The sequence below is a fragment of the Prionailurus viverrinus genome, chromosome C1 (assembly GCF_022837055.1).
Source record: "Prionailurus viverrinus isolate Anna chromosome C1, UM_Priviv_1.0, whole genome shotgun sequence".
In the NCBI taxonomy this organism is placed as follows: Eukaryota; Metazoa; Chordata; class Mammalia; order Carnivora; family Felidae; genus Prionailurus; species Prionailurus viverrinus.
Genome location: NC_062568.1, coordinates 214,426,328 through 214,552,064, shown reverse-complemented (window position 1 = coordinate 214,552,064; position 125,737 = coordinate 214,426,328). Strand labels below are relative to the sequence as shown.

Genomic DNA, 125,737 nt, shown 5'->3' with positions numbered 1-125,737 from the left:
AACGCTGACTCGAAGTGGCACATGTACTCCAATGTTTAAAGCAGCATTATCAACAATAGCTAAATTGTGCAAAGAGCCCAAATGACCATTGACAGATGAATGGATAAAGAAGATATGGTATATTCATACAATGGACTATTACTTGGCGATCAAAAAGAATGAAATCTCGCTATTTGCAGCAACGTGGATGGAACCGGACTTTATTATGCTAAGCAAAATATGTCAGAGAAAGACACACATCCTATGATTTCTCTCATCTGTCGAATTTAATAAAACTGATGAACATAGTGAAAGGAAAGCAAAAATAAGGTACAAACAGAGAGGGAGTCAAATGATAAGAGACTGTTAAATAGGGAGAAGAAGCTCAGGGTTCCTGGAGGGTTACTGAATGGGGGTATGGGCTAAATGGGTGATGGGCATTGGGGGCGGCCCTTGGGATGAGTATTGGGTATATTTTGTACTTGATGGATCACTAAATTCTACTGCTGAAACTGTATTCCTTTATAAGGTAACTAACTTGGGCTCAAATTTTAAAAAGAAGAAATATTAAAAATAAGTAAAGAAATGTACCACCAGTCAAAAGAAAAGAATATTTAAATCGGGCTCTTGAGTGGAAATGAAAGACTAAAAGTGTTACAGACAAGAAAACATCAGGAAACAATGACAAAACAACTAGTAGAATGGGACTAAATATATGCCTATCAATAATCACTCTGAATATAAATGGACTAAATGCTCCAATCAAAAGACATTGGATAGGGCGTCAGAATGGACAAAACAAACAAACAAACAAACAAAAAACAATGTCTATCTAGACGTTGCCTACGAAGTCTTATTTGGACTTAAGTCATGTGCAGATTTAAAGTGAGGGAATGAAGAAACATTTATCATGCCAATAATGTCAAAAGAAAGCCAGTAGCAATACTTATATCAGGCAAAATAAACTTTAAAACCGAGACTCTATTTTGGTACCCTTTGGGTAAATACCTAATAGTGACATTGCACGCACCCAATATTTATAGCAGAATTATCAACAGTAGCCAAACTATGGAGAAAGCCCAAGTATCCATCAACTGATGAAGGTATAAAGAAGTTGTGGTGTGTGTGTGTGTGTGTGTGTGTGTGTGTGTGTGTGTGTGTATACGCATGTATATGCATATGTACATATGTGTATGTTCATATATACATACATACGTATATACAATGAAATATAACTCAGCTTCAAGAAGAATGAAATCTTGCCATTTGCAACAATGTGGATGGAGCTCGAATGTATTATGCTAAATGAAATATGTCAATCAGAGAAAGACAAATATATGATTTCACTCATGTGGAATTTAAGAAACAAAACACATGAAAACTAGGGAAGGGGGCAGGAAAAGAGAAGTGTGGTAACAAACCACATGAGTCTCTTAACGTTAGAGAAAAAAAAAGTGAAGGTTGATGGAGGGAGATGGGTCAGCACTGGGCTAGATGGAGGACGAGTATTAAGGAGAGCACTTGTTGTGATGAGCACTGGGTGTTGTATGTAAAGGATGAATCACCGAATTCTACTCCTGAATCTGAGAATGCACTGTATGTCAACTAAGACTTAAATTAAAATAAATAAATAAATAAATAAATAAATAAATAAATAAAGCTATAACAAGAGATGAAGACAGACATGATCTCATACTAAAGGGGACAGCCAAACAATATCCAATGATTGTAAATTTTGATGCACCCAACATGCGATCACCAAGTATATAAAACATTTAACAACAACTATAAAGGAACTCATCTATAATAATATAACGATAGTAGAGGACTTTAACGCATCACTCACATCAATGGACACAACCTGTAAACAGAAAATCAACAAGGAAACAATGGCTTGGAATGACACACTGGACCAGATGGGTTTAACAGATATATTCAGAACACTCCATACTAGAATGGCAGAGTACACATTCTTTTCAAGCGCACATAGGCCATTCTCCAGAATAGATCACATTCTAGGTCACAAATCAGGCCTCAAGAGGTACCCAAAGACAGAGATCAGACCAAGCATCTTTTCTGACCACAAAGCTAGGAAACTTGAAGTCAACCACAAAAAGGGGGGTGGGAAGGCCACAAATAAAGGTAGGTTAAATAACATGCTACTAAATGAATGGGTCAAACAGGAAATCGATGAGAAAATACACTGAAACAAATGAAAATGAAAATGAAAATGCACTTGTAAAACCCTTTGGAATGCAGCAAAAGCAGTCTATGATGGAAGTATATAGCAATACAAGCCTACCTTAAAGAGCAAGAAAAATCTCAAACAATCCTAACTTACAACTAAAAGAATGAGAAAAAGAACAGCAGAAGGAAGGAAATAATAGAGATTAAGGCAGAAATAAGGAATATAGAAACCAAAAAGACACTAGACCAAATCAATGAAACCAGGGGCTGGTTCTTTGAAAGCAGTAATCAACTTGAAAACCTCCTAGGCAGACTTTTCACAAAGATGACAGAAAGGACTCAAATAAATAATATCACAAATAAGAAAGGAGAAATAACAGTCAACACCACAAAAATACAATTAGAAGATAATATTATGAAAAACTATATGCAACAAATTGGACACTCTGAGAAAAATGGACAAATTCCTAGAAACACACAAACTACCAAAACTGGTACAGGAAGATATCTAAAATCTGAAAACAGAAAGATACCACATCAGTAATTTAAAAAATCTCCCCCCAACAAAGAGTTCAGGGCCAGATGGCTTCATTGCGGAATTCTACCATACATTTAAGGAAGAGGTAATATGTATTCTCCTCGAATTATTACAAAAAATAAAAAAGAAGGAAAACTTACAAATTCATCGTATGAGGCCATCATTACCGTGATACCAAAACCAGATGAAGCCTTCACTAAAACCAAGAACTGCAGCGGTGCCTGTGTGGCTCAGTCGGTTTACTGTCCAGCTCTTAATTTTGGATTAGGACATTATCTTGTGGTGCGTGGGTTCGAGTCCCACGTTGGACCCTGCCATGACAGTGTGGAGCATGGCCAGGATTCTCTCTCTCCCTGTCTCTCTGCCCCTCCCTCACTTTTATGTACTCTATCTAAGGAAAGAAATAAACATTTTTAAAAATGTTAAAAAAAATTTTAAATAAAACTGCAGACCAATAGCCTGATGACTATGTATGCCAAAATTCTCATTAAAATACCTTCAAATTAAAGTCAACAATACATTAATAGAATCATTTACCATAATCAAGTGGGATATATCCCTGGGCTGCAAGGGTGGTTCCACATTGACAGATCAATCAACATAATGCACCACAGTAATAGAAGAAAGGATAAGAACAATATGATGCTTTCAACAGATGCAAGAAAACCATTTGACAAAATGTCACATCCATTCATGACAAAAACCCTCAGCAAAGTACATTGAGACTCAACCTACCTGCACATAATAAAGGTCATCTAGGAAAAACCCACAGCTAATCTCATCCTCAATGGGGAAAAATTGAAAGTTTTTCCTCCAAGGTCAGGGACAAGACAAGGATGACCCCTCTCACCACTGTTATTCACATAGTACGGGAAATCCTAGCCACAGCAATCAGACAACAAAAAGAAATAAGAGGCATCCAAATCAGCAAGGAAGAGGTAGCACTTTCTCTATTTGGAACTGACATGATATGCTCTAAAAAAAAAAACATGAAAGACTCCCTTAAAAATTGCTAGAATTGATATATGAATTCGACAAGTCACAATATACAGAAATCAATGTACATAAATGTATTGCATTTCTATACACGAATCATGAATTAACAGAGAGAGAAAGTAAGGGATCAATCCCATTGACAGGTTCACAAATACCACAAGATACCAGGAATATACCTAACCAAAGAGGTGAAAGACCTGTACTCTAAAGGTTATGAAACACTGATGAAAGAAATGGAAGAGGACACAAAGAAATGGAAATACATTTCATGTTCATGGATGGCAAGAACAAAATACTGTTAAAATGTCTACTCCTCAAAACAATCTACACATGTAATGAAATCCCTATCACACTAACAAAAACATTTGTCACAGAACTAGAACAAATAATCTCAAATTTTGTATTGAATGACAAAAGTCCCCAAACAGCCAAAACAAACTTGAAGAAGAAAGCAAAGCTGGAGACATCACAATTCCAGACTTTAGGTTATATTACAAAGCTGTACTGATCATAACAGTATGGTACTGGCAAAACAACAACAACAACAACAACAACAAAACACAGAGGCATAGATCAATAGAATGGAAACCCAGAAATGAACTCACACCTATATGGTCAATTAATTCTCAACAAAGCCGGAAAGAATATCCAATGGAAAAAAAAAGATAGTCTTGGGACACATGGGTGGCTTAGTCAACAAAGCGTGTGATTGTGGATTCAGCTCAGGTCATGATCTCAGGGCAGTGCAGAGCATGTGTGGGATCCTCTCTCTCCATTCTCTCTGCCCCTCTTCTGCATGCTCTCTCTCTCTCAAAAATAAATACATAAACTTAAAGAAAGTCTCCTCAACAAATGGTTTTGGAAAAACTGTACAGCAATCTGCAAAACAAAACAAAAACAACAATGGACCACTTTCTTACAACATACATAAAAATAAATCCAACATGGATAAAGACCTATGTGTGAAACCTGAAACCATAAAAATCCCAGAGGATAACACAGGTAGTATCTTATTTGACATTGCCTGTACAAACGTCTTTGTAGATATATCTCCTGAGGCAAGGGAAACACAAGCAAAAATAATGGGACTTCATAAAAATAAAAAGCTTCCATCACCAAGGAAATAATCAGCAAAAGTAAAACACCTACAGAATGATATTTGCAAACGACATCAGATAAAGGGTTAGTATCCAAAATAAATAAAGTTATACAGCACCCAAAAAATGAGAAATCCAATTAAAAATGGGCAGAAGACACGAATGGACATTTTCCCAAGGAAGACATACACATGGCCAAGAGACAATGAAATGATGCTCAACAATACTGATCTTCAGGGAAATACAATTCAAAAGTACAATGAGATAACACATCACATCTGTCAGAATGACTAAAATCAATGAATGATGAAACAGCAGGTGTTGCCAAGGATGTGGAGAAAGAGGAAACCTCTCGCACTGTGGGGAGGAATGCAAACCGGTGCAGCCACTCTGGAAAACATCATGGAGATTCACCAAAAAAAAAAAACTGGAAATAGAACTACCTTATGATCCAGCAATTTCACTACAAGGTATTTCCACAAAGAATACAAAAATAATTCTTCAAAGAGATACATGTACCCTGATGTTTACAGCAGCATTTTCTACAACAGCCAAATTATGGAAACTGCCCAAGCATCCATCAACTGATGAATAAATTGAGATGTAGTATATGGAATGTAATATTATTTGGCCGTAAAAACATGAAATCTTGTCATTTGCCATGAGGTGGATAGAGCAAGAGAATGTTATGCTGGGTGAAATAAGCCTGTCAGAGAAACACAAATACCAGGTGATTTCATTAACCCATGGAAATGAAACAAAACAAAGGGTGGGGAGAAAGGAGGCAGTGACAAACAAACAGACTCTTAACTAGGAAACAAACTGAGGACTTCCACAGCGAGGTGGGGGAATGGGTGAAACAGCTGCTGGGGATTAAGAAGTGCACCTGGGATGAGCACTGGATGACGTGTGGAAGTGTTGCTCTATATTGTACACCTGAAACCAATATTACACTGTATCTTTACTCACTGGAATTTAAATTAAAAGGTAACATAAGGTTAATGACAGGTACCTACCAGGTTTTCTGTAGTTTTCAATCACTTCACTAGGTTGGAAAAATAACCATGAAATTTTTTAAAAAGCATGTATCATGTGGGGGAGAGTTTGTGCCCTTACCTTGGTCTCTGGTTCAAGCAGGACTCGGAAAGTGGGTCCCAGCTCATTCTTCTAGAAGGTCGTGAGACGAGCATTTCATGTATTCACGTCCTAACGGAATGCAGCTCCCGTGCTTCTGAATTTCTGTCAAGGTTTCTTCCAGGAAACAAGCCTGAATCTGAAACAAACCATTGACTGCATCTATGAGGTGATGTGGGATCCTGCAATCCACGAGTCCTTTAGTAAAATACATCTTGTTCAAATACTGTCCGGGAAGGGGAGGAATGAAACATGGGAACAGCCCAGAAAACGCAAAGGCCTGTGCAGCTCAGCAACCAGCTTGCCCAAGGAAGCCACCCAGCGCCCCCTCCTTAGTACTCAGTACAACAAGGCACTTCTCTCTGGCGACTCAGGAGATGCCAAGATGCTGCTAAGCTCCCAAGGTCTCCCCTGGGCGGGGGGGGGGGGGGGGGGGGGTGGCAGAACCTGCTGGAAATGCAGCTCTGCTCTCTGTACTGAGGCAGTGGCATAGGTCCTGAGTCTTCTGGGAGCAATAGAAGCCCTTCCTGCTCTGAGGTGCCCTGGTTCAGAAAAGCCGATGGTGCGCCCTCTGCTGGCCATCACTGCCTAGGCAGAGGAACCCACCCCTCCGGGTCTGTGGTGCTGGAGCTCTCTCTGCTGGCCACCATGGGAATTCCTTCAATGTTGAAGGCCCTGGTTGCTCAGCTGAGAGACCGAAGGTGCTCTGGGCAACTAGGCCTGTTCTCCACATTGGGAAGGGTTTTAGTGACAGGGCCTGGGACACAAAGAAATCTTTTCCTTCTCCTTTCTTGTGAGTGAAGAATGAAACCGAATTTATTGACATAATGACATATTTTGTAATGTTTTAAGCAATGTTCACAGAAAAATAGACTGCCAATTTACACATGCTGAACAAGAGGTAATTGTGTTTACCACCAAAATACTTAGGTTAGATAAAGAATGGACACCTTTGAGAGAGAGATACCAGCGTCCAGCTATGGAATGAATGAGTCCTAGGGATACAAGGGACAGCCAATGGAGTGGAGTCAATCCTGTAATAATACTGTTGCATGCTTTCACATGATAGCTACACTTGTGGTTAAGTACAACATAACATATAGAAATATGGAATGACTACAATTTATGCCTAAAACTAATACAACAAATGTGTGAACAATATTTCAATTAAAAAGACATCCTTTACACTATCTTTAATTTCTCCTTCTTTGCCAATAAACTATCATTCCTGGGGTGCTTGGGTGGCTTAGTCGGTTAAGCCTCCAACTTTGACTCAAGTCATGATCTTGCAGTCCATGAGTTTGAGCCACGCGTCAGGCTCTGTCCTGAGAGCTCAGAGCCTCGAGCCTGCCTCAGATTCGGTGTCTCCCACTCTCTCCCCCCTCCCCAGCTCGGGCTCCCTCAAAAAAAAAAAATGAAAAATGAAAAATCATTCCTCATTTAGAATCTGTGAAATTCCATTTATACCAGATTCTCTAACATGACCATCTTGATGTGGAGAGCTTATCTGAAAAGTCACTAATAATATCTTTGATGACACATATGTGACAAGGTCAGAATGCAACTTACAGGGAGCTACACCTCTGTTGTGAATTTACAGTGTGTATCCTTGGCTAATATTTCCAAGAAATGTGCTTTAGGGATACAGATGGATGAAATAATGTCCATCAGTCATATAGGTCAATTTCCTATAGGACCATTATGCCTTCAATTACTAATTGCCATCTCTTCAGAATTAAAAGAAAGCTGGGACAAGAAAATGTCTTTGAATTTGATGTAAGAGAAGACTATTGTGTTCCACTTACCTTCTGGAATCCTCAGATTGGTTGTGGACAGGAGGATAGCAACCCACGATTTTGATGCACACTGCTGGTCCCAGAGGGAGGATATGGACCTGATTGTCAAATATTTTTTTATCAATATCACTAGTCCACCTCTGTCAGGTCCAGACTGCAGGACCTGGGGGCAACACAATGCCTGATGCCTGGGTTCAGAACTTGAGGAAGGCCAGCTGGTGGGGGGAGGGGGGAAATCCAACAGGGCCTGGGGCAGTGAGGGAGATGGCCCTGGGACACCTCCCCACAGGGCAGGCTCTGGAGTTTACCTGCCAAAGAGCAGCACACTCTCCCTCAAGACATCCCTCTCCATGACAGAACATAAGGCTGAGCCTCACAATTCCAGAAGAAATGAAGGATACCCATCTTTTCAATTGCAATGGCCTCTGAAGAGCTTGGACCCAGGGATGTTGGAGTCTTGGGGTCATGGAACTCTGATCCCCATGATACAAGCCCTTTCTGCCCCAGCACTCAGAGCCACGTCATACATCCCCTCTCCCCTGGCCCATCTCACCCCATCCACATACCTGGACCAGGTCTCTACTTTCCTCCTTGTACTTCCTCTTTGTCTCTGTTTCTCTCTAAACACATCTCTCTCTGTTTCTTCCTTTCACTCTCTAGGGAGTGGTGTAACATACGGTGCTAAGCTTTATTCTTATACATGTGAATATCCAATTTTCCCAGCACCAGTTATTCAAGAGACTACTCTTCTCCACTGTGTATTCTTGACTCCCTTGTCAAATACTAGTTGACTATGCATGCATGGGTTTAGTTTGGGCTCTCAATTTCTGTTCATTGTCTTGTATGTGTGCTTATGCCAGCGACATAACTGAGTTCTTTGTGTTAGAATGAAGCTTGAAATCAAGAAGTGTGATGCGTCCTGTTTTGTTCTTTCTTGCGTTGGCTACTTGGGGTCTTTTTGTGGTTCCAAATAAATTTTAGGATATGATTTTCTAATTGCATAAGAATTGCATCGGAGTCTTGATAGAGATTGCGCTGAATCTCTAGATGGCTTTGGGTAGTATGGACATTGTATCTATATTAATTCCTCCGAAAGATGGACATGGGATGGCTTTTCACTGACTTGTGTGTTCTGTTTCTTTCATCCAAATTGAATATCTTCCATTTCTGCACACAGGTTTTATAGTTTTCTGTAGAGAGATCTTTCACCTCCTTGGCTAAATTTATTCCTATAAGTTTTATTGTTTTTGATGCTATTGTAAATGGGATTGTTTTCTTTACTTCTTCTTAGATAATTTGGTTAGTGTATAGGAATGCTACAGAATTTGATATGGTGACTTTCTAGTTTGGAACTTTACTGCGTTTCTTGATTAGATATTAACAGGATCTTTTACATTAAACTTTTTACTTCATTTATTTACCTTATTTAAAAAAACATGTTATGGGGCACCTGGGTGGCGCAGTCGGTTAAGCGTCCGACTTCAGCCAGGTCACGATCTCGCGGTCCGGGAGTTCGAGCCCCGCGTCGGGCTCTGGGCTGATGATGGCTCGGAGCCTGGAGCCTGTTTCCGATTCTGTGTCTCCCTCTCTCTCTGCCCCTCCCCCGTTCATGCTCTGTCTCTCTCTGTCCCAAAAATGAATAAACGTTGAAACAAAAAAAATTTTTTTAAATAAATAAATAAAAATAAAAAATAAAAAAACATGTTATTTGGGAATAGCTGACACACTATGTTACATTAGTTGCAAATGAACAACATAGTGATTGGACAAGTGTATACATTCTGCTACGCTAACACAGGTGTAGCTATCATCTGTCACCATGCATCCCTACTCCAGTACCATTCTCTATGTCCCCTATGCTATATCTTCTATCTGTGATTCATTCATTGCATAACCAGAAGCCTGCATCACCCAATCCCCTTCACATATCTAGGGCATCCTTGTCTTGTGCCTGATCTTAGTGGAAAATCTTTCACAATTTCACTACTGAGTATGATATTAGCTGTGGGCTTCACATACATGGCCTTTCTTATGTTGAGATATGTTCCTTCTACACTGAATTTTAAAGAGTTTTTTTAGCACAAATGGATACCGAATTTTCTCAGAACTCTTTTTCTGTGTCTATTGACATCATCACATGAGTTTTCTTTTTATTTTTTAAAATGTATTTATTTAGTTTAGTTAAAATGTATTTACGTATTTCTTTAGTATTTATTTTTTCAAGTTTTTATTTAAATTCCAGTTGGTTAACACACAGTGTAATGTTGGTTTCAGGTATAGAATCTGGTCATCCATCACTCACATACAATACCCCGTGATCCTCACTACTAGCGCCCTCCTTAACCCATCACCCATTTAACCCATCCCCCTGCCCACCTCCCTTCTAGTAACCCTCCATTTGCTCTTTATAGTTAAGAGTCTTGTTTCTGGTTGATTTTTCTTTCATTCAATTATGTGAGGGGTCACATTGATTGATTTGCATTTCCAAAACATCCTTCCTTTGCTGGGAAAAAACCCTTCATCACGGTCAATGATCCTTTTAATGTGCTGCTGAATTTGGTTTGCCTATACATTATTGGGAATTATTCATCTATATTCATCACAGGGATACTGTCCTATAGATTTCTGTTCAGGTAGTATCCTTTTCTGGCTTCCTACCAGGGTAATTCCAGTCTCAGGAAATGAATTTGGTGGTGTTCATTCCTTTTGAATCAGTGAGATGACTGCTGTTAGTTCTTCTACAAACGTTTGGTCAAATTCACCAGTGAATCCACCTGGTCCTGGGCTTTTCTTCCCTGGGAGAATTTCAATTACTTGCATTGGTTATCTTCAATTTACTTGCATTGGTTATCTTCATGTATTGATACAGTCTTCCTTCAATGGGTCTGTGCAAACCTTCTATTTCTTCCAAGATACAGTCTTGGTAGGTTGTGTGTTTCTAAGAACCTATCCATTTCTTCTAGGTAGGCGATTTGCTGACATCTAATTTGGCCATAGTCGCCTCTTTGTCTGCTTTATGTTTCTTTGGTATAAGGCATAATGTCTCCTCTTTTATTTATAATTCTTTTGAATTGGGTCCTCTCTCTGTCTTAGCATAGTCTATGTATAGTCTTGACAATTTTGTTTCACTCTTCTGAAAACCCACTGTTGGTCTTCTTCATATTTTCTATTGACTTCATGGTCTCAGTTTCATTGGTTTGCACTCTCATATGGATTACTTTCTCCCTTTTGAGAACATTGGACATAGATTGTTGGTTTTTTTCTAGTTCTTTGAAGTTAAAGGTAGGTTGTTCATTGGAGTCCCAAATCTATCCTCCACGTGTGCAAATCCAGTGACTCATCAGAGAACCTTCAATAGGTCTTTTCTGTCCTATTTCTCATTCTCAGAACTCTGAGAAATAGAACCAGAAAATTTATTTGAAGACACAATAGATGAAAACTTCCCTAATGCAGGGAAGGAGACAGATCCAGAAGCAGGAGGCACAAAGAACCCCAATATATTCAACAAAGCAGATCCACACCAAGTCATATAGTAATTAAAACGCAAAATGTCGTGATAAAGAAAAATTTTCACAGCAGAAAAACAAAAGATGACATTTACCTACAAGGGAAACCCCATAAGGTTATCACTGGATGTTTTTCAGAAGAAACTTTGAAACTGTAAGTGACCAGCATGGTATGGTAAAGGTGCTGAATGGAAAACATCTGCAGCCAAAGAGAGTCTATCCAGCAAACTATCATGCAGATGGAAGGAGAGATCAAGAGGTTCCCAAATAAATACTAAGCGAGTTCACAACCAAGAAACCACCCCTGCAAGAAATGTTAAAGGGGACTCTTTAAGTGGAAAAGAAACACCTGAGGTGACAATATTAAAGTGTGAAACGCAAAAGCAGTAAAAATGAGTATATCTGTAAAACATCAGTCAAGGTATTCACGATATGAAAGGTTTTGAAATAGGAACACTACATTGCTACAACACGGGGGAGAGAGGAGTAAAGAACTGGTTCAAACTTAAACAACTATCAACTTAATATACACTTCTATATGGAGAAGTGGTTAGGTACAAATCTAATAATAACCACAAACCAAACACCACAAATACATATGCAGAGTATAAAGACAAGCAATTTCAACTGTGAAATTGTGATGAAACCCAGCAAACCAAAAAAGAGAAAGAGAAGAAAGGATCAGAAAAATTCAGAAACAACCAACATCAAGTAATAATAGGACAAGTACATGTCTATCAATTACTTTGAATGGTAACAGAATAAATGCTTAAATCAAAGGCACTGGGTGACAGATAGGGGCAACTGGATGGCTCAATCGCTTGAGATTTCAACTCTTGATTTCGGCTCAGGCTATGATCCCAGGATCATGGGATTGAGCCCCAATTGGGCTCTGCACTGAGCATGGAATTTGGTGAGGATTCATTCTCATTCTCATTCTCTCTCTCCCTCTCTCTCTCTCTTTGTCTCTCTCTTCCCCCATTCCCCCCACCCTGCCCTCCCACGCCTGTGCTCTCTCTCTTCATAAAAAAAGGCACTGGGTGATAGAATGAATACAATATAGGACCCATCTATTTTCTACCTACAAAAGACTAGTTATAGAACTAAAGTATCAAAAGAAAACTGAAGTAGCCATACCTATATCAGACAAAATAGACTTAAAAATAAAATTGTAACAAGAGACAAAGAAGGACACTATACTAATAAAAGGTACCATCCAACAAAAAGATAGAACAATTGTAAACATATATGCGTTCAACCTGAGAGCATCCAAATACACAAAACAGTCCAAAACTAAATAATTGATAGCCATACAATCATAGTAGAGCACTTTAACAACCCAGTGACATCAATGGAGAGATCATTCCATCAGAAAATCAACAAGGAAGTAGTGACTGAATGATAGAGTAGACCAGATGGACTTAACCGATATATTTTAAACATTCCATCCTAAAACAGCACAATACACATTCTTTTCACGTGCACATGGAACATTTCCACACTCGATAAAATATTAGATCATAAAAGAAGCCAAAACAAAATCAAACCAATCGACATCATACCATGTGTCTTTTCAGACCACAATGCTATGAAAGTAGAGGTCTACAACAAGAAAAAACATCTGGAAAAGGCACAAAAACATGGAAGTTAAATAACATGCTACTAAACAATCAATGGCACTACCAAGAAATCAAAGACAAAATCCAAAATGACATGGAAACAAATGAAAATGAAAACACAACAACCCAAACTCCTGTAAAGCAGGAAAACTGGTTCTAACAGAGAAGTTTATAGCAATACAGGACTGCCTCAGGAAAAAAAAAAAAAAAAAAACCTGATGTAAACCCCATAACCTTATAACTGTAAAAGCTAGACAAAGGACAACAAACAAAACCCACAAAAAGTAGAATGAAGAAAATAATTAAAATCAGAGGAGAAATATGATATAGAGATTAAATCTATGCACACCATGCACTAAAATAGGATGAGGCAGTATGTAAAATCGTACCATACCGAGTGAGGGCAGGGTGAGGGTGTGAAACACTCCAGAGCCAGGCTGGAATGGGGTGAGGGCAGAACAACCTCCAGTGCAGAGACACAGAGGCGATAGCATGAACACAATCCCTCCCAGATGCAGGATGGTATCCACAAATGAACATACTTACGCTCCAAGTGGGGGTGCAATCATGACCTACTTCTTGCCCTAGCCCTAACACTAACACTAACCCAATCCCAACACCTAAACCTAACGGCTAACCCTGACCATAACGTTCATACTAAACCCTGCCCAAATCCCTAAGCCTAAACCCTACCCTAACCTAACTGAACCATAAAAGTAAACATAACCCAAACTAACCTTAACATTGACCCTAACCCTCTAACACTAACCCTATAACTCTAACCCTAAGACCCTAACACTAATGTTCTAACTCCACCCGATAACCCTAAAACTATAAAACCTAAAATTAACCTTAACCCTAAACATAAAACTCTAACACTAACCCTACGCTAAGCCCTAATCCAATCCCCAATCCATAACCCTAGCCCAAGTGCTAGACCTAGACCTCACCTGAACTTTAAACCTAATGCAAACCCTAAAATTAATGCTAACACCTAACCCTAACCCTACCATCTAACGATACCCCTAACTCTCAAACCCAAACCATAAGCCTAACCTAACACCCAAACCTAACTCTAACTACAAACCCTAACCCCTAAACATAACCCTAAACACTAACCATAACCCTAAACCCAACTCTAATGCATAAACCTAACTCTCACCCCTGACACTAACCCCTAACATCAACCCTAACTGTAACCCTAACCCCTAACACCAAACCCAATCCCAAACCCTAACCCAACGCACACGAAACACAGGAATGGTGTCACATCGGCACTGGTGAAGTCCCTGGACAGAACATTAACCCTAATTAAGGATCTCTCTGGATGGGGACCCAGTTCCTATCTCTGAGAACACCACAAAGGGCCCAAAGTGGTGCAGGATTACTTGGCACGGAACATGGAACATCATCATGACATTTCCAATGTCCGCATGGAGCTGCACAAGGGGGTTGATGAGGCCCAACTGAAGATGGCACACACACGAGGCTGGCCCTGGCACACAAAGACTAAGCCTGAACAGCCCACTCCGATGAGGCCCACACTCAATCCTCTGGGGAGACCACTACCCTGCTGGAGTTTCAGCGCTTGGAGCGTCCTGGGACCTAATCCTAAACTTACTCTGACACTCACATACCGCTCAAACTAAACCTCACCCCAACTCTAAACTTAACCCTGCACATGACCCGCACCTGTGCATGGACCCTCATTCAGCCCTCCAGGGTGATTATGGCATTAGTGTCGCTTTGGCCCTGGCAACATCCCTGGACCGAACCTTAACCTTGGCTAAAGCTTTCTCCTTATGGGGACCCAATTCCTAAGTCTGAGGACATGACGGACATGGGGTGCAGAAGCAGAGGAGGATTACTCAGCATGGAACCTGGAACATCACCATGTCATTTCCAAAGACCAGAAGGAGCTCCACAGGGGACTTCTTGAGGCCTAACCAAGGAGTGGCCCTAGCACCCAAAACTCATCCTGACTGGGACCCTCCTTAGACCCTTCTACTCAGCCCTGCAGGGAGACAACTGCCCTACTGGGGTATAGTGCCAGGAGACTTCTGTGACCAAGCCCTAATCTTAACGGTGACCCACAGTATACACGTGAGCCTAAACCTCACCTCATCTTTAACACTCACCCTACACCTGATTGGCACCATGCATGTGCCCTCACATCATCGATACAGGGAGATCACAGGACTGGTGTCACTTCAGCCCTGGAGAGTTACCTGGCCCAAACCCTAACCATAGCTAAAGCTTTCTCCACATGGGGACCGAATTCCACAGTCTGACAACAGCACTCACAAGGGGTTGAGAAGCGGTGCAGGATAATTCTGTGTGAAACGTGGAGCATCACCACATCATTTCCAAAGCACGGCTTCCAATGAACAGGAGGATTCCTGAGGCCTACCGAACAGTGCGGATATAGATGTCTGGCCTTGGAGCTCAAAGACTAATGCTGACCGGTACCCTCCCTTCAGCACTCCAGTCAGCCCTTAGGGAAACAACTGCACTGCTGTAGGTTCAGGGCCTAAAACCTCCTGGGAACTAATCTTAATTCAAAACAGAACTGAAACCCTAACCCTAAACCTGAACCTAACACTATCTCTCACACTAACTACACCAGACCCACACCCGCCCATGTGCCATGACTTCAGCCCTCCATGGAATTCACAACACTGGGGTCGCTTCAGCCCTGGCGACATCCCTGGACCAAACCCTAACCCTAGCTAAGGCTCTCTCCCCATGGCCCCAATTCCAAAGTGTGACAAAGCACACACACAGGTTAGAGCATCGGTGCAGAAATACTCGGCATGGAACGTGCAACATCACCATGTCATTTCCAAAGCGCGAATGCAGCTGCACGGGAGGATTCCTGAGGCCAACCCAAAGGGTGGCCCACACATTTCTCTGGCCTTGGAACCTGAAGACTAATCCTGACCGGCACCATCACTTGTGCCCCCAAATCAGCCCTTCGTGGAGACAACTGCACTGCTGTGGGTTCAGCGCCTTGAGCCTCCTGGGACCTAACCCTAACCCTAACCAGAACCGTCAACCAAAACCTAACCCTATCTCGAACCCTCACCATACACTTGAGCTGCCCCATCGCATGGGCCCTCACTTCAGCCCTCGAGAGAGATCACAAGACTGGAGTCGCTTTGGCCCTGGCAATGTCCCTGGACCGAAACCTAACCCTAGCTAAGGCTCTCTCCCCATGGGGACCCAATACCAAAGTCTGACAACACCACACACCTGGGGGCCAGAAGCGGTGCAGGATCACTCGGCGTAGAACCTGGACCATCACCAGGTCCTTTCGAGGCCGGGCAGCAGGTGCCCAAGAGGATTACTAAAGCCTACACGACTAGTGTACCATACAGTTGCCTGGCCTTGGAACCCAAAGACTAATCCTGACAGGCACCATCACTTGTGCCCCCAAATCAGCCCTTCGGGGAGACAACTGCTCTGCTGTGGGTTCAGTGCCTGGAGCCTGCTGGGACCTAACCCTAACCCTAACCAGAACCCTCAACCGAAACCTAACCTGATTTCGAACTCTAACCCGCACTGTGGCATGGGCCCTCTCTTTACCCCTCGAGGGAGATCACGAGACTGGAGTCGCTTCAGCCCTGGAGATGTCCCTGGACCGAACCCTAACTCTAGCTAAAGATATATCCCCATAGGGACCAATTACCAAAATTTGATGACACCACGTGCCTGGGGAATGGAAGCAGTGCAGGATCACTCAGCATAGAACCTGGAACATCACCATGTCGTTTCCAAGGCCCAGCTGCAGCTGCCCAGGAGGATTCCTGAGGCCTACCCGACCTGTGACCCATAGACTTGGTTGGCCTTGGAACCAAAGACTAATCCTGTCTGGCACCCTCCCTTGTGCCCCCAATTCAGCCCTTCAGGGAGACAACTGCAGTGCTGTGGGTTCAGCGCCTGGAGCCTCCTGGGACCTAACACTAACACTAACCCGAACCCTCAACCGAAACCTAACCCTATCACAAACCCTAACCCTACACTTGACCCGCACTGTCTCATGGGTCGTCGCTTCAGCCATCAAGGGAGATTATGAGACTCCAGTCGTTCCCGCCCTGGTGACTTCCATCGGCCGAATCCCAACCCTAGCTAGGGTTGTCTCCCCATGGGGACCCAATACCAAAGTCTGACAAAACCCCCTGCCTGGGGTCCAGAAGCAGTGCAGGATCACTAGGCATAGAACCTGGAACATCACTATGCCCTTTTGAAGACAGGGCTGCAGCTGCCTGAGAGGATTCCTGAGGCCTACCCAACCAGTGGCCCATACGTTGTCTAGCCTTCAAACCAAAGACTAACCCTGACCAGCACCAACCCTTTTGCCCTCAACTCTGACCTTCAGGAAAAAACTGCACTACTGTGGGTTCAGCGCCTGGAGCCTCCTGAGACCTAACCCTAACCCTCACCCTAACCCTAACCCTACTCAGCCTTTGTGTTGCGTGTCAAATAGCCATCCTAAACTTAACATATCCAAACCTCAGTTCTTGATGCTTCCTAACAGCCGGCCTTTCCCAGTCTTTCTGCACTCAGGAAATTATGCCATCGCCTTCCTGGTTGTTCAGGCCAAAACTCTTCCTTGTCACACTCTTCATCCAACTCTTTAGCACAATGTGTGGGTTCCACCTGAAAACCGACTCCGGAAGGTGACTACTTCTCATGAGCCCCACTGCTACTGTTCCCGGTAGGAGAGTCTGCATTATGTGAATGGAGGGCTTAGTTCTTGGATCCCCCGTGGAAGGTTTACATGAGGACCCATGTTCAAATAAAGATAGCCAGAAGGAAGGTAGCAAGCACAGCGCAGTTTATTAAGGACACTACACTCTCAAAAAGGAGAGTGAGCCTGGAGGTAGTAGCAACCGCACTGGGGTCAAGGGTGTCTTTTCTTTTTATGTTTGCTAAACAGCTAGGGTGGTCTCTGACTGAGGTTGTTTCCAGTCACCTAAGGGATTCTTCTTACCGGTTGAGAGAGGGAGTTTTGGGCCCTACAAAGTACTGTCAGGGCCATCTTCCCCCATGGGGGAGGTTGAAACCACAATGTAAATATATTATAATGAAGCTATAGGTTACCCTGGGGCAGAGGTTGAAGAGGAGAGTGCGTGTTCTGCACCTGTGGCTCTTGGTCTGTCAGCCCCCCAAAGTTCAGGGTGTTGTGCCCTCAGGCTTCTAATGTGTCACCTACTTATCACTGCCTTTGCCTCCAGCTCATGTCTAACTAACTGCCTACTCTGTCACTACCACCTGGCCAAAACCACTATCACCTCTCACCTGCAGTGGCATTGATTACAATAATGAGAATTATTAAATTATGCATGGCTCTTTCTCTCTACTAGGCACTGCTTTTAATATTCCCCCTGCATTAACTCTGTAAAAAATAAAATTCAGCTGAGTAAATTGGAAGATCTAATTGACTTTATTAAACAATTTGTGAATCAGGCAGCATCCCATCTAGCAAGCAGAGAGGAGTTCCCTTGAGTTAGACATAGGAAAGGTTTTTGAAGACAGAGAGGGAGCAGGAAAAAAGGAAATTATTAGCAAACTATCCTTTATTTTAGGCAAGGTTACAGTCCTAAGGAGAACAAAAGGTGTCTATAAGAAAATTTCCTAATGCTGACCAGGAAATTCCCATGTTGACAGGTTAAAAGTGACATTCCTGGGGGCTTGAAACTGCAGTTAGGTTAGGTATTAAGTCTTGGTTAACCAACTTGGGACCTTAACCCAAGTGATGCCATCTGGGGCATGTGATTTTCTTTTTAACAACTTATGTGATCTTGACATCAACCCTATGAGGTAGATACTATTATTATACTTAGTTTTCAGATGAGGGCACTGAGTCAAAGAAGTGTTAACTGACTTGCCTGAGGTCACACCATGAGAAGACTTGTTAAATAACAAAAATTCAACAGGGTACATTTTAAAGATCTAGTTGGCTTTATTAAATGATTCATGAATGGGACTTCATCCTAGTTAGCAAACAGAGAGGATGTACGAAAGGGAAGGTTTTTATAGAAGGAACGTCAGACAAGAAAGTTATCAGCAAAAGGAATGGATTGTTTCATGCCACTTTCCCTTAGAGGGAAAAGCGAAGGTAATCTGCATCTTTCTTTGGAGGATAGAGAAGGCCCATGTGGCAGACTCAGGGGCCTTGACTGAACAATTCCTGACTGACCGGTGAAGACTACATTTCTGGGAGAGGTTGAAACTGCGGTTAGGTTAGGTATCCAGCCCCAGTTTGGTCTAAGTGACACCATTTGGGCCTGTGATTTTTTTTCTTTTTTTATGAGTTCTTTTATTACATTTATTTATTTTTGAGACACAGCACAAGTGAGGGAGGGGCAGAGAGAGAAGGAGACACAGAATCCAAAGCAGGCTCCAGGGTCTGAGCTGTCAGCACAGAGCCAGACGCGGGGCTCCAGCCCGGGAAGCGGGAGATCATGACCTGAGCCCAAGTCGGAAGCTTAACGGACTGAGCCACCCAGGCGCCCCTATGTGCTTTTCTTTCTTTAAAGGTTCCCTCTGCTCAAGCCTTGCCCCTCTATAGGCCTTTTTAAATACAATATAGGCCAGAGTCATACAGTTAAAACTGCATCCAGGGCAGGGACGTTTTCAGGGCTTCCTATACAGCCTAGTGTGCAGCTTGTGGTCAAACGCTATCGAATCAATGAACAAAATGCTGTGAGCGGGCCCTGCGTGGGGTGGTGTCCTCATAGAGGTGGGTGACACGTCAGCCAATAAAGTTGATGGACACAGTAAATGCTCCCACAACTAAAGGCGCATAAATAATGGGGCACGTGTGAGGGGCACTTGGCCCACCATGGGAGCGAGGGAGTCCAAAGACTTTCCTCACAACGAGGCGAAGAAGGCAGAAGAAGTGGGTACACCGCTGGAGAAAGCCGATCAGCCAAAAAGTACAGGCCCGTTTTGGTCGCCCAAGGCTGCGCACGAAAGCGGCGTGGACTACACTTCCCAGAAGGCTCAGCGCCACATCGGAAAGGGCACGAACGACGCAGGCGGCGCGGCGTCTTCTGGGACTTGTAGTCCAGGGACCTGCGTGTCTGCGCTGCTCCTGGGGCAAAGAAAGCGGGTTCGCCTCATCGGGTGGATCCCCCTGGCGTGCAGATGGTCTCAGAGATGGTCATTGGGATGGTGGAGGGGCCACGGGTTGCGGGAGAAGCGTCCAACAGACATTAATCGCGTTTCTGCTTTGCCTGGCGCTGTTCATCATAAATAACAGAGGAGAGCCCTGCCCCCCGGATGCTTGCACGGCCCAGAGGCAGAGGGACGAACGCGAAGGAAGAAAGAAGGCAGGCAGAGGGCGCTCCTCCGGGATGGGTAGCCCCTCCAGGCCGCCCTGCGGGAAGAGATGAGGCACCTGGCAGAGGGGGTGGAGGGGGCGGAGGGAGCGGAGGGGCGGGTGGGAGGGGGAAGGCTGAGAAGAGAGAGTCGCGCAGGGGAACCCTCGAGCTGATCTGCGGTCCCACCACGAGGTCAAGAACAGACTGCAGATGAGGCAATAGCAACGTGGCCCAGGGCGGTGGCGGTGGCGGTGGCGGTGGACAAAGAGGGGGTCAGATTCAGATAGAGGGGTGTAAAGTGTGACAAGAGAGGAGTTTGCAATAAGGCCAAAAGTTTGGCCTGAGTAGCATTCAATTCCAGAGTGTGAAGATGTGCAGAAACCTAGGGTTGAGAATGGGTTTTAGGCTGTATCTGAGTGCAAGTAGTTCTTTTCTTAGGGGTGGTATCCTAAGGGGGGGGGAGGGGGGAAGGGGGCGGGCAGGTAGGTTATCATTGTGGGAAACTAGACTCAGTCCTTTCAGAGACTTCATGGAGACCGTAGAACACAGCTCAGATTTGCACCCTGGCACGGATGGCTGAGAGTTTTTGTTCACTGACCCCCATCCATCTCTGGTAAGAGGCTGTTACCAGAGTATGAATTCTCTGGCACGTTGGACAAGAACATTCCTGAAACCACAGAAAGCCCTCAGTAGAGTTCAGGAGCTTGCAATAAAAAACTGTAGGTGCGGGCACCTGGGTGGCTCGGTTGGTTGAGCTTCTGACTTCGGCTGAGGTCATGATCTCACAGTTGGTGAGCATGAGCCCTGCCTCGGGCTCTCCACTCTCAGCAGGAGGCTGCTTCAGATCCTCTGTCTCCCTCTCTCTCTGCCCCTCCCCCCCAAAAACTAAATAAATAAATAAACATTAATTTTTTTTTTTTTAAAAAGGCTACAGGCGAGTGTGGAGGAAAGGTGGGAAAAGTGGGTGGGCTCTGACAGCATCAGCATCCATGAAGAGGTGTGAGCGTAGAGCTGGGCACGCAAATACAAGTCCATGTGAGAAGGAGGCTGGCAGGGAGGGGTATGTGTGGAGCCACCAGCGTGTGTATAACCAGATGGGATCATCACAGAGTCAGTGTGGACAGAGAAGAAGCCCAAGGACAAAGCCCTCCAGCATTTGGAGGTCTGGAAGAAGAAGGGATCAACTATAGGGCATGTTTCATTTACCAATGTGGAGGTCAGCAATGACCTTACAGCAATGGTTCTGGGGGATTGGGACAGGAAACCTGACTAGAGGAGGCTCATTCTTTTAATAGCTGCTCCCATTAATTCACCCTAGTAATGAAAAAATAAAATTTGAATGTAGGGGCAACTCTTGGTTTCGGATCAGGTCATGATCTCATGGTTTGTGGGTTCAAGCCCTGCATCGGGCTCTGCACTGATAGTGTGAAGCCTGCTTGGGATTCTCTCTCTCCCTCTCTCTCTCTCTGCCCCTCCAATGCTCGCTCTCTCTCTCTCTCTCTGCCCCTCCAATGCTCGTTCTCTCTCTCTCTCTCTCTCTCTCAGAAATAAATAAACAAACAAACATTTAAAAAAATTGAATGTAAAGAATTATTGACTAGGAGAGCTGGGTGTGATGAAGGGGTAAAAGCCTTGCTGCCCTGCCCCTCCAGGTTTTCCTGCAGCCCAGATTTGCAGTCTCCATGGCCTGACCTCAACTGCCCACTCTTCTGGCTCAAACGCCTTTTCAAATCGGACACCATGCGAGCCTCTGTGACAAAGGCCTTGGAGGCCACATCTGGAAATCAGTAAGCGGGATGGGAGCAAGTGCTGGCCTCAGGTTCCTGAGCTGCCCACCCAGTTAGGAACTACTTATGTGCACACAAGACAAATAAGGTCCCCAAGTCTCCTAGGCACAGCAAGGAGGCGCTAGGACCATTTCTCTCTGAAAGAAATGCCCCAGACCACCTCGACCAACCATACCCTGGCCCACAAAAAGCACTCTGTCCAGCCTCCCTGACCTGGAGTCTCTGGAGGGGGTCCCAGGGAAAAGATGCACTTGGAAAACCCCTCCCTTCCTTCTAGGTATGTGGGACAGGGAGGAGTCTATGTGAGAGAGGAGTCTGCACAGGCAACCAAGGGTGGGTGGGGTGAAGTGATGGGGGCATGGGCACATGTGAGGCGGGGGTGTATGTACTGTGTGTATAACCTGTGGGTGGGCCAGGGTCCACGTGGACCGGGTGTTGGGGGACACGGATGACTGTGAAGGAGCAGGGTTACATCTGTATGTGTGTGGAGGGATGCCGTGTACGTACACCCATGTGTAAGAATGTGTTTGTGTGTGCAAGGTGTCTAGGGGGTCAGCGAGTGTGACACTAAGCGGGGTGGGGGGTGGGCAGGTAATTTTATTTACTAAGAGATGTCAGTGTGGAGGTGCCCTTGTGTGGTGGGGAGGAGAGTTCAGTCCTCGCACGCTACCCTGGGTTGAGGGACTGCCCATGCGTGATGAGCGTGAAGTAGTTTTCACCATAAGAGGGAAGGAGTCTTGGGGGCGCCTTGGCTGTGCCACCAAGTTAACCAATAGCCCCAAGATAATGACTTACTATCTGGGGTGCCATGGGAAACAGAAGGAAGGAACACTGGGCGGGCGGGGGTGCTCTCCTGGCCTGGGGTCCTGAGCTGTAACTGGGCAAAGCCTAAGAGGCTCCTGCAGACAAGCCTTCCACCCACCCTCAGGGTCTCATCCTAGCTGAAGGAGGCTGTTTGGGCCTGGTGACTCTGCCCCTCAGCCCGAACTGCCCCGGGAACCACGCTCCCCTGCGCTCCCTGTAAGGAGAAGCGGATGGGCCTCCCAGAGGGCAGAGGGGTGGGTTAGTGGGAGCCAGTTAATAACAACCCCCTCTCACCTGAGTCTGGAAAGTCTGTCAGCGTCCCCTCTGGAAGGCAAAGCTGGTTTGCAAGGAGTGCTGTTGTATGGAGCACTACCCACTCCAGATATATATGGGCAGCTGAGTGTTACTGTATCCATTTGCCAGGCTGCCATCACTAACACCACAGCTTGTGTGGCTTCAAAACCAGAAAATTATTTGCTCACAGCTCTAGAGGTTAGGAGTCCATTTTCATTATTCAAGCCACCCAGTCTATGGTGTTTTTGTCATGGGAGCCCAAGCCAATAAGACAATGGCACACAGAAAAACCAAGAGAGCCACATTTTAACCTTTGGGCCTCAGAGCACTGGAGATTCTCCATCCCCCCTGTGAGACCCCAAGCCACCCCCTCAAGGAGGGTTCGGCAGGGATGGTGTCTAGAAGGTAGTCCTGAATGTAGGGGGAGAGAGGTAGGCAGACAAGTGACCCCTGCGGAGAGGTTGTTTGAGCACAGTCTTGGGGCAACTTCATTTGGGACAGGCCAAGCCTGAGTGTCTCTGGGCCTCCAGGTGTGGGGCTGGAGATGGAACCCCAGGAAGGTCAGTGGGAGAGCGATCAGCATGGGGCCATGTGTGGGCTGCCCAGCACAGCGTCCTGAGAAGCATCCCCCCAAAGGGTTGTCCCATAGATGTCCTGCTGCACTGGCCAACAGGTCCACCTCTGCATGCCAGGGCCTGGTTTCTGCCCACGTTTACCAGGACCTCTTGGCCATCAGCACACTGGACGCTTGTTTAAAAGCAGGGGAGTATAACTTGGAGAGAAAGGAGGGACCCAGGGATGAGATCCATGCGGGGTGTGGACCCTCTGGCCCCTGCCCCCACCGCAGTAGGAGGAGCCTGGCCGTAACTTTGTGAGGCTGCAGCTTCCAATCCCCGGAAAAGCAGACTGATGTCCTGCCAGCCCCAGCAGATGAGCAGGGGTACCTCATCTGTTTTCAACACAAGCCAGGCCGAAGCCCACTCCCTTCTAAGGGCCCTGAGTCCCAAGTCCCCTCCTCCTTCTGTGGGTCCCCAATGCCCCCCAGCCCCGAGGTCCTAGGCCCCCCCCTTCATTTTCTTCCCAACATCACAGTTGAGAGAGGGGGAAGGGAGGAGTTGAAAAGTGGAAGGAGACTGTAATATCCCCCCAGGCTAAGCTCTGGGCAAGAGGACAGCAGGGTGCTAACTGCTCATACATAAGCAAAGGCTCGGGAAGGACAAGCTGAGAAAAAGCAGCAAAGCCCAGCAGGTAAGGAAAGGCTGGGACACCTGGGGCAGGTGCACTGCAGACACCTCCCAAGGGCAGCCAGGCCTCATGCTGACTGTCCTACTGGGAATCTGGGGACATGGTTAACTTCAGACATTCCTGATGCATGGCACTGCCTGCACAGGACTCAGCCATGAGCATGGACTATAGACTAGGTACCACAGTGACTTTCGGGGAAGGGTTGGAGCTCAGACATTTCACCTGTATAAGGAAAGGAATGTCGTTTTTTTTCCAAAGGAGGAAAGGTGAGTTTGATGGCAGGGGAGCGTGGGGAGAGCAGAGAGGGGACATGGAAACAATGGGAGAGTGGCCTGGCATGTACATAGCATGTGACAGTCTTGTTGGAGGGTAAGAAACAGAGGGAGCTGCCTCGTGGAAGCTTTGAGAGGCTCTGGGCACAAGCAGGGGGCATCAGGCCTAGGGGCTGTAAACCCTTCATGACTCTGTCCCTGATCAGGACAGCTGTGGTAGTCATCAGCAGTGGTGGCTGGCCGTGGCCTGCCACACTGTCAAGGTACTGATGGGAATGTGAATTGGAGAGGAGCCCCAGAGAAACCCCAGGTGCATCTGAGGACTTGCAGTGGGTGGCACTCAGGTGGTGTAGACTCCCTGCCTGCCAACTCCTCCACAAGGCCAGTCTGTTCGTTATCTACCTTCAAGCATTTCAATTCAACAGACTTCTGGTGGCTACCGTGTCCGGGATTGGGGCAGTCCAGTGCCTTTCCTGCAGCCCGCTTCATGCATCCCTTCTCTGGAGAAGTGGCTCCCATTCCCTCACCTCTCCCATTTCTCACCACCGCCGTCAGGATCTGTGTGGCGATTAGCGGCCTCCATGCGGCCGGTCCAGGACGATCTTCAGCCTCCTCCCTGCCTTCTGACTAGCTTTGCTGACCATACAACCCTCGTGGGGGACTCTTCCAAATGTCCCTCTGGCTCTCCTCCTCTGCCCCAGGGGTCGCTGTCCCCATAAGTGAAAGTTTCCTAGCTACCTCCAGAGCTTTGTCCACACACACACACACCACTAGAGAATGCTCCCATGGCTTCAAACCACTTGTGGCTTCACTTTGCTGATCCTTGCTCCCCCAAATATGCATCTACACACCAGACTTGTGCTCTAAACTCCAGACGCACGTATTCAAACTATGCACTCAAGACCTCTGCTTGGATGTCCCACTTAGAATGGACAGCTTTGAGCACACATCCTCTCCTTGTAATAAACTGTTAACTGTGAGCCTACGGTGCCAGCTCCTTCTCTCAGTCTGAGTGTCCCAGATTGTTGAACCTTGGAACATTCTTGGGCCCCAAGCTCTCAAGCCAGACTACTCACATTGCACCTTCCCTGCTCAGAGCCCAACCTCCCTCACCTGATCCACCGAAATTCTTTCCATGGCATCTCTTTCCTTTTCACTCACTACACTCCAACCACACCAACCTTCTCTGTCCATGGAACATACCAAGCTTGTTCCGAGTCCGGGTCTCTTCCACCTTCCGGTGCCTGGTTCCTTCTCATGGTCTAAGCTCAGCTCAAATGTCATTGCCTCACAAAGCCCTTCCTGACTTTACAACCTAAATTACCCTGCCTCCCAAGCCCTCTTTCTGTGAAGCTATTGGCCAGGTTTATGGTCTCATCTGAAGGCTTGACCTGAGGAAACTTCACTTTCAAACTCAGTCAGGTGGTTGTGGTCAGGCCTTGTCCCTGTCCTTCATGAAGTTGCTTCACAACATGGTAACCAAGCTTATTCAGGGTGAGTATGGGGGCGAGATGGAAGTCATAGTCTTTTTTTTTTAATTGAGGTATAATTGGGGGCGCCTGGGTGGCTTAGTCAGTTAAGCATCTGACTTTGGCTCAGGTCATCATCTCACAGTTCATGAGTTCAAGCCCCACATTGGTCTTGCTGCTGTCAGCACAGAGCCCACTTCAGATCCTCTGTCCCCCTCTCTCTCTGCACCTCCCCCTCTCGTGCCCTCTCTCTCTCTCTCTCTAAAAAATAAACATAAATAAATATATATATAATTGACATACAACACTCTATTAGTTTCCGTTGTGCAATGTAATGATTAGATTATTTGTGTGTGTCGTGAAATAATCACCACGAGTCTACTTAATACCCGCCACCACACATATTACAGTTTTTTTCCTTGTGATGAGAATGGTTAAGATCCACTCTCTTAAATCTACTCTTTCAAATATGCAATACTCTATTACTAACTATAGTCATCATGCATGACTATAGTCACTACATCCCCATGACTTTATTAACTGGAAATTTGTACCTTGTGACCCCCTTCACTCATTTCACCTCCCCCACCCCCACCTCTGACAACCACCAATCTGTTCTCTGCATCTATGAGCTCAAGTTTTTTGTTTTTAGATTCCAAATATAAATGAGATCATAGTGTTTGTCTTTCTCTGTCTTATTTCACTTAGCATAACTCACTCAAGGTGCATCTACATTGTTGCAGATGGCAATCCCTTTTTTTTATTATTTTAAGTAGGTTTCACACCCAACATGGAGCTTTAACTCATGACCCCGAGATCAAGAGTCACACACTCCACAACTGAGCCAGCCAGGTGCCCCAAGACTTGGTCACTTTTTATGGCTGAGTAATAATATCCCATTGTGCGTGCATGCGTGTGTGTGTGTGTGTGTGTGTGTGTGTGTCACAACCTCTTTATCCACTTTTCTGTTGTATCTGAGGTTGTTTTCATGCCTTGGCTATTGTAAATAATGTTGCAATGAACATAGGAGTGCCTGTATATTTTTAAATTAGTGTTTTTGTTTTCTTTGGATGAACACCCATAAATAGAATTGCTGGATCCTCTGGTATTTCCGTTTTTAATTGTTTGAGGAACCTCCATACTGTTTTCAACAGTGACTGTACCATTGTACATTCTCATGATAGTGCACAAACATTCCCCTTTCTCTACATTCTAGCCAACACTTGTCAGCTGTGACGTGATATTTCATTTTGCTTTTGATTTGTATTTCCCTGATGATGAGTGATATTGTGCATCTATTCATGTGTCTGTTAGCCATGTGTGTCTTCTTTGGAAAAACCTATTCAGATCTTCTGCCCATTTTTTAATCGGATTATTTGTGTTTGCTATTGAGTTGTATGAGTTCTTCACATATTTTGGATATTAGCCCCTTACCAGATATATGATTTGCAAATATTTTCTCTCATTCCGTAGGTTGCCTTTTCGTTTTGCTGGTGGTTTCCTTTGCTGTGTAGAAGCTCTTTAGTTTGATATAGTCCCGCTTATTTATTTTTACTTTTTCACCAAATTTAAAAGTCATCACCAAGACCAATGTGAAGGAGCTTTCTGTCTATATTTTCTTCTTCTTTATGGTATTAGGTCTTACATTCAAGTCTTTATTTTTTTTTTAATGTTTATTTATTTCTGAGACAGAGAGAGACAGAGCATGAGTGGGGGAGGGGCAGAGAGCGAAGGAGACACAGGATCTGAAGCAGGCTCCAGGCTCTGAGCTGTCAGCACAGAGCCCGACGTGGGGCTCAAACTCACAAACCATGAGATCATGACCTGAGCCAAAGTCGGTAGCTCAACCAACTGAGCCACCCAGGCACCCCTACATTCAAGTCTTTAATCCATATTTAGTTAATTTTTGTGTATGGCATAAGAAAGTAGTCCAGTTTCATTCTTTTCCATGTAGCTGTCCAGTTCTCCCAACACCATTTACTGCAGGACTGTCCTTTCCCTCATTATATATTCTTGCCTCCTTTGTTTTAATTGTTTTTAATGTTTATTTATTTTTGAGAAAGAGAGAGAGAGAGAGAGAGAGAGAGAGAGAAAGCACAAGCCGGGAAGGGGCAAAGGCACAGAGACACAGAATTTGAAGCAGACTCCAGGCTCTGAGCTGTTAGCACAGAGCCCAACGTGGGGCTCGAACTCATGAGCTATGAGATCATGACCTGAGTCAAAGTCGGACGCTTAACCGACTGAGTCACCCAGGTGCCCCGATTCTTGCCTCCTTTGTAGTAAATTGAGCATATCTGCATGGGTTTATTTCTGGGCTCTCTATTCTCTTCCATTGATCTATGAGTCTATTTTCACTCCAATATCATACTGCTTTGGTTACCATAATTTTGCAATATAGTTTGGGATCAGGGAGCACAATGCCTGTAGCTTTGTTCTTTCTCAAGATTGCTTTGGCTATCTAGGGTCTTTTGTTGTTCCATGCGAATTTTAGGATTTTTTTTTTTCTATTTCCGTGAAAAATATCACTGGAATTTTGATAGGAATTGCATGAATCTGTAGGTTGCTCTGGTTGGTATGGACATTTTAACAATATTAATTCTTTCAATTTTTGAGCACAAAATATTTCTCCATTTGTTTGTGTCATCTTCAATATCTTTCATCAATGTTTTATATCAATGTTTTCAGAGTATAGATCTTTCAACTCCTTGGTTCAGTTTATTCTTACTCATCTTATTCTTTTTGATACAACTATAAATGGGATTGCTTTCTTAGTTTCTCTTTCTAGTAGTTCAATATTAGTATAGAAATGCAACAGATTTTTTACATTGATTCTGTATCTTGTAACTTAAATGAATTCATTATTAGTTGTAACAGGTTTTTAGTGGGTTTCCTATATATAATATGTCATCTGCAAATAGTGACAGTTTTACTTCTTCCTTTCCAATTTGGGTGCGTTTAATTTCTTTTTCTCGCCTAACTGTTCTGGATAGGACTTCCAAAACTGTGTTGACTAAAAGTGCTGAGAGTGGGCATCATTGTCTTGTTCATGACCTTAGAGGAAAAGCTTTCAGCTCTTCATTGTTGACTTTGATATTAGCTGTGGGCTAGTCGTGTATGGCCTTTATTATGTTGAGGTACATTCCTTCTATAGCCACTTTGTTGAGAGCTTTTTTCAATCTGAAATGCATGTTGAAATGCGTCAAATGGTTTTTCTGCATCTATTGAGATGATCATATCATTTTTATCCTTAATTTTGTCAATACGGTATGCCAGATTGATTGATTTGTGGATGTTGAACCATCTTTGCATCCCTGTAATAAATCCTGCTTGATTACGGTGTATGATTATTTTAATGTATTATTGCATTCAATCTGCTAATATTTTGTTTGGGATTTTTGCATCTATATTCATCAGGATATTGGCCTTTGATTTTCTTTCCTTGTGGCATCTTTGTCTGCTTGTAGTATCAGGGTAATGCCCTATAAAATGAGTTTGGGAGTATTCCCTCCTCTTCTACTTTTTGGAAGACTTTGAGAAGGACTGGGTATTAATTCTTCTTTGAATGTCTGGAAGAATTCACCAGTGAAGTCATCTGGTCCTGGATTTTTGTTTGTGGGGGGGTTTATATTACTGATTAAATCTTCTTACTAGTAATTGGTCTGTTCAGATTTTCTATTTCTTCATGATTAAGTCTTGGTAAGTTGTATGCTTCTAGAAATGTATCCATTTCTTCTAGGCCATCAGATTTGTTGGCATATAATTGTTCACAGTAGTCTCTTGTGATATTTCTCTTTCATTTCTGATTTTATTTATTTGACCCCTCTCTTTCTCTCTTTTTTTCTTGGTGACTCTAACTAAAGTTTTGTCAATTTTCTTTATCTTTTCAAAGAACTGGCTCTTTGTTTCATTGATAGTTTCCATTTCATTTAGTTCCACTCTGATGTTGTTATCTCCTTCCTTCTACTAACCTTGGAATTTGTTCTTTTTCTAGTTCCTTGAGGTATAAAGTTAGGTTGCTTATTTGAGATTTTTCTTGTTTCTTCATGTAGGCATGAATCGCTATGACTTTCCCTCTTAGAACTGCTTTTGCTGCATCCCATATGTTTTCATATGTCATGTTTCCATTTTCATTTGTCTCAAGGCATTTTTTGATTTATTCTTTGACCCATTGGTTGCTCAGTAGCATGTTTTGTGATCTCCACATATTTGTGAACAATTGATGTCTAATTTAATCCTGTTGTGCTCAGAAAAGGTGCTTCATATGATTTCAGTCTTCTTACATTTATTAAGACTTGTTTTGTGACTTAATGTATGTTTTATCCCAGAGAATATTTCATGTACACTTGAGAAAAATGATGTCTTTGGATGGAATGTTTTGTATACACTTGACCCTTGAACCATGCAGGGGTTAGGTGTGCTGACCCACTGCAGGGCAAAAACCCAGGTAGAACTTTTCACTCTTCCAGAATTTAACCACTAATAGCATACTGTGGACCAGAAGCTTAATGATAACATACACAGTGGACTAACACACATTTTGTGTGTTGTATATATTACATGCTTTATTCTGACAAAAAAAGTAAGCTGGAGAAAAGCAAATGTTATTAAGAAAATCATAAGGAAGAGAAAATACATTTACAGTACTGTATTGTATTTCTTGAAAAAAAAAAATCCACATAAAAGTAGACTCCTGTAGTTCAAACCTGTGCTGCTCAAGGGTTAACTGTATATCTATTAAACCCATCTGGTCTCATATGTTAAGGCCAATTTTTCCTTTTTTATTCTCTTCTGAATGATCTGTCCACTGATGTAAGTGAGATATGGAAACCCCCTACTACTATTATATTGCTATTTGTCCCTTTAAGTTTGTTAATATTTGCTTCATACATTTAGGTGCTCTTATGTTGAGCACATAAATCTTTACAAATGTTATATCCTTTTGTTGGATTGACCCCTTTATTATTTTGTAATGCTCCTCTTTGCTGCTCATTAGTCTTTGTTTTAAGGTCTGTTTTGTCTGATATAAGTATAGCTACCCCCGTTCCTTTTGGTTTCCATTTGCAAAGAACATCTTTTTCCATCCTGTCACTTTCAGAGTGTGTGTGTCTTTACATCTAAAGTGAGTCTTGTAGGCAGCATACAGATGTGTATTGTTTTTTTATCCATTGAGTCACCCTATGTCTTTTGACTGGACAATTTAGTCCATTTACACATAAAGTAAATATTGATAAGTATGTACTTATTTACATTTTGTTAATTGCTTTGTGGTTGTTTTTATAGTTCCTCACTGTTCCTTTGTTCTCTTGCTCTCTTCCTTTGTAGCTTGAATTTCATTAGTGCTATGCTTAGAATCAGTTTTCTTTATCTTGTGAGTATCTACTACAGGTTTTTGGTTTGTCGATACCATGAGGCTTACATATAATGATATATTTTAATGGTCTATTTTAACTTGATAATAACTTCAGGTTGAATGTATTCTAAAGCTCTACGTTTTTACTATCCCACACACACTTTATGGTTTCGATGTCACATTTGACTTCTTTTTATCTTGTGTGTTCCTTAACTAATTATTGTAGTTACAGCTATTTTCCCCACTTTTGGCTTTTAACCTTCATACTAGTTTTATAAGTGATTAATCCACTACCTTTATGTTACCAGTGATATTTATACTTTCATGTTTTCTTGTTCATAATTAGCACACTTTTCTTTTGAGCTTCAAGAACTCCCTTTAACAATTCCTGTAAGGCCAGTCTAGCAGTGATGAACTTCTTTAGTTTTTGCTTGTCTGGAAAACTCTTTATTTCTCCTTCAATTCTGAATGATAACTTTGCCAGGGAGAGTATTCTTGGTTGCAAGCTTTTTCTTTCAGCGTTTTATTTTTTTAAGTAATTTTATTTATTTTTATTTCTTTTTTAGTTTTTTTAATGTTTATTTCTTTTTGAGAGAGAAAGAGACAGAGCGTGAGCAGGGGAGAGGCAGAGAGAGAGGGAAAGACAGAATCGGAAGCAGGTTCCAGACTCTGAGCTGTCAGCACAGAGCCTGATATGGGACTCAAACCCACAAACCGGGAGATCGTGACCTGAGCCGAACTCTGGCACTTAACCGACTGAGCCACCCAGGCGCCCCCATTTTTATTTTATTTCTATTTCTATTTTTAAGCAAGCCCTACACCCACTGTGGGGCTTGAACTCATGACCCTGAGATCAAATGTTGCATGCTCCACTGGCATGAGCCAGCCAGTCATACACCCCCACCCCCACCCCCACCCCCAACAGCGCTTTAAATATATCGTGCCACTCCTTTCTGGCCTGGCAAGTTTCTGCCGAAAACTCTGCTAACAGTCTTGTGGGGATTCCTTTGTAGGTAAGAAGTTGTTTTTTCTCTTGATGCTTTTACCATTCTCTCCTGTCATTAAATTTTGACATTTTAATTATGATGTGCGTTGGTGTTGGTGTCTTTGAGTTCATCTTATTTGGAATTCGGTTTGCCTCCTGGGTTCAAATGTCTTTCCTCCCTCGGGTTAAGGAAGTTTTCAGCCATTACTCATGGTATACTCAAAGCCCCGCCTCTGAGCAACTGCCAGCATCTACACATACTGGGCACTTAGGAGCTGAGACTAAATGAACACCCCACATCTGCCAACATGTGTTCATCTCCCTCCTCTAGACCGTTCCCCCCACTCCCCCCCCCAGCTCATCAATTCATCTACAAGGCCCTCATCAGAGACCCCAGGGCCTGTCATTGGAAAGGAATCCAGAGGCTGATGTTCTTTGGACACTAGCTCGGCCTCCTCACTAGGCCTTACATAATTTTATGTTAATCTATGTAAATCCATACTATTGTGGAGGGTAATTCGTAAAGGTTGGACCTTTAGCTAGAAAAACATTTCCAAAATGTCAGAAAAAAGGTTGCATGCTAGGCTTGTGCAGGAGGACACGGGGGAGAGTCCAGGGGAGCCCTTCCCTCTGCTGGTGAGGAACGAACCAACACTAGAGGGGACATCAGCAAGCTGCAGACAGCATCACCAATGACCAGTCCCAAGAAAGAGCTTGGATCTGGGCTAGGGGGACCTGGAATTCCGTACAAGTGAAGGGTCTCTCAGGGAGACAGATGCAGCTCTAGACTCAACCACTGCAGCCTGAGTTCCCTCTGTCACTGCAATGTCTCCGTGTCAGTGAGAATAACTGAGCCACACAAAGCCACGCAAAGCCATGGATGAGCTCTGTGCCAGTCACACAGGATGGTGTGAGTCCCAGTGTCCCCGAATTCTTGTCTTACCGTTTTGTTGTTTGAAGCAAGGCCTTCTACCCCTCAGCGACTCATCTATTGTGTCACCAGGCTCTTCTCAGAAGCCCCCGTGAAGTCCAGGGACAGCAGCAGAAGGGTGGTAGGGCCTACACTAGGCCACCACTTCTCAAGAGCCAGAGCTTTGAAAATATGAGTGTGGAGGTCCCTTTCCACCCTCAAACCTGTGAGGTCCAAAGAGGCCCCTGCTCCCAGGAGTTTGGTGAGGCTCCACTGATACCCCTTCCCATTGCCCAAGAAGCAGGACCCGTGGGGCTTGGGGTGCCGGGCCCATGTGCTTGCTCACACTTGCCTTTCCTCCTCCAGTACCTGGATGACTCAGGGGCTGCCCCTTCCTGCCCTCCTCGCATCCGTGTCCTCTCCCTAGATACCATGGGCTCCTGCCTACGTGTCCCTGAGAGGGCACGGATCCCCATCCGTGGTCCTGATTCCCCAGGCTGGACCTGCTGTGGGTCCTTCACGAAGGAGCGCAGCGCCGCCACGAGGGGGCGCTGCTCCTCCTTGAAATCCTGCTCCAACCTTCCCTGGACTTCCTACACATTGCTTGCTGAAGAATTTCAAAAAATAAACGTGTGGAAATAAGAGTGAGCAAATAGGAAGCTTTGCGGGGGCGGGGGGGGGGGGGGAGGGACATCATAACAATGGCCAGGTTCCCTAAATTCTAGACCCCTGGTTCACAGAAAGAGGCACATGTTCCAGCAAGTATCTGCCTATAGAAATTTGCTCCTGACATCTACCCAATCCCCCACTTCTGGGTGAATATATGTGGGATTTTGTTTGAGCTCATCTGGGGACCAGATGTCCCAAGACTTATAGGGACAATAGGGAATAGAGGAGAAGGGGGCTTTGGAAAATTTTTCCTGGGGTAAGAAGCTACATGTCCCTAAGCAAGTCCCCCAGCCTCTGTGAGGCTATTTTGTCATAGAGATAAAAGTGCCTCCCAGAGGGTTGTTAGAACCATCAGAGGCAATGTGTACAGTTCTCACCCCATCACCAGGCAGCTCGATCTTCTCTCCCACCCCACTGGTGAATCGCTGCCACCTGAAACCACTGTTCATCCGAGAAAACGAATACACCAGGTACCACTCCATATCCACTAGAATGGCTGTAACAAAAAAGAAAAAAGAAAAATAACTAGTCTTGGTGAAGATGTACAGAAGTTCGAGTCTTCATACACTCCTGGTGAGAATGTAAAATGGTCCAGCCACGGAGGAAAACAACTTGATGGTTCTTCAAAAAGTTAAACACAGAATTACCATATGATCCTATAATCCCACTCCTAGGCACATACACCCAAAGAACGGAACGTTGGTACTCAAATATATATACATATATTTGTATATAAATAAATATATATACACATATGTCCACTGAAGCACTGTTTGCAATGGCCAAAAAGTGGAAACAACCCGAATATTCACCAGCTGATGAATGGATAAGCAAATTGTGGTAGATCCGCACAATAGAAATGTGACGGAGGGAAGAGAGGAAGGTGCTCACGGATGGAGGGGGCGTTAGTCCCGAAGCAGGAGACAGGACCCTGTTCGGCTTCCTCTACTGTGACTTGGGTCTCTCTGGACCCGTTTCCTCATCTGCAACCCAGGGCAACACCGTGATCGTTGGCTTCGTGACTTGAATTAACAGCACAGTGCCTACCACACTAACAATACTAGTAAAAACAGTCATTGCTTTTAGTACGTCCTTATTGCGATATTGGGAAGAACCACAGGAGTGCAGATATGGCTGCAGAGAACCTGGGGGGATGGGGTAAGGTAGAGTATGGGACCAAGGAATGAGGTGTGGCCTCCTTAGTGACCTGGGAGACGCCACTGACCACAGATAGGGCCAGAGGACCCAGCTGGGCAGGTCCCCGCACTTGCAGCCTGCTGAGGCTGCCCACCAGGATCTCTGTCTGGGCGGTGTAACCAGGCCCCAAGGACACTCCAAGCTCCGCAGGCCAGACTCGGACCCTCCACACACACACACACCCCAGCCGTCCCCCCCTTCCCCCACCCCCCCCCACCCCCCCAGCTCCGTGCCAGCATCCAGACTGAATCACCTGGGATAGGAGGGGCCACTCCCCTGGCCTGCAGTCCAACCCGGCGGGGAACGGGGAGGGGAGGGAAGGGTTAAGTTACCGCCGCGCGCGCCGGGTAGGGGGTTGGAAGGGAGAGCTGACGCCGCCGGCGAGTCGTCGCGATTGGCTCGGGCGCAGGACCCGGGGGCAGCTGCGGGCGGACGGCCGCCCAGACTTCCCGGACGCGCCTGGCGCCTCCGCTGCGCCGCCGGCGGCCTCCGGGGACGCGCTGCCCGGCTGCCTGGGGACAGCTCTGCTCCTGCGCCAGCCCCCCACCCCGCAAGTCTCCCGCCCCCGTTGGGGGACTGGCGGGGACTGTCTTTCTCGGTGCTCGTCAACCGCGGTGACAGCGAGGTTGTCAGCGCGCTCCAGCGCGTGCCAGTAGGAAGAGCGCCCGCCAGCCAGCCAACATTGTGCCCCTCCCCGCGGGAGAGCGGGCAGGGTCCCAGGTCTCCAGTAGGGACTGAATCTGCCTGTCCTGGTGTCTAGCCATGGGGCAACCTGCCAGGTCATGAAGCGGGGGGAGGAGCTGATCACACCTAGGGGAAAGCCGGGGCTGGATGCTTTCATCCCCCCTCCCAGACCCCAGGAACTTCGCATGCCATACTAACAGGGGTGGACTTGTTCCCTCGGCACCCCGTGGAGCCCTCAGCCACCCCACTATGGCCAGGGACCTTGGTGGTGGCTGAGCAGGCCAGCACTCCCACCGCCCACCCCCCCACCCCCACCCCACTACTGACAGCCAGCCATTCAGGCTAGAATCCTAATTGGAGCCACAGAGGCTCCAGAAAATCCAAAACTATAGGTTCTAAATCTATGTGACAAGTGTGGATAGTCTTGGTTATTTTGAAAAGTGTACATGTGCTCATGCTGGTGAGACGGGCACTGGTGAAAAGGATATCGATTCAGAGAGTTTCACCGCAAAAAGAAGACAAGGTTAAGATCAAGATGAGGAAAAGATTATGGAGGTTTTCAGAGAAAAGTTTTCTCCACTTTCTCTGTCTGGACACTGGAGCCACATACCTGCAACCACCCCAGCAGGACCCTCTGGGCCTTGGCCCTGCGCAAGATTTGGGGGGAAGGACATGTCTGCTTCCTTACTTTGGCCTTGCCTCATCTTCTTCATGGGGGGCCAGGACCTAGTCTGTGTCCTTCCACTCCCCAACCCCACTCCCACCGTGGCCCTGCCAGCCACCCTATCCTGGCTCCCCTCCTGCTCCCCCCTCCTAGGCTGCTCTCCCTTTATAAAAGGGCAAGAATCTCCTTGCAGGCTCCCTCTCCAAGGGGAGGGAGGCAGTGAGGCGATCACCTGTCCCACTCCCTCATCTATCACCCTGAACTGTGTTTCACGATAAAATTACTCATCCTCAGCCAGTGATAAATGAAATCAGTCTAGAGGCGACCATACAGAGTGGGGGTGGGGCGCCCCATTCAGGGTTTCTGGGCCTGGGTGAGGGAAACCCGGGGTGAATTATCTCTGTGTTAGCGCATAGCCTGGCGAGGGCCAAGTTAGTAGATTTGTGCGTCCTCATGTGTACTCTTGGTAAAAAGACATGTGTGATTCTGTGTCTATCCTCTGCAGAGTAATGGTGGGATGGGGGCTGGGGGCTGAGCCTTGTAGCAGCTGGGATTCAGAGTCTAGGCAAGGCCACAGATAGGAAAGGCTATATCCCCAGATGAAGGGCCTGGAGGGATCAGAAAACTGTGGTGAGCCGCGGAGTAGGGTGCTAGGGCAGACAGGAGGAGGGTCTGGGTGTCTAGGAGCTCTGCCTGGTGCTGAGGGAAGGAAGCAGGCAGCTCATGAGCATACAGGCAGGATGACCAGTGGCCATGTAGCTGCAGGTGAGCACAGCAAAGAAGCCTCCAACAGCTTCAGGTGTCAGATGAGCCCTTGCCCATCCTAACTGGAGCCTCTGGACCTTGAGACAGCTAGAGCTCAGGCAACTCTTAGTACCAGTCCCAGGCAGCAGAATGATATCCGATGGCTCCTCTGGATCCTACTGGATCCCCTGCTTTCTTCTTCTTTCAGCCCAGGAATCCGTGAGAAGTCCTTTGCTGATAACTAAGGGGTTAATTAATAATCAAAATGATGACCTCAGGGCCGCGCCGTGGCCCAGAGCAGTCGTGGGCTCCTTTGGTAAAGCACAGAGGTCCAGAGGCCCCGATCTCAAAGCTATTCCACCACCTGCCAGCTGTCATCTATAAAAGAAGGTGGAAAGAGCACCGACCACACAGGTTGCTCTAAGGGCACTTGAGATTATGCTCATGAACTGCTGAGTCATTGTGACACTTATTTCCAAGGCCTCCTGAGAGCTGACTGGCCCCTGGAGTAGAGATGAGACCCCTCTGGGGCTGACAGATCAGGTAGGAATATCAGATTCCTGGGCCAGCCAGATCCAGAGTCAGAGTTCTGGAAATGCAGGGAAGTGTGCTCAGATGTTCAAGGGACAATGGACTCATTCTGACCAGAGAGCTCTAGGAAGCTTCAAAGAGGATGCAGCACTTGAAATCAGCATGGAAGGACAAGTAGAATGGGACAGAGGGGACTGGTGTCAAAGTGCTGTCCTGGAATGTGGATGGTCCCACCAGCTTCAGGTAGCCCCTTTTCTGTCTCCTGCACCAGGAAGAAAGGGCTGTGTGAACCATTCACCTTTGTGCCTGGGTGGGCAGCACTGTGACAGGCACAGAGTCCGACTCAGTGGTGATGAAACAAACCAGGGATAAATAATAAATGTGTGTTCATCTTGCAGGCAGTGGAGCCATGGAGTTAATGAGTCGAGAAATGACAGGTCAAACACTCTGGGCCGTACAGGAGAGGCCAGTGGAGAGACAGCAGTACCCTAAGCGGGCTGCCCACAAGGCCAGGCATGGGGCGGGGGCAAGGCAAGACTCTAAAAGGGGAGCGAGTGTGGGACAAGGAGGAGGGGGCTCATCAGAGACAGCTCGGGGCTGGGGAGGAAAATGGCTCCGTAGAGTGTCTGTGGTGCCTGCTATTTGGGCACTGAGCTTCCCAAACTCACTGCCTTTGAGAATAGTGCCTTGTGGGGACAGAGGTCACCTCCCAGGAGTAACACTGGTCTCCAAGCTCCCCTGGGGTGGCTGGTGGCAGCATCCTTTCCCCATGAAAGCCTCTGACATGGGGTTCCCGGATGCTCTACCCTGATGCTGGCTGTGCTGAAGGTGGGTGGCATTCGGGACTGGGCCCAGGTTCTCTCTCTGAGAAAGAGGTTCACCTGTCACTCAAAGAATGCCTGGCTCATAGGAGCCTTTGGATCCAACCTGTCCCCCAAACAGAAGAAACAGAGCCCAGTTCAAACCCAAGACTCAGGTAGATGGTGCCCTCACTCCCCTCCTCTCTGCCCCTCCATACTGCTCTGGAATACCCCATTCCTGATGCTGTCTGCCCATCTATCTGCAAAGGTAGAAGTCAAGGCCCCTGTTTGCCTGCAGGTTAGCTGTCCACCTCTTCCAGGTACCATGCCCCAGGTTGCTTCTTCAGCTAGAGGGCCAGCTGCAAAGAGTTCCCCCACGCCGAGCTCCCCATGTCAGAGACACCCTGTCCTTGGAGTCCCTGGGTAGCGATCGGCCAAGATCTGAACCCACCTCAGTTTCAGGAAATGTCCACTCCTGCCTGTGTCTCGTGTGTACACGCATGTTAGCAAATGCACAGCCTTGCGTGGCACATGTGTGTGTGTTTATGACCGAAGCTGCTGTTCATACAGTCCACAGATACCATTTCCAGGCAATAAAGAAAACCCAGCATCTTTAAGGCTTCTCTCCATTCCCAGGGACTTACCGAGATGGAATTTCCTCCCCCAGTGACAGCATCCTAGGGCACTGGTGATGAGGCCCTCCCTGCTGAGGGATGGATTCCTGGCCCAGGGTCCATCGCGCTCTCCCCAGAGTGGACTTAGCCCCCACTCCCAGCTCTTGTTGCTCCAGGCATGGGGTGAACCTTCACAGTTCCTGTGCTGTGGCCCATTCCCTCTTTCCCTGTCCTCCTGGTCCCCACAGCAAAGCTGCTAGTCACCCCAGGCAGCAGGGATTGGCCCAAGGTCCTGGAGGTGGAAGTGGCCAGTGGGTACCACGATGGGAGTGCTTCAGGGAGCTGTGGCTCCCAGGCCCCTGACCGTGGAATCCCCTCTGATGCCCCTTTCCTGGGCTGAAGTTCAGGATGACCCAGCTTTACCAGGCTGTGATTGGGTCAGCAAGTGATGGGCCCAGGGGTCTGGTGTGCTGGTGTGCTGCAGGTTGTATGGGCCACAGAACTGGGTCACATAAAGAGCTCAGGCATGCTCAGAAAACATTCACTGAGAGCTTCCTATATGCCAGGCCCTACACCAGGTACGGAGCACATCGTAGGCACACTCATGGGACAGGCAGATGGATAAGACAGAGCGGCCAAACTTACCCTCCTGCCAGAAAAAAAAAAGCAAAAAAAACCTCAAATACCAGACAAATACAGAAAACATGGCCTTCAAGACACTGGGTATCATGTGATGAAGAGGGAGCCCCTGAGAGGCCCAGCTCGCTTCCCAGAGCATTTCCAGCTGTAGTGCAGGGAGGGGACCCGGCAGGCTCAGGGGTCCCCACGAGGGGAGAGAAGGAGCTGGGAGTCCCGGGAAGCTAAGGCAGCTAGAGTTTGCAGGAGGCAGCACAGGAGAGGGGAGTCCTAGAGATCTGCAGAGCGCGAGGAACGTGCTCGAACGTGCCAGGAAAACCAGCGAGAGGGTCACAGCAAGTCCTGCCCGGAGCTCACACGGGGCTGTGAAGAGTGCTGGGTCCAGGGGCCAGTCCGGAAGACCTCAACTCAAAGCAGGACAAAATTAGCCCTAGACCAAACGCTGCTCTGGTCCTCCCAGCAAAGCTTAAACGCAAGACCTAGAGGAACCAAACTTCCTCTCAATGACTTCCTGATGTCCAGAGCAAAGTACAAGAATATTCATGAAAATATTCAGCACCCATCAAAGTTCACAATCCTGGTCACCCAACTAAAAACCACCAGGCAGGAAGCAGGAAAACACGACCCATGAGAAGGAAAGTCAGTCACGTGATGCCGACCCAGAAATGGAGGGGTTGGCAGAGTGAGCACACAAGGGCATGAAGAGGCCCACTACAACTGTCTCCAGGTGTCCAAGAAGTCCGCAGACAGACTGTGTTTAGTGGGGACCTTCTGGGGCTTCCCAGAAGAGGTCAGTTCTGGGAAGAGGGCAGACTTCTTGGATGTGGACACAGCAGCATCTCTGCCAGGGGGACTTGGGCTCAGACCCAGATCCCGCAGGTGGCCGCCCGGCAGGCCCGGCTCCCGGGAGGCCTCATCTCCATCCCACTGTACGCAGACTTAGGATGCCTGGGGCACAGCTGGTGCTCAGTATATATTAACTGTCTTGTTTCATTCTCATTCCCACTTTACAGATTGAGACTCAGAGAGGTTAAAGGTCTTCCCAAGGCCATGAAGCCAGGAAGGGGTGGGTGCAGGTCCCTGGGCTTGCAGCCTCAGGCACTCTGTGCAGCACACCTCCAGCCACCAGGTCTCACCAACCTGGCGGGTTCAAGGTAGCCTTAGGGTATAACCCCAGTCCCCCAGGAGGCAAGGCAAGGCAGGAGGCACATCAGAGTTCGGGTCCGATACCAGTAGCTGGTAGGAGGCAGACGTCAGTGCCCGCGCCCGGATTCGCAGCCGGATTCTGTCTGCACCCTCCATCCAGGATATGTGGAGTCTAGGGCAGAGCCCCCCCCCAACCCAATTTCCCAACCTCGCCTCGGCCTCCCCAGATTGTGGGTGGAGACAGGGAACGGCAGTGGGCAGGCTGGGAGCCCTGCCTGAGGGTGCTCATTTCTGTAATTACCATAATTGCCTTAATCACCACTTGGGCCGGAACACTCATCTGCAGCCTTTGCGTTCAGCCCCCCTCCTCTGCACACCTCAGAGCTCCATCTGGGGGTACAGATGCACAGCCCAGGGGCGCAGCATGATCTCCCAGCCACCCCAACAGGCCCCAGCCTTCTGCAGCTTGGGCACTGGGTGCCTCCATCAGCACCCTTGCCTAGACTATTTGCTCAGTGCCTGCCTACCAATGCTGGACACAGGAAAACAAAATGAGCCAGGGAGCAAATGCCAAGTCTGCAGGTATGACACTCAGGTACAGGTGTTTGTTCTGAGTCCCACCCAGGAAGGCAGAGACATACTCGGAGGAGCTGGCCCAAACCCAGAGGCAGACCTTTCCTTTCCCCTGATCTGGGGCGGCGGTGGGGGGTGGGGGGGTGGTCGGTAGGGGGAGGCGTCTGCGGGCCTCTGTTGTGTTGCTCATAATGACCGCTGCCCTTCTTGAGCCCGTGCCATGGGCCAGGAGCGTGTGGTTGCTTTCCCAACCTCCAGTGCTTTGGCTTCACTTACAGAGAGGGAGAGTCTGAGGCTCAGGGCACAAGAGCTGAAACCCCAGTTCCCCTAGCTCCAGAATTGGCCTCCATGCCAGCTGCAGCCCCTCAGCCCACACGGAGGCTCCAGGGTCCCGCCAGTGAGGGACAACGAGGGTCCGCACCCAGAGTCTCCACAACAAGCAGCAGCTGAGAGCCAGGCCAAGGCAGGCAGTGGAACTGCCGCTGGCTCCTGCTAGGCCCCTGGCAGCATGAGCGATGGCAGGCTGAGCGATAAGAAACTAATAATTTATGTTTCCAGCTCCCGCGGCCCCGGCGCCAAGGGAAGGCTGGGCCACAGCCTCCTCCTCACGCTGAGCGGCCGCAATCCTTTATTGCACAAATTATTAACGACCAAAGAATGAATGACTCCGTAATCAGATCAGGACTGCCAGCACTTTTCATTTCGTTTATTTGTACAAATTCTGAAGTCAGGGTCTAGTCTGAGCTCAGAAAGCCAGCCTCACGCTGGATGGGTGCTCAGACCCCCACCTGGACAGAGCACACCCCTCCTTCACCCTCACCCGGAACCCAAGGGGATGTGAAGACAGAGGGTGCCAAGGAGGGGACGGAGAGGTGGGGTGACTGAAGTGTGCCCACTTCAACCTCATTAGGCACCGTGCCCCTGGGCCAGGGTCAGAACTCTGTCCTTCAACCTGCCTCAGGGCCACCTCCTACCTGTTCTGGGGGCCAGGGGCTAGCCCAGGGCTTGGCAGTGAGAGAAAGCGCCCCTGTTCCTGCATGACAGCCTCTGCTCCCTCCCTCTCTTTATCCTTCTCCCCCAGTGTTCGCCTCATCAGACATTGCTGGCCTGGGCCATCAGTGGCCCCAGCCCTGTGCCCTGCTCCCCCTGCTCCCCCTGCCTGCCTCCCATCCTCTTCCCTCTACTCAGGCTGGTCTCTCCCCTGCCTTCCTTTTTCCTGTCCTGGTGCTGGGCTGGGCTGTCCTCCCTTGGGACTCAGAGACTCAGGCCATGAGGTTTCTGTGGCAGCACGGAGGAGTGAGCCGCCTGTGGCTCTCTCACGAGCCCACTTTTAATCCCATTGACCTCTCGTTATACTACAGCGCATAAATTCAGATTTGGAGAGCTTATGTTCCATCATAAATTGGGCTGGCAGACTTCCGATCAACAAGATAAAGCTGTCTCCTGTGAGGTGGGTGTTTTATTGGTCTTGGCTTCAGTGCTGCAGGCGCCAGAATTGGGGGGGAGGGGTGAGTCCTCTGCTCTGGAACCCTCCCGTGCTGTTCAGAGTAGCCTGGTGGTGGCCAGGGATCAGTCTTTCCTGTCGTCGTGGGCAGGCACCAGGAACTGAGGCATCCCCTGGACCTGGTCTGTAACTGCCCTTAGATCCTCATCCCCAGAGCACCAGACTGAGCAGCCACTATGAATCCCCAGGCTGGGCACTCAGGGGTCAAGACAGAGACCCGGTGTGCACCCAGGCATGCGTATGTCTGTGCCCCTTCCTCCCTGGTGGACCTTTGGGAACCCAGCCAGAGCCAGAGTGGGGTTTGGGGGTTGGGGGAAGCGGGACTTGCCTGGGAATTCTGGGGGCCAAATGGCTGCAGCGGGTGGCCAGAAAGAGGGAAGTCAAGCCCCTGCCTCCAGAGATGTGGTCCAGAGGGACCCTCGTTGTCCCTCACTGGTGGGACCCTGGAGCCTCCGTGTGGGCTGAGGGGTCCGGCTCTACCTGCAGGTACAGACACAACCTGTCCAGAGTCCCCACGGGCGGACACAGGAAGGTCTTGGCAGCTATGGGCCACCCTGGGCCTGGGATCCTGCCACCCAGAACTGGGAATAATATCTGCTGGCCTTGCCCGCCCCTCTCTAGAGGTCAAGTCTTTCTTCCAAATCTCAGTCTCTGCCAATACCACCTCTCTCTGCTACTGATACTTCCAGCCCAGCCTCTGCACCAGCCAGCCAGGATTGCTTCTAAGTGAGGTCACCCAAATCAGCACCCCCAAGGGGACTTCACCTGGCCCCTCTGAACACCCTCATCTGCCCAGGGCCTCAGCAGCACAGGAGTAAATCTGTGGCGCCAGGGTATGTGCTGGTGTCCTGGGGTACAAGGGACCCTGACAGGAATGGCGTGTACTCCTAGGAGGCTTCTTGGAGGAGGGGGTGCTGCTGTGAGTCTTAAAGATAAGTAGGTGGTGGCAGGGCCAACATTACCACCAGGTGAGGGAAGCACAGAACCTGGACTCCTGGTACTATTAGAGACCACAAAACATTTTACTTTTAATTTCCCTTAAAACCAGAATGAAAAAAGAATATAATAACAATGAATGTTGAAGAATGAATCTATCATGGGCTATATTTATCTTTATACCAATAGAGTTATAAGTTATAATTTAAAACTTTTCAACGGAGGAAAGGACTCCCAAAGACAAAAGGTGCTACACGGGTGGTAACAGGGCCATTGGTTAGTGATTCTAGGGAGTGGCACTCCTGGGCAGAGGAAACAACTCAGCCTCACTCAGAGACACTGAGGGGAGACAAGGAAACAGGAAGTTGGGCCCTGGGGAAGAGGCAAGGCCTGGAGGCCAGGGGTCCTGGACTATTCCCAAAGGAGCCCCTGGAGAACAAGTTGGCCAGATGTGCCCATCAGGCACTGGGTGAGTGCAGGCAGAGTCTGGGAGTATCAGAGAAATATGATAGGTGAGAGGGGCCAGGTTAGGTATTCAGCAGTGAGAGGAATCTAGAAGGGAGCATAGATGAAGCTAGCTGCTTGGCTCATGGGGAGGAGTGTAGTGCCAGCTCAGTGACTGCAAGAGAGGTAGGCATGACAGCATGATGGTGGGAAAGGGACCCAGGGGACCATGGGGTGGACGCCTATGGCAGGCTATAGACTCTTGAGCGTCTGGACTGAAGATAGACTTTCAGATTCCATCACCTGTAAAGAAGTACATACGAAAGAGAAGGGTGCCTAGAGTGGAAGCCTAACCCACTTACCCTTTCACCCATCATACACTCGTTCACCCATCAATCCATCCCCCCACCCATCCTATGCTTGAGGGGTGGGTGAGGCAGAAGAGGGTCCTGAAGGAAGGAATGAGAGGGGAGGCTGAGCTGAGAGGAGGGTCTCAGGGCCCATGAGTGCAGCTCATCTAATACATAGCAAGGCGTCAACTAGAAGCACCAAGGAAAATCCCCATGTGTTGATGCCAAACAAGGTTTATGCAGAAGCTGACAAGGTTGCTGAGGGCCATGTTCCCGGCTGGAAGATGGGATGACCCAGCCCAAGTCCTGGCTTTGCCCCTCACCAGTCATGAATCACCCCATCCTGTCTCTGAAGCCCCAGGAGCCCGGGAGCCCACACACACCTGCTGGACTCAGACACACAGTTACTCAACTGCTAACATGTGGCAAACTCAGGTTTTTGCAAGGCCACCCAGTCTGAAAGAACGGTCTATCTGTTCTGCTGGAAAGAGTCTGCAGCACGCTGACATCTGTTAGCATCTGCATGTACACAGAGCATGAAAGGTCAGGCTCCTTTGTTCTGAGCAGGGCACGAGGACTCCACATCTGGGGATGCCCACCCTCCTCTATGCAGAGGGAAAACCCCCTCTGACCGGCCCCAGTCCTGCCAGGTGTCTCTTCTGTTCGCGCTTTCCATGGGCCTCCAAGCAGCCTGGCCAGTCTACAGGTGGGAAGGCCCCCAGGACCAACCTGGGACTTCGTTAAACGCCCTGGAGAAAGTGCCAAGTTGTGGCCTTGGACAGAACCCTGGAATCGCTGCCTTTCCCCTGCCCACGGCAGGTGTGGGTCCGGCCTCCGCAGGCGGGTTCTGCTCAGTGTCTCAGCCCACACCAGAGGAAACAACTCAGGGACACAATCAGGCTGTGCTCTTCAGTCCAACACACTTCTGGGGCTGCACCTGGGGCACCGTGCAGAACTTCAAAGGGTCGGACATCACAGAGTTCCCGCTCTCATGGCAAAATGTGCAGAGCTACTCTGTTGTGAAACCGCAGACAGCAACGCGGAAGATGAAATGACCCGGTGGAGGACGCGGACAGTTGCAGTAATAAAGGAACCCTCATACCCAGACGGGCACCCACAACGACATCATTGCACTCAGCAGGCATATCACCAGCTCAACCAAGCCTTGGATGGGGTCAGGCTAAGTCATCACCTCAGAAAGCCAGCCTGGGCTGCAGTTGTGAAACAGTAAAACTCACTGACCACCTCAGCATGCTACTTCTGAAAATCCCTGATGTGACAGATCAATGATGACAAGGTGACTGTTGGTCGTCTGGGTGACCCTGATGGTGGGACTGTACGTGAAGTACGCCCAAACAACCCACCCCTCCTCCCAGGGTAGGCAGGCACAGAGTTGCAACCCTGCTGGAGCATGGTAGATGAGGCCGGGCCAAGAGATTCCCCCAGACTTGGGAGTTTTCGCTCTCTCTCTGAAGAAGACGATGTCTGTGGCCAAACCTTAAGAAGCTTCTGGGGATAGGAAGGTATTCAGAGTCCTGCCTGGGCAGAAGCCCAGTGGGCAGGTGCTGGGAGAAGAGGTTAGCAGGCCTGGGGCTGCCTCAGGCCAGGGAGGCCAAGCCGGGAGGGTGGAGGGGGCCACACCAGGGTGGAGCCCTGTAAAAAGCCTCAAATGCTGACACGTGGTGGGTATGTCAGAAAACAAACAAAAGTCCTGCTCGCAGGGAGCTCACAGTTAGCAGGAAGTCCAACATAAACAGTCACTTCCAGGGCCAGTCTGGGCTCGCTGTGGAGGCTGGGAGTCTCTCAGAGCTGGGCCTGGGGGCAGTACCTTCCAGCCACCCACCCTCCTAGCCCTCCACCAACTGGCCCCTTACCTCCAGCTTCTCTCTTCCTCCAGGATTTCTGTACCGAGGGTCCCCACCTGAACGTCCTTTCTCCTTCAACTTCCACTAACAGTCCTGGCAGAGGCCCACCTGAGCCCATTCCTCCCGCCCAGAGGCCTGACTGCTGCCCTGTGACTGAGGGTGGCACATCCTAGTGTCTCTATCAGGACCGTGGTAGGTTCCGAATGCTCACAGGTCTTCCCAGGCCAAAACAGGTGAGCAGGCCAAGAGTGAACATGTGACCAGCACAGCTGGGATTGACCCTCCAGGGCCTACACCCCCACAGGGAGGAGCATGGGTCCCCAAGGCCTTCATGTGGGATCTGCACTGAGCGTGAGCAGCAGGACCGTGGTCACAGGAGGAGGAAAGCACACTCACGCATAAGCACACAGCATAGACACACGTGAGCACATGCGTAGCCCTACACTCTCGGGTAAGGGTCTGCTCTTCCCTCACAATCAGCCCCTGCTGGCACACTCCCGAGACGCGGGGGTGTAACGGGACTGGAACTGAGTCTGCGTGCAGCACCACTCCGATAGCTCTGCCACTCCACTCTGGTCATCTCCCTGACCTGACATCCGAACGATTACGGTGCTGCAGTGGCTTGTGCCATGAGGGATAAGGACCACAACCCCATGGACACACAGCAGGACAACAGCTGCAGCCAGGGGTCCCCTCGACCCCCTTCCCACCCCAGGCCGTGTCCAGGCAGCAGACCAGGTGATGTTTGCAGGGACAGAAAGGGGTGGAACCAGCCCACGTGCCCATTCATTGGGACAGATTCTTCTGTCTCCGGGGACCCTAGAAGACTCTATTCCTGCCCTTTGCTTGGTCCTACCTTGGGGTGAACCCATCCCCCAGCTCCTGTACTCTGGGCCCATTTATGGAGAAAGCATCAAGAGTGTGCTAGGCCTGCCTCACCGTGCTGACCAGGGCACCTGTAGCCACATTTCACCCTGACTGCTCTGCTCCGGGCCAAAGGACCCCACAGATTTTGAACCCCTATCTCATTTTCAGATGGAGAGAGTAAGGTCCTGAGAAGGGCGGAGAAGGCTGGGTCATTCAGTGGCTGGCTAGGAGGGCCCACATCTCAGGCCACTGAAGGGTCTGCCACCCTTACCACCTGTGTCAGCCTAACTCCAGCACAACCCAGGCCCAAGAGGGGCCACAGCACGTGACAGGCTGCCTGAGGCAGGTGCTGCTCTCTGTCCCCGGTGATGCCAGTGAGTGGGTGTCTTCACTCCTCCTGCAGAGGAACTTGGCTTGCAGAGCCAGTGGTAGCCAGGACTCCCATTCACGTTGCCAGACCAACAACTCCCTCTGTATGGCTTCCGAGTGTATCCAGTGCACCCTGTGGTGTGTCAAGCTCACCTGTGTCACTGTGTTTTTGCCTGGGGTCACTGTGTGTGTGTGTGTGTTTGTGTGTGTGTGTGTGTGTGTGTGTGTGTGTGTGGCTGCTTATGCGTGATGAAGCAGGTGAATATCATGGTATATGTTACCAATGCTCTGGCAGCGTGTGCCCTGTCGGTGCCCCGAGTCTGCGAACCCACAGGGGAATGTAGGGTTGACCCTAAGCCCTATCTCTCTACTCCTTTATATAGCATCAGTTAAGGTCGGTGAACAGGCTGGCCTCGGAAACATGTCTACTCCTGAGGCATGGCCTGCAGCCAGCTCACGGCGGGCCAAAGGCAAGGCAAGTCTTAGCAGGGCAGCCCCTCCTGTGTCTGACCTGCAGCTGGGAACCGACACATTCCTGGAAGCTCTGACCACTCTAGCAGGGAGTGTAAAGGAGCCCTAGCTGATTCGCCACTGACCTCTGACCTCCCAGGCTAACCCTTCCGAGTGGAACACTGCTGCCAGCCAGCAGACCCTTGCTCCAGACACGCTGTCTTGGGTATGACGGCTATATCCATCTGGCGCTCATGCTGCAGGCCTGTGTGTCTATGTATGCTTTTGCACAGGTGTTGGTGGTGTCTTTGATCTTGGATGTAAGTTAACACACATACTGTCTGTGCATGTTTGTGGTGAGGATGTCAGCCTCTGTGCTGTGTGTGCAGCTTGGGGAGCTGCTGTGCGTGCATATGGAAGCGTATCGGCATGAGCTTTTGAGAATGCATGCATCTGTTGGTGGCTTTGGGCACATGTATGTGTACCCGTGGATGTGCTTCCTCACAGCTGTGTCAGCTGTGCCCGCACCTGTGTGATCTGTCCCTACATGCCTTCCTGTGTCTGGCATGTCTGGGCCTGCTCTCCCACCCCGACAGTCACCCTAGATGAGCTCAGGAAGACTAAGGCTGAGGGAGCAGGTCTCCTCTGCATCTCTCTTCTTCCAACCTCACCCATCTCTCTTCCCGGGGTTCCACATCCGGTGCTCAATAAATGATTGCTTGGTGAAGGAATGGCTCAAAAGGGGGCTTTAAGGGGAGCAGTCTGGGGATGAGGGTAGGTAGGCACTCCAGGATGGGAGGGAGGCTTCTGGCAGGAACGCCAGTTGTGGACAGGGTCAGATAGCGCCAGAGGAGGCGGTCATGGCTGGCCGAGCCCCGGGTTGGGGGCAGCAGGGTCTACGGGCTGCCCCGCGTTCCCCGGAGACGTCTCGGGTCACAGTCTGCGCTGCTCAGGCCGAGCCGCCCCGCGGGTTATTTATGACCCCCCTCCCCCTCCCTGGCGGCGGCGGCGGCGGTGGCGGCCGCGGCTCCGGCCTCGGCCCAGCGGCGGAGGGCCCCCAGAGGGGGTACCGCGAAGAGCGAGGGCGCCGCGGAGGCCCGGAGGAAGGGGAGGGGGCGGGGCCTCTGCGGGTCGGAGGAGGGGCTTTGGCCGCCTAGCCCACCAGTGTTCCCCCGGGGTGCCGCCAGGCCAGAACGCGAGGCGAGGGGTGGTTCTAGAGCCAAAATTCTGTCCGTCTGACCTCTGGCTCAGTCAGAAATGCAGAGGAGCACACGGGGCCCCAGATGCCAAACCAGGACAGAGGTGGATAGGAGGGAAGAAGTGAGCAGATCCTTGTGGAAGGAGTGTAATGTCCAGGACTAAGGACGTCTGATCCCTGTGGGAAAGTGGCTCTGACCCTGTGGGCAGAGAGGTCTATTTCCCATGAAGAGGGGGAAACAGGTAGGGGTGGGGGTAGGGGTGAACTGATTAGCCAAAGCCCTGGACAGCCCCTGGAAGGGGGTCTCCTGGGAGTCAGGGAGTGGCCCTTGGAGGAGAAGGGGTTCTGCAGGGAACTTTGACCCCAGTCATGGTCTTTTCAGGAAGGCACCCTGGTCCTCCAAAGAGAGGTGGGGGGCAAGACAGTAGCACGGAGGTTAGGTTGGGTGAGCTAGGTTAGCCCCCATACCTTGCCAGCTGGATCCTGCTCCTGAAAGCCAAGGTTGGGGCCTTCTATGCCCCTCCTTCCCCACTGTGGGCCTGTTCAGGATGAAAGAGGCCAGGGGTGAGTGAGGGGTGGTCCTGCAGAAAGGAAGGGAGGCTCCCTCCGCAGGCTACATGGTACCTTCTCAGATCTAGAGACATACTTCACTAGGCTTCCCTCCCCAAACCTTAGTTTAAAGGTCAGGGGTTAGGAGGCCTAAGGATCCGTGAACAGGTGCAGACAAACATGAGAAGAAGTGAGTGGAGGAAACCATCTTTTGAAAGCAGTGTCAGGGCTGTGGCCAGACGAGACAGTTGGCCCCCCTCTGAGTCCTGATAGCCTCTCTCCACACTGTGCCATGACCACAGATTAACATGATGGCTGCTCCGTGGGCCACGGCTCTTGGGCAGCAACAGCCTCCTGCGTCGATTAGAGACGGAGGCACCACACCTGAGAGCAAGACAAGGGCCACCAAAGGTGAATGTGCATCTAGGGTCCAACATTTTCTGGACACCCTGCCAAACGCATCTCACAGGGCTGGCGGGGGGGAGGGGGGTGCTGTCTGCGTGCTGGGTTTGGATCTGAGGCTACTTGCCAGCTTGTCCAAAATAACACACCAGGGAAAGCCAAACCTGTCTCAGCAGCTGCGAGTGGGTTTCTGTTTCTTCTCCTAATGCTCCTGCTGCAAGCTGACATGCTGCTGTGCAGGGAGACGGGCGGGAAAAGCTGCCCTCATTCCAGACCTGCTACCTCAGGACACCAAAGTGGACATGGATGTAGCGGGTTCCACTTCCCCAGACCGGCTCCTAACAGGGAACAGAAATGTTCTCAAGTGCACGATCCCACATTCATTGGCCCCTCCTCTTCCCCACATCCCCCAACCCTCACTCAGACAGGGCCCAGCCCACCTTCCTGCCCCACAACGTGTCTCAGATATTGTCTGTCCCTGTGTCAGACGGCCTGGATTTAAAGCAGCTGTGTGACATCAAGAGACTTACTTGACCTCTCTGTGTCTCACCTTCCTCATCTATAAATGACACAATGAGGAAAACTCACTGAGATGATCAAGTGAACTAAGGCATGTAAAGCGCATAGTAAGGTGGCAGTGGCTGACAGAATTGTTGTTACTCACAGAGCGTGAAGCCTCCCCAACACATCTGCTGAGGCCACACACCACAAACCCACAGCCTCACGCCCTGCAGATGCAGAGGAGACCCCCCACGCCCGACAGTAACGCCCACCACCCACCGCCGCTGTGCTAACACTCCTACCCAGAGCCGCCACGCAAGCAGGCGGTCCCAGACCACCGATCCCCCATCGGCTAGGAGCCCCCTCCCCACGTGCAGTCCGGACTCCAGCTGCGCCCAGTGACTCCCTCAACAATGGCGCGGTAGGTGCGCGCGGCTTCTCGCTGGCATACGCCCCTTCGCACACCCGGGACTCCCTTTCTCCTATCCTCGTCCACTCGGGAATGAGGCAAGGGTGCGTGCAGCCCCGTCCCGCCACCCCCCGCCGCCAGCCGCGTGAGCCCAGTCGGCCGTCACGCACCCCCTGCCGGAGCCCGCGCCCGCCCGCCCGCCGCGCCGGGGCCGTTTAAATGGGCCAAGTTGTGGCGGCGGCGGCGGCGGCGGCGGCGGCGGCGGCGGCGGCGGCGGCGGCGGCGGCGGCGGCGGCGGCGGCGGCGGCGGCGGCGGGAGTCTCCCAAGTCCCCGCCGGGCGGGCGCGCGCCAGTGTACGCGGGTGCGCGGCCGGGGCGGCGGGGCGGCCGGGCGGCGAGGCGGCGAGGCGGGACCTGGGCCTGGGACCCCCGGGCGGGGCGGGGCGAAGGGCCGCAGACTTCCCGACTCCACTGCCAGGCTGGGCCCGGCGGGCAGTCCGGCGAGCGGGGCGCGGGGCCGCCTCACGGGGCGCGGGCGCAGGTGGCCCGGCGCCCTGTGGAGCCCTGGCGCTCCGGAGCGCGATAGGAGATCGATAGCAGCTCCCGCGGCACCATGACTCGGGCAGCCGAGGCCCCGCCAGCCGGCCGGGAAGCGGTCCGAGGTGGCCCGGCGGGCGGCGCGGCGGCAGGTGCTGGGGTGCAGTAGCGGATAGGGCGGGCGCGCGGCCCTCGAGCTCCAACTCCAGCCCGGGCCCAAGCAAGTTGCGCCGGCGGCGGAGAGCCGGGCTGCAGGGCCACCGGCCCGCCATGCCGGCGGTCAAGAAGGAGCTCCCAGGCCGCGAGGACCTGGCCCTGGCTCTGGCCGCCTTCCGTCCGACCCTGGCCGCACTACCACTGCCGCCGCTCCCAGGCTACCTGACACCACTGCCAGCTTCGGCCGCCCTGCCCCCGGCCGCCTCGCTACCCGCCGCGACCGCCGGCTACGAGGCGCTGTTGGCTCCGTCACTCCGCTCGCCGCGCGCCTACCTGAGCCTACACGAGGCCGCCCCGTACCTCCACCTGCCCCGGGACCCCCTGGCCCTCGAGCGCTTCTCTGCCACTGCGGCCGCAGCACCGGATTTCCAGCCGCTGCTCGACAACGGCGAGCCGTGCATCGAGGTGGAGTGCGGCGCCAACCGCGCGCTACTTTACGTGCGCAAACTCTGCCAGGGCAGCAAAGGTCCGTCCATCCGCCACCGCGGGGAGTGGCTCACACCCAACGAGTTCCAGTTCGTCAGCGGCCGGGAGACGGCCAAGGACTGGAAGCGCAGCATCCGCCACAAAGGTGCGGCCGCCACCGTCCCTCCTCTACGCTCCCCGAGGACCCCTGGGTCGGGACCCCCTCATTCTGCCACCTGGGAGACTCCGTCTCCGCCCAGAGAGGGCGCTGCGGCTCCGGGGCTGCAGCAGAGACACTCCCCCGCCAGCCCTCCCAACCCCCCCCCGTCCCCTCCCCCCCCCCCACCTCCGCAGCACGGTCGCCTTGGTGGACCGAGGCAGAGCTCCCTCGGCCTCCACCGTCACCCCAGCTTGGGCCGCGGTGCTCTGGGCTCCCAACTGCACGCAAGCCGGCCCCTCCTCCCACTCGGAAGGTCTTTGCGGGATTCCTGGGCATTGTGGCTCAGGGGAAGTTTACGGGAACTCGGGAAATTGCGGGAGACCGGCTGGGCGGGACACACTTCCCTCCCTGGTCGGTGAGCCCCCAGGATCCGGCGGGAGTCGAGGGACACACATGCGGCCGGGCTGCGGGTGGGACTCGGTGGAGGGAAGGGGAAGGTGTGTGGGTGGCGCAGGCAGGTGGGGGGCGCGGGGGCGCGCGTCGGGGCGGGGGCGCGCGCGGAGCTGGAAAGGCAGCGGGGCTGGTAGCAGCCTGCTTGGAGAATTCAGGAGTCTGGCTCCGAGGGCGCGAGGTGCGGGCGCCTGAGCAGGCAAGCAGGGGAGGCGCGGCGAGCGCCAGGCACGGGGGTCGGGGGTCGTTAGAAAGTTAGGGACCCGGTCGCGCTGGGCTTTGGGGTTCGCAGCTCAGCTGTGGCTGCCCTCTTCCCGCTGCGGGGTCACGCGCAGTCCTGGGTCCTGGCGGCGCCGTTCACCTGCGCGCTGGATCGACCTTCCTGGGCCCGGTTCCCAGTCCCCGCAGACAGGCTTGGAGAGGGTTGGAGCGCGGGAGGGGGGACGCAGGGGGCGGGGAGGAGGCGGCTTTTGGTCAGGGGAGGGCGCTCGCCGGGAACTAGAGTTTCTGAGCTCTGCAGATCCCCGTGGCTTCCGCGAGGGTGGGGTGGGCGGCAGGGCCTGGGGGTGGGTTCGGAAGTTGGACTGAGGTGGTTGTTCACACACGTGCCGGGAGGGGGAGCGGGCCTTGCAGTTTACTGTGACCCGAAAGCGTTCCTGCGTGCGTCGACTCTACCTGTGCCCAGCCCTGCTCTTTCACCGGTTCTGCCTTGGCCCTCCTCACAGGAAAAAGTCTGAAGACGCTTATGTCCAAGGGGATTCTGCAGGTGCACCCTCCGATCTGCGACTGTCCAGGCTGTCGAATATCCTCCCCAGTGGTGAGATGTGGGAGAAAAGTTGGGGCTTTGGGATCTTCTTTCTCCCCTGCAGAGCTTGTGCCTGTTTTCTAGGATCCAGAGTCCATGCCAGTGTGCAGGAGGGAGCCCCTGAAGAGCAAACAGGGGAGACTTTGCTTTGGGTGGGAATCCTGGGGGAGCCCTCTCCCCTTTGGATGCAGGGCCTGATCACGCCTATCTTGAAGCCACTCCTTGGGGAGCCTTGGAGCTGCTTCTCCTGAGGTCCTGGGGACAGGGTGTGAAGGTGTCCTCCCTGGACATGTCATCCAGCTGTGGCCTGGGGATCCTGCCCTGTCACATGTTTGGGGGGGGGGGGGAGGGGGTCCCACTGTGTCAGCTGGCCCAGGTTGGGAGAGAGGCTGGTCCCAGGGTAAAACTTGTTCTGGGATGTAACAGTGTTGGCTGGCCTGGATGTGCATTCTGGGGTGGTCACAGCTTAGCTGTGACTAACATGTGTCTCTGGGATGCCAAGAGCTAGACCCCTGCTGGGCAAGGCTCTGGATGTCCAGGAGAGTCTGAAGATACAACCCAATTAGGGGCAGAATCTGAGCAGTGTGGGCCTTTAGTGTCAAGAACTGGGGTTGGAGGCTGATGTGGGGTCCCCAACCCAGCGCAGACATATACGACCCCCTCATTGGCCTAGCGGAGCAGCAGAGATCGGGGTGCTGTGCCTGCCCCTGAAGCACTGTCTTCCATGTCACATGTCCTCCAGGCAGCGGTAGTTGGAGGGTTGATCTGAAGAGGAAATTGTCTCTTGAGAGGAACCAGTTTTGAGCTTCTGGGGGAGAGCCACTTAGGGCCCTGGCTCTTGGTGGCAGTTAGGGTTATGCCGCTGTTCCTGGCACCATCAGCAGCACCCTCTCACAGGAGGTGGTGAGAGAGGACCCGAGACACCCACCTTCGGCTTCTTTGCTTTGGACTAGAGGTAGGAAGGAGAAAGGGACGTCTTGGTTTCCTTGTGGACCCCGGAGGTAGCTAAGCTGGGCGAGCTGGGAAGCCACAGACACCCCTGTGAAGACAGACACCAGATCAGACGCACAGATTGGACAGGGGAAGGGGGATACAGCCACGCCTCCCCTGTGTACCTATCCCAATCACGTGCCTGACACGGGCTTATCGCCAGAGTCTGTTGCACAGGCAGCCGGCCTCCTGCCCACCACCACGGTTCCTGCCTGGGGCAAGAGACTGAGTTCCTTCCCCACATATGCACCTTTCCAAGGAGCTGGTACTGGAGAAGAGTCCTCTGGGCACCTTCCAGGCTGGCCTGGAGTTTCTCCTTGGGTCGGAGGGGACCCGCCTCTCCCAACCCACTCTTCCAGAGATCTCTCCCAAGAGTGTGGGGTACAGGTGGCCTGAGCCCAGTATCAGTTTCCCCAGGACACTGCTTGGATTGGGGGCAGGGTGGGTGGGTAGGTCAGACAGGGATAAGGCCCAGCCTAGAACTGCCTACTTGTCTGGGGCTCTCAGGTCACTGCCCTACAGGAGGGATGCCTCAGACCTGGGCCTGCCTCTCCTGAACCTGGTCCCTCCCAAGCCTATCGCTGTACCTCACCCTTAGGAAGGAGCTCCACAGACTTCCTTGTCTTTCTAGCACCCACCTTAGCCACACAGAGACTGTCTTGCTCTACACCCCCCCACAGCCAGGCCCAAAGGTACGTACACACTTCAGAGTCACAGATACTCCAGGGGCAGAATGTGGGTGTGCATGTGGCGCAGGGATCATGCAGCCATGCAAGCTGGCTTTCATGTACCCACGCTTGCACTCTGAGGGCCCAGTGCTTGGCGAGGGGCAGAGGCTGGGCACCCAGCTTTCAAATCTGTGCTGCCGAGCACGGGTTGAGGTCTTGGGTGTGCCTGGGAGGCACGTATGTTCTCTGTCCTTGGCTGGAGCCCTGGTCCCTCTTCCTCAGTTCCCCTTCACAGGAGCCACTCCAGGCCAGCACAGCTGGTCAGGCTCCGTCCCAGGTGGCAGTCTTACTGCTGTCATTTCCCTCTCCTCTTCCTTGTCTTACAGATGAGAAGCAGAGGGAAATGCATTTCCTTTTCTTCGCGAGAGAATAGTGTAACTAAAGCAGAAAGGAGAGGAGGTCCAGGTGCTTGGGCTACAATAGGCTAGAGAAGGGCAGGGCTGAGGGGACTTCCCGGCAGTGCACACTTCAGACAGGCCAGGGGCTGTTGAAAACACTTCCCCCTGGAGCCCACTAGCTGGCACAGAGAGGCACGGGGACCAGACAGGCGGTCACACCTACAGCCTCACCCACTCTCTGCTATTTCCAATAGAGCACAGAGCCAAGGCCAGGGTCTCAGAAGGGGCCACAAAGCAGGCCCTTTCATCTTTCAGGCCTACCCTCAGACTCCATTGCCCCACCCACCCCAATGCTGTCCCGTATATCTCATTGAGTGTGTTGCAGAGAGGAACATGAGGGTGTCCCAAACGGATTCATAAGGGCTGGCTTATGGAGACTGGCTCCTGGAGTCTGGGGATGGGGCTAATTGTGGTCCCCAGACCCAGTTGAGGAGGGGGAGAAGACCAGGGCTCCCTGGCTCTCGGCACCACTGCCCAAATCTGGAGCTTGAGTGGGCTGGGTCTGAAGAGAAGGACCCTTACTCTGGAGGACAGGACTACTGTGGTGGCTGCACAGCTGTCCATTAGGTCCAGGATGACACTGGTGAGGCAAGACCCTCCTTCACACCTTCCTCCTCGGGTCCCCGGGTATGGTGGCATTGTCCTGGCAACAGGGAAGAGGGTGTCTGAGGAGGCCTCAGTCACTGAAAGGATGAGAGAGAATTAGATAATCCCAAGATCCCTGCCACCTCCAGGAAACAGCAACCTGTTATTAAATAAGAAAAGGCTTCCTGCCCACCAGAAAATAATAACTTTTTTCTTCCACTGGGGCGGCAGGACCTAAAGACACTGGAGGGAGCGGTGGTATATAGGGACCTTGCCTGTCCCACTGGTGTGTGAGCATGCTCTGAGCGTGGAAAAGCTCAGTGCGGACTGGCCTCCACGTCTGTGCAAATGCTTCCTGCTCTGATCTCCCAGCATACGGCACACACATGCATCCACATACTCACAACATGGGTGCAGGGTGGGGAGAAGTAGGTATTGTGAGAGATACTGAATCTCTGTTTCTGACCCAGAGGCTGGGCCCCGAGAGGGGCAGGGGAGAGGCTGGGCCCCCAGAGGCAGGGTCAAAGGGTCTGGGCTGGTAAGGCCTCCCCACCAGGTGACCTGCAAACCCCAGGACTGCAGTTTGCAAGGGGTCAGCAAGCTCAGGCCCCAGACTCAGGCTTCACACTGCCCTTGAACTGGACCTGGCATGGCACTAGCAGAACAGAAAAAGGACCTGGCATCGGTTGGGGGTTCACACAGGAGCTGCGTGGGATTGTCTGGCAAACACATGCAGACAGTGGTAACGGCACATTGAACAAGTGGCAGAACACAGACCTCTGTTGTGGGGGCTCTCACGGCCTCTTGGGGCTCCCTGGCGCCAGGAAAGCCGGGGCTGGCCTCCAGGTGGACATCCCCACACTCAGGCTGATCGCCTGTGGAGGGAGTGAGGCTGGACTATGGAGTCTGGACAAGGCATGTGTCATGAGCAGCCTGGCCAGGGCCCACAGCCCTTCGCCTCACCCCCCTCCAGGGTGGCATGGAGCAAGGAAGGTGGTCTGTGGAGGGGTCCCTGACCCAGGCCTCAGCTCTCTGCTCCTGTCTTCGCCTGTGGCCACCGGGGCTCATGTGGACCCTGGGGCCTGCACTGCAGGCTAGAAGCACCTTAGCAGGGCCTCTGATGGTCCCTATTTGACCTTAGTGGTTGCTGTGAGGGCTTCTGTCACCCGGGCCCTGCCCGAAGGTTGGGCCTGGGGTGCAAGCTGCCCAGGAGGCTGAGGGTCCTGATTTAGCCTAACCTTCCTCTGCTCCCTCCCTTCCCAGAACCGGGGGCGGCTGGCAGACAAGAGGACAGTTGCCCTCCCCACTGCGCGGGTCCTAAAGAAGGAGCTGACCACCAGCTTCTCGGCCAGTGATGGTGACAGCGATGGGAACGGCCCCGCCTATGGGCAGCGGCCAGGCTTGAAGCAGGAGGACACCCCCCATGTCCGTATCATGAAGAGAAGGTACTTTTACCGATGACCAGGTGGGGAGGGCACATGGGCTCTGGCTGTGGTGGTGAGGGAGGGACATCAAGACTGGGGCCTCCAGGCAGCTGAGAGCCAGGCCAGGGTGAGGGCCCTTGGACCTCAGGACAGGGCCCAAGTTTGGATTTTCTTGTCTTGGTATCTGCCGAAGCTGAAATAGCCTGAACCCCTCCATGCCACGGGACCGTAGTGAGAACCCACCCGGAGGGAGGGGCCGACATGGTTCTGTGGGGGGGAGGAAGGAGGCTGGGCCAGCGGCTCTAGGAGGAGGGCAGTCAGGGAGACCCAGGAAGGGATGGCCTGGCGCCACCGCAGCCAGGCAGAGAGGAAGAGGCTGAGCAGCCCCTAAAACGCTCGTGCTCATTCTCCTTGGCAAGCAGCGGCTCCCCTGGCTTCTCACCGTCCCTTCCAGCCTTGAGGGTCACTATTCCTGACTTCCCACCCTTTCCCCTCCTGGCAGAGGCACCTCCCTCTGTCCACTCACCTCTTCATCCCTCCATCTGTCTGTCTGTCCATCCAGCACATGTCACACATCCCCAGAGTCTCGAGGCCTTTTCTCTTCTCACCTAGTCTTTTAACATGTTCCAATTTCTGCTACCCTCAAATAACCCTCCCAAACCCCCAACACCCCCACTTCCCAGCCCCCATACCCCCGCTGGCTAAGTTGACACCCCACACAGGCTTCCAACCACCCTCCTTCAGCCCGAGGGTCTTTCTGGGAGCACTGCTGTGGGTGAGGACACAGGCACAGGGCAGAGCTGTTTCCTTACTTGACTGTCGTACTGTTGTTCTGGCATCCCTCCTACCTACGGGGCGCGGTGCTCACTTCCAAGAGGCAGACTGGTAGCACCTGGGACCCAGGGAGCTGCACCCACCTGGGCCGACACTGAACCATTGGTGCTAGCGGCAGTCTGGGGGCTTGCTCCGTGCCCTAGTTCCAGCCTGGCCAAAGCAGCTCTCACAACAAGCAGTTTGGGTTCAGTCGTATGGCTGCTGGGCAGAAGAAGCCTTAGGCTGCCCTGCCCCCTCTGCACAACGTGGCAGTTCTTCTGGGTTCACTGCACCAAGAGGCAGAGGTATGGCAGCCTCGATTCCATCCTTCCCAGTTTCTTTGTTCCGTGAGACCAGGAACTGGCTCCCACCCCATGCTTCTATCCTGATGTCAGCCACCGGCTGGTTGAGCTGGTACCAGACGGCACAGGAGACAAAGCTGAGCCAGCCCAGTTCCCTTGGGGCCAGCGCTCTGGGGCAGATGAGGGCTATGCCATACCCATGCCCTGCTGTTCACGTACTAGGTCCCGGAGGCCACTTTGACCCTCTGCTTCTCTCCTTGCAGAGTCCACACCCACTGGGACGTGAACATCTCCTTCCGAGAGACGTCCTGCAGGTAGGGCTCGGGTCTGGGCCAGGCTTTTCCCCATACCCTGTGCATGGGCAGGATGGAGACCTGTTGCCCCATGTCCCCTGGGTCTGCTGCTAAATCTCTCTAGCTCCCTCCCTTCCTCCCCTCCTTACTCTGTGGTCTGTCTGTCGACTTGTGTCCGGGCCTTGACAGCAGCACAGGCATGGGTTCTGGGCAGCCCAATCCTGGAGCCAGAGTGCACTCCCCTTCCCAAATGGGACTGGTCATTTGAGTCGATCTGCCCAAAGATGAGGTCGTGACCTCTCCCTCTCACCCTCCCAAAGACCCACCAGGAGGTGAGAATGGTGGTGTGTACATGGGATCTTACAGGATGCATAGGTGTTTACTAGGGAAAGAGGAAGTCTGCAAAGGTATGGAAGAACAAGACAAGGGGATGTGTGGGATGGGGGTGGGGGTTTGGGGGGAACTGGCAGGTCTGACTCAATTGAATGCTAAAGAACTTTGGATGCTGAGGCTGTAGGACAGGGTCCTCCAGGCAGTGAGGAGCCACCAGAAGTTCTTGAGCAGAGGACTGACAGAGTGTTTTGATGGGGTCCTTCTTGGAGGCCCTGCCCAGGAGGTTGGAGGTTTGCTCCAGTACACGGCACTTCAGGCTGTAGAAGCATGGGGGAGGGCAGGGGGGCTGCAAACCCAAGACTTAGTAAGGAGAGACAATGAGGGGACCTGATGAGGAGGTTGGGGGACATTGAGAAGGCCCAAGTTCCAGGTTCCAGAGGGGCAGAGGATGGTCAGTCTGTGGATGCAGCCCAGGCTGCGGTTTCTGGTCAGCGGGGTCAAGTCTTACCCTGGGGCTTCCAGGGAGGACACAGGAAGGGGCCAGCCCAGCAGGTTAGGGGCTTGCGCTCCCCACCCCCAGCCTGGCCCTGTGCCATATGTGTTCTTAGTTACATCTCTGAAAATGTTTGGGTCCTGGAGCCGGATTACAACGAAAACACCTTCAAACTTATTTCCACCTCATTCTGAAGTTGCCCACTCAACTGTTCATTTTTATGAACCGTCATGAACATTGATGACATTTTATGAGGCTTTTACTTGGGAAGCCACAGGAAAAATTTGTCAGCGAAGCTTATAGGGAACCCAAGGGAGGCTCCTGCATTCCGAGAATGACTCCTCCTGCCTGCAGCCCCCTCCTCATCCACCCCAGCCTTGTAAAGTGAGAGAAGGTCCCAGGTGTCCAGACGCAGGGGGCCCCTGGTAAGGGGCCAAGTCCAAGTGCGTGTGGGGTCCTTCACTCTTGCACAAGCTCCCAGAGGTGGCTGGGATGACTTTCTGGATTTTACCAGAGGGGAGATTGCAGTTTGGGGGCAGGGGCAGAGCACGGTCAAGAGGACTTACAGCCCATCCGCCCTCTACCTGCTGGTACGGCCCCTCGGCCTCTGGCCAGGCACACAGCCCAGCTGCCTCACACTGCCCCCTCCCCGGCTGTCTTTGTCTCTTCCTGGCTCCTTTTGGCCCCGTCTGTCTGTCCTTGTCTCCTGTCTGTTCTCTAGGCTCTGTCCGTCCGTCTCTCTGCTATTCTCATCCTTTCGATCTCTGCATCCATCCACTCGATAGTGCCTGTCTGCTCGAACGTCCTCATCTCTCACTCTCCGTTTGTCTGTCTCTCTCCATCCATTGGCCTGCCTGCTTGAAACTCCCACCTCAGGGGCCATGCACCCCAGGCAGCAGGCAGAAGATATGGTCCCTGCCCTCCTGGGGCCCCTGAGTTGGCTAGGATATGGGCAAGGACTGGACAGTATGACAGTCGCTGAGGGAGCCTGGAGGAGCCCTGGGTGCCCCTCAGAGAGAATTGGGGTCCAAGGGTCAAGACCCTTCTCCCTCATCCTCGCAGCATACCCTCCTCCATGTAGCCCCTTCTGTCACTCAAGCTTTCCGCCTCACCTTCTGACACACAGCCCCACTCCATGGTGCCACAGAGAGCCTCCCAAGTCCCTCATGGGCTTTGTCCCTTGTGCACAGCAGGACGCAGCAGAGGGTGTTTCCATGGCCACAGGAACCTGTACTTGGGATGCCAAATGCAAGGCTTATGCATTTTCAGCCTGCTGTTTCTTTGTAGTTCTTTATATAAAACCTGGCATATTTTGTTCAGTGAGTGGCCAGATGACCAGAACATGTTTTCCAGGCTGTCTTGGGCCCTGTGGGATAAACCCCCAAGGCAGAGAGCAGGGGTGGGGTGGGCGGCAGTGTTCTGGTTCCCACTAGGCCTCACTTCCACCGTGCCACAGCACCTGTGCCCGAATAACTGACCTGTCAGTAAAAGAACTGATGGCCACAGTGGGGGGGGGGGGGGGGGGGGGAGGGGCGGGGGGTACAGTCCAAGGTCCCTGTGTGGGCGCTGGACTAAGGGTTCATGGGGAACAAACTGATGGGCTCCTTCCTCACCTATCCGGTCTGCGGGTAGTTGGTTCACTTGCTATAGGAGCCCTGGGGACACCAGAATTGGATCCCCTCGGGAGAACTCGGAGGCATCTCTAGACACCCCCTCACCCCCTCCCTAGTGCTGAGGACAGCAGTTCTCTCCTCAACACCTTCGCATTGATGAGGATGATAGAGGGATGAGAATTGCTGCCAATTAATCCCATAAAGTACTTACTCCCACCCCACCTGCACTCCTGTTTGCGTAGGGGGGGCCCTTCTCTCCTGGGAGAGGCGGTGGGGGTGGGGAGAGAACCCACATCTGGGTCTCCCAGAAGGCTCTAGAGCCCAGCCCTGGAGTCTTTGGGGGCTGAAACTGATCTGCTTAGGGGCCAGCCTGGATTAGCCTACTCCAGCCGCCCAGGCCAGGGGGGCTGGGGGCTACTTAATGAGGTTTAGGGTCAGTTCCCAGGTCACTCCGTGGAGGCCCTCTAGCAGGGGCCCAGCTGGGAGGCTGCTCTGGTACAGGTGGGCCAGGGAACAATGGTCCTGGGGAGGGTGGGGCGCCAAGGGCCCTCCCTGCTCCTCTCCCGTTCTGTCTCGACTTCCTGTTGCTCTAGGCTGTATCTGTGAGATGGCGGGTGACCCTTCCCTGTGCCAAGAACATCAACAGCAAATGGGGCCATTTACACACACAGTCGCGCTGAGATCTTCTCACTCCTTCTTTTCTCTGGGACTCTGTGGTGTAGGATTGAGCTGATTTAGCAGGAAGAGAAATGAGGAAACAAAAGAGTTAAATACATGCTTATTCCAGGCCCGTACATGCCTGGTGGCTGAGGCTCTTAGCTGGGAGCTTTGGGGAGAGCAGAGGGTCCTGAACACACGGGAGGACCAGGCTCCCAATTCATGTTGTATGTCTGTGTGTCTGTGTGTGTCTGTAGGTGCATGCTCTTTAGGCCCTTTGGGTGAGTGTACACGTGTCCCTGTGTGTGCACACACCTCATTGGCTGCAGGACTTTGGTCCGAATCTTGGTTTCCTTATTTGAAGAAATTGAGGGTCTGTGGGTGGTTACAAGTTTTAGTTGAAAGAGCGCGTGCAACTTCCTTAGTGAAGCACAGTAGTTAAGTGCTAGATAAGTGATATGTGCATGTATGACAGTGTGTGTCCTCTCTGGGCACCTTCTCATGAGCAGACCCCGCCCCCCCCCCCCCCCCCCCCCCCTTGCCTGGTGATTGCTCTGGTCACTCTGGGGAGAGCATGGCAAAACTGAGCTGGGCTCCTGAGCTCTGTACACGCCCTCCCTGGGGACCATGGTGGGGTCTGAGTGTAAGGTCCCGTGCCAGGTAGACACTCGGCAGGTCCTAGTGGTCTTGGGTGGGGCTGGATAGGTCACACCCACTAGATGTTTCCCCTGGGACCGGCCGTGGGGATGCCCACATGTGTGCTGTCACAGGCCACAGAGAGGTGTGTAGGAGGCCTTGCACTTTTGTGTTGTCCTCGGGCTCTATGCGTGCCCACACTCGAGCTCGGTCAGGCATTTGCTGTACCCAGCACTGGGCACACGGCCTCTTGGGGTCTCACCCTCACTGTCTTGCTTCACGACAGCCAGGACAGTGACCTGCCCACCCTCATATCCAGCGTCCATCGTAGCCGCCACCTCGTTATGCCCGAGCATCAGAGCCGCTGTGAATTCCAGAGAGGTGGTGTGGAGATCGGCCTGGGAGCTGCAGGTGAGGAGCTGGGGGGCGGGGGGGGGGAGAGAACAGGGCTGCCAGGGCCACTGCAGCTCAGCCTGGGGACAGCCTGCCCTGCCACCCTCCCAGTGTCTCTGCTCAGCAGCTCTGGATGCCGCCACCCCCAGCAGCCTTGGCTGGCAGCCAGGGAGGCCAGCGGAGGCGGGAGGTGGCAAGGCCGGCTGTCCCCTGGGGCTCCATGTGATGGTAATTGTGTTAATCCCGGCCAGCTGGGCAGACAGGAGGCACAGGCAGTGGCTCCACCGTGGCTGCTTCTGGGGTGGGCTTGGAGTGGCCAAGGCCACTGCCATCCCCCTCCCGTAGGAGCAGAAGCAGGAGGATAGTCACGGATGTGCAGGCCTCATAGAGGCTCAGAAATCCACACCGTGAATGGCTCACTTGAGGGCAGGGACACGCTCTACATGCATGAAAGTGCCCACCGACCCCATGGAGCACAGGCGCCTGGAGGAAGAGGGTCCGTCACCTAAGAGAGGGGGCATCTCTGCAGGGGTGAGGCAGGAGAGTGCTAGCTCAGAAGCTCCTGGGGTCATCTCAGAGGGACGGCTCCTGGGGGCAGCAGGAGCTCAGAAGGAGGGAGCAGCTGGGGGACACCGCGCCCCCCCACCCCAACAGAGGAGTAGGCCAGAGGGGACTTGGCCACAAGGCTTTGCTGCAGAGAATGGGGCATGGCTGAGCTTCGGCTAAAGGGGAGGTAAGAGGAGCTGGCAGGGGCCCCTCGCAGTCCTACGGACCCTGGGCAGGGAAGTTTCCGGCAGCGGCTACAGCTCTCAGAAAGGCTGGGGAGAAGACGGTCATCCCCCATTAGTGCCCCCAGGCGTGCCTGTGCCTGGGAAGGCCTTTGTGGGGTGGGTGTGAGGGGGCTGCTTCTGGAGCCTTGTTGGAGGCGGCTGAGCAGGCAGCTGATAAAATCTAATTGCCCCATCGATCGGGCGGAGCTGCGGGAGCCACACAGTGATTGAGATATTCTAAGCCAGCAGGCCCTCCCCATGCTGCCCGTACACATGGAGACCTCCCCACGGTACACAGCACGAGTGTGCATGCGTGCCCTGCTCCCAGCTGGGGCTGCATGCCTGGGGCCTTCGCGTGGCCCCGCACCCAGCTCACACCCCGTGTCTGGGTGTCACCGTGCCACACACCTGTGTCCTCACTCTCACTTTATGCTGAGACGGGCGTACAAGCGCGTCAGGGGTCACAGGTGCTCTGCATGGAGTGTCACATGTGTGCGCCGTGCCCAGGTTTTGTCAGAGTTTGCCCTCTCCTCGGGGCTGCAGTCCCCCATTGGCTTCCGCTTGTGCCTGTGGGCCCTTGGGTGGAGACATTTGCCTGCCGTCACCTCCTCTTGCTTCTCCGGGAGCCGCTTGTCAATCTTATTCCCACAACCCCAGCCCTGGTCCTTCCCTGGATCCTAGACAGGAAGGGCCGCGGAGGACTGTGAGGGGCTCAGCTGGGGTCCATGCTGGCATCTTACGACTGTGTGTGTGGGTCTATGAGTGAGTGTGGCCCTCATCAGGGACTGGTGGGCCCCCAGATCTCCATGGCGGGATCTTACTGTAGTCACAGGGCTGAGTCTCACTGTGGGCCCTTCTGCCTCCAGCAGCACCTCCCCCAGACAGAGGGGAGCCTTCATCCCCCAAGAGAAAGGGGAAGGGGAGGTTCCACTGTGGAAAATGGGAAACAGAACTCAGGGAAGTGAGGGTGCTGGGTTCTTTGCTAAACCCAGAAGGGGTGTAGGCAGGATGGGGTGTGGACCCAGCCCAAAGCCACTTCCAGGCCCAGCACAGCTGGATGTTGTGGCCCTCCTGCCCTGAGGCCCCAAGGCTGTTGGGGGCTGGCCCTCATGCTGGTTGTGCCCCCTACCTGTCCTGCCAGGTCACTGAGGTGGGGACCCTTCAACCGAGCAGTGAGGACCTCGTCTCCCAGGGCAGGGGTTGGGCTGCCGAGCCCAGGCCAGTGGCAGCGAGGTGGCTGAGATCAATAAGTTATTAGCACCATTCTGTCAGCTGTAAAGTGGAGATTGATCGGCCTCTCACTGCTGCCGCACTTCCCCGGCCTGATAAAAATGACAGATTAAGGGAATAAGAGAAAGGAATTAGGCTCTGGGAATTAGGCTTCTGGGAAGCCTGCCTTGCTGAGGTGTCATGGCAGGCCTGGTTCACAGAGGGGGTAGCCCCCTCACCCCACCCACCCAGGCGGCCTCTCAGGTCAGAGAGGGGGCCAGAGCACAGGATCTGGCCTGGAGGCCAGCACTGGGGTGGTCCCAGGAGAGCAGGGCATCTGCTGAGCTGTTCAGCAGAGACCCCCACCCCAGGCCCTGAGCTCAGGAAGGAGGGATTAGGGCCTGGGATGGAAAGGGGCTGCCTTGGGGGAGACAGATGAGTATGTTTTAGACGTAGGACCTGAGAGAGGCCTTCGGGAGAGAAGTGGGGCTGCCCCTCCCCCCACTACCATGGCCAGGCTGTGTAGAGCAGGTGAGACTGCTCAGGGGTGCCCTCAGGAGCTCAGAGCCCAGCTAGGCAGGTAGGCAGGTGTGTGGCCGGAAAGGCCAGGGTGCTGGCTCAGGCCTTCTGAGGGCAGTGAGGGGTGTGGCCTTGGTGGAGGTACCCAGCAGTTGGTGTGGCAGGTGTGCCTGACCTTGGAGGCTTCAAGGTGGCCTTGGGGGCCTGCTGCCTAGGGACTTCCCTGAGCAGGTAGAGGATAGGGGAGGTAAAGTGGCTTCCGGTCTAAACCAAAGCCTTCCATTCCCCTTTAGCAGAATGACCAGGAGGGACCATTACTTTGTACGGGAGACTAATCTGGCTGAGTAGGGGCAGCAGGGTGCCTGTGGGGTCCTGAGTTGCCACCTGAGCTGTTACCACAAACCTCCTGTCACGTACACACATACGCCAAAGCCCAGGATCAGAACTGTCCCTTGACCTGTCCAAAGCCTGGCAAGATGTCCTTTGGCTGGCAAGATGTCCTTTGGGAGCCTGGGCTGGGAAAGGCTTTGACCTGGCCAGGATCCAAGGGCACCTGAGCAATGATGGATTTGGTTCCCCAGCATCTCTACCACCTGGGCCTCCCCATGGCACGATCCCCTACCCCCGTGTGCTAGGCTCTGAGCTGAGGTTGGCAGGGACCGAGGCCTGGGCTGGGTCCCTCCCTGCCCCTGGCCTTCCCAGCCTCCATCCCCTCCAAGCCCTGAGACACAGGGCAGGGCTCACTCTACCCTCCCCCAGGTGACCTGTTGGGCAAGAGGCCAGGCCGCACCCCCCACGTCAGCGGTGAGTGCCCACTGGAGAAGAAGGCACGAAGCAAGCCACCCCAAGGTGGGAACTCAACTTCAAGGTGGAGGGACAGGTCCCAGAGGAGGGGGGGGGGGTAACTCAGACCCTGCCACGGCAAAATCAGCCCCACAGCAGGGTCTAAGAGGGGAGGTTCTGCTTCTCTCCCATGGTGGCATCTGAAGGAGAATCCCTTTACCTTATGCTCCTCCCAACACAGAGACTCTGTTGCTGCCAGAACTAGGGCCCAGCATGGCCCCTGAGGATCACTACCGCCGGCTTGTGTCTGCCCTGAGTGAGGCCGGCACCTTTGAGGACCCGCAGCGTCTCTACCACCTGGGCCTCCCCAGCCACGGTATGTGCCCCCTCCCCATGGCACGATCCCCCACCAAGTGTCTACCCACATGTGCTAGGCTCTAACTATCCCTGGAGGCCTCTGCTCAGTGTGAAAAGAGGCCCTGGGGTCTTTGGCTGCTAAGACCAAATCTGGGTCTGGATGTGGGTCTGTAGGCCCCTCGGTCCCTACAGGCCCCTTGTAGGTGGGCAGTGAGGAGTCACTCTCCTCCCCTTCTGCCCAGGCAGCCACTTGCCTGGGCAGATGTGGGGGATCCCCCACCTGCATACCCCACTGTCTCCCAGACTGTCTAGCAGAGCCATGCCTCACTTGTGACACGCAAACACTGTCATTTCACAGACACAGAAAACAGAGTCTGAGGTGAACCCCGGTGAGAGTGGGAGGTGGGGACTGAACCAGGCCCACCTGCTTCTCTCCAGTACATGCAGCTTCTCTTTGTCCCCGGGTCTATATGCTGTAGTCCTCCCTACTCCAGCTGTCAGGGCCATGTGTGCGATTGTGCTAGCCACCTCACCTGGGGGTCAGCCTGGGTCTCTAGGTGGGAGGGGCCAAGAGGAGGGGAGTAGTCAGGCTAGGACATCCAGAAGGCAGGATGGGCGGCAGTTGGGATGTGGCTACCAGGACCTCACTGGTGCTCAGGAGAAGCTCCAGCTGGAGGCAGGGACCCTGCCCCACCCGGTTCCCCACCCTGTGCTCTGTCCATCTGTCCTTCCTGCCTCTCATGGACACACCTCACCCACCCACCATCTGGCACCCTGACCGGCTGCACCTTGGCCTGGCAGACCCCAGCCCACGGTGCTGCCGCTAGCTTGGCTTTTCTGGCTGGAGGTGGGTGAGGGGTGCTGGGAAAGGGGGCAGGATTTCTTCTCCTTACACAAGGCACTGTCCCCCAGGGCAGTCAGGCACCGAGAGCCTGAATAATTCACCAAATGTTAATAATTTAAAAATCTTCCTTTTTAATTGCTTTCCCTGCCCTGCCTGGGGCCCCGCTCGGCTGGCCTGCGCGGGGGAGGGGGCGCCGGCCACCGGGGAGCAGCACCGGGAGCCGGGCTGTCAATCATGGCCCTGCGCCGCCGCCCCCGCCGCGGAGCCGACTGTAAATAACCGAGGCCGTCGGGCCGGCGCGGGGGCGAGGGGCCCCGCTGGGATCGATGCAGGCGGCCGCGCCGGCTGGGCTCTGCGGGCTGGCACCCGGCCCGGGCAGGGCCCACCTCCGCTTTTCGGGTAATTAATTTATAAACAGGCGGCGGCGGCCACGGCTGGGGCTGCGCAGGGCGGGCGGGCGGGCGGGGGGGGGGGGGGGGGGGGAGGTGCGGGGAGGGTGACGGTGGGAGTGGGGGAAGACTCAGAGCAGGATGGAGGGACCCGGATGGGGAGCAGAGGGCTAGACTCCTCGAGTGTGCACGGAGTGTTACCGGGAAGGAAGTCACCTGGGCATCGTCTGTCCAGGGCTGGAGACCCATCCCCACGCCTCCAGGAGCAGGCCTGCCTGAGGATCCCTCACTCTTGGGTCTTTGCACAACACCATCCCTCAAGGCCCCCTGCAGACTTGATCTCCATAACCTCTGAACTCCTGTCAATATCAACATTCAGAGGCCACAGAAGCCCCTGAAAGGGAGGCCTTCCCCTCCCTCCCACTGCATCTTGGTTACTGGCATCCCCACATCCCTTTCAATGCTAACCTGCCCCTCTCTCAATACAGGTGGGTGCCTCCCAACCCCCACTCCCAGCGCCATACAAAGCTAGCGGCACTGTTAAGGGTTTGGTCTCCCCTGCCCTGTGGCCTTCTGTTCATCTTTCCGTCCCCATGACCAAACGGCAAGGTCGCTCTGAGGACATGCTCTCATCAGCACCTGGTCTCCTTGGTGTCCTTGGCCAGTGTCCTATGTTCACCAGCCCTGGGGGAGTCTGGCCTCTAGACCACCACTGACCATCCTCACCCCCCCCCAACCCCCCCAGATCTCCTGAGGGTCCGGCAAGAGGTGGCAGCAGCATCTGTGAGGAGCCCCAGTGGCCTGGAAGTCCACTTACCCTCATCCACGGCAGGTCAGCGCCGAAAGCAGGGCCTGGCTCAGCACCGAGAGGGCACCGTGCCAGCTGGCACCCCATCCTTCTCAGAGAGGTACTGGGTGCCCACATCAGAAAAGGCCCCATATTCTCTTTGCTGGCTTCTCAGATACACCTAGCACCTGGTTTCTGCAGGTCACGTCCACAGCCTGCATCTGCCCTCAATCGTGCACACACTCTCCTCCCCCGCCACAGTCACACGCAGCCATGTTGGTACAGAAAGTGTGCCAGGCAGTGTGCTGGCCCTAGGTTCATGGTCTGACCCCCGAGTTGGTCAGAGGCCTAGAACACTCCTGGAATAGAATGGGGGGGGGGGGGGGTGACCCCTCCTCTGGGCAGGGTGCTAAGGGTGATGGCACTTTCTGTTGAGCAACTGTGGGACTGGGCTGAATCCAGGTGCTCCAGAAACAGCTGAGGGCTTTGCTCCCCCAACAGGTAGGTGTGGGGGCTAGAGGCAGATTGGGGGAGTCCGTGGAGAGGAGGGTGTGGAGGGGGCAGAAGGCAGAAGATGGGAGCAGTGCGAGGCCTGGAAACCGTGAAGTCAGCTGGGGAAGGGAGCCCTCCCCCCCCCCCCCCGTCCGCCCGCCCCCCCGCCCTCCGTCTACCTGCCGAGGCCAAGGGGTGAGCGAGCTAGGGGGCGGGAAGGGCTGTGGCGGCTCTCGGTGGTCTCCAGCCGGGCCCCAGGGCACAACCCCCAACAACGCCGAGCCCCCAGCCCTCCGCACCGCCCCCCCAACGGAGCGCTATTTGCAGCTGCCTCCACCGCCTCCAGGATTGCAGCTAATTGCGCCCCCGCCCCCCTAGCCGCCCAGGGTCCGTGGGGAGCGGGGAGGCGGGGGCCCGGCGCGCCCCGCGCGGTAATTACCGCTGCAGTCGCCGCCGCCCGCCGGGTCAGCGCCTCCGCGCCGCCGCCGAGATTAATTGGCGCCGCCAGCCGGGGGCGGGGGCGGCGCGCGACCCGGAGCCGTAACGAGCGGTGCATCGACCGCCCGCGGGGCCGGCAATTAGTAGAGGCGGCGGCGGCGGCGGCGGCGGCAAGGGGGGTGGGGCGCAGGGCAGTTACGGGAATAGGGGGGGGCGCGGGGCCGGGGCCTGCGGCGCGCACTCTTACCGCCCCGTCGTCCACAGGGAACTGTCGCAGCCGCCCCCCTTGCTGTCGCCCCAGAATGCCCCTCACATCGCCCTGGGCCCCCACCTTCGGCCTCCCTTTCTGGGGGTGCCCTCGGCCCTGTGCCAGACCCCAGGTGAGGAGTAGGCGGGTGCGCGACCCTGTCCTAAGGGGCTCGTGAGCGCGCACGCCGGGAGGCCTTTGGTGTGGGTGCACCCGGGTTTGCCTATGACCGACCCGGTTTCCACGAGGGCTTCCGTAGTACCAACCCTCGCCCCTGCCGAAGCCAAGGACGGACCAGGTGGGCTTGGGCGGCCCTAGACCACTCGGCCACCTGGCCTCGTGGTCTGTCCCCTTCCCACCAGGTTACGGCTTCCTGCCCCCTGCCCAGGCGGAGATGCTCGCCCGGCAGCAGGAGCTCCTGCGGAAGCAGAACCTGGCCCGGTAGGTGCCGTGGCGACCGGTGAGGAGGAGGTGGCCCTGCCGAGCCACATGACCCACACTACTGTCTGCTTTTCCTGGTCCAGACTGGAGATGTCGGCAGAGCTGCTGCGTCAGAAGGAGCTGGAGAGCTCGCACCGGCCGCAGCTGCTGGCGCCCGAAGCCACCCTGCGCCCCGCCGACGGCGCCGAGGAGTTGCAGCGGCGCGGGGCCATGCTGGTGCTGAGACACAGCTCCGCGCCGCTGCTGGCCCTGCCCCCTCAGGGACCCCCGGGCCCCGGCCCACCCACCCCTCCCCGGGAGCCTGTCCGCCGAGCCCCTCGGAAGGGGGGACCCAGCCCTGCCTCAGCCCACTCCAGTGAGTCCAAGGAGACCACGGGGGCTGGGCTCTGGGCACAAGATGGCTCTGAGGATGAGCCCCCAAAGGATTCAGAAGGAGAGGACCCTGAGATGGTGGCCGCCGGGGGCCAGGGCCCCACCCTGGGCCAAGCCCCAACTGGAGGGGCCAGCCCTGAGGGGAAGGGGCTTCTCTCAGGGTCCATGCTGCCCCCTCCACTGCCCCTGGGCTTACCCTACGCTGTCAGCCCCTACTTCCACACAGGTGGGCATCCCCTCTCCATGCTTTAGATCCCTCCATGGGGTGGAAAGAATCCTAGCTCCCCTTCTGCGCCCCCTCCCCCCACCACACCCTGGGTCTTAGGGAGGGTGCCCATGGGAAGAAAAATCCTTTTTAGTGTTCAGTCCAACATCTCTGAACATTTTGGGCAAAGGTCAGCAGACAGGGGTGGGAGCCTAGGAAAGAGCTGGCCATAGTCCTAGTAATACCACCCCCCCCCCCAACCCAGGCACCATGGGGGGACTCTTCATGGATGGGGAGGAGGCCACAGCCCCTGAGGACCTCAGCAAGTGGACAGTGGACGATGTCTGCAGCTTTGTGGGGGGCCTTTCTGGCTGTGGAGAATATGCACCGGTGAGGGGGGTGGGGGGACACCTTCCTGAGATGGTTCTGAGCGCCTCTCCCCGCCCCTCCCCATCTCCCCTCCTCAACAGTGTGTGGGGAGGAGGGGGATGCTGTTGCATGCTTCCCCCTGCCCTGTGCCGCGTCAGTGCCTCTGCCCCCAACACTGGCACGTACACGCTCAACACACAGACCTTCCTTCCATTTGCAAGCTTTTCTGGCACACTGTGCCAGCAGCTTCCCTTGGCCCTGCTCTCGCTGGAAAGCCTTGGGGCAACCCCAGACACTCAGTATTTGGTGGACTGGAGGGACTCAGCAGGGCAGGCGGGCACTGGTCCCAGCACTCAGGCCCGGACCTCTGCCCGCCCCCAGGTCTTCAGAGAACAGGGGATCGACGGGGAGACCTTGCCCCTGCTGACAGAGGAGCACCTCCTGACCACCATGGGGCTGAAGCTCGGGCCTGCTCTCAAGATCCGGGCCCAGGTGAGTGCCAGCTGGGGGCAGCAGTCTCCACACAATGGTGGGTCAGCACCGAGGCTCTTTGTGGCTGCAGGCCAGCAACCCAGAAGGCCCCCCCACCCAGGCCCATCTCTCCGCAGGTGGCCAAGCGCCTGGGGCGAGTCTTCTACATGGCCAGCTTCCCTGTGGCTTTGCCACTGCAGCCACCAACACTACGGGCCCCAGAGCGGGAGCTCACCTCTGGAGAGCAGGCCCTGTCCCCAGCATTGGCCCCTTCCCCCTATGGTGGGGGGCACCCCCCTGCTGGGAGAGCCTCACCCAAGCAAGAGAATGGAACTGTGGCTCTACTCCCAGGGCCTGCAGACCCCTCCCAGCCTCTGTGCTAACCTGGTGGGTGGACCACCCTCATCCCTAAGCCCTTCGGTGCCAGCAGCTCTGATACAAAGGACCCACTCCACAGCTTCTCTTCCTTTTGGTTTTGGATGCAAAAACAAAGACTTTTTTAAAGGAAAACATGACATCAAAGGAAAAGAGTTTCTGAAACTTTCTGGGAGTAGAGTCAGGTGCAGACAGCCTGGGGACCCAAACCTGAGCCCAGGCACAGGGACTCTGCATCCTGGGTACCTGCAGACAAACCAAAGAATGACAGAGGAGGCGGAGAAGGCACATCATGCCACACTGGCCTTGGCCATGCCTGCTGGCCCTCTCTGGAACCGGGACAGTTCTCTGCGAGATTCTCAGCATCCTGCCATCGGGTGAGAGGTCAGGGCAGAGTCCCACTCCAGACCAGCTTCCCTCACGGGGCTGATGTATCTAACCCAGCAGTGTGGTACGCACTGTGGGCAGGCTCCACGGTGCTGGTTTCCATCCCCACAGCCGCCACTCCAGGGATCTGCACAGGGCTCGGTACTTTCTGGTCTTTCATGTTGCGAAAATAAAGCCCAGTCCACCATCTACTGCCCTCCCCCGCACTGCGCGGGCCCTGGCCTCGGGTCTCAGCACCGGCCAAGAAGACACAAGCCTGGCTGCCTGGTAAGGTGGGAACACTGCACGGCAGTCCCCGCGGGCCCCGCCCCAGGCCGGCAGCCCTCAATCCTCCTCAGAGAGCTGTAGCTCCTCCAACTCATCCTCTGGTCCCTGGGCCAGCCGCCACAGCTCCCCGAGGTGCAGCCCCGCCTCTGTGTCTGGGTCTCCATCTGCAGGGAGAGACCGAGGCTACATAAATTCTGCTTTATCAGGAAGAAGCCAGCCTTGGAGATTACTCATCACTAATTAATCACAGCCCTAATTAATTTATTGGTGCCACTGTTACTGGCTGCCAGAGCCAGCGGGAACGGAGCAGCTGGCGTGGCAACCTCAAGGAGGGGTGTGAGCCCAGCTTAGAGCCATTCTCCCACCCAAGGGCGCCACCCACCCACCGACAAAGTGACGCCCACGACAGCCTTGGGTTCCTGAACAGACAGGTTCAAAGGGCCACAGCACCACCCCTCACTCCCAGGAATCACTCACCCTTTGAATTGCTGATTTCCTCTTGGCTGCTAAGGCTGCCATCCTCCTCCTCCTTTTCCTCCTCTACCCCCTGCCAAGCTCTCGGGGACCCAGGCATCCCTGGGGACCAAGAAGAGCCCATGGGAGTAAGCCCACCAGCAAATACATACTGGGGACAGCTAATGCAGGAGTGTGGGCCAGGCTCAGAACCCCGTACCCACCCACCCTTCCCTCAGGCCCCCTTCATACAGGTGGAAAGGATTCAGAAGTGTCCAGCCACTAGTACAGGCGAAGGAATAAGGTCTTGGGACACGTGTCCCAACTCTGGGAGGCCCTCACCTCAAAGCAAGTGAAGTGGTGGGAGAAGGCGCACCGCAAACGTGAGCAGCCAGGGGGAAGCAGGCACCCTCTTCTGGTTCCATGAGATGTGTCAGGAAGCCTCCCAGGGCCACCTACCCCTTCCCCACAGGGAGCTCAGGCTCAGGAGCCCAGGCCCCTACCTCTCTCTGAGAAATCCATGGCACTGTCTTCCTCGTCACTGTCCAGATCAAAGAGGTCCTTAAATTCCACTCTGTCTTCATTCTTATTGCCTCCCACTTTCCGCCGCTTTATCTCTGGGAAGTTCAGGTCTTCCAGCTGGAAAGACCCAAAACCAGAGTAGTGAGGGTGGTCTGGTGGCCATGAGAAAACCCACCTGGCCCAATCCCCAACCCACCATGTCTCGGCCCCGGGCCCCACCCTCCACCTCAAGGCTTAGCTCACAGCCACAGCTGGGTCACATCATGCGTCATGCAGCAAGAGCCCTGACCGCGGCTACTGTCCTTCCCTCCCATTCCCAAGGACGGACTTTACCCAAACCCAGCATCCTATTCCCTTTTCCATTTCCCTTCAGGCCTTGCCTCCCAACCCGTCCCCCACACAGACTCTGCTTGGCCAACTTGGTAGACATCGCCGGGTAGGACTCCTGGACAGCCACCCTGCCAGGCAGGTGAGGGGGCCCCAGCCACGCACACTGGCCACTAAGTACCATCAAAAGCGTAGTTACACCCACTGGCTGAAGGCCCAGCTACAGCCCCCCCCCGCCCCCGCCACCTGTGTGTCTCCACGTCTTTAGCCATCACGTCGTGGGACGGCAGACCCGTGATACCAGGACAGGGATACAGTCACAGGCATGCCACTCAGCACGAAACTGTCCCCTCAAGTCACACCATGCCACACCCACTGGCACAGCTCCTCCTGCCCCTCCCTGCCTGCCCTCCTGGTGTCCACAGGCTGGCCTGAGAAGTAAGGTCAGTCTGGCCACTTATTCCCCCAAAATCCCCAGCCCAGTCAGGCCTGACAAGGCGTAAGGACCTCCTCCTGGAGGTCACGAGAGAAGCCCCCTGGTCACCCAGGAATGCATGATGTCTGCCCCTCCAGAGCAGCCCCAGGACGGGCTGCAGCTGGGAACAGGCCCCAACCGTCCTGGTGACATCGTCCCTGAGACTATTTCCTCCCACAAGCCCCCTTCCCCACTCTGGTCTTAAAGTCAGACAGGGTGCTAGACCCTGGTCTCAGAACAAACCAGGTGGTCATGCCCACATCCCCGCTCCGAACCTCCTCTGCAGACATACCCGCTCTTTGCCACTGATCTCCAGCTGGATCTCTCGCTCTCTCAGCTTCCGCCACTGGCTATAGTACTTGGTGAGAGGTGTCCCCTCTTCTCGGGTCTGCTTCTCCCAGGTGTCCTATGGGGAGAGTTTCAGGATCATGTCCACCCTGGGGAAACCTCCAAACCCCAGCCCTCCACTGACTAGTGCCTCAGGCAGTGCTGCCCACCCCACCCACCCAGACACCAGCTCCCAACTGACCACTGCATGCTGGTCAGCCACACCGAAGGAGGCCCTCTGGCGGCGACTGCAGATGTACTCAGCATTCTCCTGCACCTTCTCTAGCAGCTGGCGTAGCTGCCGACAGTAGTTGGCCACCTTGCATTCCCGGAGGAAGGATTTCAACTGCAAAAGGAAGGGGGGGGTGGGGGCAGTGCTCAGCCTAGGTCCAGGCACAGACCATGATCTGCCGGGATCACACATGACCACAGGGAGGTATGGGGGAGCAGGAAACATGTGTCTCACAGCCCTAGGGCACACAGTTGGGGAATGGGGCAGTTACGTTGGTGTGGGGTGGGGGCCGTGGCGTGGTGCCGCATGACCCCTGTTGTCTGGGCCCTGTGGGGGCTGGAGAGCAGACGGCCCACCCTACGGGCCGGGCAGAGGAACAGGCGGCATGGATCTACCCTCCAGGTCACATCCCACCCTCAGCCTGTCTGTGTAAATAAAGCTGTATTGATACACATCCACACTCCTTCACTTAGGCATTTCTGTGGATTTTTTGTACTTCAAAGAGGAGACCTGAGCAGTTGTGAGAAACCACATGACTGTAAAGCCTAAAATACCATTTAGCTCTCTCTGCCAGAACAGTTTGCTGACCCATGTTATAGACCATGATTCTGGGACCTGGAGTCCACAAATAAAGCCTTGCCTACACAGCCACATGTGTCTGGATGGGCCTCTGAACCAGGTGCAGTTCGGGTGCGGGCAGCCCACCCCTACTCACCAAGCCGGCCTACAGCTGGGGGAGCTGACTCTGCCCACCAGAATCAGGGACAGGACCTGGCCCTTCCCGTGAAAGGCCCCTGCCTCCTTGAGATGGCAAACACCTGGGCTGAGAGCAAGGGGACCTCTGACAGGCCCAGAAGGGACTTGTGAGAGAAAGGACTCCAACCCCACCCTTGTATCACCTGAAGGAAAACTGAGGCAGGGTTGGTGCTGAGGCTGACCGGGACTTCCTCCTGCCCCAAACCTGCACGCGGGACCATTTGGGAAAGTATACAGTCAGGAGACCAGCTTGACCCAGGGCTGGGGGGCCGGGTCCAGCCCGCTCCACCAGGACTACTCCTAGAAGAGAATTCTTGGTCGGTCTGGTCCCTGGGCTGTGACAGGCCTGGGGAGGAGCTAGCAAGTCCGAGGGTCCCCGTTAACTCGCCTGCGCCAACCCCACCCCTCAGGACTCCACACCCCTATGTTCGTGCTACCTATGATGAGGCAGCGCCAACATGAAACCCTGCAGCAGGTTAGGCTCTGCTACTGACCCTGTGTGGCCGTGACAAGGATGCCTCCTTCTGGCACCTGTGTCAATGGGAAGCTGAGCCCATGAAGACAGCCTAGTCTGCTACGAAGCACGCCATCAAGGCATCTGGGAAAGGAAGAGGGAGCCAGACAGCTGGCACACACCTGCAGCACAGCGGGCAGCGCCAGTTCGGGGAAGGCAATGCTCTGGGCCTGGCTGTGCAGGTACTCCAGGGTGAGGTCGTACAGCTGCTCCACCAGACCATCCTGAGGCAGTGGAGAAGAAAGGAGAACTCAGCCCTCTTCACGCCTGCTTGCTATCAGGGTGGAAATCGGAGGATGTGCCTCCACAGCCTCCCCGGAAGCCACACTCTGGCTCAATATGGCTGAGGCCAAGGAGCACCACCTCCCCCGCAAGAGCCCCATGAAGGCCCACACAGACTGGAGGGCAGCAAGTCCCCTCCCGTCCACACTAATTGGACTCCAGTCACCCCGTACACTGACCTCGGTGCCCTAGAACATCCTGCCATGACCCCGCCCAAGGTATTTTCCCAAGCGTCTCCACAGGAGGCCTGGAGGCCAGCCTTACCCGGTACGCCTTCTCCTGTAGGTTGACCTTGGACAGCTTTAGGATCACAGTGAAGTTGATGGGCTTGGAGCTCATGCGCCCCGGCCTCTTATTGAAGTCGACCTGCTGGAAAACCTGTCCCCAAAGCCACTTCAGCTTGGCCTGCTGTGCCTCATGCCCCACTGTATCCCACCCCCCCATCTGTACCCCAGATCCTTAGAGGCCCCAAAACCAGGGAGAGGTAGCCACACAGAGTGCCAGTCCTGTGGCCCCAGAGACCCCCTGCCTTCCAGAGCTCCGGCCTCCAAGGGCATCACTTCTTTGCAGAGCGGGATTCTGGCCAATGGGTGCAGGACCAGAAGCACACCCGTGCACACTGCTACCGACCCTCTCCTAAAACCAGACCAAGAAGCCCTAAGAACCAGTGTCTGGAAACAAAAGAAAGGTCCTTTCTGTACAGGGTCACTGACACTGCAACGTCCTCACCCATGACTGCATTCCCAAGGCCTGGTCCCAACCCCAAGGCTGCATCCTGGGAGTGATATGCCAATGGCCAGAGGGTCTCAGCAAGGGCCTGAGGAGCTCATAACCCCTCATCCTCCACAGAGACCACAGGCTGTGCCCATCGGCCTCTGCCTCTCAGGGAAGTCCTCCCTGTGTCCGAAGGCTGCGGGCTGTCCTGGGATAGCGGAGCGGGAGCCATGCCTGGCCCCTCCTCACCACCCTCGAGCAGGGGTGATCCAGGATGTTGTCCTGAGGGGGGTGGGTGGCCGATGCTGAAGACACCACAGAGCAGAGAATGATGCTTCACAGCTGAGCTCAGCACAGCTCCAGATAAAAAGCACCCATGACTGTGCTAATAACAGGTTTCCCTAGGGGATCACTGCCCTTTCTCTAGCCTGGCTCAGCCTGAGGTGGAGCAGGGGCTGCTCTCAGCACCCCTTCCCACCCACCCAGGGAGGCAAGGCCCTGGGGGCAAAGAGCTTTCCTTCTGCCTCTGTGACTTATTTTCTCTGGAAAGGACAGGCCTGCACCTGTGGATGTAAAAAGGACATGCCGGTCTATGGCATGCTGACGCAGGGACCAGTACAAGGGTTGTGCAAAAAGAAAACACGAAATCAGAAGAGAAACCCCGGGGGCTCCCTTCTCTCCCCTACTTTGGTAAACCGGTGCAGACCACAGCTCTGGCCACATTGAGCCACTAATCCGGCCCATCCAGCAGGTGGCACTAAGGGCCTCTCTAGTAGGGAGATGTGAAGTCCTAAGTATAAGGTGGGGTGGGGCCTAACCCCCGGGGCATGCAGGCATGCACACAGATCCGCACAGACACGCACAGACACACGCATACACAAAGGAGCATGCAAAAAGAAACGCAGCTTTGGAATCAGATCTAGGGTTCCAGCCCAGCTCTCCTGCCCGCTGGAATAGACTCAAGCGTGTCCTAAAACCAGCACCCTCAGGCCAGCCCTGCAGAGCAGCTGTCCTTGTCCTCCCTGCCACTCGCCTGCCAACACACACCCCAGCTGGGGCAGGTAGCAAGGCGCCGCACAGACCGATGTCCTCATAAAACCTCCTCTACAGATGAGAACACCAGCACTCAGGAGGGTTACGCTGCATCTCGGGATGGGCGGTCTGTGCGCAGCAAGGAGCACCTCCAAGCAGAGCACAGAGGCACTGTGCTGCCCCCTCCCAGCCCAAGCGACAGGCACCCTCTCACCTCCAGTATGAAGGGCAGCACTGGGATGAAGGTGCCGGTGCTCTCCGAGAGCAGGGTCAGAGCACGCACGCAGTGCATGCGCAGGGGGTAGAAGCGGGCAGTGGGAACCAGCCTGGGGGCATGGAAAGGCAGGAGTGAGCAGAGGCAGTAGCCTCACCATCCCAGCCTGGCTCCCCATGACCTGTTTCCACCCACGGGGCTCGAACCTCAGGAAGGGCCCCTCTTGGTCACTTCTGTCAGGGTCAGTGGCCACACCTGCCCTATCTGATTCCTCCAGACAGAACAGGGCAGACCAGAAGTCCCCGACTAAAATCCGGGTCTTAAGGACCTGCCTCCTCACTCAATTATCGGGTGAGAGAACATCCCACGCGGCTTTTAACTTAATTTCACTTTAATGCAGGAGGAGAGCAGCGGGAGATGGTTCATTCAAAGCTCTCTTTCTTCCCAGCTCCCTGCTTTCAAGGCTCCTCCTTCAGGAGCACAGGGGCGACCCCTCCTGGCTAACAAAGGCAGCCACCTGGGCACACGCGGCTCCTCCATTCTCTGCGCCCAGAAACTAAAGCTCAATGGTTACAACTGAAATGTGGCGCGTTGTACTAGACCCGCCACCCAAGAACCCCATGGTAAGACAGACACCCAAACTCCCTTCAAACCGCACATAGTCCCTTCTACCCAGCATCTCCCAGAATGCACGAATCCGGGGCATTCTCCCATGCTGGCCTCTGGGCCACAGATGGCGCCACCCCGGGTCCTTCCACAGGTGCTGCCAAGTAACAGACCCCAGGGCCCAGGGCTGGCTCATACCCTTGGAGAACTAGCTCCTCCTGACCCTCCAGGATGCCTCCCTGTGAAACCCTCTCCTCTAAACCAGCCTCCCATGACCTTGTCCAAAGACAGTCTGTACAACCCTGACCCCGTAACGGCCCACATAACCCTGGCCCTGACCTCCTTTGGCCCTCAGGGTGGCCCCGCCCATCCGTGACTCACTTGATGCAGCCAATCACCACTTGCGAGAGGGGGTAGATCAAGGGCTGCAGGGCTTCGCTGGGGTACACAGTGCTGAGGGCACGACACCACAGGTAGAGACAGTGCACGAACTGCCAGTTGTACACTGACTGGTAGGTCTCCTGGGCACAGAGTGAAGTCCGTTTCCAAGTCAGCCCAGGGGTCCCAGAAGGACCCAGCCCTCCCTCACCCACGGTGTGCACGGGGTCCCAGCCAGCAGCAGCAGCAGCGACCACCTACCCCACCCCCTCCCCTGACCCACCCTCAGAGCTGCCCGCACCCTCCACCTGTTCCCCAAGCCCCCACCGGCAAGGCCCCTGAGCCCTCCAAGGCACTGGGTTGTCTCTCCCCAGGGCTACACAGGAATACGGAGGCTTCCAGGAGGTCCCAGCCCCTCAGCAGTGGAGCCCTAAGTATACGGTGGGGTGGGGCCCGACCCCGGACATGCCAACCCCCACCCCATAAGCCCAACCACGCACTTTCTTGCGTGTGGTCATGGCATTGCGCAGGTGGATGGCGAGCTGGCGAATGTAGAGGAAGGCATGCTGGTAGGCGATGCCAGTGTCCAGGGCAAGCAACTCGGTCAGGGTCCGCTGCATGAAGTTGATGAAGGGCAGGGTGCCGGGGGAGGTAAACTTGCAGTTCCTCACGTAGGTGATGTACATTTGCTGCCAGAAAGATCCCAGTCAGGGCCACCCGAGCTGCCAGGGCACTGTGCACCCGCTACCCAGCTCCAAGCCGCTGCCAGACACCTGGGCCTTTCCTCAGTGGGAGCCACGGCCGGCCACGTCTGCTGCAGACCCCTCCCCCTACGTGGCACTTGCTCCTTGGGCCCTCTGCTGCTCAGCTGCCACACACGTATACCCACACAAAGTCTGCCGCGCGGAACAGGAGACTTATAGGGAGGGTGCGGTGCCAAGGAAAACGCAGCGCGAATAACTGCAGGAAGAGGCAAGGAGACCACGGAGGGACTGGGAAGGAGGGGCTAGAAAAGCTGCAGCTACAGGCCAGGCCCACGCAGGGGTTTCTAGAGGGTCACTGTGTGGGACACATCACCCCAGGCGTGCAGCCAAGCAGCAGGGTCCCTGTCCCTCTCCACACCTGATGTCCTCATCTGCTGAGGGGAGAGCTGTGCAGAGCAGTCTATGTGGAGCCCCAGAGGACCAAGAGCTCCCATCCCTGTCACTGTCCCCCACTTCCTAGGGAGAGAACTGCAGTGATGGCCTGGGTCAGCCCAGAGCCACAGCCTCAGCAAGAGGAGCTGACCACAAAGGCAGCCGCCCAGACCTCAGACCAAGACTTTCAACCCAGACTCTACTGGACACAGCCTGGGGGGCATCGGAGGCAGGAGCCGGGGGTCCACACTACCTTGAGGATAGGACTCAGGAAGACAGCCTTCTTGTGCCGACAGACCCTGACGAGGACCAGGAACGCCAGTACGCGCAACGTCTCTTCACCTGTGCTCCACAGAATCACCATCCTCTGCAGAAGGAGAGACATCACTGCCTGCCCCAGCCTCCCCAAGCCCAGCCAGAGGCCCCTGTGGCCACTGCTAGGAGACAGCCCTTCCCAAAGCACCTCAGGATAGAGCTACGGTTACATCTCAGTGAAAAAGTAACAAAAACGTGGAAGGTAACACGAGGCTCCCCAAGAAGGCTGTACCACAGAAACACAGCTTTGTTGTGAGGCACGTATCCAGAAAGGCACGTTAGGGGGCACCGGGGTGGCTCAGTCAGTTAAGCAGAAAGGCACGTCAGAAGACAAGAAAAGCTCGTCTTGCTACAGCTCTTGTCAGAAAGCGGTTGCCTCACACGACCGGGCCTGCGGCGCCAAGGGCAGAGAGCTGACCGAAACAGAATCCCAGCAGGGCGTAGGGTGGGGGGCGGGCGCAGATGCCACCCCCACTCTGGCTGGGAGCGGGGCACGCCGGAGGGGTGGCCACGCGCGCCTCCGATCACAGTGCCAAAGGGAGAGAGCCGGGTACCTTGAGCAGCATGCGGCACTGCTTGGGAAAGGTCAAGTAGTACAGCACGGAACTGCTGACGTGCTGGAGCACGGCCGCCGCTGCTGTCGCCTCCGTCACGCAGGCCACCAGCTGGGGAAGCAGGAGGGTCAGCGAGGCCCAAACCCACTCACGTCTGGGACACGAGGAAGGACTGCACCACCGGCTTCAGCCAGGCCTCGCGGGATACAGGAGGCCCCCTCCCCGCTGGAACTGCACCTGTACGACTGAGCTCAGGTAGACCTTGACGTCCAGCCGGAGCTTCCCCCACAGCGGGCTACTGGACGGCTGCAGCACCCTGCAGAGAGACCAAGCCCACCCCTTCTTGAGCGAACCCCCCCGCACCGCACACCGCCCCCCAAAGCCCCCCACCCTTCACGGGGACTGCTCTCCCAGTGCAGCGGCCCCCTTCGCACAAGAGTCTGTGCCTGGCCGATGCCAGCACCACTCACGACACGTGTGTTTGCCGCCCACTCGCTCAACGGCTATCCCCTCCACCATCCCCCGTCAGCTTCCTCGATGAGGCCCCTACCTACAGATACACACACCATCCCCAGAGCAAACAGCAGAAGAGTGGATGAAATATTCACTTGCAGAGAAAAAAAAGAGTGAAAAGGGGAGAATCCTGACCTAAGGGACTAGTGGCGCAAAGCCAAGCACACACTCTGGGCCCCCCCGAGGAACTGTGGGCAGAGAATGTACCTTTTCAGAAGGAAAACAGAAAGGAGGAAGGACAAAGCCACCCAACTGGCCCCGCCCAGCCTCTCCCCGGGGCCCGGCAAAGGGCCCGGTTCCGTCTTCGGCATCCCTCCGTGCTGGCTGGCTCCAGAGGGGGACTGATAGATCACAGGGCCTCTGCCTTCCCCAGTGCGGGGTCCTGACCACGCCCCCCTACCTCCCCTCTTCCCTTTCACCTGCTGTTGTCCTTGGGGGCTTTCCCAAACAGTAGCTTCTGGAGACAACCAAAAAGATCTCTAATGCAGAAGGTGACCAGGGCGTTGAACACTGCAATGAGGGGACCACAGATACCACTCACAGGACAGAAGACAGAACAGAGAGGCTGCATCCCAGGTCCTCTCACCCCAGCTCACCAGCACTGTCCGTGACCTGGAATTTGCTGACTTCAGCACCTTCCTGGTCTCCTTGGGTGGTGACCACAGCAGCTCGGAATGCCTGCACAACTTCATGGAACAGCTTCGGAGTAAGGTGCTGCTAAATTAGGGATAAGAGGACCCAGAACGTTGGGGAAGCGGTCAGCTGTGCTGGACAGAGCAATAGGCAACCAGAGCTCCAGAAACCTGCCGTGACAGAAAGGTACCCCTCGCCCACATTCTGAGACACGGAGCAGAGATGGAGGCAGTGTTGCTGAGCCACGTGCAGGGAAAAACAACAAAAAACCAGAGTCCAGAATCTTCCTGGGAGGGCAGGGAGCCTGGCTCAGGAGAGAGGCTGAAGGTCCCAGATCTGGATGGTGGCCTGCACCAGGTGGTTTCTAGGGTTCTCCCTTCTGTCCTTTCCTATCTCTGCAGAAACCAATGTAAAACCCTTGGAGGAAGGGCTCTAGCTCCTGACAAAGGCAGAAACTATGTCCTAACCCACAACAGACTTCAGGGAACAGGGAGCCCGAGAGAGACACTGAGTGGAAGAGAGCAGAAAGAGCCCCTGGAATCTCTGACCGAAGGGGAGAATGCAATCCTGGAGCCTCTTAGCATAAAGGCAGACCCATGCGACATCCTTCACGTGAGGGTCTGGTGCAGAAGAGGACCCCAGTGTGGGTGCTCAGAGAAGGGGCTCCTCCCGTCTGCCACAGACCCAGGTAACTAAAATGAGTCAAGGGCAGACTCCCAAAGGGGTGGGGGGGTGTCCAGCTGCCCACACCATGCCACTTCTCACCATTGCTGCCTGCTTCCACCTCTCAACCATGGCTAGGGTCACAGGAGCAGAATCCCTTTTCTTCCCCTTCAGTCCTCTGGGGACCTCATCCTCATCCGAATCTTCCTCCTCCCCACTTGCTTCCTGCACCAGACACAGAGGACCAGGCTGGAGCAGGATGCAGAGGCCATAAGTGTGCCCCTGCCCCCACCAGCTCTGCCTAAGCCCTCACTTCCAACGTGTCGGGCAGAGTGTGCAGCTGCTCCTCCTCGTCCTCGGTGCTGTCCGAATCACTGAAGTTCAACAAGCTCTGGTCATTCTCCTGCAGGAACTTGTAGAACTCCGGGTCTTTGTCCTTCAGCCGAGAGAGCTGGTCCTTATGCTCAGACGCACGACCTTTACGCCGACTGAGAAGGCAGGGGTCGTCAAGTCCACAGGACAGGCATAGCCCACAGGACTGGGGAGTAGGGGACGTGGGGTAAGGCTTCCTGTCCTCCACACTGTAAGCTCGCCAGCCTCCACAGGGAAACTACAGGACTTGATCTGCTCTCTCCACAACAGCTACCCACAACCAAGGTAGGGGATTTCCAGCAGTTAAGTTTTCAGCAGATTCCTCTCTCCCCCAAACTCCACACTCGCGCAGCCAACTGCCTCAACACCTGCCATTTCAAACCCACATACAACACTGAACTTGTGGTTTCCCCCAAACTTGCTCTGCCAGCACTCTGCTCCACCTCAGTTGTGGGTAACTCTACCTTTACAGGCACTCAGGTGAAAGACAACCTCTGTCTCTCATACCCAGCATGCAATGTGCCATGAGACCTAATTAGCAAAAGCCCTTCAGAGCCTCTCACGCCTCCTAGTTAAACCAGCACCATCTCCGGGCGCCTGGGTGGCTCGGTCGGTTAAGCGTCCGACTCCGGCTCAGGTCATGATCTCACGGTCCGTGAGTTCGAGCCCCGTGTCAGGCTCTGTGCTGACCGCTCAGAGCCTGAAGCCTGTTTCAGATTCTGTGTCTCCCTCTCTCTCTGCCCCTCCCCTGTTCATGCTCTGTCTCTGTCTCAAAAATAAATAAACGTTAAAAAAAAAAATTAAAAAAAAAAAACAAAAAAAACCACCATCTCTCAATTCTCCCAGTTACCACAGTGGTCTCTCCCTATCTCCACACCCACCACCTCCAACCTACTCTCAACACAGCAACCCAAGTGACTCTTGAATTGCATGTCACAGGACGTGACTTCACAGCTCGAAACCCTGAGATGGCTTCCCATTTTAGCGCAGGTCTTATAAATTGTCTACAAAATCTGACCCCGTTATCATCTCTCCTGGTTCACCTCCTACTACTCTCCCCCTCGCTCCTCCATACACACTCACCTCTGTGTCAGACCCGCTCCCACTTCAGGAGCTTGGCTGTTCCTGCTGCGTGAAATACCAAAGCATTCTTCCCGCCTTCGTGGCTTACTCCCCCAAGTCTCTGTCCAACTACCACCTCTGCAAAGGGCCTTCTCCACTAAACACAGCAACAGCTGGTGCCCAACGTGCTCCCCATTTCTCTACCCCTTCAATTTTTCCCGTTTGCCGCACTCATTTCTTCTCACATACCACACGTCGTGAATCACCCGAGACTGAGCGAGCTCCTCTACACCAGAAAAGGGCCTATTATTCACCGATGTACGTTTGTCACAGAACAGAACCTCAGCAAACACGGGAAGAAAGAATGGGTAAGGCGAAGGGTCTGGGGAAGGGGTCAGCGATCCCCAGGCCCCAGGACCGGTCAGCATACACGTGACGGGTGGGCCAGGACGGTGAAGAGGGTCTGGCTTTACAGACGTCCCGCGGGAAACGCTACCCTCACCTGGACGAGGGGCTTCCGCCTGGCTTATCCGCACTCCGGTCGGCTTCACACGCCGCCCACGTCTCCGCTTCCGGGGCTCCTTCGGGATCCGATTCAGACTCAGAATCAAAGCCCGAAGCCAAGAACTCGTCCACCGTCAGCTCCGCCAGCCGCCTGCGGGTTACGACATCTGGATCAGGACTCCCTGCCAGGCCGGTTTGCCCCAGCCTTGCTGCACCAGGAACGCGTTTAAGCTCAAGGAGAGCCCCTGTGAATATAAGGGTCCCCTGGAAAGCCGAATCGATCCTCAGAGCCTCAACTTACCGCTTGGTGCCCCGCACCACCGCCATTACTGCCAAACCTCAGCGTGCGCCCGACTTCCGGCTCCAGAATGCCGTGCGTTAGCCGCACTTCCTCCAGGAGGGCCCCGCCCCCAATACCGCCCCTCCGCGCCCCACCGGTGGCTCTAAGTTTCTCCAGCGGTGGCTCCGGAGGCATCCAGGCGGAAGGGCGCATTCACATCCTCCTGGCTCCGGGCTCCCACGGTGGCCGGCGGAATTGGGGCTAATGGCGCAGGCCTGGTTCAGTCATGGGTCCCGCACACATCACTGAGTGAGGGGCTGTAGCTCTCGAAAATCGGGCAGGACTGCATATGATAGAATCCTGACCTGCTGCTCACAAATCTGTGTCCTTCCTGGTTCTAAGAGACAGTAATAGCGGTACCTGTCTGAGGGAAGAGAGGCCGGGACCTGGGGCAACCTCTCCCAGCCCTGCCCGCAGCCTCCCTAGAGCTCCATGGCACGTGCCTGTGAGATGTCAACGCACTGACAGTGGACAAAATGCATCCAGATGGAAACACTTGACAGACAGGACTTCTATGCAACAAGCTTTTACAAATCAATAATAAAAAGCCAACAACCTAGTAGGAAAAACGGTCTAGTTGAAAAGGCAATGCCTTGGATGGGCAGTTCGCCAAAAAAAAAAAAAAAAAAAAAACCAAAAAAAAAAAAAAACACTGAGGGACAGGCAAGTCTCATCCGGATCAAACAAGGATGAGAATGATGAGAGTCATTACAATTTCACTGGACAGACCACATCACGGGGCGGGGGGGGGGGGGGGGGGGGCGGTGGGCAATGGACAGATCCCAGAGCCCTTACTGAAGTCCGTTTGGCCAAATCTTCCTTAAAGTGCTGTGCCTGTACTTCAGTCCAGCGAGTCTTCTGCCGGGAACTTGCCTATGTATACACTAGCCCTAGTCCACATACGGGGCTGGGCATGAATGGCCACTTTTCCTCTGCCCTGTCCTGGGTACGGCAGGTACAAAGGCCCAGAGGCTGGAAGTTTGCCTTGCCTGGAGAAGAAAGGAGGTGGAAGGCCAGCTTGTGCCCTCTTTCCCTCCACCCATCTACCTAAAGGCAAGGCTCTGTGGGCCTGGACAGCCAGATCCCACAGCCCTCTTGGGAGCAGTCGTGGCTCCTGCCAGGTCCCCCAGGCCATGCACCCCTGTCCTACCACACCCTACCCCGCCCCACCCAGTTCAAGGCCTGGTACTTGTAGGGGTTCATGGAGCGAACTCAGCAAAGGCCAGACAGGCAAAGTGGTCTGCGTGGGGTCACAAAGGGTCAGGGAGGATGTGGTCCTGGGCTGCCTCAGGCCCCAGGGGCAGCAGGGCCTTCCAAGCTTCGGGTCCAGGATGCTAACAGGGGCGGGGCTTCTTGAATGAATTGGCGGGGATGGATGATGGTCGGTGAGGCTTCTCCTAGGCAGGCGGCGGGCGGGGCCCAGGGGGCTTCCTGGAGGAGGAGGCAGGCAGAGCGCCCAGACATTTGGTAGGATTAGAGTGCCTCGTTCAGTCCCCAAAGACGCGGGCTGCGCGGGAGGCGGAGCGGGCGGCGCCGAGAAACAGCGGCTGCGGGCAGGCGGCGGGACCGAGGGAAGCTGAGCCGGCCGCCACCGCCTAGCAGCCCTCCAGCCGTCAGTGCGTCCGTTCATCTGTGCGTTCTCCGCGGATCGCGGCGGGTCCGGCGGCCGAGACCATGCAGCCGCGCAGCGAGCGCCCGGCTGGCAGGACACAAAGCCCGGAGCACGGCAGTCCGGGGCCCGGGCCGGAGGCGCCGCCGCCGCCACCGCCGCCGCAGCCGCCGGCGTGAGTGGGCCGAGGGTCTGGGGACCGTAAGCCAGACCTGGGGCTGAGTGGGTCCGGAAAGGAGACAAGGAGGGGGCGCGCGCCGACCCTGGCAGGCTGCCCGGAGGAGGCGGCCTCTGCGCCCCGCAGACTCGGCCGGCCGGTGGAGGGTACAACTCCTCCTCCGTTTATCGCGCACACAGAGACCTGGGACAGGACGTCCAGAGGTGGCTGCTTCCCGGAGGCTCTGTCCTCTCCCGCCGCCCTTGAATTCCGGCTGCGCTCTTTAGACTCAGGCGGCTTGTCTGCAGGATGCGTGTTGGGGGGGGGGGGGGGGGGGAGAGGGGCGGGTGGAGCCGCTCCGGAGGGTCAAGTGAGGTCAGGCCTGATGGTGGGCATAGGGGTCTTCTTCAGAGCTGTCATACAGCATTAGCCAGTTTCGCTTCATGCACGTCCTGTGTGCCCAGCTCGTGCGGAGGACACTGGACTCATGGGAAACAGGAACGGTGGCGGGTCACAGACAGAAGAGAACCTGGTCCCAAGGAGGGCAGAGGAAGCCTGGTTCTTGGGAGAGTCACAGGCAGAGGGGGTCCTGGTTCTTATGGGTACACCTGGGCAGGGGGGAGTGTGGTGCCAGGAGGGTCCCAGCAGAGGAGGCCGTATAGGCCCAACAGTCGACATCAGGTGCGTGACTGAACCTCACGCTAGGAACAGGGACGGGGCAGTTTTGCTGGACTCCAGGGAGGCTCCCCGTATGTGAGGAAAAGTTGAGGAGGGTGGTCCTTGATGGAAGCCAGGTACGGGCTGCTGGACGGAGGGGTGACCTCCTGGGTGTCCTGGCCCTGCCCGAGGTTTCAGGGGTGGGTGGACAACTCCCTGCAGAGTGCACCCTGACCTGGCACTACCCACCTGCAGCCCAGAGGCAGAGCGTGCGCGTCCTCGGCAGGCCCGGCCCACGGCCCCCATGGAGGGTGCAATGCAGCTGCTGAGCCGTGAGGGCCACACTGTGTCCCACAACTCCAAACGGCACTATCACGACGCCTTCGTGGCCATGAGCCGCATGAGGCAGCGTGGCCTCCTGTGTGACATCGTCCTGCACGTGGCAGCCAAGGAGATCCGAGCACACAAGGTGGTGCTAGCCTCCTGCAGCCCCTACTTCCACGCCATGTTCACAAGCAAGTACCACCACATCCAGTCTGGGCACTTGGGGGGCTCCGCAGATCTCACAGGGCAGGGACCGGCCTGACCCGCTGTCCCCACAGATGAGATGAGTGAGAGCCGCCAGACGCACGTGACGCTGCACGACATTGACCCTCAGGCCTTGGACCAGCTGGTGCAGTTTGCATACACTGCCGAGATCGTCGTGGGCGAGGGCAACGTACAGGTGAGGGGGCCTCATCTCACAACCCACGGCACCTCTCCTGGGCCTCGTGCCTCAGCTCCCGGTGTCTTCTCGTGCCTCTCCCTGTCCCTCAGTGCCTCACGTCCCGTTTCTCCGTCCCTCTTCCCCTGGCTCTCTCTCATCTCACCCCACAGACTCTGCTCCCAGCTGCCAGCCTCCTGCAGCTGAATGGCGTCCGTGACGCCTGCTGCAAGTTCCTGCTGAGTCAGCTCGACCCCTCCAACTGCCTGGGCATCCGGGGCTTTGCTGACACACACTCCTGCGGTGACCTGCTCAAGGCAGCACACAGGTACGTGCTGCAGCACTTCGTGGATGTGGCCAAGACTGAGGAGTTCATGCTGTTGCCACTAAAGCAGGTAACGTGCCAGCTGGCATACAGCCTCGACCCTGACCCAGTCCCTAGACCCTGGACCCCAGACCCCGTCCTTAGACCCCTGGCTCCCTTCATCTTGGCCCTTAAGACCTGGCCCTTTGCCCCCCTCCCCCCGCCCCCAACCCTTATTCCCAACCTCTGACCCACGCTGCAGGCTCACGACCCATCCCCTGACCAAGCCCCACAACCTCATCCCCATTTTCTGACCCACCTAAGCGTTCAACCTTTGACTTCTGATCCCATCCTGCCCTGACCACATCCCTGCCTACAACCTCTAGTCCCTGGTTCCACGTCCCCAGGACTGCTCTGGGCCTAGGTCCCCAGGAACCAAATCTGTGGCTCCTGACCTTGCTTGGCCCCTTCTCATAGGAACTCTGGGCTCCCTATCAGACTCTCCCTCCCAGGCACCTTCAGGGCTCCATGGGCCCCCAAGACCCTCCCCAGATCTCAGGTCTGAGGGTCCCCACCTCCAGGTGCTGGAACTGGTCTCCAGCGACAGCCTGAACGTGCCTTCGGAGGAGGACGTCTACCGTGCCGTCCTGAGCTGGGTCAAGCATGACGTGGACTCTCGGAGACAGCATGTCCCAAGGGTGAGGCCAGCGCCTGGGGGGGGGGCCCAGTGTACCCGGGAGGGGCTGCACAGTGGCGGAGGGCCTGGGTGCACCTGGGCTCTGCCATGTCCAGAGAGCCTTCACAGGAGTGATGCAGGCACGTGTTTCAGGAAGGGTCCAGGGTGTCTGAGAGTGAGTCTCTTCACTGGGGCCTGCCCCCTGACCATGGCACCCCTGCACCCCCCAGCTGATGAAGTGTGTGCGCCTGCCCCTGCTGAGCCGGGACTTCCTGCTGGGCCATGTGGATGCCGAGAGCCTGGTGAGGCACCACCCTGACTGCAAGGACCTGCTCATTGAGGCCCTCAAGTTCCACCTGCTGCCTGAGCAGAGGGGCGTTCTGGGCACCAGCCGTACGCGGCCCCGGCGCTGTGAGGGCGCTGGCCCTGTGCTCTTTGCTGTGGGTATGTTCACCTATCGTGTCCCCTGGTTTCCGGGCCCCCCACATCACCTCCTTCTCCCCTCCCATCCCTGACCTATGCCTTCTATCTGTAAGCCAGCGCAAGCCTACCCCACGTTATATTGGTCACATCCTGCACCCACCCCACACCGGCTCCTCTTGTCAGCCTGCGGAGGACCCCGAGTGGTGTGACCCGCTCACCAATCCCCACCCCCACCCACCCTTCGAGCCCCCATACTCTTGACCTTGACCTATGCTAGAGACCCCCAGCCCATTGCCTCCCTGGGGCCCCTTGTCCTGCCCTGTCACCTCCCCATCCCTAGGTGGAGGGAGCCTGTTCGCCATCCATGGGGACTGTGAAGCATACGACACACGCACTGACCGCTGGCACGTGGTGGCCTCCATGTCCACGCGCCGGGCCCGGGTGGGCGTGGCAGCAGTTGGGAACCGGCTGTATGCCGTGGGTGGGTAAGTGCGGAGGCTGGTCTGGGGTCAGGGGCTCAGCATATACCCGCTGGGCCAATCCTGACCGGCAACGGACCCCTCCCCTAGTTACGATGGGACTTCAGACCTGGCCACCGTAGAGTCGTACGACCCCGTGACCAACACCTGGCAGCCTGAGGTGTCCATGGGCACAAGGCGCAGCTGCCTGGGTGTGGCCGCCCTGCATGGGCTCCTGTATGCAGCTGGTGGCTACGATGGGGCCTCCTGCCTCAACAGGTAGTGGCCGGGGTCGGGGCCGGGTGGCCTCTTGGGGTTGGTTTGGCTGTAGGTGTGGCCGCATCAGGATTGCAGAAGTCATGCCTGAGGGGAGCAAAGAGGGATCCCACCTGACTCGAGTCACCCGGTGCCCTGGGCTTCTCCATCCGCACCAGCCCAGCTGCCCTTTCTTTTCCTCTCAAGTTCTTCCCAGCAGCCCGGGGGCTGGGCCCATGTGGACACTTGCCCAGGGTCTTTCAGGCAGCCAGCCAGTGGCTCATGCCCACCCAGAAGGCCTGTTTCTTGCTGCAGTGGGATTCTGGGGTCAGTCTCTGTGACTGCCCAGCATGGGACTGTAGTCATTCCGTAGGGGAGGGCAGGTCCTGGAACCAGGGCAGCCTTTCTGCCACTGCTCAAGGTCAGTAGCAGACCTGGTGTCCACAGTGCTGAGCGCTATGACCCTCTGACGGGAACATGGACGTCCATCGCTGCCATGAGCACCCGGAGGCGATACGTGCGTGTGGCCATGCTTGGTGGGTGACAGAGCCTGCTTTGTGTAGTGCCCGCACCCCCACCCCTACCTGCCCCCACCCTGAGGACCCCACATGTAGCAAGCACGCCGTGGGTATGTTGACTCTCTGCAGATGGGAACCTGTACGCGGTGGGTGGTTACGACAGCTCATCGCACCTGGCAACTGTGGAGAAGTATGAGCCCCAGGTACGAACCCTCACATTGATTTCCCTTTCTAAGAGCTATTTGAGGTCATCACTCTGGTCACCCATGTCACCCAGAGGGTCAACCCTCTGCGTCCCATCCCTTTCGCACAGATACCCTGCCCCGGAGTAGGGGTCTGCGCTGTGGAGAAGGGAGGCTTGTGGTGGGTCTGCCCCCAGCCACTTTCCTCAACCACAGGTAAACGCGTGGACCCCCGTGGCTTCCATGTTGAGCCGACGAAGCTCAGCAGGGGTGGCCGTGCTGGAGGGGGCTCTCTACGTGGCCGGCGGCAATGATGGCACCAGCTGCCTCAACTCTGTGGAGAGATACAGCCCTAAGGCGGGTGCCTGGGAGAGTGTAGCACCCATGAACATCCGAAGGTGCGCTCGCCCCTCCTCCACAGCCCGGGGGGTCGTCACCACCACCTACCAGCGCCTGGCAGATAGGTCTTAGGGCCTCACCCCTGTGGGGTGTGCCAACCCCTCCCATCTGTAACCCCCCCACCCCAGCTCCAGGTCCCCGCCCCCAGAGGCTCCTCCCCTGGCCCTGCCCCCAGAAGTTCCGCCCCTGGTCCCGCCCCCAGAGGCTTCTCCCCGCCCCCCCGTCCCGCCCCCAGAAGCGCCTTCCTGGCCCCGCCCCCAGAAGCTCCACCCCTGGCCCCGCCCCCAGAAGCTCCTCCCTGGCCCCACCCCCAAGGCTCACCACCCCGACCCCACCCCCACGCCTCTAGGAGCACCCACGACCTAGTGGCCATGGACGGCTGGCTGTACGCGGTGGGGGGCAACGATGGCAGCTCCAGCCTCAACTCCATCGAGAAGTATAACCCGAGGACCAACAAGTGGGTGGCCGCGTCCTGCATGTTCACGCGGCGCAGCAGCGTGGGCGCGGCGGTGCTCGAGCTGCTCAACTTCCCGCCGCCCTCTTCACCCACGCTGTCCGTGTCGTCCACCAGCCTCTGAGCCGCCGCGCGGACTGCACAGAGACCCAGCCCCGCGGCCTCCCACATGCCTTAAGCCCCAAGGGGTGGCCCCAGCGCCTCGTGTGTCGGGGGCGGGGTGCTCGACCCCCACCGGGAAAGTCCTGCCCTGTGTGTCCCTGTCTCTCTGCGTCGAGGCTGTCCATTTCTGTGTTCGTTCCTCAGTGTTTGTGTGTGTACCGTTTATTTACTTAATGGTTGGTTTATTCATTGTTTATTGATCGATGAGCAGCGCAGCACCCACCAGTTTACAGTTTCCCCTTGAAGTGTCCTGTGTCTCTGGGACCAAGCTGCCTTCCCCTGAGTCCTGCGGCCCCACTGGGGGCACCAGGGAGAGATGGGTCAGGGGTGAACTCAGACTCTGCAGACCTAGATGGACTGAGGGGCAGATGCAGAGCAGCAGGCCAGGGTTAGTGGGGTGGGGGCTTTCTGCGCAGGTGCAGACCCTTCCAGCCTGGGCTTTGCACACCACCCCTACCATGCCCAGCCAGGCACACTCCCAAGGAAGTCATGAAGCAGCAGGCTTCCTTCTCGTGGGCATGGTGTCTTCTCTGGATCCTGCACTGAGCTGAGCACAAGCGTGCCACAGACCCCACACAGCAATATGAGCCAACTTGAACAATAAACATGTTTCTTGGGCTCTGGGGGCTTGAGGCTGAGTGTACATCTCCACCCTTTGGGGTCCTGCCTGGAATGACCGGCAGGGCGCGGGGACAGGCGTGCGGCTGGGTGAGGCTCTGCGCTGGCAGCTGGGGGCTTTGAGGCAGCATCGTCACATCCAGGTGGGACAGGGAGGTGATGTTGTGGACAAGCACCCGGCCAGGAGTGTGGTTTGCTGTCAGCACGGTCCGGAGAGGCCTTCATGGTCCCATCTCATCATCCCAGGCTCTGGAGAGGGGGGTGGGTGTACACAGCATTACCCCTGCCTCACCGTGATGGTCCTGGGGACACCCAGGAGGTTTGTGGCCTCCCTTCTGGGCATTGGCCAGGGACCGAGAGGTTGGGGGAGGGTCCTGGCTTCCCCTTCCCTAAAGTTGCACACTCCTGTTTCAGCAGCCGGGAGTAAGCACACACCCCCTTAGTCAGTGGTGACTCAATGGCATTTGGGTGGAAACAGGATGTGTGCTCTCAGTGGGGAGGGGTTGTATCAGGCAGGGGAGGGGGGGGGATCCTTGGGCTCACGGAGCTCCAGCCCCAGGCAACCCCAACCCGAGTGTTGGCAGGCCACATACTCATAAACCAGGCCTTTGAGGCGACTGCTGTACAGACTGGAGGCCAAGATGGGTGCTCTTGGCTGGACCCCAGGAGAAGACTCTTCCCACCCCCCACACCCCTACCCCCACCCCAACTCCAGCCTAGCCTGTGTGTGTGGAGGACCAGGTCAGAGAGCTGAAAGGCTTGGGCCCAGGGAAGGGTGGGTCCCTCCCAGAAAGGCTCCACCCTCGTCCGGCCCTTAGGTATAGGGCAAGACTTCCCAGAGCCCCGCCTGGGAGGCGGGACGTGAGGCTCAGTACCGAGGGACACAGACCAGTCGACCTGTTCCACTGGGGCACGCCACTACCGCCGCCCATGGGGAACAGCCACTGCGTCCCTCAGGCCCCTAGGAGGCTCCGGGCCTCCTTCTCCAGAAAGCCCTCGCTGAAGGGAAATAGGTGAGGGCGGGGGGGGTGGGGGGGGGTAGCTCAGCCTCGGCCACTAGGTCACAGGGTGTCCCTCAGTCTGCCTCTGGGGCCAGGCTGTGAGCCCCACTTCACTTGTCCCCAGAGAGGATGGCGCAAGGAAGCTGGCTGGCCTGTTTGGCACCGAGGCCGGTCCTGACGGGGACACCACTGCTGACAAGATCTTCTACTACGTCCCTGGGACGGTGAGCAGGCGGGTGGGCGTGTCCCAGCTCACAGGGGTGCGGTGGCGGTGGTCTCCGTGTGGCTGTGTGTGCCTGTCCTATCTTCGCTCAGCCCAGGGTCTTACCCCCTCAGCCTGGGGGGAGTCAGATCCCGAGTGAGGTGAGGAAGCAGACGCTGCCCCACCCTAGGGAGCTCATGCGGCCGAAAGTCTGAGTGGAGAGCGAAACTGAGAGACACTGAGTCAGTGGGGCGAGGGAGCACCGGGCAGGGGCGGGCCACAGGCGGGGCCTCCAGGAGTCTCTCTGCTACGCGGGAGGGGGCCCCAAGGTCAGGCTGTCCACTCGGAACCGTACCTGTGGTGTCTGCCCACCCCCAGGACTTGGGCGAGGGACAGCATGTCCAGGCATATTCGAGATGGACCAAGCGCATGTATCTATGTCGCCGCGTGGGCGCGGGTGTCACGGTGGTGGTGTGGCTGTGAACCCCCACCCTCTGTCATTACTCTGAGAGGAAGAGGCTTTAGGTGAACAGTGAGCCAGCCTCTCACCTACTCTGGACCTGTTTCTCCCAGGGGGGTATCTCGGCATCCACTACTGCCTCATTCCACAGCAGCCCACTGTGCCCCGCCCCCCCCCCAAGGCCACACAGCAGGGATGTGGCTCCCGTGTGCTAGGCCCGCCTCTGAACTGAGTTCCACCCCCTCTCACCCTGCCCACCTCCTTGAGGCTAAGGATTAGCTGAGTGGGGAGAGACCCCAAGCCCTCTTCCCCAGCTTGGATAGCATTGGGTAGGGGTGAGGCTCTGCTATGTGCAGAGACCCCGGCACGTAAGGGAAATGAGCCTCCAATTTCTTGGGAGACATAGAAGCAGTAACATTTGTGACTCTGGGCCAGGGCCCACGCCCTGCATCCCTCTGTCCTCGCACTGCCCCTTCGAGGCCTAGCAGCTGGTGTGGGCTTCCAGAGCTCACCTTTCCAACGTGTTCCTCTCAGGCTGGGAAGCCCACCCCTGTCCCCTCTCTTGCCCTCTGTGGTCCCGGGGCTCTCCGCAGGAAAAGTGCTGGCTTGAGAAACCATGCTGCCTCAGAGAAGTGGGCAGGGCACTCTGTCCAGGGTCTGGCTGGGCTGGGCTGGAGTCCCTCCATGTGGTCGCATCTCAGACCTCGACCCTCTCTGTCCCAGCCTGGGACACATCATGTGACCCTGGTGGAGTCACGTGAGGTGTGGTGGCCCTGGTGGTCCTCTTTTGCCAGGACATAGCAGGAAAGGGGACCAGGCAGGTTGAACCTACAAATGAACCAACCTTGCCACAGCTATGAGCTAACTCCTCCCTGGGCCCTAAGGCTGGGCCCGGGCCACAGGGACAGCTGTGTGGCCCTTCCTGCTCCGTGGCCTAATTTTCATGGGTCCCATCCCTGAGCTGTTCCCCACACTGGGTGTGGGTACAGGAGGCCCCACCCAGAGTCAGGGAGGCCAGGAAGCCGTGAGCCTGTTCACATTCCTGGGCTTGCCCAAGGGGTGGCTTAGCTTGGCCGGGACTCAGCAGCCTTTGAGACGGCCCCTGCTAGCACCCAAATGAAGCATGGCCCCAACTCGCCCCTGAGCCCCTAGACCTCAGCCCTTCCAGCCAGGGTGTCAGGTCAACACCCATCCCTATCCGACTCCCAATCTGATGATTAACCCCCCCGACTACAGAGGATCCCCTGTGTGCCAGAATCAGCTAAGTGTGTGTGGGCACTGACAGCCCCTCCCCTCAACAGACAGGCACTGAACCTCCAGCACATCCCTGGCCTGGCCTAGGCCCTGGGGATACAGCAGTGGGCAAAATAGACAAAGACCCCATTCTCTTGATATTCCCATCCCTGTGACAGAGCCAGATAACAAGGAAAAGATATGATAAGTCAGATGTGGTGGCGTTAAGGAGAAAAGTAAAGGAGGAAAGGTGTGCAGAGGGATCGGGGAAGGTTACAAAGTTACCCAGAAGGGATCTCCTAGAGAAGGTGATATCTGAGCCAAGTCCTGATGGGTGAGAAGAGAGTTGGCCTGAGTAGTCCAGGCAGAGGGACAGCAAGTACAAAGGCCCTGAGGCAGCCTGTGCCTGATATGAGAGAACAGGACTAGAGGAGGGGGCAGATCACAGAGGACCCTTTGAGCCATTTCCAGGACCTTGGGCTTCTCTGTGGGTGAGGTTAAGGGGCCCGCCGTGGTGTGCCAAAGCTGTCGGCACAGACTCTCAAGGGCTGATCTGATGCATCTTTTTCCAGCTCCCCAGTCACTGACATGCTGGTAGTTTGAAATGGGCCATGGTGGGAGTATTTACATCGAAATCGCCTCCCCCACTTTGTAGAACCGGGTATTAAATATTTACAGCCAACACTACAAGCATGGGAGTGTTTCGAGCACCGTCTCCGTCAGATGCCCCCAAACCCCTCTGACCGACAAGTCTTTGGAGGCTGAGTAACTGACACAAGGGTACGCAGCTGAGGAAATGCCTAAAATGAGGGTTGGATCTCCGCTGAGTTCAGACTTCGCTGGCTCTGCCACTGGGCCATGTGATTTTATGACTGGCAGGCAGTGTTCGCTCGTGTGTGTATCTTCCCACTATTTCCACGTTAAGAAGCTGTGAGTGTGTATACGGTTCTGTACCTATGAGCGATGGTGTGTGTGCGTGTGTGTGTTCCTAACCTTTGTATTGTGTGACTGTAGGGGTGTGTATGGGCGGGGCAGCTGGTCCCAGGTCAGGCCCCCTCCCCTGAGCTCTGCTCCCCGCAGGACATCCCAGATTTGGAGAGCCAGCGAGAAAATCTAGAGCAGCCGTTCCTGAGTGTGTTCAAGAAGGGGCGGCGGAGGGTGCCTGTGCGGAATCTGGGCAAGGTTATACACTATGCCAAGGTCCAGCTGCGATTCCAGCACAGCCAGGTGGGGCCAGGCCGGGCCGAGCGGGGAGGGGGCAGGGGTGCTCGGGTACCAGCCTGGGGGCTGACCCCCAGCCCGTCACACCGGCAGCCCTGCTCTCCCCCAGGACATCAGCGACTGCTTCCTGGAGCTGTTCCCCTCTTACCTGTACTTCCAGGCCCATGGTTCCAAAGGACTCACCTTCCAGGTGCGGGGAAACAGGCAAAGGGCAGAGGCTAGGGGTAGAGGAAGAGAGCAGCCTCCTGGGAGGTGGGTATCCACGTCCCGCTAGGGGTCCCCCAGCCCTCCTCTCCCCCACGTGCTCTGGCAGGGGCTGTTACCACTGATGGAGCTGAGTGTCTGCCCGCTCGAGGGATCCAGAGAGCATGCCTTCCAGATCACAGGTGTGTGGGGGGCGTGAGTGGGCCTGGCCCCCAGGAGGGACCTCTAGCTGGGGCTGCTCAGGGACCTCAGTCTGGCTGAGCTTCAGAACAATGGAGGGACCCTGAGTGCACTGGGGGATCCTGGCTTTTCCTCCAGTGTGCCCATGAGCGTTCGCTGGGCAGGGGTGCAAGGTAGCGGGTAGGGGACCTCCAGGGCTGTGAACGTGGCCCTGTGAGTGGCCGATGGTCCCAGATGGTGTCACAGGCTCCTCCTGTCCCAGGCCTTGGGGTGCCCACGGATCCCTTGGGCAGGGCCTTTCCTGTGGGCTGCTGGCCCAGCCCACTCCACTCCTCCACCCCCAGGCCCGCTGCCTGCTCCCCTTCTCGTGCTCTGCTCCAGCCAGGCTGAGCTGGGCCGCTGGCTGTACCACCTGGAAAAGCAGATGGCCCTCGTGGGAGGGCTGCAGCACTGCCACTCATCGCCCCCGCAGGTGAGTGCCAGGAACCCCCACCCCCCTTTCCTTCTCCCCTGCGCCCACACCCTCTGCCTGCCCCTGACCCCCCTCCACTAGGGCCTCCCTGAGGACGAGCTGCCCTGGACTCTGCAGCGCAGACTGACCCGGCTGCGGACAGCATCGGGGCGTCAGATGGTGGGTAGTGCCATCTGTGCCTCGAGGGTCAAGCTGCAGCATCTGCCCTCACAGGTGCGTGCGAGGCGGGGGGGCCCAGTGCGAGGCGGGGGGGCCCAGGGGTGACAGGAGATGGGGCCACAGGGATGAAGACATGGGGGCACAGGACGGATGGGAGGGGGAATGGAGGAGGGGACAAAAGATGGGGGAGGGGTGAGGAACGGGGTCCAGGCCCTCGCACACACTGGTCGAGCCCCCCCTCTGCCTTTGACTCCCTTGCAGGAACAGTGGGACCGGCTCTTGGTCCTGTACCCGACATCCCTGGCCATTTTCTCTGAGGAAGCAGATGGGCTTTGCTTTAAGGTGGGTCCCTCCCCACCGTGGACCTGCCCCAGGGAGACACCCTGTGTGTGGGGGTGGGAGAGGGCAGTGGCTCCGGAGGAACCTGTATTTCGGGGCCTGTTGGGACAGAGTGTGCTGGCCCCACCCACCTGGCCCGCTGCCCTGGTCAGTCTGTTCTCAGCTGTGATGTGGCTAAGGAGGGACCCCTGCGTAGGACCCCTTATTATGCCAGAGCATCCTCCACCACCAGCAGGACCGTCACCGAGGCAGGGTGCATGGGGACGGAACCCCTCCCGGGAGGCACTCTTGTGTTGGCCCCCAGTATCTCTGAGAGGGGCCTATACCTCCGAGCGGACATTTTCCAGTGTGTGTGTGTGTGTGTGTGTGTGTGTGTGTGTGAGGGTCCTCTCGAGCTGGAGTGTGTCTGTCACGTGTATCACAGTAACCTTTTACCCTCAGTCACTGAGGAACGTACAGGGGTCTCCTGCATGATCCCTCCCACCCTACCCCCGGTCTTAATAGGTGACCCAGGGGACCAGTCCCCAGAAGCATCCATCTGTGCCTGCCATTGGCTGATGGAGGCCCTACCCAGAGTCCAGGGGTAAAGGTATCCCTCAGGAGAGACGGGGAGCACTGACCTCCCTCGGGGATGTCAGCCGCAGCCTGCCTTGCCCTCTGCCTGTGCTCTGAGGGCCCAGCCCGGCTCTGGAGGGTGAGACAGAACTATGGGCCCAGGCAGAGGCACGGGGGTTGCACCCACCCCAGACTGGGGCTCCGTCTTTCGTCACCGCCCCCACAGGGGGAGCTCCCACTCAGCGCCATCCACATCAACCTGGAGGAGAAGGAGACGCAGATCCGCTCTTTCCTCGTCGAAGGTGGGTGGAGGCCTGGGCTGGGAGGGCGGGCACGGGCCTCCCGGGTGCCCCAGCTCTTCAGTGGGGCCTTGCAGGGGGCTTCTGTTGCCAGGCCCCCTCACAGTGTCTGTGTGCTAGGCCGTCTCATCAACACCATTCGCGTGCTGTGTGCCAGCTACGAGGACTACAGCCGCTGGCTGCTCTGCCTGCAGACGGTCTCCCGTGGGGACGGAGCTCCCCCACCGCCCGGCCCTGAGAGCTTCCCAGGGCTGCGGGTGTCCACACAGGTGAGGGGCCAGCGAGGACAGATGCTGCACCCACCTCTCAGGTTCTGGGCAGAAGGGGGGGTGGGGAGGGAGAGGGGTCCTGCTATGTGTCTCACCTCCCCTCTGCCTGCCCCCTGGTGTCCAGGTCCTGGGTGGTGGCCGAGGCTCACTCTCCTCAGATGGACGAACCAGCTGGGGCTCAGGGTGCCCAGCACCCCCGTCCACGCACACCAGCCACTCTCTCCCTGAATCCTCAGTGCCGTCCACCACAGGCTGCCCCGCCCAGCCTGTGCCCGTGAGCATCTGGGAGTGGGGAGGGATAGGCAGAAGAAGGGGGCAGGGAGTCACGAGGACAGTTTGTGTTGGGGAACCTGGACCCCCATGGCACCCCGTTTCAAGCAGGACCCTAGTTCCCCGGGGGGAGGAGACTCAGACTGAAGGGAACTTTGTGCAGCCTCATGGGGTTGAGTGGGTCGGGGCCCTAGGCAACCTTCTGGAAGGTCTTTGGTCCCCCCAGGACCAGGCCCACCCTGGCGGCACCGGCACCAGCAGGCAGAGGGCAGAGCCGAGACGGAGCAGCAGCAGTCGGTCACCCAGGAACAAGGCCCGGGCCGAGGGGCCCGGCCTGGCCACCTCGTTGCTTTTGGACCTGACCAAGGTGAGCCCAGCACGCTGACCCAGTTCTCCATCCCACCCTTCACCTCCCTGGCCTCCATTTCTCAGGCCCGGGTGGCCCTGGAGCCACCTAGAGGCCTTCTTGCTCAGAGAAGGGAGGACTCGGGCCACCTCCTCGTCAGGAAACCTGTCCCTCTTGCCTCTTGCCTGCAGCTGAGCAAGCACAGCCCGGAGGGCAACCCCGAGGCCCGAGACCGGCCTCCAGAGGCCCCACGGTCCCCGCTCTACGCTGATCCCTACACACCACCTGCTACCTCCTACCACAAGATCGCAGCTGTCCAGGGCCTGGATGAGGTCAGTTCCCTGTGGGGGACGGAAAGGGCCGGATGTGTCCACAGGCTGAGGTCCACTCAGCCACGATGAGAGGCCAAGGCATTTCGGGGACAGGGATCCCTCAGCTCCACCGAGGCTCTGGTCCAGAGCCTCAGGTCACCACCCCTTTCTTGCAGTTCCTCAGCGCGATGCAGAGCTCACTTGGACCTGAGTCCTCGAGCGCATTCCCCTCGGTCCCTGTGTCTGTGCCTGTCTCTGACCCCAGCTCTGGGCTCTCCGGTCCCCACTTGCTCTCCAAGGAGGGAGCCCTGCAGCCGCGAGCCTCTCAGCGGCACCGAGGCTCTGTCCAGGGCCAGGGTCCACCACCCCCAGACTCCCCTCAGCATGTGAGTAGCAGCACCCACCCCTGCTAGGCAAAGGGTTCTGCGGGGAGGTGGAAACAGTGTGTGGCCTCGGGGACCCTGGGGGAGCAGGACAGACGGAAACAGGGAAGATATGGCAGGTCAAGGACACCGGAAGCAGCAGCAGGCTGGGGGGAGGCTGTAGGAAGGGTAGATGCGGGAGGAAAAGGTAGGGGTGGGATCTGGCAGATTCGTGGGCTGGTCTCCAAGCGTCCTCCCCCGGGGCTCAGATCTCAGACTTGTGGTTGGGGTCCCCAGGTCTCCCCTGTGAGAGAAGTCTCACCCGACCCCCTGCTGCCTCCCTCAGGTGAGTGAAGGCCCTTGCCTCTTTCTGAGGGGAGCTCTGGGTGTTGCTTCCTGAAGGCACATGCATCTCTGTCCCCCCCCCCCCCCCCAGGTGGCCATCCCCTCAGGAGCTATGACAACATCTGGGACAAAGCTTCATCTCCTTCCCACAAGCGCTGGCCCCGCGGAGCACCTGAGGCTGGTGGGGGGCTCATCCAGTGGATCTGATGGCCCCTGGGCCGGCTGGTTCTTGGGACTACCCGCCAGCATTAACCCGGGAGTGGGGGTCTGCAGCAGAGCTGGGTCTTTCTTTGTAGGGCCACGGGCTGACCAGCATCCAATACCTGAACGCCATTGAAGGCTGAGTCAGTGTCTGACCCCAGCAGGGTGCAGGGGTCTCCAGAACTCTGAGTTTCCCTGGGCTCTGGAGGGGCCAGGCAGAGGGCCTCATACCGAAGATGGCCTGGTGACACTGCTCAGGTCAGACACAGATCAGAGCAGGATGCATGGAGGGACCAAACTTGAACCATTCCTCCAGGGAAGACACGGGGAGGCCACTTGGTGCAGGCTTTACCTGGGGGTGGGAGAACAGCGTAGGTGTGAAGGCCAGAGGGCTGAGAAAGAGTAGTGGGGGTCAGAGCACGTGAGGTCAGAGAGCACAAGGGTAGGAGGTCAGCGAAGTCTGAGACGTCACAAGCAGAGGCAGGAGGGTGTTCCGGGCAAATGTGAGTGCACCGCGGCCGGCTGGGAGAAACTGACAAGAGACTAAACAAGAAAGATGAAGATTGTATTTGTGCTGCGTGTCCCCGCGTTTTCCACTCAGCAGCCAGAAGTCCCCTGTCCTGGGGACCCTGTGCGCACGCCGACCCGGCACCCAGCTTGGTAGCCTCCGTTGCTTTGCCGCCACCAGCCTCCCACCCGCGTTCCTGCCCCATCTCTGGCTCCTCAAAGCCCCGGGACGACCCCAAATGTTCAGTCCCTTTACCTGACACCACCATATTCTGCCCCTGTACCTCGTCCAGGGTTCCCCACAGGAGGGGCTCCAGCCTCTGCCCTACAGACCCTCACCCTGCTAGGACCGCCCTCCCATAGGCCCCTGTGGGTTCCTGCTCACGGTCTCAGGAGCCCAGAAGGCCTTGGCCACACGCCCCTGGGGTTCAGGGGTCAAAGAGGCCTCAGAGGTTTTCACTACCCCAGTCCGCTTGTAAACAGGGCAGATAGTCTCTGGGACTATCTGGAGGGGGCTCCACCTGAAGGCCACCCAGTCTCCTCGCCCTTGCCCCCTGCCCGGATTTCCAGCTGCAGCCTTGCTGCTGCACTGACACCTTCTAGTTTCCAACACTTTGTCCTGCTTCTCACCCCAGCTCACCAAATGAAACATAGGACACCCCGTTAAATTTGATTTCAGATAAGCCACGCGTAATTTAGTACAATCTCCAATACTGCATGTCTGAAATGCAAGTTTCACCAGACACCCTATGTTTTTATTTGCTAATCTGGCCACCTTACTAACCAGCTCCTTGCTCAGCCCTGCCCACCCAGCCTTCCAGAATCTCCCTCTTTCCAGGTGTGGAGCACAGCCTTGGCCTCAGCCACTGGCTAGACCTTTGGGTGGAATCCAAGGGAGCCAGGACCGAGGACACTGGCTCCTTCCTAGATGCCATAGGACACAGGGATCAAAGGGCAAGACCTGAGGCGGCACCTCGTCCTGAGCCCCTGGGGCCACTTCTTTGTCCTGTGTCTTCCTGGACCAAGCCTGGATCCTACCAGCTGGGGCTGGGGCTGCGGCTGCGGCCGGGCCTGCGGCTGCGGCGCCCCTGCCCCACGTGCCGGCGGAAGTAGTGGATGGCGGAGATGGTACCGATGTTGGCCAACAAGACTGCAAGAGAAGCACGAGAGAGCCTCCTGAGTGCCGGCTGCCTTCCAGTCTGGCCACTGTCTTCTGTCCACACGGCCTGGCCCTCAAAGGGCAGGAGGAGGCCAGCGGAACTAGGGGTGGGTCGGGGAGAAATCTGTGCCTCTCCACGCACCCCTCATCCCTGGTGGCCCGGCAGCTGAGACTGGACACCAGCTGTCATCCTGGGCACCAGCCCACTCCTCCCCCAGGGCCCCCGAACCTGTTTTCCAGGCGTCTGGGGTGTGCAGATCTGACGTTCTCACAGCCCAGGTGGCAAAGGCTACGAACACCAGGCACATGTCGTTCTGGCTGAAGGTAAACGAGGTGAGAGGCTCCCGGGGCTCTCCTAGGGAAAAGAAGCATGCTCTGTGCTCCGGCTCCACCCAGGCTCGTCTGTCCCAGACCCGCTATCTGAGTCACTTCTTCCGTGTAGTACCCCGTCCCAAGACACAGGGTAGTGTGTGGCACAGCTGAGTCAAGCTGACCTCAGCAGGATTTGCCGCTGGGGTACCATTTCCTGGTTTGTAAAATATCTTGCAGGGAAATGTGAGAGAAAGTCTATTGAGTGCCCGACCCAGCAGGCAGCAAGGCCTGAGCGTGAGCTGTCCCGGTGTCTACTGTGCTAGAGGCCGGGGGCAGGGCACTGCTGTCATCTGGGCCCGGATACAGAATGACGGTCAGTGCAGAGACAAGTTCCCGAGTGGCCGTGGTGTCTGGCCTCATCCACCCCACCTGGACTGTGTCCTGGGATGGCCAGCAGCTGGTCCATCCTTCCCGGATCATCCCTAAGGCCCCCCTAAGGGCTCATGACCCGGGGTCCTAGCCTGCCCCTCCCCAGCAGCCCTCCTGGCTGAGCTCTCTGGACAGTGCGTTCTCGGGACCTGGACAGCCCCGGGGCCCACGCGACACTCACCTGCTTGGCTGAACTCTCTGGACAGTACGTTCCCAGGACCTGGACAGCCCCGGGGCCCACGCGACACTCACCTGCTTGCCTGACTGCCAGGCTGAGCTGCTCTGCTGTGACTGGGCTAGGCTCTGGTGAGGTTCCAGACCCCACTCCCCAGGGGACCGACCCGGGAGGCTCTGTGGCCTGCAGCTGGAGAAGGGCAGCCAGCTCTAGCACGCCCCCCGACACGTCCTCCCCAAGGAAGTGTTCATAGGCCTCGGGGATGGAGATGGGCATGGGGTCTCCAGGCGGACAGGCTGGCACAGGCTCAGCTTGTGGGGGGTGGGCCATGGAGTGGCCCCCCCAGTGCCCTGACCTCTGGGCTCGGCGGTCCTGGAAGAAGAACTCGCACGTGTCCGGCCACTGTACTCCGGCCAGCGCCTGGTCAGCTTCTGCCGCCTCCACGGCATCTTTATCCTCCTCCTCAATAGTGTCACAAAAAAAGAACTCGTAGGCCTCTGGGAGGGTCACTGCAAAGCTGCTCCTGGGCCTAGACCCCACAGAGGCAGAGGGGGGAGGGGAAGGCAAGTGTTTGAGGATCCGAGGCTGGGGGGACCGGGGCCCGACTGCCACGGCATCCCAGCCTCCAGGCCTGTCTCGGCCCCCGGCTGCTGTCCTGGGAGGCGCGGGCCGGGCTGTGGCTGGTGAGGGTGGGCCTGAGGTTTCTCCCAAACCTGGCTCCTTGGGGCTGGGCACGGCCATGGAAAATCGCACTCTCTTCTTCTTGGGTGCTTGAACAGAGCCTGGTGGGGGGGGCTCCCCCGAGTGATGTCCAGGGGCACCTGCTGAAGGCTCCCCTCTGGGTTTCTGTTGGTGTCCTCCTGGAGACACAACAGAGCTCAAACACAGCCTGGCCATTGGGGCAGCCTCCACCTCCACGAAGTCAGGCCCAGCCCGGGGAAGGGGAGCAGGTGTAGACACACCTGCATCGGATCGGGTCTTGGAAACAAGGTGAGGCAGAGCAAGTGTAGATGAGTCCACCTCTGGCTTAACCACTGGGCCCACCACAGGTAGGTCCATGTCCAGTCTAGACTTGGGGGCAGGTGTAGACAGAGCCATGTCAGGTTGAAGCTTGGAGGCGAGTGTAGACGGAGCCACATCTGACTTAGCTTCAGAGATATCTGGATGAGTCTCCTGGGCAGGTGTGGACGCGGTGTGTGGCTCGGCTCTGGGGGTCATTCTGAGTGGGTCTGTACCTTGCTCGGTCGTAGGGACTGGTGTAGACAGACCCAAATCTGTCCCTTGCTTGGTCATCTGCGCAGGCGCTCCTGCAGACTCTGGACTCAGTCCATTCTGCCTGGTTCCTGGTGTCTGCTCTGCTGTTCCAGCCGAGAGACCCTTCCCCCTGGACCCAGCCAGACCAAGGTCCTCCTTGGGCCTGGCCTCAGCAGGCAGCAGGGAGCCCAGGTGGGTGGGAGCAGAGCCCGGAGTATTCGAGCACCGGCCCCCCTTGGCTCCGGCCGCGTGCCTCTTCTTTCGGCCAGGGCTGCGTGGCGCGGCTCCAGGAGTGCCGGGGGGCCTCTGGGGAGCAGTGGTGCAGCCGGGAGACTCGGGGCTCTGAGGAGACTCACCAGGGGGACTAGGATCAGGGTCCTGGGGGGCCGGCCCCTGCAGAAGTCTCTGCATCTCGTCTCTGGAAGACGCTGGCCCTGGGAGCGACGAGCTGTGACCTAGAGGGGCGGCGTCAGATGCGAGGGACGGCAAAGCTTCTGACTGTGCGGACGTGCCGGGCATCTGCGGATCAGCCCCCAGGGCCAAGACAGGCTCACGCCAAGACCTGCTGACCAGTGGCCGGGCGGCGGCCTTGTCCTCCTTCTTGAAACCAGGCCAGCCCCTCCCCCCAGCAGCCGGCTGCCCCTCGAGGAGGGGTGGAGGCCCAGGGGGACTGTGGCCACTGCTGTCCCCTTGGTCAATGTCACTGGACAAGAGCTCATCCGCAGAGGCCAGGCTGGCCTGCGGGAGGCCACACTCTTCAGTCGTGGCTGCAAACTCGGCCCAGTCCTGGTCACTCAGCTGGATGCTGTACTGGAAGTTTTCCATTTCGGGTCGGCAGAGGCGCCTGAGCAGCACAGCCTGAGGCTAGGTGGGATCTTCACGGACCCAGGCCCCGGACACAGGCCAGCATACGCTGCCACCACCCTGCCCAGTCCCCGGGGTGCCCCCCACCTCCTCGGCTCGGGGGCCGGCACTCCATCTATGTCCTGCAAGAGAGCAGAAAAGGGAACCCGGAGGGAAGCTGAGCCGCTGTCAAACCCGACCTTTCCTCCGAGTTAGAGAACGCGCGGCTCCCGCTTTGCCTGCTTCCAAACTGACCCCTGATAATAACCGTGTAATGACATATGTTACATTCTGCAAATCAAATAGTGAGGCACACTAAGAAAATAGGGTTCCTTGTGTTTGAATTTTTGTCCCCAGAAGTGGTTTACGTCACATCTTTGAGCATTTTCTGTGCAGCTAGGTCAGCCTCACTTTCTCCAACTTTCCTGCAGAACGATAGGTACCAAAGTAAACTTCATACAGCAAAACCCATTTCAAGGGTCACTCACTGGGAGTCAGTTCACGTGGGGGATGGTCAACTCTGGCCTGTCCCCACGGGCCCACGGTGGCAGCTGGCCATGGAGGAGGGGTGGCAGCGTCCAGCAAGCGACCAGCCTTTGGGGATGACCTTCCACCATCCTTGGCTGGGACAGGTTTCCGGGCTTCCCCTGAGTTCAAGGTCACTCTAGTGCTGGCCAGAGCCCACTCAGAGGTCACCAGGGAGCACCTGACTCTGCCCCTTGCCTAGGCAGGAGGTCACAGAGCAGAAATGAGCCTCCTAACTCCCAGTGGGTTACCAGAGCCATCCTCAAGGTCTGCGCCCCTGACCCAGGCCTGCCCAGCTAGCAGAGCCCCCTTGTCTGCCTCATCTCTGTGAACAAAGGCGACCCCAACTGCCTGAGAGCCCCTAGTGTCTCAGCCTCCTACGGGAGGTGACCTTCGACCTTTGGCCAGCCACCACCGCACCCTGGGGGTGGGAGGTCACTCTGGTCAGGCCGGTGCTGAGATGAAGATTCCTTGAGACCAGAGCATTGTGGCTTCCTGACCCACTGAAATGTCCCCTCCTCTCTGGCCCTTGGGGAAGTCCCTCTGGGGCTGTCTGACTTTTGGACTTCTTGGGGTGGGAACAAGGGACTAACAGTGTCATACCTGGGACCCTGTGGCCAGCCAGGGCAGTGGAGCTGGGCGTCCGAGCTGCCTGTCCCAGAGCGGCATGGTGCTGGGCTCACCACACAGGCCCCACCCCCACTGCCAAAAATACCCCATCCCTGTGGTCACATGTCTCCTGCCAGCCGTCAAGGTCCAGGCCACAAATAGATGGCATTTGAGGGGCCTCCAGCTACGTGAGGGACACCTTCCTGGGCAGGTCAGATGCTGGCCAGAGAATGCGAACCTGCAATCAGTTCTGCACGGGCCTTCTCTTTCCCAAGCTGAAGGCCACACTGCACTCTTGGCCCGGGCTGACTTTTCCTCTTAAAGTGGCCTCACCTGCTGTGAACCCTCCCCCCCCTGCCAGCAGCGCCACCCCCACCTCCCACCAGCCCAGGCCTGTCTGGGTCTTAGGGCCTTGCCCTGTTGTCTGTGTGGAATAGAGAGGGTTACTGAGTGATGATAAAGGGGAAATGACCTTTCCAGAATGTTCCTAGAGATCCTTTGGAGGTGGGCCGCTGATGACTGGGTGTGGAATAGTGGAGCGAGGCGTGCACCTCTCTCCTCCGGCCTCCAGAGGGTTACTGGCCCCTTCCCAGGCAGCACTGTTGCACCTGCTGGTGGGGGCAAAGGGACAAGTGGGGCCACTGAGGGCTCTTGGTAGCCAGCATGCCGAAGGGGAATGGGCTTTGGCCTCTAGAGAGGCTTGGGAGGGTCCAGGGGAGGAAAGTGCATTGCTCCGCACCAGCATCTCTCCTGACCCAGACGCCGGTGGTGGGCGCAAGAAGGAGGAGGCAAAACAGAGTCTGTTCCTTCAAGAAAGGGGGCCTGGTGCTGCCACCCCCAGCGCAGCCAGTCACCAAGAGTAGGCGGGCGGGGGTAACAGTGCCTCAGAGATGGGCCTCCAGAGTGCGCCTCCTCTGCCAGGCCTCCCTGAGCACTCTTTCCAAAACTTATCCGTCCTGGGAGGGGGCACAAAGAAGACCCCGTTTTCAGAGTTGAGCCTGGTGAGGCACAGAGAGGGTGAGCGACTCCTGCCTGACCACACAGCTAGCAAACGGCAGAGCTAGGACCCAGCGCCCTTAGCTGCGCTCCAGGCCATCCTGATCTCGGGGCTGATAGTGCCCATCCCACACAGGTCATTGTAACACACACTTGTGGCTTCCAGGCTGTAAGGGATGTGAAGGGGGAGTCAGGGAGCCAGACAGCAAACATCTAAGCAGACAGGTAGATGAGATCATCTCCGACAGCAACACAACGGAAGAAGGAAGTATTGTGGAGAGAAGGGGTGCCCTGGAGGGGCTGGAGACTTCTCTGAGGAGAGGGCCTTGGACTAAAAGGCCTTTGAGAGCCTGAGGGACAGCACTCAGTGGGTGGGAGACAGAGAGGGCCAGGGCCATAAGGGTGATGGTGGAGAGGCAGCTTCACACAGGGGGAGCAAGGCCGGGGCGCTTCGATTCCCAGTGAGCCAGCCAATGTATGACATGTGCAGGAAGGGCACGAACTGTGTAGGAAAGGACCCTGCCTGTCGGTGTGTGCCACCCGGCCACCTCGTGCAGGCCAGCCTGGCCCATAGTGAACTTTACATAAGTGGAGTCGTGCCCTAAGAACCTTTCCGCGTCTGTGCAACAAGAAAAACTAGTTTCCTACTCACACTGTTCTCCTGTGAGTCTCCTGTGCTACCCACACGACACACTTCACTTCTGTTTCTGACACCAGCTGGGTGTCCTACGGTTTAACTCAATTCTGGCACCATCTACCTGGAGACAGCATGAGATCCCCAGGTGAAGGGCTCAGTCCCACAAGACTGCCCGCCCCCCTTCCGGGTTTAGTCACAGGTAGTGGGTCCCCAGGTCACCCACAACTTGTTGGCTACAAACCAGTTTCCCATGACCCTGCCCCCTTGGATTTGATTAACTTACTAGAGCAGCTCACGGAAGTCAGGGAAACATTTACTTACGTTTACCGGTTTACTGTACGAGGGTATGATAAAGGGTACAGATGAACAGCCGGATGGAAGAGATGTGCGGGGCGAATTATGGCCTGGGTGCCACTCCCCCCACACCTGCACATGTTCAGCAACACGGAAACTCTGTGAACCCCATACGATCGGGATTTTATGGAGGCTTCCTCACATAGGCATGATGGGTCATTCAATCCAATTCCAGCCCCTCTCTCTCCGGAAGAGGGGGTGTTGCTGGGGCTGAAATTTCCAAGCTTCTAATCATGGCTGGTCCTTCTGGTGAGTATCTCTATCCCAGAGCCCACCCGGAGTCAGCTCATTAGAACAAAAGGTGGTCCTGGTGCTCTTATCACTTAGGAATTCACAAGGGTTTCAGTAGCTCTGGGCCAGGAACTGGGAGCAGAAACGAATATGTGTATTTTCTACAATCTCACGTCTGCCTCCTCAGAGCCTCAACGTGATTCGGAGTCAGGCACCTCGGGGGCTGTGCTGGTCAGTTTCACCACCAACAGTGGCCTCGTCTCTGCATCATGTTTCTGTGGAAGGAGATTTGGGTTGTTTCCACCTCACAGTCGCAAACATGCCCGAACGTTTCTCTCGGAAAACCTGTGTACTTGGCCTCGGAGAGGCCAGAGGGTCAGGTCGGGGCGCGAGCTTGTTCAGCTTCAGAAGCCACTGCCCGACGGTTTCCCGAGTGGCTGTGCATCTGCTCCGACTGCAGGACACGCGCGGGTCGTCTCTGTGCTGCGCATCCTCACGGACTGCCGTCTCTGCCACTCGGCGCTCTGGTGGCTCCGTGGTCATGCCACACTGCCATTTAATCCACATTCCCTTTGGCCCCTGGCCTTTCTATTCCCTCGAGGGTGTGTCTTCCCGGTGCCTGTGCCACCTTCATATGCCTTCTCCTCACTGGTTTGTAGGGCTTGTGCACTCTGGACGAGAACTCCTCACCGCTGTCTGTATTATCAATACCTTCCCTCAGTCTCACATTCTCACTCTCTTAACAGTGCCTTTTGGTAAACAGTTTTAAATTTTAATATGGTGCAAGTGATCAACAGCTTCCTTTATGGTATCACCATTTCTGTTCTTTTAAAGAACCTTTGCCTGCCCCAAAGTCATAAAGATTTCATAAAGGTGTCCTTGTATATTTTGTTAAAGCTTTGCCGTTTTAGCTTTCAAATTGTATCTGCAACCCACCTGGTATTGATGGGAGGTCCTGCCACACTTTTTTGTTTCCGTGTGGACACCTAGTTGGCCCAGTGCCACGTCAAGGCTTGGGTGGCACACGTGTGTGGGCTGATCTGTCTACAGGGGCAAAGCAGCACAGCCTCACATGGCGTTGGAGCCCCATAAGGTGAGGAGGTTTGGAGGGTTTGGGACAGGGGCTTTTTAACAATTGCCCTGGCTGCCCTGGGAGAGGCAGGGAGACCAGCTCTGAGACTGCGGGGAGGGATCAGGGGGACTAGGGTGAGGCCATGTGAGGACTGAGCTCTACCCAGAGGCTTTCCTTTCCTCCTCTCCCACCCAATCTTGGAGGACCTCACCGTGGGGGGCAGTGGAGGGATGTCTGCTGTAGGATGAGGAAACCAGGCAGAGCTCTATAGCACATCAGGATATGTTCCACAGTGGATGTTAAGTCTTGGTGGAGACCTGGGCCAGGGGGAACAAGTGATGGATAGATGGGCAGTCAGACACACATTCTATGGAGCAGGGAGCATGGGCCCAAGCAGGGGGAAAGGTGCAGGGAGAGGGAAGTAGAGGGCAGCCTGCTGTACCCCCAGGGACCACATGAGGGCACCAGAGTTCCACCGGAAGCAGACAGAGCTCAGCCCTTCCGGCCCTTACCCAGGTCTGAGGGAATGGACACTTAGGGGATGCTGGGCTCCCTTTCCTGAAGCCATGTAGTCCCCTTGAGCCCTTGAACTTGAGACAGTAAAAGTAAGCCAATTTCGATGAGTAGCTATTATGTGCCAAGGAGTCTTTCTCTTTTCTTTAAGTTTTATTTTAAGTAGACTCCACTCCCAACACGGGGCTTGAACTCATGAGGCTGAGATCCTGAGATCAAGATTCCCATGCTCTACCAAATGAGCCAGCCAGACACCCCACATGCCAAGCAGTCGTAAACGCTTTACACAAATTATGAGCTTTTAACTTTTTAAAAAATAGTTTTATTGAGGTATAACTTACATACAATAAACTGCACATATTTGAGTGTAAAATTTGCTAAGTTTTGACATTTGTGATGCCCAGGAAGCCATCACCATAATCCAGAGAGTGAACATGCTCATCACCCCTAAAGGTTCCTATGCTCTTGGTGATACCTCCTTCCCCTACTCCCAAGGTAACCATCAATCTGCATTTGGTAACTATAGTTAGGTGACACTGTCTAGAACTATTATGCTAACAGAAATAAGTCAGCCAGAGAAAGATAAATATATGATTTTACTCATATGTGGAATTTAAGAAACAAAACATGAATATAGGGGAAGAGAGGCAAAAATAAGATAAAAACAGAGAGGGAGACAAACCATAAGAGACTCTTAAATACAGAGAACAAACTAAGGGCTGCTGGAGGGGCACTGGGGGGGGGGGGGGAATGGGCTAGATGGGGGATGGGCATTAAGGAGGACACTTGTCAGGATGAGCACTGGGTGTTATATGTTAAGTGATGAATCACTAAATTCTATTCCTGAAATCATTATTATACTGCATGTTAACTAACTTGGATAAAAAACAAAAAACTAATTGTGCTTGAGCCATAAAAATAAAAAATAAATTGAAAAAAGAAAATATCAAATAAATAAATAAAATGGCTGCACCATTTTACATTCTTATCAACAATGTAAAAGTGTTCTAATTTCTCCACAACTTTGCTAACACCCCCATCTGTACTTTAAAAATTTTTTAAATTTTATTTTATTATTTTTCACAGTAATCTTGGGCACCTAGGTAGATTAGTCGGTTAAGCGTACGACTTCAGCTCAGGTCATGATTTCGCAGTTCGTGAGTTCGAGCCCTGCATCGGGTTCTGTGCTGACAGCTCAGAGCCTGGAGCCTGGAGTTCTGTGTGTGTCTCTCTCTCTCAAAAATAAATAAACATTAAAAAAAATAAGTAAATAATAATCTCTATACCCAATGTGGGGCTCTCACTCATGACCCTGAGATCAAGAGTCATATGCTGTACTGACGGGGACAGTCTTTTTTTTTTTTTTTTTTGAGAGGGAGAGAGAGAGAGCACCAGTGGGGGAGAGGGGCAGAGGGTGAGAGAGAATTTTAGGCAGGCTCAGAGCTCAGCGCAAAGCCCAATGCAGGGCTCAATCTTCGGATCCTGGGCTCGTGACCTGAGCTGAAATCAAGAGTCAGACACTCAACCGACTGAGCCACCCAGACGCCCCTTTTTAATTATACCTATCCTGGTGGGTGTGAAGCGGTATCTCATTGTGGTTTTGATTTAAATTTCCATGATGGCTATGATGCTGAGTGGCTTTTCAGGTGTTTGTTGGCCATTTATATATCTTTGGAGAAATGTCTGTTCAGATTTTTCACCCATATTTTTTTAGTTGGGTTGTCTTTTTATTATTGAGTTGAGAGTTATCTATCTATATATTATATATATATAATACCTATTAATACATATTTATATATTATATGCATGTTTTGCAATGTTTTTCTCCTCTGTCTTTCAAATTTTTTTGGATAATGCCTGTTGAGGCACAAGTTTTAATTTTTACAAAGTTCAATTTATCCTTTTTCTTTTGTCACTTACGCTTTTAGTATCATGCCTAAAAAGGCTTTGCTTAAGGCCCTTCATCACCCGAGATCATTTTCTTCTAAAAATTTTACGAAAGTTTCAGCTCTTACATTTATGTGTAGTATCTGCTTTGAGTTAATTTCTGTGTATGGTGTGAGGAAGGGAATGGCTGATCAGATGTCCCAACATTTGTTGAAATGACTCTTCCCACATTAGGTTGTCCTGACATTCTTGTTGGAAATGAACTGACTGTAAATATGACGGCTTATTTCTGAACTCTCAGTTCTATTCCACCAGTCACTATGCTTAACCTCATGCTAGTTCCACACTGTCTTAATTATTATTGCTTTGTAATAAGTTTTGAAATCAGGAAGTTTGAGCCCTCCAACTTTGCTTTTCTTTTTCAAGACCATTTTGGATATTCAGGGTTGCTTAAATTTCCATATGAATTTGGAAATTCAGCTTGTCTGTTTCTGCAAAAATCTTAGCTAAAACCTTGTTAGAGATTGCATTAAAACCAACGGCCTATTTGTAAAGTATTAGCATCTTTTTTTTTTAAGTTTATGTATTTTGAGAAAGAGAGAGAGAGAGAGAGAGAGAGAGAGAGAGAGAGAGAGAGAGAGAGAAAGCAGAGACCCGGAGCTTGATGCGGCGGCTTGGAACCCATAAACCATGAGATCATGACCTGAGCTGAGATCAAGGGCCAGATGTTCAAATTGTCTAAGCCACCCAGGCACCCCTGTGAAGTATCAATATCTGAACAATGTTTAATCTTCTGATCCATGACATATCTTTTCATTTATTTAGAACTTCTTTAATCTCTTTCAGTACATGTTCTGTTGTTTTAAAGCCTGAGTTTTGCACTTCTTTTATTAAATATATTCCTAAGTATTTTATTCTTTTTGATGTTATTATTAGTGAAAGATTTCTTAATTTCATTTTCAAAAGTATTCGATGCCAGTGGTTAGAAATACTACTGATTTTTAAAATATCTATTTTGCACCCTGCAACCTCACTTAATTCATGTATTAGTTTTAATAGTTTTCCTAGTGGATTTCTTTGCATATAAGGTCATGTCACTTGAACACAGGCAGCTTTACTTCTTCCTTTCCAATATGGGTGACTTCTATTTCATTTCCTTGCCTAACTGGCTTGAACTCCCTACACCGCCAGACAGAAGTGGCAAGAATGGACACCATTGTTTTAGCCCCGTATCGCGCGCGGCAGTTTGATTATGTGGCTCCTTGATGTAGTTTTCTTCAAATTTCTTAGGCTTGAGTTTCTTTTTCTTTTTTTTAACGTTTTTTATTTATTTTTGGGACAGAGAGAGACAGAGCATGAACGGGGGAGGGCAGAGAGAGAGGGAGACACAGAATCAGAAACAGGCTCCAGGCTCCGAGCCATCAGCCCAGAGCCCGACGCGGGGCTCGAACTCACGGACCGCGAGATCGTGACCTGGCTGAAGTCGGACGCTTAACCGACTGCGCCACCCAGGCGCCCCTAGGCTTGAGTGTCAATGAGCTTCTTGGATCTGTGGGTTTATAGTTTACATCAATATTGGAAAAATTCTATTCATTACTTCTCTCAGTGGTTTTTGTTGTTGTTGTTGTTGTTTTTTGCCTCCTCTTCCTCCTCCTTCTGGGACTCCAATTACATGTATATTAAGCCACTTCAAGTTGTCCCACAACTAACTAATGTGCTTTTCTTGTCTTTGCTTCTTTTCTACTTTTTAAGTCTCTTTCACTTTGAATAGGTTTTATGGGTACACTTGCAGTTCACTATTACTAGTATTTTCCTCCTCAATGTCTAATCTGCCATCACACCCATGTCTAGAAGCTCAGTGGGTTTCTATGAAGGTCTCTCAAACCTTCAGTCTTTCCTGTAGCTTCTTGAACATATGAAGTATGACTGTAACAACAGTTTTAATGTCTTTGTCTACTGTTTCTATTACCTGTGACATTTCTAGTTTACTTCAATTGATCGATTTTTCTCCTATCATGGGTCATATTTTCCTGCTTCCTTGTATGCCTGGTAATTTTTTACTGGCTGCCAGACATCATGAATAGTAACTGTTGGGTGCTGGATATTTCTGTGTTCCAATAAATATTCCTGGGCTTTGTTCTGGGGCTTTGTCTGGAGACAGCTTGATCCCCTGGGGCCTTGTTCATAAACTTTATTAGGAACAGCACTCGCCGTAAGGCTAATTATCCCTCACTACTGGAACAAGTCCTTCTGAATACTCTACCATGTGCCCTATGAATTACGGGCTTTTCCAATCTGGCTAGAGATGAGCCTGGGTAAACTCAGAGGATTTTTCTCTCTAATCGTTTCTGGTGGCTCCTTTCCTGGCCTCAAGGAGTTTCCTCCCAGTGTGATCCAATCAGCCTTCAGGGAGACCCTCTGCATGTCTCTGGAGTCCCCTCCGTGGCTTCTCTCGCCTTGCTGACACTCTGTCACAGGACTCCAGCCGCAGTGGTCCCCCCAGCCCCACCCTGCCAGCTCTGCCTCCCGGACTCAGGAAGTCTGCTAAGCTCTGCCTGGCTTCCCCTCCCTGAGGTCAAGGCCTAAACACCGTCTTCTGACAGCTGGGGCAACACAGGGCTCACTTCACTGGTTTCTCACTTCTCAGGGACCCACTGAGGGAAAAGCCTACTACTTCATATATTTTGTCCAGTTTTTAGTTGTTTCAGGCAAGAAAGTAAATCTGGTCCCTGCTAGTCCATCTTTGCTGGAAACAACTGTCATTATGCCGATGATTTACTTAATCCCTTCAACCACACAGCGCTACCGGGGAGGTACCTTACTAACCTTATTTTACATGGGAGATTCTGTAACTTGCCCAAGGTCACACAACTAAGTGACAGCAGAAATAAAATTCAGTATCAGTCTGTGCTAGAAGCCTTCCCTGAACCACTCCTGTGCTGACAAGACCTTGAGGGGGTGCCCAACACGGGTGCCCCACCCAGAGACTGTGGGTGTGGGATGCATGTCTGGGGCCTTCCCAAACACAGAGCACACTGAAGGAAGTTCAAGGACATGGGAGAGGAGGTCTGAGTCTGTATGTCTTTGTGGGAAAGGCCTCGGCCACCTCTGAGGGGGTCTCTATCTCTATGTAACTCGGTCTCTAGCTCTGACCATGGGACTGTGTGTCTCTGGCACTGCATGTCTGTCCCCCTCAGTCACCCGCCCAGGTGCAGCCCGGTTCCAGGCGGGCCAATCCCCGGAAGCCCAGAGGCAGGTGCTGCTCTAGGAACAGCAGGTAACTGCTTCCCCCCTCCCCACCTTCCCTTCTCCAAACTTCCCCCGACATCACATCGCAGGTCTGAGGGGACCGTGCCCCCCAGACTCCAGTGGATGGCAGCCAAGAAACCCACAGCCCAGTTACCACGTGCACACGCTGTTGCAGCCACAGGCCGTGCAGTCACAGCTGCCAGCCCTAAGAACTTCTTGGGGACTGGAACATTCTGGCACTATGTCATTCATTTCACACAACCCTCCCAAGCTCCAGACGGGGGTGGCCCAGACATTCCCCAGGGTTCTGGGGCTCGTGCTGGGCAGGCAGGTCTCCCCACCCAGGAGGAAGCTGCCTTGCCGCCTTTGGGGAAAAGGTCAGATCGGAGGCAGCTGACGAGGCTCATGGGGGTTGGGGGGAGGCCCACGGCTCCTCAGGCCCCACCCTCCCAACTGTCTGTGCCTGTGTGCCAGGGAAGGACCCCGCGTGTGCCCTCTGCGGGGGGGGGGGGGGTCCTTCTGTGTACCCTAGTGCCAGGGAGGAGCCACATACACAAAAGAGCATTAGCCTAGACACCCGAACCTTAGTTTCTGTCTTCAGAGGGGCAGGCATTCGCCCAGCGACTTCTGGAAAGTCAGCAACAGCCTCCTGCCACCAGTCTACTTGGTAGCAGTTAGCTCTGGTGTCTAATCCTCTGGGGACCACAGGCTGGGTGGCTTATCCACAACAGAAACACATGTCTCACACTTCTGGAACCTGAAGTCCGAGATCAGGGTGCCAAAGGGGGTCTGGTTTTGGCGAGGGCCCTCTTCCAGGAAAAGTCTGCCCAAAGATTGCCAGCTCTGAGTGGGCAGACTGGCCAGCTCAGATCCTGGGATGTGACCCTCACCTCTTAATTTTACAAACCAAACTCCTAGAGCCAATTCATGGAACTTTCCCTTTTCCCAAAGCAGAAAAGGAGAGAAGGAAATTGCCTGCTCACGCAGCCAGACGATGGCCTGTCCCACCCCAGCGTTGCATTCAGAGCTGGTCTCAACGTGCAGAAAGAAGCTCGGCCAGAACTTACACACGCGACACTTTTCCTGACCCTAGACTGGCAGCCGAGCTGAGGCCCAGGGCACCCACTGCAGGGCGCGTGGCCTCAAAGAACAATGAGAAGAGAGTCCAGTCAGCCCCCCGCCCTCTGGGTGGGAGCGTTTGGCACAAGTTGGGGGGTGAGCGCGGGGGCTGGGATGGACACTGCCACCTCCCCACACCCAGGGGCTGCTGAGCTCCCCCTCACTGTGCTAAACAGGGCCTGGCAGGGCCTAGCTCAGCCGGTTAAGCGCCCGACTCCTGATTTTGGCTCCCGGGCACTTTTTTTGTTGTTAGTTCGAGGTCACAGTTTGTGGGATCGCGCCCTGCCGTCGGGCTCTGCGCCGACAGCATGGAGTCTGCTTGAGATTCTGCCTCTCCCTCCGCCCCTTCCCCACTCTCTCTCTCTCACACAGTAAATAAACATTAAAAAATAAACAGGGCAAGGGATGCGGGGGGGGACCGTGAGTGCAGGGAGAGGCAGGGCTGGAGAAGCGTTCCTCTCCACCAGCCTCCGGCCGGCACAAGCAGCCGCAGGGAGGTTCCCCTTCCTGGCCCACTGGGTAGGATGTTCCTGCTGGCTCAGGTGTGTGAACCTCCGTTACATTAAGGTCAGGGCTTGATGAGGACCAAGCCCAGGGCTTCAAGCGTCCAACGCTGACTTTCTACTCCTTGCTGAGCTCCTATCTCCCCACACAGACATTAAGACTCCTGACTGTGGAGGCCCAGGAAATGAGCCCGAAGCCACCGGGTAGGCGGGCGTCAGGTGGGACACCAGGAGGAAACGCCTTGGAGGCAGCAGCAACCAGGTACTTTTTGGTAACCATGGTTACCAGGCTGCCAAAAGAATTGAGGCACCCCACCGAGTAGGAGCGCAGTGTGGCCTGAGGGTCACTGAGTCTGTGCTGGGGGGGGGGGGGGGGGGGCAGGGCCAGCTGCCCCTCCAGGGTGGTATGCCCTGTGGCTCTAGCATGAAGCATCCCTCATCTACTGGAAACCTGTAGCCTGTGAATCCCCAACCCCATGCTCTGACTCAGGGTGCCCTATCACTTACACCACAGAAACGATCTCCAGTCTCACCTGGATCCCTCAGGGGTGGACCCGGCCTGTGGCTGGTCAGCACCATGGCAGGGCCCTGGACCTGTCACTGTACCCATCCACTTGGGGCTTGCTAGGAACTGCTTCCGGATCAAAGCCAGACTGGCCAAAAGCAGAATCAATCCACCCTCCGCTTATGACCACAGCTGTAGGGACTATTTCTGGGGTTACTCTCCCCAAAAGTCCAGTCCTCACCCCCACCCCACCTCTTCCACCATTCCATTGTCAGGAAGGCAGGTGGGGGTGACTTGTCAGGTGACCGTGGGTACGTTAGCTGTTTATTGCTATTATTTATTTTACGTACAACTTATTGTTACTTACTGCCACATAACAAATTAAAGTATAATAGCTTAAAACGACACGTCACACAGTTTCTGAGAGACAGGAGTCCAGGAGCTGCTCAGCTGGGTGGTTCTGGCTCAGGATCTCTCATTAAGTTGTTGTCAAGATGTGGAAAGTGGCTGGGATCTCACCTGAAGCCTCGAGGGGCTGGAGAACCTACTTCTAAACTCACTCTCACTCACTCAGGTCCACACTGTGTTGGCCTCTCCACACTAAAGGACAGCTGGCCTCCCCCAGAGTGAATATGGCAGACACAGAACAAGAGGTACCTGCAGCCTAACCTTAAAGAGACATCCCGTCACTTCTGCAGGACCTCACTGGTCACATTCACAAGGCTACAATCCAGGAGGGGACCACTGGTGGCCTTCCAGGAAGTGGTCGACTCCAAGGCCTTTTGCCTTGACCACGGTACATCCCAGGATGGATGCAGTCTGGGGAGCAGAGACAGAGAAGCCAGACACAGCTGTGGGAACTCTCAGCTCAGCTTTCCCCTCTGGAAAGGAGCAGGTCCTGGAGTCAGAGTGAGGCAGAGCTTGCCAGGTGATGGGAGGAGGCTGCCGGGGCCTGGAGACAATCGGGGTGGCCACTGCAGCTTTGGCGCCAGAGCTAAGGCCTCACCTCTCACAAATCAGGGCTCCAAACAGCCCAGCCCCTCCCCTACTCTGAATTTCCAACTGACTGCAGTTTCATGGACCTATTCTTCTGTCACCATAGGAACTGATTCTCCAAATTCCAAAAACCTAGGATTTGCTGTCATCGATTGGTCCCCCAGCTCTGGCCCCACAGGCAGAAGGGACCCGGACAAACAGGGCTCCCACACCCACAGAGGCAGGCAATTCTGCTGACCGTGCATATGGATTCAGCACACATTTATTGACCCTTGATCCTTGCCAGGAACTGGGCTGGAAGGAAACGCAGATACTGAATGAGACTCTGCCTGCTTATGGAAGGGAACCGACCCAGGAGGAGGAGGTCCGGACCCCTCCCCCACTCCTACCACACAGCCTGGCCAGGAGACGGTGCTTCCTAAGTGTCTGCAAGACAAACGCTGAGACAGAAATAGCTGGCTGGGTGGGTAGGAGGCTGGAGTCAAAGGAATAACCAAGAGCCCATCTGGGGGCTGGGGGGGGGGGGGGTGGAGGGGGCAGGAAGGGTGGAAGAGTGGGGAGTGTGGGAAGGAGAACCCCTGATGAGGGAGGGATTACTGCAAACCTGGGGCCATAACTCCTCCCACTGAGGCCTTGTAGAAACTGCTGGAGGGGGTCTGCTGGACTGGGCTGGTGTCCAGGCTGGGCGTGGGGAGGGGTGGGATGCTCTCCACAGCTGGAGGCAAGGATGCTGTTCCTGAAAACCAGGTGCCCTCAGCTGCTGAGAAGGGGCAGGCTGCTGGGGAGGGGGCCAGCTTCGGCCTGAGCTGTGCTTGCTCAGACCTCCCGAATCTAAGCAAGAATGACACCCCTCTCAGCCATAAAAAAGAATGAGATCTTGCCATTTGTGACAACACAGACAGACCCAGAAGGTATTGTGCTAAGTGAAATGAGTCAGACAGAAAAAGATAAATTCCATGTGCTTTCACTTGCAGGTGGAATCTAAAAAACAAGACAAATGATCGAAAAATAGACTCCTGGGGCACCTGGATGACTTAATCGGAGCACGCTACTCTTGATCTCAGGGTTGTGAGTTCAAACCCCATATTTGGTGTAGAGATTACTTAAAAAATAAAATGTTTAAAAAAACAGATTCAAATACAGAGAAACAAACTGGTGGTTGTCAGAGGGAAGGTGGGTGGGGGGCTATGTGAAACAGGCAATGGGAATTAAGAGGTACAAATTTCCAGTTATATAATAAATAAGTCACCGGGGTGCCTGGGTGGCTCAGTCGGTTAAGTGTCTGACTCTCGTCAGTTCAGATCATGATCCTGCAGTTCGTGAGTTTGAGTCCCACATCGGGCTCTGTACCAACCCTAAGGAGCCTGCTTTGGGATTCTCTCTTTCCCTCCATGTTTGCCCCTCCCCTGTTCACACTCTCTCTCAAAATAAGTAAAATAAACATTTAAAATTTTTTTTTAAATTGGGGCAGCTGGGGGGCTCAGTCAGTTAAGCATCTGACTCTTGGTTTCGGCTTAGGTCATGATCTCGTTGTTTGGTGGGTTCGAGCCCTGCATTGGGCTCTGCACTGGCAATGCAGAGCCTGCGGGGATTCTCTCCCTCTCTCTCTGCGCCTCCCCTGCTCTCTCTCTCTCCCAAAATAAATAAACCTCATAAATTAAAAAAAAAATTTAAATAAAATAAATAAGTCACGATGAAAAGTACAGCACGGGGAATATGCTCAATAATACTGTAATAACTTTGTACCCTGGCAGACGGTGGCTTCTCCAATCACAGCGAGCACTGTATGGAATTGTTGAACCACTATGTCGTACCCCTGAAATTAATGTAACGTTGTCCATCACCTACACCTCAAAATTAACAAAAGACACTCTTCTCAAACCTCCTGACTCCATCCAAATTAATCAAGTCAGTATGAATTGAGCCATTCCAAGCAACTGTGAGGACAAAGGTGGTTGACACAGACATGGCCCTGGCCTCTGGAGCCCACGGAGACTGGTGGGAAAGTGGGGAGAGAATTCCAGCCAGGAGGCTGAGTTCAAAGACACAGAGATCAGAAGGGGCTTGCGTGGCTGAGGAACTGTGTGTGGTCCCCGACAGAGCCTGAGAGACCTTTGGAGGGTCCTCACTGCAAATCTCCCTTTGGCAACAGCGTTAAGACATTACCAGAAACAGGAAGTAAAGGTAGCATGGGGGTGCAGGTGGGGGTGGGAAGGACAGGGAGTAAGGCAGGCAGGAAATGGGACACCAGGGATCTGGTCTAGAGTTACCACTGCCCTTTTATGGGAGGAGGGAGAGCATGACAGCCCCAAGTTCCAGGTGATTTCCCCAGGTGGCTCTTTTTCATTTGGCCACACAGGTAGGGAGGACCCTCTCTTTCCTGCAGGGTGTGTGGGCCCCTGCTTTGTACAAACTCTACCCACCCTCCAGCCCTCCCCCCCCCACCAGGCTTCACATCCCCACCCCACCCCTCTTCTGCACTGAGGCCCTCCCTGAGCAACTGCTCTCCCCCAACCAAGCTGAGCTCCCTGCTCCAGCAATAGACCCTGGGCAGGTCTCTTGCCAAAGAGGGCTTCCCAGGCCTTGATCAACTGTTCTTTCCCCACAGCCCTGCCAGAGCTGCAGCTCCGAGACAGAGGGACTACTTTGAGGTTCCCCCAGGGCCGGGTTCACTGAACGTGTGTATCTCCAAGGCCCACGTGGCTGCCACCATCTAGCACCACTGACCCAGGTCCTTGACTCTCAGGGAGATGGGCAAAGCAGCCAGAGGGCAGGGATGACAGGCTTGGTGGGGACTTGGAAGTCCCTGACAGGTGAGCATGGCTGAGTGTAGGAGAACCAGGTGATTCCTGCCTACGACACGGCCACGGAGGCCACTGGAGGAGCAGCAGACTAACCTCTGTCAGTGACCCACCCTCTTTCTCCCTGAAGAGCCCTGGCCAAGCAGGAGGCAGGCAACCATCTGATGACCTCGGCTGCAGTTGGAAATGAATCTTGGCTCAGCCTCAGATGGGCTCAGGGGGAGACACTCCAGTCTCAGCTTATGTGGCTCAGACCACCCCTCGTTGACCTAGAGCACAGCCCCCTGCAGCAGCTCAGGAAGACCTGGGACCGCAGGACAGTGACTCCAGGGCTGATGTCCAGTGCTGCCTAGTATCACTGCCTGGCACTGTATGGCTGACGCAGTAGGTACTCAGGAAAAGGCATGGGCAGGACCACCCTCCAGTCTTCTCCCACTAGCAGAGACCTCCCCTCCCAGGGCACAGGTCAAGACTGGACTCTGGTGGGGGAGTACCCCTCCCCCTCCCACCGCTGGCGCTAAGTGTTCTTTGCCAGTCTTGCCCCAGTTCCTTGTCCCCAAGACTCAGACACCCTCTCCTGGGCAGACGCTGCCCTGGGGCTGACTCAGTCCAAGGAGCTTTGTGTTGAAGGAACCAAGAGAGCAAAGTAGGAAGTGGACCAGGCCAGTGCTGAAGCTTCAGGGCAAGCTTTCGGCTCTGGCCACAGCTCAGCTGCCCAAGACAAGTGTGTGACTATGTCTCCACCTTCCAAGGTCCCCAGAAGTGGCAGTAGGGTAAAGTACCTTAAAAAAACAAAAACAAACAAACATCTTGCCCAACGACGCTGCACAACTGCTTTCCCACGCTGGGATACATTCTGGGAAACGTGATGACTGTCACCTTCCCGCCTGAACCTCCTGAGGGGCCTCTCACCCCCCCCCCCCCCGCCCCGCCCCGCCGCGCCACTTCTAAGAGGGTCGCTGGCCTCTGAACCATCGCAGGCGCACCAGCCAGGCCCGGCGGGGTGGGGGGGGGGGGGAGGGGGGCGGGAGGAGGGGCGGGAAGGGACGGAGGGAAGGGCCCACCCGAGGGTGCAGACTGTGGGGAAGAGCAACCCGAAGTCCCGCCCCGGAAGTCCAGCGCAAAGTAACCAGCAGACTGCCCCCACCCCCACCCCCAGCTAAGCGCTGAAAGAGACGTCAGACTAGACTCTTCACAAGGACAAAAAAAGATAAAAACTCTCTCAATGTGGGCCCTGGAAACAAATACTCTCTGGTCCACTCCCGGCAAAGGCCGCGGCCCTAGAACGGGGTGCAGCTTCCGCTACAGTCCTCACCGCAGCCACGGCCTCCAGGGCGCGCCCCGGCCCTGCAGGCCAACCCTGGGGGCGGCGAGGGGCGCCCCGGTCAGGCCTGGCGGGAGCCGCAGCGCCAAGACCGACCCGGGGCGCGGCAGGGGGAAGAAGGGACCGTCGAAGGCCGCGAACGGCGGGCAGCCGTACACCTGGGCCGGGGGGGCGGGGCGGCGCGAGGGCCCCAGCTGGCGCAGGCAGGCCGCCAGGTGGCCCAGCAGGCGAGAACGCACGTCGGCCGGGACGCCCTCGCAGCCGGCCAAGAAGCGATTCACCTCCGCCAGACACTCGTTGAAGCCGGCGCGGTACTTGCCCAGGACGGCGGGGTCAGCGCCGAGCGCGGCTGCGGGGGCGGCAGGGGACAGGCGGTCGGTTCCCCCCGCGGTGGCCCTGAGCGCCTCCCGTCACCTCCCCCTCCCGCGCCCCGCCCGCGCCTCACCTGTCACCTGTACGCGTCGCAGGCTCTGCAAGTGCCTCACGGTCATCTCCAGGATGTCCGCTTTCTCCAGCTTCGAATGGCGGGAGCTCTGGGGACAGGGACGGTGTGGGCGGCTGGCAACACAGCGGCGCGCCGAGGCTCCCGGCACCCGCCCCCCCTCCGCCCCTCGATCCCACCTCCCGACCCCGACTCACATCCTTCCTGAAGGCATCCAGGACGAGGGTCTTGAGCTGCGCGAGGCTTTCGTTGATGCGCGCTCGGCGCCGCTTCTCCATGACCGGCTTGGAGGACTGCGGGCCGGGCTGTGGCTGAGTCCCGCGTGCGTCCGCCCCACCCCACGCCCCCCACCCCGCGCCCGGCAGGTCCCCACCTTTCGGTGTTCCGCCGCGCTCCGGGGCTTAGCCGGCGCTCCGGCCGGCGGCGAGGCTCTCGGCTTCCCCGGGGTCTCCGCGGGCATGGTGCGCCCCCGCGCCTCCGGGCCCGCGCGGAGCGTCGCCGGCCGCCGGGCTACTTAAGGCGGCGCGGCCGCAGGGCGTGTGAACTCGGCTCCGCATTCTTTCCCACGCTGGCGCCAGCCAATGAGAGGCTGCGCTCCCCCTCCCCGCTCCCCCCAGCACACTCGCGGGCTGCGCGCGGGGCCGCCCGCCCCCGGCCGCGGCCCCCGCCAAACGTCAGTCAAGCCTGCGCCCCGGGCCCGCGACAAAGGCCACTGGAGGCGCCCTGCCCGCGCCCGCCTCCAGCTAGGCCGGGACCACGCGGGAAGGGCGCCTGCCCCCGCCTCTGCAGCCGCGGCCGGAGCCGCACGCCTGCGCCGGGCCTCTCCGGCCCGCCCGGGGCAGCGGACCCCGCCCCGCCCCGCCCCCCTCCCCGGGCGGGGCGGAGTCGCGAGGCCCTCTCTGAAGCCCAGCGGAGTCGGGGTGGGGGTGGGGCGCGGAGTTCACGGTGGGCGGCGCGGGAAATCTGAAAGGAGAATTCTCCAGGGGAAGTGGGTCAGACGCCCCATCCCCGCCCGC

At 55.0% G+C, this 125,737-nt stretch overlaps 6 protein-coding genes and 1 long non-coding RNA gene across 16 annotated transcripts; 3 read left to right on the top strand and 4 right to left on the bottom strand.

The window, feature by feature from the left end:
- Positions 1–44,101: 44,101 nt before the first annotated feature.
- LOC125172442 (uncharacterized) lies at positions 44,102–52,385 on the bottom strand. Of its 2 annotated transcripts, XR_007154727.1 has the most exons (6): positions 52,314–52,385; positions 50,929–51,047; positions 50,653–50,826; positions 50,006–50,076; positions 45,202–45,307; positions 44,102–44,741 (listed from the first exon to the last, which is right to left on the bottom strand). It is a non-coding gene; the product is annotated as an uncharacterized LOC125172442 (long non-coding RNA). The 2 variants fall into 2 exon arrangements; XR_007154726.1 differs by having other exon boundaries at positions 44,102–45,307.
- Positions 51,756–72,714, top strand: SAMD11 (sterile alpha motif domain containing 11). 3 transcript variants are annotated; one of them, XM_047870511.1, is made up of 14 exons: positions 51,756–52,722; positions 53,892–53,983; positions 57,936–58,117; positions 59,475–59,525; positions 63,523–63,647; positions 66,887–66,976; positions 67,152–67,286; positions 69,246–69,408; positions 70,482–70,597; positions 70,827–70,905; positions 70,989–71,503; positions 71,748–71,872; positions 72,233–72,343; positions 72,460–72,714. In XM_047870511.1, the coding sequence occupies exons 1-14, from the start codon at positions 52,206–52,208 to the stop codon at positions 72,703–72,705; spliced, it is 2,547 nt and encodes an 848-aa protein (XP_047726467.1). In that variant the 5' UTR covers positions 51,756–52,205; the 3' UTR covers positions 72,706–72,714. The 3 variants fall into 3 exon arrangements, with proteins under 3 accessions (XP_047726467.1, XP_047726469.1, XP_047726468.1); XM_047870513.1 differs by having other exon boundaries at positions 51,757–52,722; positions 70,853–70,905; positions 70,989–71,121; XM_047870512.1 differs by having other exon boundaries at positions 51,757–52,722; positions 70,989–71,260.
- Positions 72,715–72,848: 134 nt separating this feature from the next.
- NOC2L (NOC2 like nucleolar associated transcriptional repressor) lies at positions 72,849–86,305 on the bottom strand. 2 transcript variants are annotated; one of them, XM_047870514.1, is made up of 19 exons: positions 86,237–86,305; positions 85,934–86,086; positions 84,311–84,485; positions 84,100–84,222; positions 83,298–83,418; positions 83,121–83,211; positions 82,426–82,504; positions 82,189–82,299; positions 81,573–81,686; positions 80,684–80,872; positions 80,187–80,326; positions 79,200–79,311; positions 77,504–77,617; positions 77,080–77,181; positions 75,658–75,801; positions 75,421–75,534; positions 74,308–74,443; positions 73,829–73,927; positions 72,849–73,515 (listed from the first exon to the last, which is right to left on the bottom strand). In XM_047870514.1, exons 1-19 carry the CDS (start codon positions 86,260–86,262, stop codon positions 73,409–73,411), a joined length of 2,250 nt encoding a protein of 749 aa, XP_047726470.1. In that variant the 5' UTR covers positions 86,263–86,305; the 3' UTR covers positions 72,849–73,408. The 2 variants fall into 2 exon arrangements, with proteins under 2 accessions (XP_047726470.1, XP_047726471.1); XM_047870515.1 differs by having other exon boundaries at positions 83,298–83,415.
- Positions 86,306–87,838: 1,533 nt separating this feature from the next.
- On the top strand, positions 87,839–95,234 carry KLHL17 (kelch like family member 17). 2 transcript variants are annotated; one of them, XR_007154407.1, is made up of 13 exons: positions 87,839–88,059; positions 88,954–89,213; positions 89,301–89,422; positions 89,575–89,796; positions 90,287–90,403; positions 90,612–90,825; positions 91,145–91,289; positions 91,374–91,541; positions 91,965–92,053; positions 92,165–92,238; positions 92,434–92,615; positions 92,966–93,840; positions 95,224–95,234. XR_007154407.1 is itself a non-coding variant. In XM_047868793.1 (12 exons), the coding sequence occupies exons 1-12, from the start codon at positions 87,950–87,952 to the stop codon at positions 93,192–93,194; spliced, it is 1,932 nt and encodes a 643-aa protein (XP_047724749.1). In that variant the 5' UTR covers positions 87,839–87,949; the 3' UTR covers positions 93,195–94,301. The 2 variants fall into 2 exon arrangements, 1 of the variants encoding a protein (XP_047724749.1); XM_047868793.1 differs by lacking the exon at positions 95,224–95,234 and having other exon boundaries at positions 92,966–94,301.
- PLEKHN1 (pleckstrin homology domain containing N1) lies at positions 94,636–107,282 on the top strand. Of its 5 annotated transcripts, XR_007154406.1 has the most exons (17): positions 94,636–94,863; positions 94,976–95,075; positions 97,827–97,973; positions 98,077–98,157; positions 98,281–98,353; positions 98,696–98,823; positions 98,905–99,036; positions 99,244–99,324; positions 100,103–100,178; positions 100,296–100,444; positions 100,569–100,718; positions 100,941–101,081; positions 101,252–101,392; positions 101,548–101,757; positions 102,031–102,079; positions 102,170–104,278; positions 104,495–107,282. XR_007154406.1 is itself a non-coding variant. In XM_047868789.1 (16 exons), exons 1-16 carry the CDS (start codon positions 94,781–94,783, stop codon positions 102,283–102,285), a joined length of 1,857 nt encoding a protein of 618 aa, XP_047724745.1. In that variant the 5' UTR covers positions 94,636–94,780; the 3' UTR covers positions 102,286–107,282. The 5 variants fall into 5 exon arrangements, 4 of the variants coding, with proteins under 4 accessions (XP_047724745.1, XP_047724746.1, XP_047724748.1 ...); XM_047868789.1 differs by having other exon boundaries at positions 102,170–107,282; XM_047868790.1 differs by lacking the exon at positions 98,905–99,036 and having other exon boundaries at positions 94,704–94,863; positions 102,170–107,282.
- PERM1 (PPARGC1 and ESRR induced regulator, muscle 1) lies at positions 102,832–106,940 on the bottom strand. The gene is made up of 3 exons (XM_047868788.1): positions 104,939–106,940; positions 104,175–104,300; positions 102,832–103,936 (listed from the first exon to the last, which is right to left on the bottom strand). The coding sequence occupies exons 1-3, from the start codon at positions 106,938–106,940 to the stop codon at positions 103,821–103,823; spliced, it is 2,244 nt and encodes a 747-aa protein (XP_047724744.1). The 3' UTR covers positions 102,832–103,820.
- Positions 107,283–122,048: 14,766 nt separating the features above from the next.
- HES4 (hes family bHLH transcription factor 4) lies at positions 122,049–125,521 on the bottom strand. Its single transcript, XM_047868795.1, has 4 exons — positions 125,095–125,521; positions 124,919–125,014; positions 124,725–124,812; positions 122,049–124,628 (listed from the first exon to the last, which is right to left on the bottom strand). The coding sequence occupies exons 1-4, from the start codon at positions 125,179–125,181 to the stop codon at positions 124,267–124,269; spliced, it is 633 nt and encodes a 210-aa protein (XP_047724751.1). The 5' UTR covers positions 125,182–125,521; the 3' UTR covers positions 122,049–124,266.
- Between the last annotated feature and the right edge of the window lie 216 nt (positions 125,522–125,737).

Coding starts and splice junctions, on each gene's coding strand:
- HES4 (XM_047868795.1), bottom strand. CDS start 125,181: ATGCCCGCGGAGACCCCGGGGAAGCCGAGAGCCTCGCCGCCGGCCGGA. Junction 125,015..125,094: donor GCGCGGCGGAACACCGAAAG/GTGGGGACCTGC, acceptor CCCGGCCCGCAG/TCCTCCAAGCCGGTCATGGA. Junction 124,813..124,918: donor TGGATGCCTTCAGGAAGGAT/GTGAGTCGGGGT, acceptor CCCTGTCCCCAG/AGCTCCCGCCATTCGAAGCT.
- PLEKHN1 (XM_047868789.1), top strand. CDS start 94,781: ATGGGGAACAGCCACTGCGTCCCTCAGGCCCCTAGGAGGCTCCGGGCC. Junction 98,824..98,904: donor GCCACTCATCGCCCCCGCAG/GTGAGTGCCAGG, acceptor CCCCTCCACTAG/GGCCTCCCTGAGGACGAGCT. Junction 100,445..100,568: donor GGCTGCGGGTGTCCACACAG/GTGAGGGGCCAG, acceptor CCTGGTGTCCAG/GTCCTGGGTGGTGGCCGAGG.
- PERM1 (XM_047868788.1), bottom strand. CDS start 106,940: ATGGAAAACTTCCAGTACAGCATCCAGCTGAGTGACCAGGACTGGGCC. Junction 104,301..104,938: donor CCTGGCAGTCAGGCAAGCAG/GTGAGTGTCGCG, acceptor TCTTTTCCCTAG/GAGAGCCCCGGGAGCCTCTC. Junction 103,937..104,174: donor CCCAGACGCCTGGAAAACAG/GTTCGGGGGCCC, acceptor CTTCTCTTGCAG/TCTTGTTGGCCAACATCGGT.
- NOC2L (XM_047870514.1), bottom strand. CDS start 86,262: ATGGCGGTGGTGCGGGGCACCAAGCG. Junction 80,327..80,683: donor CCATGACCACACGCAAGAAA/GTGCGTGGTTGG, acceptor CTCTGTGCCCAG/GAGACCTACCAGTCAGTGTA. Junction 73,928..74,307: donor CATGGATTTCTCAGAGAGAG/GTAGGGGCCTGG, acceptor CTTGGTCCCCAG/GGATGCCTGGGTCCCCGAGA.
- KLHL17 (XM_047868793.1), top strand. CDS start 87,950: ATGCAGCCGCGCAGCGAGCGCCCGGCTGGCAGGACACAAAGCCCGGAG. Junction 90,404..90,611: donor GGAGACAGCATGTCCCAAGG/GTGAGGCCAGCG, acceptor TGCACCCCCCAG/CTGATGAAGTGTGTGCGCCT. Junction 91,542..91,964: donor GGGGCCTCCTGCCTCAACAG/GTAGTGGCCGGG, acceptor TGGTGTCCACAG/TGCTGAGCGCTATGACCCTC.
- SAMD11 (XM_047870511.1), top strand. CDS start 52,206: ATGCCGGCGGTCAAGAAGGAGCTCCCAGGCCGCGAGGACCTGGCCCTG. Junction 66,977..67,151: donor ACGAAGCAAGCCACCCCAAG/GTGGGAACTCAA, acceptor CTCCCAACACAG/AGACTCTGTTGCTGCCAGAA. Junction 67,287..69,245: donor CCTGGGCCTCCCCAGCCACG/GTATGTGCCCCC, acceptor CAACCCCCCCAG/ATCTCCTGAGGGTCCGGCAA.